This window comes from Oryx dammah, unplaced genomic scaffold, assembly GCF_014754425.2.
Source record: "Oryx dammah isolate SB20612 unplaced genomic scaffold, SCBI_Odam_1.1 HiC_scaffold_8, whole genome shotgun sequence".
Lineage (NCBI taxonomy): Eukaryota > Metazoa > Chordata > Mammalia > Artiodactyla > Bovidae > Oryx > Oryx dammah.
Genome location: NW_024070192.1, coordinates 18,976,952 through 19,119,913, shown reverse-complemented (window position 1 = coordinate 19,119,913; position 142,962 = coordinate 18,976,952). Strand labels below are relative to the sequence as shown.

General features: G+C 45.8%; 2 protein-coding genes, 1 long non-coding RNA gene and 1 other non-coding gene across 7 annotated transcripts in view; 1 reads left to right on the top strand and 3 right to left on the bottom strand.

The window, feature by feature from the left end:
- Window positions 1–50,484: 50,484 nt before the first annotated feature.
- On the top strand, window positions 50,485–79,239 carry DHX8 (DEAH-box helicase 8). Its single transcript, XM_040245217.1, has 23 exons — window positions 50,485–51,057; window positions 55,159–55,244; window positions 55,744–55,816; window positions 56,476–56,561; window positions 57,790–57,899; window positions 58,282–58,641; window positions 59,014–59,158; window positions 59,252–59,455; window positions 60,115–60,202; window positions 62,340–62,437; window positions 63,391–63,538; window positions 64,536–64,717; window positions 66,390–66,584; window positions 66,844–67,029; window positions 67,449–67,659; window positions 68,037–68,218; window positions 70,441–70,581; window positions 73,585–73,740; window positions 76,064–76,201; window positions 76,673–76,801; window positions 76,977–77,173; window positions 77,655–77,834; window positions 78,527–79,239. Exons 1-23 carry the CDS (start codon window positions 50,910–50,912, stop codon window positions 78,744–78,746), a joined length of 3,663 nt encoding a protein of 1,220 aa, XP_040101151.1. The 5' UTR covers window positions 50,485–50,909; the 3' UTR covers window positions 78,747–79,239.
- Window positions 79,240–82,528: 3,289 nt separating this feature from the next.
- Window positions 82,529–97,933, bottom strand: ETV4 (ETS variant transcription factor 4). Of its 4 annotated transcripts, none has more exons than XM_040245218.1 (13): window positions 97,788–97,933; window positions 97,133–97,243; window positions 96,868–96,961; window positions 96,598–96,645; window positions 89,574–89,627; window positions 88,250–88,376; window positions 87,494–87,655; window positions 86,841–87,109; window positions 84,749–84,823; window positions 84,523–84,591; window positions 84,208–84,380; window positions 83,842–83,943; window positions 82,529–83,416 (listed from the first exon to the last, which is right to left on the bottom strand). In XM_040245218.1, exons 2-13 carry the CDS (start codon window positions 97,190–97,192, stop codon window positions 83,192–83,194), a joined length of 1,458 nt encoding a protein of 485 aa, XP_040101152.1. In that variant the 5' UTR covers window positions 97,193–97,243; window positions 97,788–97,933; the 3' UTR covers window positions 82,529–83,191. The 4 variants fall into 4 exon arrangements, with proteins under 4 accessions (XP_040101152.1, XP_040101153.1, XP_040101154.1 ...); XM_040245219.1 differs by having other exon boundaries at window positions 87,494–87,637; XM_040245220.1 differs by lacking the exons at window positions 97,133–97,243; window positions 97,788–97,933 and adding an exon at window positions 94,635–94,710 and having other exon boundaries at window positions 96,868–96,886.
- Window positions 97,934–103,503: 5,570 nt separating this feature from the next.
- Window positions 103,504–103,576, bottom strand: TRNAF-GAA. The gene has a single exon. It is a non-coding gene; the product is annotated as a tRNA-Phe (tRNA).
- A 34,249-nt stretch (window positions 103,577–137,825) lies between these two features.
- The window catches only part of LOC120867056, a 16,263-nt gene continuing 11,126 nt past the window's right edge, over window positions 137,826–142,962 (bottom strand). The window contains exon 2 of the long non-coding RNA XR_005721800.1: window positions 137,826–138,086. This is a non-coding gene — a long non-coding RNA (uncharacterized LOC120867056). The remainder of the gene's footprint in view (window positions 138,087–142,962) is intronic.

Sequence of the window (142,962 nt, the reverse complement as noted above, 5' to 3'; positions counted from 1 at the left end):
CAGACCCACAGTATGTCCTATAGGTGTTAGCTCCTATAGTCAGTTTGGGCTGTGTGTATGCTCAGTTGCTCAGTCTGGGCCGACTCTTTTTCGACCCCATGGACTGTAGCCTGCCAGGCTCCTCTGTCCATGGGATTCTCCAGGCAAGAATACTGGAGTGTCCCCATCCCTTCTCCAGGGGATCTTCCCAACCCAGGGATCGAACCTGCGTCTCCTGCACTGGCAGGTGGATTCTTCACCACTGAGCCATCTTCAATTCAGTTCAGTCGCACAGTCTTGTCTGACTCTTTGCGACCCCATGAGTCGCAGCACGCCAGGCCTCCCTGTCCATCACCAACTCCCGGAGTTCACTCAGACTCACATCCATTGGGTCAGTGATGCCATCCAGCCATCTCATCCTCTGTCGTCCGCTTCTCCTCCTGCCCCCAATCCCTCCCAGCATCAGAGTCTTTTCCAATGAGTGAAGTCTTCACATGAGGTGGCCAAAGTATTGGAGTTTCAGCTTTAGCATCATTCCCTCCAAAGAAATCCCAGGGCTGATCCTTCAGAATGAACTGGTTGGATCTCCTTGCAGTTCAAGGGACTCTCAAGAGTCTTCTCCAACACCACAGTTCAAAAGCGTCCGTTCTTTAGTGCTCAGCTTTCTTCACAGTCCAACTCTCACATCCATACATGACCACTGGAAAAGCCATAGCCTCGACTAGACGGACCTTTGTTGGCAAAGTAATGTCTCTGCTTTTTAATATGCTATCTAGGTTGGTCATAACTTTTCTTCCAAGGAGTAAGCATCTTTTAATTTCATGGCTGCAATCACCATCTGCAGTGATTTTGGAGCCCCCAAAAATAAAGTCTGACACTGTTTCCACTGTTTCTCCATCTATTTCCCATGAAGTGATGGGACCAGATGCCGTGATCTTCGTTTTCTGAATGTTGAGCTTTAAGCCAACTTTTTCAATCTCCTCTTTCACTTTCATCAAGAGGCTTTTTAGTTCCTCTTCACTTTCTGCCATAAGGGTGGTGTCATCTGCATATCGGAGGTTATTGATATTCCTCCCGGCAATCTTGATTCCAGCTTGTGCTTCTTCCAGTCCAGCGTTTCTCATGATGTACTCTGCATATAAGCTAAATAAGCAGGGTGACAATATACAGCCTTGAAGTACTCCTTTTCCTATTTGGAACCAGTCTCTTGTTCCATGTCCAGTACTAATTGTTGCTTCCTGACCTGCATATAGGTTTCTCAAGAGGCAGGTTAGGTGCTCTGGTATTCCCATCTCTTTCAGAATTTTCCACAGTTTATTGTGATCCACACAGTCAAAGGCTTTGGCATAGTTAATAAAGCAGAAATAGATGTTTTTTTTTTTAACTCTCTTGCTGTTTCCATGATCCAGCAGATGTTGGCAATTTGATCTCTGGTTCCTCTGCCTTTTCTAAAACCAGCTTGAACGTCTGGAAGTTCATGGTTCACATATTGCTGAAGCCCGGCTTGGAGAATTTTGAGCATTACTTTACTAGCGTGTGAGATGAGTGCAATTGTGCAGTAGTTTGAGCATTCTTTGGCATTGCCTTTCTTTGGAATTGGAACGAAAACTGACCTTTTCCAGGCCTGTGGCCACTGCTGAGTTTTCCAAATCTGCTGGCATATTGAGTGCAGCACTTTCACAGCATCATCTTTCAGGATTTGAAATAGCTCAACTGGAATTCCATCACCTCCACTAGCTTTGTTCGTAGTGATGCTTTCTAAGGCCCACTTGACTTCACATTCCAGGATGTCTGGCTCTAGGTGAGTGATCACACCATCGTGATTATCTTGGTCGTGAAGATCTTTTTTGTACAGTTCTTCTGTGTATTCTTGCCACCTCTTCTTAATATCTTCTGCTTCTGTTAGGGTACTATAACAAAGATACTGTAGACTGAGTGGCTTAGACACAACATTATTCTTCACAGATCTGAAGGCTGGCAAGTCGAAGATCAAGGTGCTGGCTGATTAGGTTCCTCCTGAGTTGCAAAGAGATGCCTTCTTGTGCATCCCCACTGTAGCCAAAACAGATTTTGTGTCTCTTCCTTTTAATAAGGGCATCACCCTCATGACTTAATTAGCCCTAATTACCTCCCAAAGGCCCCACCTCCAAATACCATCACACTGGGGATTAGGGTTTCAACATAAATTTTGAGTGTGTGTGTTGGTGGGGGGCAGATAGAAACATTTAGTCTATAGCAGCTACTATTATAGAATTTCCCTTATTTGGGGGATGTAGAAACTAAAGTTTAGAGCACTTGACATGAATTGCTTCAAGTCACAAAGCCAAAATATGGTAGAGCTGGAGCTTATAATGGGACTGCTTACTCTAAATCAAAGGCCATTTCTCTGTCTTTTTAAAATATATCAGGGAGGTCACTTAGCCTCCCTCAGGGTCCATATCTTGCTTAACTATGCAGCTCTTCGTTTTACTTTTTATTTAAATTAATATTTAAATTAACATTTATCTTTTGGCTGTGCTGAGTCTTTGTTGGTTTCTCTGGTTGTGCTGCGTGGGCTTCTCATTGTGGTGGCTTCTCTTGTTGGAGAGCACGGTCTCTAGAGTGCATGAGCCCAGTAGGTGTGGCACGTGGGCTTAGTTGCTCCATGTCATGTGGTATCTTCCCAGACCAGGGATTGAATCCCTGTTCCCTACATTGGCAGGCAAATTCTTAAGTGCTGGACCACCAGGGAAGTCCCAAGCACCATTTCTCTTATACCACGACTATCCCAATTCCTTCTTCTATTTCCTCTCTTTAATTTCTCCCCTCACTCTCTCCAGGTAAATACTCATTATAGTTGGGTTGGTTGAGTTAATCTAGTTCCTTTTTCACAGCATAGAGAGCTGTAGGACTTCCACCAATTCATAACTTCTGTATGAATAGCTTCTCCATCTCTTAAATGGACATCATAATAGAACTTACCCCATAGGTTCAGTTTTGTGAGGATTAAATGATGGATAATGTATGGCAAGTGGTAGGCACATGGTAATAATAGCTCATGCATATAAAATATTAACCATCATCTTCATTATTTTTTAGTGGCCACTAGGCAGAATTTAAAATATATCTTTGATTTAGATCATAGGTTATTAGAGTTGGAAGAGATCTTAAAGAATATGGTCCAACCTTTTAATTTTACATATGAGGAAGTAAAAACCCAGGATCATTTTTCTTGCCCAAAGGTTCAGTACTTGCTAAAAATATATATATCCTAGAGGAAACTGGGTGAAGATTTGCAGGGACTCTTTCTACTATCTTTACAATTCTTTGGTAAATCTAAAATTATTTCAAAATAAAATTAATAATAACAGCAACAACAATATCTGTTGCAGCTACTCCTAAAAAATATCACCTCAATTATAAAGCTGAAACTTCCCTGGTGCCTCAGATGGTAAAGAATCTGCCTGCAATGTAGGAGACTCAGGTTTGATCCCTGGGTTGGGACGATCCCCTGGAGAAGGAAATGGCAACCCACTCCAGGATTCTTGCCTGGAGAATTCCATGGACAGATTAGCCTGGTGGGCTACAGTCCACGTGGTTGCAAAGAGTTGGACACGACTGAGTGACTAACATATATATGGCAGGAAATGGAATGAGGTTGTGGGGGTTGGGAGGAGAAGTAGGGAGGTATTTAGGAATATCCTTTTCCAATTCCTTTGTTCCTCTCAAAAAACATATTGACTTGTATTTCAGTGTATTTACACTGTCTCTGTTATAGCTAGTAAACCCATCCATCAGTCTCTTCTTTTCAGTGTCCATTTGATTTTTTTTTTGTTATCAAATAACCACTTGATTTTAAAATTTCCATTCCCTGTAAAAATTCTCCATTTTTCATCTATTTTGTATACCTTCTATTTTCCAAACCTGTTTAAATAATTATTTAAAAACCTTTGTCTTCTACTGTGAATCTACTATTGTGTATTTTTTTCATTTGATTATCAGTCATATATTTCTGTCTTTTCACATAGGTAGTAATTTTTGATTGCGTGTTAGAAATTATGTATCTAAGCACTGTAGTCTCCACAAAATGGTTATTTTCCACCAGAGACAGTTTATTCTACCTCTGTAAGATACAAAGTGTGATCAGTCCCATTAATCCAATGGGGGTCTTGTGGGGGTGAGGCTGTATTACAGATTTGATGAGATTCAGCGCACCTTGGATTTGCCCTGTTTTTAAATGTGACCGTCCTCAGCTTCCAGCTGAGGCCTGGCAGATTGAGTCCTCAACACCAAGAAAAATATAAGAATTTCTGCTTTGCTTTTCAGAGGTTTGTCAGTGTCCATTTTTAGCTTTCCTCCCTGCATACCTTTGGAATTCAGCATGGATTTGGAGGAGAAACTGGCTGTACATGGGAGGTCTCTAACATCTCTCATTTTGGTTTTCTAGTTCTTATGTGACAGTTGGAAGCTCTAATGGCTTTTCTGCTCAGCAGCAAAGCCCTCTGTTTAGGATAAGCCCAGATTATCAGTGTTTAGTCCTCCTCAGAATTTGTGAATGCTCCCAGGGGAAAAGGAACTATAGACTTTCAGTCATTTCTATATAAGATCCCCCTCTAACACCCAGAACATTAGTCTGTCTAGAGAACTTCTGCAGCTCTCTAATGCTTTTTTTTTTTTTTTGGAAGTATAGTTAATTTATAGTGTTGTGTTAATTTTTGCTGTACAGCAAAGTGATTCAGTTGTATATACACACGTAAACATTCTTTTTTTATATTCTTTTCCATTATGGTTTAATTCATGATACTGAATGAATTAAACCATAATGCAGTTCCTTGTGCTATACAGTAGGACCTTGTTGTTCATCCGTTTTACATATAACAGTTTGCCTCTGCTAATTCCAAACTCCCAGTCCTTCCCTATCCCACCCTCCTCCCCCATGGCAACCACAAGTCTGTTCTCATTTGTGTCGTATTTTAGATTTGACATATAAGTTGTATCATATGGTATTTATTTTTCTAACTTACTTCACTTAGTATGATAATCTCTAGGTGCATCTCTGTTGCAGCAAACAGCATTAGGCTGAGTAATATTCCATTGTATGTATATTACCACATCTTCTTTATCCATTCATCTGTTGATGCCATTTAGGTTGTTTCCCTGTCTTGGGTATTGTGAATTATGCTATGAGCGTAGGGGTGCATGTATTTTCTAGAGTTACAATTCTGTCCACATCTAATGCTTTTATAAATGTTAGTTCTGCAGTTTATCTGACTTTTCTAGCTGTTCCTGGAGAAAGTGTTGGCTTGCTATGAACTCTTCCATCTTACCCAGAAGCACTCCCAAAAGAGATATTACAATGGGCTGAAAAATTGGGACAATATCTATTGCAAAATCCTTTTTTCCTTCCTTTCATCTTCGTTCTTTTTTCCCAATAGCCCTGCATGTGTGTGTGTAGAAAAAGGAGTGGGGCCTTAGAGTCAATTCCAGATCTGCTACTTACCTACTGTGTGACATTAGAAAATTTATTTTCTCTCTCCATATCTCAGTTTGGGGCTTCACTGGTGACTTAGACAGTAAAGAATACACCTGCAATGCAGGAGAACCGTGGTTTGATTCTTGGGTCGGGAAGATCCCCTGGAGAAGGGGTGGGCTACCCACTTCAGTTCTTGGGCTTCCCTGGAGACTCAGACAGTAAAGAATCCGCCTGCAATGCAGGAGACCTGGGTTCCATCCCTGGGTTGGGAAGATCCCCTGGAGGAGGGCATGGCAAGCCACTCCTAGAGAATGCCCATGGACGGAGGAGCCTGGCGGGCTGCAGTCCATGGGATCACAAAGAGTCAGACATGACTGAGTGATTAAGCACAACACAACTATCATTTTGCTTTATATTATCATTTATATTTTCATAGTTGTTTCCCAGTTCAAAAAGACTATGATATTTTCTGCAAAGTGTTCTCACTTGGTGCTACTCAGTGTAGGTCCTCAGACCAGCAGCATCATTATCACTTTGGAACTTGTTCTAAAGGAAAATTCTTGGGCTGGTGCAGAGACCTATCCAATCAGATGTCTGGAGAATAAGTTCTCCTCGCCCCAACTTTCCAGATAGTCTCTAAGTTTGAGAAGCATTGATTTAGCCAACACACTCTTTATATAGTTGCCCACCTGTTTCTTTATATCACCATTTGAAAGTTGTACACTATTTTTGTACATAGAACTAACAGTTTTCACATTCATCATTCATTATTAGAAAATTTTAACCTTGATATAATAATTTCAACACATAGAGCATAGAAATTTTTACTCCAAGGTACACTGGGAATGTTTATCTCTACAGAAAAAGAATATTCACATATACTAATATATTGGTATGACATGCCTTGTTTGTGTTACTGATGTTATAACTGACAAGATATGATGGCAAAATATGTGGCCACTTGATCACCCATCACATACAAGTTCAGAAATGTCATTGAAGAACACATTTCACAACTCAGTTTTCCAAAGGATGAAGTCAAAGCAGAATAGCGAATTTTGGTCGTATACTGAGATCAAAGGTGAACTTTGAGACATTTTTTGTAGCTATTGTTAACTGTCAAGATGGCCTTGTGTCCTTCAGGGTCCTGGAGGGGCTTCAGTTCTTTGTCGCTCAGCCTTCTTTATGGTCCAACTCACACATCTGTACATGACCACTGGAAAAACCATAGCTTTGACTATACGGACCTTTGTCAGCAATAATGAATCACAAATAGGAAGGGGATTCTGCCCTAATCACATCCTTGATAGGAGCAAGAAGGTCCCTACTGAATCTGTTTTGGAATTTCATTTGGTAATTTCTTCTCCTTTCCCAACTTATCAATGTGATCAAGAATGTCATGAGATACTAGATGGGAAGATGCTTCATAATCCAAAGAGAACCAGAAAAGGAGCCCAAGCATTACCTTCCTATCAGAAACCATGGCCCAGGGACACAGTGTCTCCTTATGAACACATGATGGTTCTTGAAGAAATGCCCTTTGAGGAGTGTTTTGTGGTCAGAATATGTTCTCTGCAGCCTCCCATTCTTTCATTTATTTCTTTGCTTGCTCACGTGGCCAACACTTCTTGAGTTCTGCTCTATGCCAGTCCCTATTCTGGGCTCTGGGCATAGAGGAGCCTCAGCAAGGCAGATCTGGCCCTTGCCCTCAAGCAGCCATCAATGGGACAGGGTCCCAGAGGATTCTGATGCTGTGTGATACAGGCACCAGGATAAGGGGACACACAGGGACCCTAGGATCACAGAATCCTCGGATTGTGGAGCAGTGAATGTTTGCCTAGCATGGGATCTCCCAGCCCAATTTGTGACATCCCTTTGCTCTAGCTCTTGGGTCCGGGGTGGACAGCAGATGGGGAAGGTCTGGGAAGGCTCCTTGCAGGAGGAATCCAAGCTGGGCATATTCCTACCACAACCCTGTTGCCCAGACTGCTGTGTCCCCTGTAAGGTGTCTGCCAGTCGTGCCATTTCAGCCTTCTCCAATTAAGCATCACCAAGGCGGGGAGACTTGGAGTGCAGCCTGGCCAAGGGGTTATTTATTCCATCACTTGAATCACAATACAACTCCAAATTTCCCTTGATTCGGCTAATTCAAGAGATTAAGGCCCAGATGTGATGGGGGCAGGGTTGCCATTAAGTGTCACAAACCCCTCATTTTGTACCAGATGATGGGAGACCATAATTGCCCAGATGGTGGGAGAGCATGATTAGTCCCTCTTTTATGCCCAGCCCCATGAGAGACGAAATTAATCATGGAGCCAGTGTGGGAGGGGCTCTCCTCTCTCATCCTCTCTCAAGCTGGCAAGAAGATCCCTGATAAATATGCAGTAGAGGAAGCTGGTCAGTCTTCCTGCTTTTCCAATCTAGTCTAGCTGTAGTTGAGGATTCTGGCAGATTCTGTGTTCAATACAATTTTCCCTCCAAGTCCTCTCCCAGTGGCTGCATGTTTTGCTTCTTCCCTTTTCCTGAACACTTTACTTCTTCACCTCCCACTCACCCCTTTCAATATGCTTTTATGTTCTTGGCAACATTCTTATCAAAGTCAACAGAAAACTCCTACTAACCAAGACAAATGGCCTTCAGGACTGTTTTTTATCTATTTGACTTCCCTATAATGTTTGAAGTGGTTGGTCTCCTCTTCCTTCTGGGAACTCTCTTTTCTTTTCTTTTGGGATTTCCGCTCCTCCTTTTCTGATCATTTCTTTTCCATCTCCACCTTCTTTTTCTGTCCTGAAAATGTTGACAAGTTCCCAGTTCTCTGTCTTAGGCCTTTGTCTAATCTCTTGGCTCCCTCAGTGAGTAGCAGATACTGCTGGTCGCTCATGCAACAATTATTCTTTTTCCTTCTTGTTCAGGGAAGCTGACCTCTCCTCTGAGCCAGAGGACGAATCATGATTGGTCCAAGAAGTCACAGCAAATAATTCATCTTTGCCTGTGGTTTGTTTAAGGGTGGACATGTGACATAGCCCTGGCCAGTGGGGCACAAACAGAAGTTTAGGTGGGAGGGACTTCAGGGGACAATTGTACAAGCAGACTTTGGTACCTTTAAACAAAATGTGAGAATATGGTGTCTGAAGCCCTGGCATCTATCTTGTAAGCCTGGGGAGAAGACCAACAGGTTCAGTCATAACATGCTGCCCTGGACTTTGATATAGTTAAACCAGCGAATGCATGAGTCTTGTCCTAGGCCTGCTATTCTCATTTTTAATCTGCTGATATTATCACTGATCCACAGATAGGGAGATTCTAACATCTCCCATGACTTCAACTACCAGTCCTCTGCTAATGCCTCCCAAATATATATATCTAATTCAGACCTGCCTGCAGCATTATAGACATCTTCATCTAGATATCCCTCAAACCTCATGTCTAAAACAAAATCCCATCCAAATATCCTCTTAGGGAATTCCCTGGTGGTCTAGTAGTTAGGACTCGGCACTTTCACTACTGAGAGCCCAGGTTTGATCCCTGGTTGGGTAACTAAGATCCCACGAGCCCTGCAGCCTGGCCAAAAACACATTCAAAAATAAATAAAAATAAATAAGTACTCTCTTATTCTCAGAGGAAGTCATTTTACCTCCTGTCATCCTGCAATAGTTTATTCACACCTCTACTAGAGCACTTGTCACGTGGGTTTATTTGCTTTAACTCTCTGTCTTCCCTAGAATTTATACTCCCAGAGGGCTGGAATTTTAACTATCTTTAAATCTCTAGTATCAAGTAGGAGCAGGCTTCCCTGGTGGCTTAGTGGTAAAAGATCTGCCTGCCAATGCAGAAGAATTGGGTTTGATCCCTGGGTCAGGAAGATCTCCCGAATAAGGAAATGGCAACCCACTCAAGTATTCTTGCCTGGGAAATCCCTTGAACAAAAGAGTCTGGCAGGCTATAATCTGTGGGGTAAAAAAGGCTCAGACCATTAAGTTTTTGTTGGATACATTAATTTGTAAATGTTCAGATGTGTTCAGTTGCAAGTAATACAATACCTAAAGAATTGTAACTTAAATTGTAAAGCCATTTAATTATTTCACAAAACATGAAGTTTTGAGAATTAGTTAAGCAGCTCAGCAAGGTCAGATTCGAACTGGGAACTTGTCGAATCTGGCACTGAGTCAGGATCTCTGAGATTCTCTTGGCTCAGAAGCTCTGAGAATCTCTGACATTCTTCATGGTTGCAAGATAACTGTCACAACTCCAACATCACATCCTCATACAACCGCCTTCCAAGTAGGAAACAAGGCCAAGAACTTCCACTTCACATACCTCTTTCTTTTGGAGGAAGGCAAATCCTCTTATTGTTGGTAGACAGGACTGTTAGATGTTTCCTTGGAACAGTTGCTGTCGAAAGGAATAGCAATGACCACGAATGACTTAGATGAATCCTGAGTCATCCTTAGTGCTGAATACATTGCTGTGTGACAAAAGAGGGTTCTGAATCAAGGCAGAAGAGGAAATATCTACCGGATCATAGATACTCTATGCTTGTCACTGATGTGTTCTTCCCTAGCCCAAGGTCTGCCAGAACCTTCACTGCTGTCTTGGGCACTTCTAGCATACATGTGGTTCTATGGCAAACTTGCTGCCCTGACGCAGGAACAATCCCTAAAGGCTCCACATTTAGTGACCCATAGCTGAGGTGGTTATGTACAGTCTTGCAGCTTTGTGAACGTGTCCTCTAGCAGAGCTGCTGTAGACAGTTGCGAGGGTTGTCTGTTGCACAAGAGGGTCCGTGTCAAGGGGGGCAAGCCAGGACCGAAAATCCAGCTTCAGCTCTGCCATGCACTGTGGCAGGGGATTGTGTCTCCTTGGAGGTAGGGGCATCTTGTCCCAGTCCTCACAAAGGCACCCTAAAGCCTGGGGCTGCCCTGCCTTCCAGAAAAGTTGTAACAATTTATGCACGTTCCAGCAGTAGGAGAGAATGTGTGTCTCTGTTACCCTCTCCCATGCTAGGTATTATGGCTTCAGAAAATCTTTCATAATCTCTTATCCAGTCCCCCTGACTCCAGCTGATCTCTATGTACTTATTACTCCCAGATTTATCTTCCCCCAAGTCTTAGATCAGTCACTTCCTTGCTTAAGATCATCTATGACTTTCTCTTAGGTATAAATCAAAGCCCTTACTTGGCCTCCTTGGCCCCTCAAGACCTGGCCCCACCCTAAACTCCTGGCCTTATTTCTCATCATGAATCTTTGGCCTGAGCCAGATATTTGCTTATGCTGTCCTCCACCCTCAAATTCCTTTCTTTTCTGCTTGTTCTCAAAGCTATGGCTTGGTTCCCATCTCCTGCAGAAACATTCTTTGGTCACTCTAGCCTGCCCTCTTATCACCTCTGAATTCCTTCAGTTCAGTGGTTCTCAAACTTGGCTGCACCTTGGGTTTCCCTGGGGAGTTTTAGAAAATACTCAAGGCAGAGTCTACCCAGGGGCATTCAGATTGAATCGGTCTGGGTGCCAGACTGGGCACTGGGAGTTTTAGACCCTCCAGGTGATTTGAGTGTACAGGTAAATTCCAGAACCACCCACTGAAATCATTTGGCTTTATTGTCTTGCATGTGGGAGAGCTCCCTGGGGGAGCTTTAAAAATCAGATTCCCATGCTGCACCCCTGGAAGTTCTGACATCTGTTTTTTTTTTTTTCCAAGCTCCCCAGGTGATTTTGATTTGCAATGTGATTTAGGACCTCTGTACTTCTCTCATGTTTTTTCATATTCCCCAAGGGGCCATGTGCAGAGGTGGTGCTTAATAACATCTGACTGTTGATACATTGAGTACGGAGAAATAAAATGACCTAAGTATGTAGAAGAGATCTGACAACTATAATGTTCTGTGCAAGTGTAAGAGTTTATAATGAAGAGGTTATTGAGGGACTACCCCAGTGGTTAAGAATCTGCTGGCCAATGTAGGGGACACAGGTCCCTGGTCCAGAAAAAGCCCACATGCCTCAGGGCAACTAAGCTCGTGTACCACACTACTGAGCCACACTCTAGAGCCCGTGTTCAGCAACTACAGTGAGAAGCCACACATTGCAACTAGAGAGAAGTTCCCTCCTCGCTGCAACTAGAGAAAGCCTGTGCGCAGCTACAGAAACCTGGTAGAACCAAAAATGAATAAAATAAAAACAAATATAACAAGGAGATGCTTTGTTTAAAAAAAAAATCCTTGGTGTCCAGTGATTAGGACTCAGTGCTTTCACTGCAGTGGACCCAGGTTCCATCTCTGGTTGGGGAACTAAGATCCTGCAAACTGTGCAGTATGGCATAGAAAAAAAAATTATTATGACTATTTTAAAGTTTCAAACTTGTCTTTGCAGTTTTGAAGGCAGGGCTATGTTTTGTGCCACTGAGTGCTTGGGGGCAGTTTGTTGGGTGGGTGCATGGAGGTCTCTTTTGATATCATAATGCTGGTCAGTACTCAAGCTTTCAGCCTCAGTACAAGCCCTTACCCATGTCCTAGACTATGGCAGCACTGAGGACTTCTTGTTTTGGAGAATAAGCTAGAGCTCTGAAGGTTACTAAATGTTACCCTGTTAATAAGCTAGGGCCCTGAGTGTTGCTAAGGTTTGTATTTTTAGGTCAGAGGCAAAACCAGTTTAAAAAAACAAAACAAAACCCGGTTTCTTCTTCTTCCTGCCCCTCCTTATCCCCAGGTGCAAATGATGATGTGGGCCTTGCCTGGAATAAAAAGAATCCTCTCCTTTTTTCAACTGAGCAGGGATTTTGCAAAGGAAGACAAGATTAGGGTGGGGATAGGGACAAGGAGGTGCTCTGGAGGAGGGTTGGGATGAAGCTGGGGGTTGGGATGGAGGTTAAGAGGGGAGAGTAGAAGATGGCAAGTCCCACTTTTATTTTTTCCTCTTCCCTCCTAATAATTATAGAAATAATACATATTCAGTATGGACATGAAAAACACAAAGAGAGCCTCTCAGAAATATATAGACATGTCTGACCACCTGTGATCCCACTACCTAGACAGAATCATTATTTGAATTTATTTCAATCTTATACCTATGCACAACAAAAATGGTATCATGTGGTAGCCTGATTTTTTAAATTTTCATCTAGCAATATATCATAAACATTGTAAATATTCTTCTATAGCTGAGGTTGGCAACATTTTTCCATAAGGATTAAGATGGTAAATATTTCACCATCTGCAGGCCATAAGGTCTGTTGGAACTACTGCCGTCATATAGCATGAAAGCAATTGTTGAGGGCACAAAGACAATGAGCATGGCTGTGTTCCAATAAAACTTTATTTACAAAAGCAAGAGAGAGGTCCATTTGGCCTGTGGGTGTGACTCCTGTTCTATTATTTTTAGAGAGCTTACTAGGTTCCCACTGAATGTCTACAATTTTTATTCTCTTACCCTTGAACATTAAATCATTTCAATCTTTAAATATTATAAATATCACTGTAAGTAATATCTGTGCACCCTGGATTTCTTCCTTGGGATAAATTCCTAGAACTGATTGTTGGGGCATGGGATTCGTCTAATTTTTGCCCAGTTGTCCTCTAGGAAGTACAGTAGAAGAGAATGCTACTCACTTCTTGCACCATTGGGTATTAAAATTCTCTTTAATCTTTGTCAATTTGAAGATGTTTTAAAGTTTTGGTTTTTTTTTAATTTGGCCATGATCATAATCCCAAGGGGTCTTCATTTAATTTTCTTTCCTTTCTTTTTTTTTGGCCACTTCAAAACCAAAATTTGCAGATTCATTGGGGTTTTTACCTGTCCTTTGTGTTCAAGGCTGTAAGTATTAAAAAAAAAATTATTTATCTACTTATATTTTTGGCTGTCCTGGGTCTTCATTGCTGCGTGCGGGCTTTCTCTACTTGTGGCGAAGGCTATTCTCTAGTTGCGGTGTATGGGCTTCTCGTTGCTTTGACTTCTCTTGTTCGGGAGCATGGGCTCTAGGGGCACAGGCCTCCAGTGGTTGTGGCACAAGAGCTTAGTTGCCCCAAGGCATGTGGGATCTTCCTGGAGCAGGGATCAAACCCATGCCCCCTGTGTTGGCAGGCAGATTTTTAACCACTGGACCACCAGGGAAGTCCAAAGCTGTTGGTTTTTGGTAAGTGATGAACTGCAGTAAAAACTCTTTGAAAAACAAATGACTTGGTCTGGGTTGGGACCCCAGATTCCTGCTCTCAGTAAGTGTTTGGTGGAGAGTGAGACAGGAAGATTGCTACAAGTCTGAAGTTAAATATCATCTCTCCCCACCTCCAATAAAAGGAGAACATCTTTGTAATTTTTTTCTAAGGAAACAAACCCGACTCCAGGGGCTGGGGTGATGTCCTGCTCTGTGACACAGGAAGCATTGCCTTTGTGTGGCTTCCAGGCTTTGCTGGCTTCTTAGGAGTTTGATTTGGGAAAGGGAAAAAGAAGGCAACTGCCATCAGTTCACAGGATGAATGGCTAAAGGATGCTGCTGGTGAACAATTTGCATCTTACGGCGGTTTGGGAGTTTGGTGAATAGCCCATGATTGCAGATAAACACCACCTGCCATGCTGTCCATCACAGCCCACTGCCCCCGCCCCCGCCTTTGCTTGGAAGAGAGGTTTTTCTCTTGGGCAGGATTGCTGTTCTCCTTTTCCTTCACTCTCCAGTGCTTTTATGCTAACGCTTTGGAGCTAGATGAGCAAATTGGATTTATAGGAAATCTAGCTGGTTCCTCTGGGAAGAAGGAAGAGCCATTTCCAATTGAGGTTCGTCTTCATTTTTATTAAATTGGAAAGTGGTGGCTGCAGAGGCCCTTTCCCAGTCCCCAAAGGTCCCCTTTTATGGTCTGTGGACAGCATACTTGTTGGAATGCAAATTCCATGGCTCTACAGCAGACCGAAGGCAAGCCAGGATTCTGAGTTTTTAACAGGCACTCCTGGGATTATGGACCCTGACACAGTGGGTTCTAAACCTAGGTAAGCCTCATAATTATGTAGAGGGGGTTAAAAAACTGTAGATCCTCAGACCTCAGACCCTGAAGATTCTGACTCCACAGATCAGCAGTGTGTGTGTGGGAAGTGGAAAGGGTTTTCCCAGGGCTCCTGGGAAGCAGCCATGTCTGGGAATCACTACCCTCAGGAATTTATCAGGTGAAATACTACAGGACCTGGGACTTTCCAGGTGGTCCAGTGGCTGAGAATCTGCCTGCAGATTCCCAGCCTGCTGGGAACACAGGTCGGATCCCCGGTCCGGGAAGAAGATTCCACATGCCGCAGGGCAACTCAGCCGTGCACCAGAACTACTGAGCCCACACTCTAGAGCCCTCATGCTGCAAGCACTGAAGCCCAAGTACCCTAGAGCCCGTGCTCTGCAACAAGAGAAGCCACTGAAATGAGAAGCCCATGTACTGCAACTAGAGTAGCCCCCGTTTGCCGCAACTAGAGAAAGCCTATGTGCAGCAACAAAGACCCAGCAGAGCCTAAAAAAATAAATTTAAAAAAAGTAAAGAAGAAAAAGAAATACCATAGGACCTGGAACAGAAGAGGCAAGGCAGGAGACCCAGAAGCAGGAATCCTTTCTGGGGGCTGCCTCCATGTACCTCTTAAGACCTGGGCTGGAACCTTGGAGTCAGAGGGGAGTTAACTACAGACCTCAGAGAGAGGTCTTTTGAACCAGCCCTTCCTTTGCTCCTGATCTTGGCACTGAGCCTAAGGTGGGCTGAGCTATGGGGTGGGGCACAGAGAGCACTGGACTAGGTAGATCAAAAATTTTCCTTCTAATTTAACTGGCTCTGTGAACTCAGACAACTTTCCTTAGCTTCTCTGGGTGGGTTTTTTTTATTTTTTATTAATTACTTATTTTTTGGCCATGCTGGGTCTTCCTTGCTGCACGTGGGCTTTCTCTAGCTGCGGTATGAGGGCTTCTCATTGTGGTGGCTTCTCTTGCTACAGAATATGGGTTTAGTGTGTGTGGCTTCAGTAGTTGTGATGTGTGGGCTTAGCTGCCCAGTGGCATGTGGAATCTTCCCTGGGCCAGAGATCAAACCCATGTCCGTTGCATTCGCAGGCAGATTCTTAACCACTGGGAAGTCCTCTGGATGGGATTTTGATGTGTAAAATGATGATAATAATTTCCATTCTAGACACTATGTGTTATTTATTAATGTAAGGAGGAATCAAAATAATAAATCGTACTAGGAAAATGCATGAAATCACAGACTTGCCAATGTAAGCCACTTTATATATGTATGTATGGATTTTTTAAAAATGAAAATCCTCGCTGCTGGTGAAGTTGTAGTAAAGTTGGGGCATGTATAGACTGCCAGGAAACATTGTAAATTGGTACCTATCCCTGGGAGACTGATATGGAACTGTGTGCCAAAAGCCATGAAGATATCCACACACATTGACTTAATAGTTTCTGGGGATTATTTGAATAATTAAAGCAGAAGCAGAATTATGTATATAAACATATGTATTGCAGCATTCCTGATAAAGCAAGAAACCCAAAATCAATAAACATGGAAATTAGCTAAACATTTATCACTTGGGAGAGTGTTTAAAATTAAAGTAGGTCTGTGCAATGGAACACTATGTAGACTTTGAAAAGATCACTCATTATGAAAACCATATAACAACATGGAAAACATTTCTAAGTGTTAAGTGAAAATAGCAGAACCCATATGGCACACACTTTGCCTGTATCTGTGTACACTATAAGAGCAGGTGTAGACAGGGGATGGGAGTAAAATGCAAAACTGAGAGTAGTTATGCAGGGTGTTAGGACTATAGGTACTTTTCTCTTGTAAACTTAAAAAAATATTAACTGTGGCACCTTTTTTTCTCATGATAAAAATTATTAGTTCCTAATGCTCAAACTACCACACAGTTGCACTCATTTCACACGCTAGTAAAGTAATGCTCAAAATTCTCCAAGCCAGGCTTCAGCAATACGTGAACCGTGAACTTCCAGATGTTCAAGCTGGTTTTAGAAAAGGCAGAGGAACCAGAGATCAAATTGCCAACATCCACTGGATCATGGAAAAAGGAAGAGAGTTCCAGAAAAACATCTATTTCTGCTTTGTTGACTATGCCAAAGCCTTTGACTGTGTGGATCACAATAAACTGTGGAAAATTCTGAAAGAGATGGGAATACCAGACCACCTGAACCTGCCTCTTGAGAAACCTATATGCAGGTCAGAAAGCAATGGTTAGAACTGGACATGGAAAAACAGACTGGTTCCAAGGAGTACGTCAAGGCTGTATATTGTCACCCTACTTATTTAACTTATACGCAGAGTACATCATGAGAAACGCTGGACTGGAAGAAACACAAGCTGGAATCAAGATTGCCGGGAGAAGTATCAATAACCTCAGATATGCAGATGACACCACCCTTATGGCAGAAAGTGAAGAGGAACTAAAGAGCCTCTTGATGAAAGTGAAAGAGGAGATTGAAAAAGTTGGCTTAAAGCTCAACATTCAGAAAACAAAGATCATGGCATCTGGTCCCATCACTTCATGGGAAATAGATGGGGAAACAGTGGAAACAGTGCCAGACTTTATTTTTGGGGGCTCCAAAATCACTGCAGATGGTGATTGCAGCCATGAAATTAAAAGACGCTTACTCCTTGAAAGGAAAGTTATGACCAACCTAGACAGCATTCAAAAGCAGAGACCTAACTTTGCCAACAAAGGTCCGTCTAGTCAAGGCTATGGTTTTTCCAGTAGTCATGTAAGGATGTGAGAGTTGGACTATAGTGAAAGCTGAGCGCAGAAGAATTGATGCTTTTGAACTGTGGTGTTGGAGAAGACTCTTGAGAGTCCCCTGGACTTCAAGGAGATCCAACCTGTCCATCCTAAAGGAGATCAGTCCTGGGTGATCATTGGAAAGACTGATGCTGAAGCTGAAACTCCAATACTTTGGCCACCTCATGAGAAGAGTTGACTCATTGGAAAAGACCCTGATTCTGGGAGGGATTGGGGGCAGGAGGAGAAAGGGACTACAGAGGATGAGATGGCCGGATGGCATCACTGACTCGATGGACATGAGTTTGGGTAAACTCCGGGAGTTGGTGATGGACAAGAAGGCCTGGTGTGCTGCGATTCACGGGACATGACTGAGTGACTGAACTGAACTGACTGAAACTGTGAAGATTGTTGTACATTCGTGAAAGCTTGTTGGAAGGGAAATTACCATGTATGACTCGTATTTTCGTTCCTATCATCCCAGGTTGGTAAGATTGGATGCCCAGCTCAATCCTGGGAAGGAGGACCTGGAGTAACGGCTCTGGGTAGCTTTAGGCCAGATCCTGGAGAAGGAGAAGAAAGCACATGGGTTTTAGCTTCAGGAAGCTTGCAAAATAGAGAAGTAGACAATTTTGGGGGTGTCTGTTTATCCCAGTGGTTCTTATCTGAGGATAATACTCTTCCGGAGGCTTTCCTGGCGGCTCAGTGGTAAAGAACCCGCCTGCCAATGCAGGAGACGTGGGTTCAATCCCTGGGTCAGGAAGATCCCCAGAGAAAGAAATGGCAGCCCAACCCAGTATTCTTGCCTGGGAAACTCCATTGTCAGAGGAGCCTGGTGGGCTACAGTCCATAGGGTCGCAAAAGAGTCTGGCACAACTTAGCAACTCAACAACAACTACAACAAGAATGGCCTCATAGTGTTATTCTTAGGACTGAATGAGTTAATATATGTAGAATTTATAACAGTGCCTGACATGTGGTAAATGTTCAGTTAATGTTGGATTATTATTACTCTTTGAGATCTAACTTCCCTATCCACTAGGATGGAGCCCCAGGTTCTACTCCCTGACCTTCACCATAGATACCCATTTCCTGCTTTCTCTGAGGCTTACCTTTTCCTTCTCCCACCTGTAATTCTATTGTAAACTCCTCTGTTGCTTGAGCTTGCCTGAGTTGGTTTTTGTAAACTGCAACTAAAACTGTGAGAAAAGATTCGCCTGCATGAAACAACATTATAATAACACAAAGTACAGATAATAATACAAAAGGGCTTTCAATGAAGTATGAGATCAGGAGGGTTAGAACATCTGTAGATGCCACAGATAATACCTAATCATAGCTGAGTGAAATTGTAATTCAGACTACTGTCATGAAGTGAATGGAATGCTGCTAGCTAGGATCTCACTCTCTAAGAAAACAGGCCAGGGGACTTCCCTGGTGGTCCAAGTGGTTAAGAATCCGCCTCCCAGTGTAGGGGACATGTGTTCAATCCCTGCTCTGGGGAGGATTCCACATGCTGTGGGGGTAACTAAGCCAGTGCTCCACAACAGGAAAAGCCACTGCAATAAGAAGCCCACCCACCGCCACTTGAGAGTAACCCCTGCACTCTGCAACTAGAGAAAGCCTGTGCACAGCATCAAAGACCCAGTCCAGTCAAAAATAAATACATCATTCAATGAATCAATCCAATCAATAAGAAAAGAAAACCGGCAGGTCAAGTGATTGCTTGACCTGTCTAGACATGTGCCGGAAAAGTCAAGGGAAGAGACCCTCTGCCATAAAATTATGCCTCCTAGCATCTGAAATTCCATGGTTAGGGATCCAGGCCTGTGTTTTGCAGGGAGTCAGCTTTGAAAACATGACTGTTCCTGGGAAAGGTCACTCAGAAAGCCTGCTACACCCTGCTGAGCATACTTTTATTAAGTGGACTCCTCCACTTTCCCAGCCCCAGCTGCTAACCCAGGCAGCCAGAGAGAGAGTCTGAGGAAGATGGAGGGGCAGAGCATGACAGAGCAAACCCTCCTTCAGAACTGCTGGTGGTCTCATCAACCATGCCAGAGAGAGCAGTGGCCCTTAAGGAACTGGAAAGAATGTTCAGATTTGTTTCTGTCTGGAACAGTGAACAGCAGGAATGATTGTAGCTGTTCTCTTTGCCAAGGACAAATCTGATCTGACCACTCTGAAATGGAGGAGGGGGAGGAGGGCTGGCTTTTGGCTCTCGGGAATGGTTGTTCATCAATTATTTCCTAAGCCAGTGGTTCTCAAATTTCGCTGCATATTAGACTTATTTGGGAAGCTTTTAAAATGCTCAATATCTAGATTTCACCCCAGACCAATTAAATCATAATGTCTAGGGGTGGGTGCCAAGCATCACAATTTTTAAATACCACCCCCACCCCAGGAAGTTCCAAGGTGTAGTCAAGTTTGGGAACTCCTGTCTAAAATGGTTAGTGTGTGAGGCACCTTACACAGTAGGTGAGAACCTGGTTCCTACCCTCCAGGCATAATACTCAGTTGTATTAAATTTGACTTTTTAACTTTATCTTTTTTCCTGCGGGTGTAGAGTTCTATGAATTTTTTGTCAGTATAATTCTCATGTCATAAAATTCACCCTTTAAAGTGCACAATTAAGTGGTTTTTAAGTATATCTGCAAAGCTGTGCAACATCACCACTAATTCCAGAATATTTTCATCACTCCCCAAAGAAACCCCATATCCATTAGCAGTTATTTCTCATTTATTCCTTCCCCAAAGCCCTGCCAAACATGGATTTACTCTCTGTCTCTGTGTATTTGTCTATTTTCCCCTTAATATTTATTCAGTTATTTGGCTGTGCCAGGTCTTGTTTGTGGCACTTGGAATCTTTGATCTTTGTTGCAACATCCTGGTCTTCAGTTGCAGTATGTGGCATCTAGTTCCTTGACCAGGGATTGAACCTGGACTCTCTGCTTTGGGAGTGTGGAGTCTTAGCTGGTCCATCAAGGGAAATCCCTATTTGTATAATTCTTGACATTTCATATAAATGGAATTATACAATATATGGCCTTTTGTGTCAGGCCTATTTTACTTACATAATGTTTTCAGGATTCATCCACGTTGTAGCATGTATCAGTACTTTATTCCTTTTTTAAGACAGAAGAGTATTCCACCATCCGCATGTACCACATTTTGTCTATTCATCAGTTGATGGGCATTTGGGTTGTTTCTAGTTTTTGGCTATTAAGAGTAATTCTGGGGGACTTCTCTGGAGGTCCAGCGATTAAGACTCTGGTATTCCACTGCAGGGGGTGTGAGTTTGATCCCTGATTGGGGAACAAAGATCCCACAGTCTGCTTGGCTAAAAAGGAGCAGGGGAGAACAATGCTGCTATGAACATTTGTGTACAAATTTTTCTTTGGAAATATGCTTTTATTCTCTTGGGCTTATATCTAAAAGCCCACTGGATGTTTAACTTTTTGAGGAACTGCTGAACTATTCTCTAGGGTGGCTGCCCCCTTTTACATTCCCACTAGCTATGTATGATGGTTCCAGTTTCTCCACCTCCTCACCAACACTTTTTATTATTTGTCTTTTGAAAATTACTTACTTACTTTTTGGCTGGGATGGGTCTTTGTTGCAGTGTGTGGGCTTTCTCTAGTTGTGGTGTGAGGGCTTCTCGTTGCATTAAGCTTCTCTTTTTGCGTAGCATGGGCCCTAGAGGCACGCGCTTCAGTTTTGTGGTTCTCAGGCTTAGTTGCCCCTCAGCATGTGGAATCTTCCCCAACCAGGGATCAGACCCATGTCCCCTGCATTGGCAGGCATATTCTTAACCACTGGACCACCAGGGAAGTCCTGTCTTTTTGATTATAGCCATTCTAGTGAATAGTTACAGGAATTTTGACACCTGTATAGATTTATATCACCGTTCTCATAATCGGGATACAGGATTGCTCCATCATTCCAAAAAAACTCTCTGTGTTATCCCTTTATTCCACACTTCTCCATACCTGACCCTTGGCAACCACTGATCTATTCCCTTGAGTTTTGTTATTTGAGAATGTCACACAAATGGCATCATACAGCATGGAACTTTTAGAGACTGGTTTCTTTCACTCAGGATAAATCCCTTTGAGCTCCATCCAGGTTTTCTGTGCCAAAAGTTTGTTCCTGTTTATCGCTAAGTTGTATTTCATTGTCTGGATGGACTTGGTTTCTTGATCCATTCAAAGACACTTGGGGCTATTTCTAGTTTTTGGCAATTATGAACAGAGATGTTATAAATATACACGTGCAGGTTTTCGTGTGGACATAAATATCCATTTCTCCAGAATACATGCCCAGGAGTGAGACTACTGATCATGGGGTAAATGTATATATACTTAGCCTTGTAAGAAACTGCCAAAATATTTTCCAGAGTGGCTGTTCCATTTTACATCCTCAGCAGCAATGTATGAGAGTTCTAATTGTTCTACATCATGGCTAGATTTTGGTACTGTCAGCAGTTTAAATTTTAGTCACTCTAATACTTGTGTAATAATATCTCATCAGAAGTTAAATTTGCATTTCCCTAATGACTAATAATATTGAACAGTTTTTCATGTACTTATTTGCCATCCTTATTTCCTCTTTGGTGAAGCATTGTTTGTATCTTTTGCTCGTTTTTTTTTTTTTTTTAATGTATGTATTTGTGGCTGCGCTGGGCCTTTGTTGCTGTGCAAGGGCTTTCTCTAGTTGCTGCAAGTGGGGGCTACTCTTCACTGTGGTACACGGGTTCCTCATTGTAGTGGCTTCTCTGGTTTCCAAGCACGGGTTCTAGGCACGTGAGCTTCAGTAGTTGTGGCACATGGGCTTAATTGCCCTGTGGTGTGTGGAATCTTCTCGAAGGAGGGATGAACCTGTATCCCTTGTGTTGGCAGGCGGACTCCTAACCTCTGGACCACCAGGGAAGTCCTTTTGCTCCTTTTTAAATCAAGTTGTCTGTTTTCTTATTGTTCAGTTATGAGAGTTCATTATACATTCTGGATATGAATCCTGTGTTGGGTATGTGATTTGTAAATATTTTCTCCCAGTCTGTAGCTTGCGTGTGTGTGCTCAGTTGCTCAGCCATGTCTGACTCTTTGCTGTACTTTTTGTACATGTGTCTGACGAGAGAAAGAAATGAAATTGATATTTACTGAGTACCTACTGGGCTTCTCTGGTGGCTCAGCGGTAAAGCATCTGCCTGCAATGCAGGAGACCCCCAAGTTGGGAAGATCCCCTGGTGAAGGAAATGGCAACTCACTTCAGTACTCTTGCCTGGAAAATTCCATGGATGGAGAAGCCTGGTAGGCTACAGTCCTTGGGATAGCAAAGAGATGCACATGACTGAGCAACTTCACTTCTCATGAGTACCTACTATGTGCTAGATATTGGTTGGGTTCCTGGAGGAACAGGGGTATGGGTGAGACAGTGTCCTAGAGACGGCAGTTAAAGAGGCGAAATTTGAGCCACAAGCAAAGTCTGAGCCACTGGAGGGCACAGATGGGGCAGAAGAAGGAAATGGTAGCACTGAGTGGTGAAAAGTGAGAGCTCTGGAGTCAGACTCTCTGGTTCTAGCTTTATCATCTCCCACCTGTGTGACCTTGGGCAGGTTACTAAACCTCTCTGTACCTTGGTTTCTTTGAAAAACTAGGGTAGCGATAGTGTCTACTTCAAAGGGTTGAGGGGATTAAATGAGAGGATGCAGCTGGCACATGGTACACTCTCCATCAATGTTATGATTTCTTTTGTAGTAAAATTGTTTTGTGGCAATCAGTGAAAGCTCCCTGGAGGAGGTGCCTTTTGAGCTGAGCCTCAAGAACCGGAAGGACTTCCAGAAGCTGAGATGGTGGTAGTGAGGAGGCTGAGGAACCACAGATTTTGTCTGAAAGCTTGTTATTTCTTCCCTCTTGCTCGTTTCATCCCTTCCTCTTCAGCTGGTACTCTCTTCTCCCAGAGTCTCTCTCTTTCCTTTCCCGACCTCCTCCTTTTTTCCTTCTCACCCACTGGAGGCCTGCCTCTGGTGTCCTTGGCCTCACAAGGTCACTGACTGCTGGGTTATGAGGTGCTGCTCTGGGGCTGCAGGGTCACCTTGCAGTCCCTTGATGGGGACTCTGTACCGGTTCCAAATGGAGGCGGGATGCTGTATCCAGGATTCTTCCCTTGCAGTTCAGGGAGAGATGGATTTAGTGCGGGTCACTTTCACTACAAATTATCAAGCGGCCTTCCATGTAGATGTCAGGCTTGTGTTAGGGCAACAGCTGTACCAGCTCGACCTTGTTCAGTTAATAATTTACTGCCGGGAAATGGGAGTTAAATGGGCCAGAAGGCATATTTTGTGTGAACCTTGGGACACCTCTGACAGCAATTTGTGTAATTTGTCCAGGAAGAGCCTAAAGCTATCTGAATTCTAATGTTCTGCCTGTCACACTGACCCTTAGACCCCTTTTATTAACATGGTTGGCTTTGATTTATATTTATTTTATTCCTTTGGTTTCACTTCTGATCTCATGACTGGAGCAGTGGTGAGTGTGGAAAATAGCTGTGTGAGGAATTATGTTCCCAGTATCCTTATTTGAAGAAATCCACCAGCACTTGTGGTGTGGGTTTTCTCTGTTTGTATGTAAAAGGAACTCATACTTGATTTAAAGCTCTGCTATTACCATTTTTGGAATTCTTAATAATTTATGAACAAGGGGTTGCCATGTTGTATTAGGTCCTGAAAATTATGTACCTGGTCCTACAGATATGCCTTGGTTTTTGATGTTGAACTTGAGTGACCCTCCAAGGTCATTGTGTCCTTTCTCCTGCCTCCTGGACCATCCTGAAATTGTGTCGAAGACCCTCTGGGAGCCTATGGTAACTCTTTCCAAGAATCGTACAACCCTGCTAGTCAAAATATCTTAAAACACACACACAGGTAAAAGAAATTGTTTGGTGGTTTAGATGCTAAGTCGTGTCTGACCCTTGCGACCCCAGGGACTGTAGCCTGCTAGGCTCCTCTGTCCATGGGATTCTCCAGGCAAGAATACTGAGTGGGTTGCCATTTCCTTCCCCAGGCGATCTGCCTGACCCAGGGATCAAACCCAGGTCTCCTGCATTGCAGGCAGATTCTTTACCCACTGAGATATGAGGGAAGCCCAAAAGAAGTTGTTTTAAAATAAGTAATATATGGATTTATTTCAAAATTCAAAGTACTGAAGGGTACTGTTGTTTCCCCCAAGTTTTCTTGTTCTCTTTCTGCAGAAGCAAGCAGTTATCCATCTCTGGGCACCTTCCCAAGAGAATCTGTGCTTTGATGAACACATATGTACATGTCTCCATATTTCTTTTTCTTCACCAGATGGTAAGATAACTTGTATACTATTTTGAACGTCCCTCTTTTTACCTAACTCTGCATTGTAGAAATAATTCTAAATCATCATATAGATCTACTTTATTATTTTTTGGGTAATGATTTCCCATTGTTTGGATTTTCTATAATTTACTTAACAAGTTCCCTGTTAACTGACACTTAAGGTGTTTCTGAACTATAAACAGTGTTCTTGGAATAGAGTTGCCAGAATTAATATATTGAAATACAATCTTTCCAGCTCAATTTAAATTTCAGATGAACAGTGAATTTTTTAGTGTAAGCATTTCCCATACTTTCATCCCAAGAGGGCAGGACATTTGGGACATAGTTTTTTTGGTTTTGTTTTAGTTTTTATTGAAGTATAGTTGATTTACAACGTTGTGTCAATTTCTGCTGTACAGCAAAGTGACTCAGTTATACATATATACACATTCTTTTTTTATATTCTTTTCCTTTACAGCTTATCCCAGGATGTTGAATATTGTTCCCCATGCTATACAGTAGAACCTTGTTGTTTATCCATCCTATATGTAATACTTTGCATCCCAGTCCATCACTCCCCAGGGACACAGATATACTAAAAAAAATATTGTGATTTGAGGACTTCCCTTGTGGTCCAGTGGTTTAGAAGCCACGTTCTAATGCAGGGAATGTAGGTTCAATCCCTGGTCAGGGAACTAAGATCCCACATGCCTTTGGGGAGCTAAGCCATGACTACTGAGCCTGTGCTGCAACGAAGATCCATCACAGTCAAAATAAAAAAATTAAAAATATTGTGTTTATCTGAAATTCAAATTTAGCTAGGTAGCCTATATTTTATTTGGCAATACTGTGCTAGAACAATGCTTAGCATATAGTAGGGGCTCAGTAAAGATTTATTAGATGAATAAATAAATGTTTCATCTCTGGAAGGAAAGCTCATCAAGGCAACTACTTTGGCGTGTTTCCTGCTATATCGGCAGTGTTTAATATTTATTTGTTTGCTACATGGACAAGTGCTACAGTGAATGTCTTTGTGAATGTTTCATTTGGCCCATGAGAGAATATATTTGTGGATAAATCCATTCGTTTAAAAGTGTGATTCTGCCAAATGGCCCTCCACAGGCCTCTGACACCTCTTGGCTGAGTCGTCTAATTGTATTCATGCTCATCACCTAAAGTCATTTAACCCTTGGGGAACTCCCCCCTTGAGGCTGCCCTAAATGGGGGTCAGAAAGGAATTAAAAGTGCCAACCCCATTATACCACTCCTTTATGCCTCCTCCATCAATTCCTGCCAAGAAATGAGGAATTTTAGATGCAAATGGCAGGGGATAACATCTGGCTCATCAGGGCCCCTGGCTGTCTGTTCCTCGGAGGGGCGGGAGAAGCCCATGGGTCCTGCCAGTTCCTAGTGATGGATGGTTCATGTGAGCTGGGCTGTCCCAAAGGTGCTTCCAGGTTCCTAGTCCACCTGCCTCCCAATCTGCTAATCTGTCACCGGCACAGGATGATTTAATCACCGCAACAAGGCTGTCACAGAGCCTCTGCTGCCTCTGGTGGGAGTGCCTGTTACATTTCTTCCCCAGCCAGCCTAGACATATGTGGTCTCTTTTTGCCAACCACCAAGATCTGTGTGGATCTGAGGTTCTGGGAAGCGAAGGAACACAGTGGTAAGCCCTTTGAACTAGGAATCTGGATGCTTGGACCGGAGTCCCTATTTCACCACTTCCTGTATAGTGGCAGGGTGACCTTGGATGAATTACTTAACCTCTCCGAGCATCAGTTTCCTCTGCAGTAGAAAGGGGCTAACACCTACATATGAACTCAAGGGTTTGTCATGAAATTTAAAGCACTAACTTGTGGGGGAAGGGGTGTAGAAATTGCGAAGCATTCTGTAAATATAAAATATTTTGAGGTTGGGAGTATGAACAACAGAGGGTCTTGAGTGGGTTCTGAGTTGTATTACTTTTTTATTGGCCAGGTCTCGAGTCTTGCAGGATCTCAATGCCTCGATTAGGGCTTGAACTTGGGCTGTGTCAGAAAAGAAATGAGCCCTAATCACTGGACCGCCAGAGTCTTTCTTATTACTATTATTATTTCTTTTATCATTGTGGATTCAAAATTTCTATCCAGGGGACTTCCCTCGTGGTCCATTGGTTAAGGAGCTGCCTTCCAATGCAGGGGAAATGGGTTCTATCTCTGGTCAGGGAACTAAGATCCCACATGTCATGGAACTACAGAGCCTGCGCACTCTGGAGTCCATGCCGCAAGAAAGAGTCCATGTGCCACAATGAAGACTTGATGCAGTCAAAAATAAAACAAATAAACATTTCAAATTTTCTGTCCAGGAGGGCTTAAAGGATTCCTGGATAAAAATTGGTGGGAGTAGTGACCTGCCCTCTAGAAAAAATTGGAAATAGTCAATATCAATCAATAGTCCACATCAAAGCTGGGGAACAGGGCTGGCTGGTTACAGGAATGGGTGAAGTCTCTTTAAACCATCCCTTGGTGACCCCACTGTCTCCTCCCAAGGCTGGGAACTGGTGTTTCTGCTCTCTTGGAGTCCCAGTTTCTCTACCTAGAAGATTCTTTCCAAGACTGTTCGTCAGGCAGACAACACTGACTCCACCAGCTTCTAGAAAACTGCCATTTCCAAAGAGGCAACTGTCCAACCTGATTTAGGATCAGGCTTCTTCCAAGTTCTCACCTTGGCACCTCTTGATCCACAGTGGATGGAAGCTCTTCCAACTTAAGGAACAAAGCCAGTTTCTCAGGTCTCCGGTAGGTGTGGAAGAGCCTTCCCAGAAGTGGCTGGGGAGCAGAGGAAGCACTGAGCCCTGGGGCGAGGGAGGTTGGTTCATTACTACACCCTGATGAGTGTCAGGACCTTTGAAGTGAAGGTCTTGATTCACCCCATCCCTGCTTCCAGCTCTGGGTTTGTGGCTCTGAATTCCTCTTTCCCCTCTGAAGTACAATGAAAGGTGGCAAATCACTGTGTGTGTGTGTGTGTGTGTGTGTGAGAGAGAGAGAGAGAGAGAGAGGTGCAAAAGGCATTATTGACCTGGTCCCTTACCTCAAGGACCAGTGAGTCCTGGTGTGAAATGCCAGTGAGCTGCAAATTAAGAATAACTTCCAACATCTACTTCCAGTGTAAATTACCTCCAAAAGCATCGTGTTACACCTTTGCAAAGAAGCTGCCTTGTAGAGATGACTTTCTTTGCTGGTTGTCAGGTCTGACAGCTTCACACTCAGAGGTGGAAAATACACAAGAATGAAAGTGAGTTTGTCTAGGCTGCTTGGGGGTGGGAGGAATTCTCTAGGTGGAGAAAGCAAACAGAACCAAGCAAAGCAGATCAAAACACAGCTTATGTCACATTGTTTTGCACCTGAGAGCCGACAAACTCTAAGCTCTAACAAAGCAGAGAAGTGACAGGTGGCTGGCTCTAGGATTCGGGGATGGTGGTGTGAAGCTGGTTATAACTATTATAGCACATTGCCCTGGATGCCTCCTCTCCCTTACTAGAGGGAGTGGAAATGCATGTAGCAGAGGAAGCCTCTAAAATTTGGAGAGGACTGATGGGCTGCTGCCCAGGAGGGTGGTGGCACACCAGTGTTGCCTCATCTGTCCTCTGAAAGCTGAACATGTCCCTTTCGGGGTTCTCTCCCAGGCATGGGGAAAATGGGTGCGTGGAAGAAGGATGTGAAACTTCCCATCTCCCATCCCCACCCCTAGACCCAATGTCCCAGGACTCCCTTACCCAAATAGAATTTGGAAATTTGGGATTTTTCCACAGAGTGTCTGTTCCCTCCTGCTTCACTTCAGCTCCACTGGCCACCTTCCTGCCTCAGGACCTTTGCATCTGCTCTTCTGCCTGCCAAGTTCTCGGAGAGACTTCCTCTGCAGCTCAGAAGTCTCTTCCTCAAAGAGGCATCCCCCATCACTGCTTTTATTTTTTTATTTTTTTTTTCATCACTGCTTTTAAAATAGGATCCCTCCCTCGACCAGATACCCTCTACAATGTCTGGGAGCTGGAATGAAGATCCAGTGGGCAGAGATCTTTCAGTCAGGTTTTGTAAAAAAAAAAAATCTAAAAAGGCTATCCCTTTAAAAAATTATTTTAAACATTTATTTGTTGTGCCAGGTCTTAGTTGCAGCACGTGGGATCTTTGATCTTTGTTGTGGCATTGTAGCGTACAGGATCTTGAGTTGTGACACGTGGGCTCTGGTTCCCAGACCAGAGATTGAACCTGGGACCCCTGCGGAGGGAGCCACTGGACCATCAGGGAAGACCCCATCAGTCAGGTTTTGCTCATTGATTTATCTCCAGTACCCACTAGTGCCTAGCTTGTCGTAGATGCTCATATATCTTGTATAAATGAACTTTGAGTGAATTATTTACCCTGCTTTACATTTCCCATAGTCCTATTGCTATCAAACATCATTCTGTTTACTCATTTATCTATTCGCTTGTTTGTGGTCTGTCTCTCTGGCTAGATTAGAACCCCCAGGAGGGCAGGGACATTTCTGTCTTGTTTTCCAACATCTATCACTGGTGCCTGAATCATTGCCTGACATATAAAGGATTCTAGATAAGCATTTGTTTAATGACACTATAGCGGATCATGGTTTTCACAGACAGATGTGTCTAAAGACAATATCCTCCTTAGAAAAAGGAGGAAAATTCTGACACACAGATAGATAGGGGTTATGGTAGGACTAATCATTTCAGAATCACTTCCTGTACTGAAGCATGGATGTAAGGTTTCCTTAACTAATATTTTAAAATTTTAGCTTATATAGCTATTGATCACCTACTGTGTGCCAGGCACTATACTAGAAACATTCACATATCTTGTGCCTCAATAGAGAAATTCTGTCCAATAGATTAATATCACTTAAAATTTGCATTTTTAAAAAAAGTACAGAAACATGCAAACAAAATCAACATCCATTTTATTGAAGGTTCTGGTTTATTGGATCTTTATCATGTGCTTGCTATTCAATGCCTTGGAGGATCACCTCCCAATCTACCTTCCCAAGCATCTGTCTTACCACTTCCCTTAGGGTAGACCATGACCCAACAAATAGAGGGTGATAACAGTTCTTGCTCTTTCCATCCTGTCTCATGCATTTGCCTGCTCTGTTCCTGTCCCTGGATTATCCCTTTTCTCATTTCCATTGGTTTAAGTACTTATTTGCCATTCAAGGTCCACCTCCTCCAGGAAGTCTTCCCTGATACCACCTTGGATTCATGGTGCATGAGTGCACAGTCACTCAGTAGTGTCTGACTCTTTTATTAAAGTGCATGCCTTATCTTTTCTTCCTCGATGGTGGCCAGCATGGAGCTATGTAAAAGAGGTGACTTTTGGATGGCCTCTAAGGATGCGGGCTGGTTGCCAGAAAATATAACCAGGTGATCAGAGGGTTGGAACTTTCATTCTTCCCCAGTCCAACCTCAGGAAAAGGGAGTGGGGCTAGAGTTTGAGTTCAATCACCAATGGCTGATAACTTAATCAATTATGTCCATGTAGTGAAGCCTCTATAAAAACCCAAAAGGACTTGGTTTGCAGAGCTTCTGGGTTGGTGAACACATGATTCAGAGGGTGGAGTGCTCAGAGAGAATGTCCTTCCCACTCGCCCTGCCCTATACATCTCTTCCATCTGGCTCTTCCTGAGTTATATCCTTCTATAATAAATCTATAGTCTAGTAAGTAAGTTTCTAAGAGTTCTGAGTTTGTTATGCTCTAGCAAACTAATCAAAGCCAAGGAGATGGTCATCGAACTTTCAATCCAGAAAGCTGGTTGGGCTTCCCAGGTGGCTCTCACGATAAAGAACCCACCTCCCAGTGCAGGAGACATATGAGATGTGAGTTTAGTCTCTAGGTCGGGAAGATCCTCTGGAGGAGGGCGTGCAACCCACTCTAATACTCTTGCCTGGAGAATCCCATGGGTATAGGAGTCTGGCAGGCTACAGCCCATAGCGTTGCAAAAGTCTGGTACGACTGAAATGACTTAGCACACCCACATGCACAGATAGGTGACAACCTGGACTTGGAATTGGCAAGTGGCAAGTAGGGTCGGGGACAGTCTTGTAGGACTGAGCCCTTAACCTGTGGGGTCTGATGTTTTCTCCAGATAGATAATATCTGAATTGAGTTTACTTGTACGACTCCCAGCTGGTGTCAGAGAATTGCTGGATGGTGTAGGGAGAATAATCACCTATTGTAACTGGGCACAGAATCCTACCTGCAATATCTTTTGGAGGGACACAGTTCAGAACAACTGTTTTACCTTTGTGCTGTAAATGGGACTGGCTTCCCTAGTACGAAATAGTCATTTCCTTGGTATATTTAGGAGGGTGGGCGATTGGTTCCAGGACCCTCCAAGAATACCAAAGTCTGAGAGGCTCAAGTTACTTATCTAAAATGGTGTGATAGTGTACCTTTGATAGACTAGAGTGTTTGGGAGAAGAGAAGATTCCAAATAATGGAGTTTTCTAGTTAAAGGAGGGCTACATTGTCCTGATGATTCTAGTATGGTATAGTAAAGGTGTTTGGATTTTCCTTTTTTCTTTTTTTGACCCCAGCACATGGCTTATGGAATCTTAGTTCCCTGACCAAGGATTGAACCTGGGCCCTCAGCAGTGAAAGTACCAAGTTCTAACCACTGAACTGCCAGGAAATTCCCCTAGACGATTCTTAATTCAGGATCAACAGTAGAAATGATGACTCCCGGCCAGCAATGGTTGATCTGTATAGCAAATGTATATAGGTGCTTCGGGCCAAAACCAGTTCTGCATCAAAGACTACGCCTGGATTTTACGTTTGGGGAGAATGAAAGATTGCCTAGTTCTGCTTTTGTACCTTTCAGTTAGAAGAAAAATACGGAACAAACAAAATTCAGTAAAAAATCCAGGTTAGACTGTGTCTGGTCAAAACAGAGGTTTTATTGTACATTTGGATTATGCTTTGATATTGCACAACTTTGAATTACTAGAAGTATGTGACATACACTATGACATATATCACACCATCACACGTAGCATACTACGTGCTAGGTACTATCCTGAGCTGTTTATGTTCATTAACACATTTAATCCTCACAATAATCCTATGGAGGTACTTTGGTTATCTCCATTCTACAGATGAGAAAACTGAGGTTCAGAGAAGTTATGTGTCTTGTCCAAGATTACAAAGCCAAGAGGTGGAAGGATCAGAATTGAATCCAGGCTCCAGAGCCTTCATTATGCTTTTCTGCCCTTGGTGACTAACTTGTCCTGATTTGCTAAGATGTTCTGGATTTGGTACTGAAAGTTTCATATCCTGAGAACCCCTTCAGTCCCAGGCAACCCATGATGGCCGGTCATCTTACCTCTGCCTCTCAAATACAGCTTTCCAAGGTCATCTGTTTTTAAGTAGAGCCATAATTACCTCTTGGAGAAGGAAATGGCAACCCACTCCAGTTCTCTTGCCTGGAGAATCCCATGGACAGAGGAGCCTGGTGGGCTGCAGTCTATGGGGTTGCACAGAGTCAGACATGACTGACAGACTAACATAATTACCTCTAGCCTGTGTGCCATTCAGCTCATTGATTGCTAATAAGATAGAAGGGTTGTGAAAATGACCTTGATCAGGCTCTTGCTGTTGAAATGGATAATATATGGAGAAAATCTGTGGAGAGGACAAACAGGAGTGAAGGAAAATATTTCCAGATCGGCGATAAATAATGACTGAAAGAGAATGGGTTGGGTGAAGAGCTGGCTGTGACTGAGGCCAGAATAGGACTGGAAATGCCTAAAATAATGAAGGTGGAGATGGTGATGACAGTGTTTCTCTAATATTGGTTGAGTGCCTTGTGCCAGGTTCTGTGCTAAACACCTTACTCATTCAGCCTTCACGATAACCATGTGAGGTAGGTACTAGTATTCTGCCACTTTACAGATGGCAAAATTGAGACCCAATGAAGTTAAAGGAAAGGAAAGGAAGCAGCAAAGGAAGCAGGTGACTTCTGGGTGAGAAAGACGAAGTGGACCTAGGCCTTTCTTGGCTCAAAAGATTTTTTCAATATGTTTCCTACTTAGATTTTTTTCCAGAATCTCTAAGGACACAGCATTTTTTCCAGACCTGTAGTCTGCTCAGACTGGAAAACAGGAAAAGGACTGAGTGCCAGTCTGTCCCTCGTGCTCACCAGATATTTCCCTGCAATCAGTGAACTTATACGTGCAGAACTTGCCACACGTCTGTGGTTTTTCTGAGTGGGCTGGAGTCAGGCATCTCTTATGTGACTTGGCTAGACAATTGGATGTTAATGAGTGACTAATGAGAAAACTCAGGAGACAGTTACCTGCAGGAGGTCTGAGTGCTGCAGGAGAAGCTGTGGGGATGTCTGTGTTGGGCCCCCCTGAAGGGCCCTCCTTTATTTTATAGGCTTTGATGTATTATCCACCTGCCACCCCTGAGGGCTTGCAATTAACTTTCATTTATTTATCCTGGTTCTTTACCAGAGGGTTACAAGTTACAAATGGCCCCCTTTCTGGTGTCCTACCAAACAATCTTTCCTTTTAAAATAATGCCCTATTAATGGAGAGAAAAGAGCTCTGTAGAGATGGGGGTTTTGTTTTGTCCTAAGGAGTGAGTGTTTCTACTTTGCCAAAATGCCAGTGGATGCCCCTGATTCTGCTTTCAGAGAGAATGCATTGAAAAAAGGAGTAGGGTGATGCACCGAGAGATTCCATACTAAGTGAAGTCAGAAGGAGAAAGAAAAATACCATACTATTTCATTTACATGTGGAATCTAAAATATGGCACAAAAGAACCTATCTACAACAGAGAAACAGACTCACAGATATAGAAAACAGATATGTAGTTGCCAAGGAGGAGGGGATGGTGGCGAGAAGGACTGGGATTTAGGATCAGCAAAATGTAAACTATTATATGCAGGATGGATAAACAACAAGATCCTACTGTTTAGCACAGGGAGCTAGCTATATTCAATATCCTTTGATAAACCATAATGGAAAGTATAACTGAGTCACTCTGCTGTATAGCAGAGATTGGCACAACATTGTAAATCAACTATACTTCAATTAAAAAAAAACACCCCCAAAAGAAATAGGGCGTTTGTTTTTGTTTTATTTTCTTGTTACCATGTGCTTTTAAAAAAATCCTTATCTAATGGATGAGCAGTTTGATTTAGTCAACGAGGCTGAGTGGAAGGGTAGCTGTCTGCAAGCATTCTTTTTTTTAATTACAATAAAATGTACATATTGAAATTTGTCATTTCAGTGGCAGTAAGAAAGTACATTCACACTGTTGTATAATCATCACCTCCATCCATCCAGAGAACTCTTTTCATCTTGCAAAACTGAAACTCTGATTCTTTAACTCCCCATGTTTTGCCTCTCACCTTTCTTCTGATAGTCTGTTAGGATGGTCAGAAGAAGCATTAAAGACATAAACTGGTCTCCCTTAACTGACCCAGCTTTCTGCTCATCACTGTTTCTCGGAAGAAATGATTATACAACCACATGGATCATCTGCCTCTAATGGGGTCAAATGAGTAAACATTCCCCCTTTACAATTGTGGGCAGGGAAGGGGCCTTGGAGTCATAATTCCCTGAGGCCTCTTAGATTCAACTGGCAAACTCACTGGGTAATTAATGGTCCAGTTAATAGTCAGATGGAATACATGCTGGGCTGACATTATTCTGAAGAAAGATTAGGTAATAGAATTTTTTTTAAAAAAGTTTTCAAAATATTTAAAGATAAAAGGGGCTCAATTGTAAAGAATTTTAAACTGTATGAAAGGGTATAAAGAGAACATTAATTGTTCCTCCTTAGTTCTTTCTTCTGTTTCTTGTGCTTTTTTCTGGATTAAATGTGTAGAGAAGCATATGTTTTCAAGTATGTTTATATCCATCTGTATTATCTATTCTTTTATGTTTTCTTCCCCTAGCTCTAAAAATACATTTATTGCATCATCGATTCTTTAAAAAGGAATGTGTGTGTGTGCTAAGTCGCTTCAGTCGAGTCTGACCCTATGGACTATAGCCCTCCAGACTCCTCTGTCCATGGAATTCTCTAGGCAAGAATACCGGAATGGGTTGCCATGCCCTCCTCCAGGGGATGTTCCCAACTCAGGGATCAAACCCCCCGAGTCTCTTATGTCTCCTGTATTGGCAGGTTGGTTCTTTATCACTAGCACCACCGGGAAGCTCCTTTAAAAGAAAATAACAATAGAATATCATTGTTCATATCGCTCTGCCACTTCAGGACTGCCCTGTGGTCCCTGTATGGACATACCATGATTCATTATGTCATTTTCTTGGTGATGGGCATGAGGGTTGTTTGCAGTTTTTCACTAAGCAGTGTGGCACTGAACACGCTAATGCATTTGGTCATATAGTTTACATATATATTTTAAAAATATATAAAATATTATATAATATACATTCATAAAATAGATATTATATATTTATATTATAATATAGTATATATTTATATACAATAAATATATATTATACACATTATATATATATATATATATATATATACACATACATATTTGTTTTATTTGGCTGCAAGTCTTAGTTGCCACATGTGGGATCTAGTTCCCTGAGCTGGGATTGAACCTGCACCTCCTGCTTTGGGTGTATAGAGTCTTAGTCACAGGACCTCCAGGGAAGTCCCTCTAAGTCAGCCTCTTGATGACTTTGGTGAATATCAATCAATTCTTTGGAGACTGCTCACCCATCTAAGGGGACCAATGCAATTTACCATCTACTTTTTCACTTAGGGTTTGAGGTGATCAACCAGAGGACAGCTGCACTGCTGAAGCATTTAGCCTCTACTCCCCAGTTGCTCTGTTGGATTGCTGGCTTGAATGACCAAATGCTCAGAGCTACTCTGAGACCTGGAATAGGGCTGAGTTCTCATTAACCTGAAAGCCCAAGGGGATCCCAGGGTGATCTCGGCTGACCTGGAACAGTCTGCCTTATAGAACATTTCTCTTCCCATGGCAATTAGTCTATTTCCTAAAGATTGGGTCTGGTTGGAATCCAGCCAGGACCTCCATTTGTCCAAGGCAGATCTGAGTTAGAGATTCGCACCTAGCTGATTCTGCCTGTCCAAAAGGAACCGAAGCCTCTGTCGTGTGCCTGGGGAGTCAGTGACAGATGCCTCCTAGGGGGAGCAGGAAGAGCTCCTGCAGCTTCAGCTGGAGATTCCCCAAGTGACAGCAACGCCTCTGCCTCCATTTACATTTTGATCTAATTTCTGCATGTGATTTCTGAACTTGTATTCTTCTGGTGACAAGGGAATAAAGCAATGACAGGCCTCAATCATCTTCATGTGCTCCCTGGAAGAAATCATGTTTTCTGCTCCTGAGATTATCTACTAATAGAAGGGCAGAGTTTTCACCTCCACAGGACTTAGGCAATGGAATTCCTCCTGCCTCCTTGAATTAGCTTCACATGGCATTGAAAGTAGCAGAAAGGGATTGGTGCTGTGTGTATGGTCCATAAATAATTCCATTGCTCCTGCAGTAATTTTTTTTTCTTGAGCAGTTCGTGTATGTGTGTGTGCATGCTCAAGGCACAGATTTCTCCATATTAAAATTTTATTTATGTTTTTTGTGCTGGGTCTTCATTGCTGCGAGTGGGTTTTCTCTAGTTGCAGCTCATGGACTCTAGCGCACAGGCTCAGTGGTTGTGGGACATGGGCTTAGTTAATCTGAGGCATGTGGGATCTTCCTGGACCAGGAATCGTACCCGTGTCCCCTGCATTGGCAGGTGGCTTCTTAACTACTGGACCACCAGAGAAGTCCAAGGCATAGATTTCTGAAACAGGTTACTTGACTAGCAAGACCTCTCAATGTGAGCTCTAATTGTCTCTAGGGCCAATAAGCACTGACTTAAGAACTTTCTGTGGGGCTGGCAGATCTGAGAAGTGCCTCTCTCAGGCAGTGGGGGTTTAAGGTCTCTGAACCTGCAGGACATGAATTCATGATGGGGTTAGAAATGCTCAGTTGCAGATGAAGCATCAGGCGGTGGAGTGCAGAGCAAGACAGCCCAAGTTTGAGTAACACTTCTGCCCCTGGACAAGTCACTTCATGCTTCTGAGCCACATTTGTTCATTCTGCAAATGGTCACTGAGCATCAGTAGCACATGGAATCAATGAATGAGTTTACTGAGTACCCACTATGCCCTGGCACTGCGGTAGGTACCTTTCCCCAGTTTTCTTCTCTGTAAAATGTAGGTAATACTGTACCTGCTCTCTGTTCCTCCAGGATTGCTGTGGGACCCAAAACAAGATAACGTGGAAAAATACTTTGGAAGCAGCAAACCATATAACCATGTAGAGGCCTGTTACCTTTGTCTTCCCCCACCCCCCCGCCCCAGATTTTCCACTTCCTCTGTTTTCCCTTCCCATCCTTCCAAGTCTGTACGAGCTTGCCCGGGTGTGGTTTCACGGGGCTGATTATTCACCATGCCACCCAAGTCCAGTGTAGACACATAGCTGGGAGTATAGCATTTCCTTCTAAACCCATGCCCTTAGGCACACGTGTCATCTTGAAATCTATATCAGTGGGAACACCAGCTTCCCACACACTGTGGGAGATGAAGTTTGAATATGTGTGTGAATCACGTGAAGTGGAAGGGTTGGGTTCTGTGGCTTTGTACTGTTTGTTCCCACATCATCAGAGACAAGATCTGAGTGATCAGGTGAACTTGATCTGCAGCAAAAAGAGCATGGGCTCAGGAGTCAGACCCTCTGATCCAGGCCTCTGTTCTGCTAGTTACTGATTGTTTAGGTGGCTTGACCCAGCTAAGGCAAAAAAGGGAATCCAGTGGAAGGATACTTGTTGTTGTTCAGTCACTAAGTCATGTCTTGCTCTTTGCGACCCCATGGACTGCAGCATGCCAGGCTTCCAGGTCCTTCATTCTCTCCTGGAGTTTGCTCAAACTCACATCCATTGAGTCGATGATGCCATCCAACCATCTCATCCTCTGTCGTCCCTTTCTCTTCCTGCCTTCAATCTTTCCCAGCATCAGGGTCTTTTCAAATGAGTCAGTTCTTTGCATCAGGTAGCCAAAGTTTTGGAGTTTCAGCTTCAGCATCAGTCCTTCCAATGAATAGTTAGGACTGATTTCCTTTAGGATTGACTGGTTTGATCTCCTTGCTGTCTGCTGCTGCCGCTGCTAAGTCCTTGCTGTCTGAGGGATGCTCAAGAGTACAGCACCACAGTTCAAAAGCATCACTTCCTTGGTGCTCAGCCTTCTTTATGGTCCAACTCTCACATTCATACATGACTACTGGAAAAACCATAGCTTTGACCATATGGACCTTTGTTGGCAAAGTGATGTCTCTGCTTTTTAATACTCTGTCTAGGTTTGTCATAGCTTTTCTTCCAAGGAGCAAACGTCTTTTAATTTCATGGCTAGAGTCACCATCCATAGTGATTTTGGAAACTAAGAAAATAAAATCTGATCCTGGATATCTAGAATTGGGGATAACCAAAGTCAGGGACTTAAATGCTTCCAGGACATTCTTTTCTCTCTGGATTTTTTCTTTTTCCCTCTCTATGTGTGGCCTTTATTCTTTCAGTTCAGCTTTTCTTCAGAGAAGAGCTCATGGCTTCTGGCAGCTCTTGTTCATATGAGCTGCTGCTACTGCTACTGCTAAGTTGCTCCAGTCGTGTCTGACTCTGTGCAACCCCATAGACGGTAGCCCACCAGGCTCCCCCGTCCCTGGGATTCTCCAGGCAAGAACACAGGAGTGGGTTGCCGTTTCCTTCTCCAATGCAGGAAAGTGAAAAGTGAAAGTAAAGTAGCTCAGTTGTGTCTGACTCAGGGACCACATGGACTGCAGCCTACCAGGCTCCTCTAACAGATCATAACTTTACTATTAGAGAAGGCCTGGTCTCTTCCTTCAATTTTGATGTCAAAAATGCTGGAGAAATCTGATTGGCCTGGCTTGGGTCATGTGTCTGGTCCTAGACCAATCAACCTTGGCAAGGGGAGGGGCAGAAAGGGTCATGTGGCAGAGATAAAACCATGCCTAGAGATTAGGAAATTGACTGTGAGCCTGACAGCTAACTTTTTTTACACAGTTACTTCATCTCTCTGAGTCTTAGTTTTCTGACATGTAAGTGTGACTAATAATACTGTCCAATGTCACAGTGGGGTATACAACTCTAACATTTTGACACCTTCATCTTGCTCTTAGATTTAGCTAGTAGTGGAGGCTGAAAAATAATGAGACAAACTGGGAAACTTTAATGTATTAAAACAAAAAATTTGGTGACATGCAATATTTACTTTCACATATCAAAAGTATATAAAGCAGTTACTTTAAAAATTAAGTTAATTTATTTTTGGCTGCTCTGGTTCTTAATGGCTGCTTGCCCTGGGCTTTGGCTTTATCTAGTTGTGTCAAGAGAGGGCCACTCTCTAGTTGCTGTGTTTGGGCTTCTCATTGCAGTGGCTTCTCTTATTGAAGAAGACAGGCTCTAGAGTGCATAGGCTTCAGTAGTTGCGGCACATGGGCTCAGTATCTGCAGCTCTTGAGCTCAAGAGCATGAGCTCAGTAATCGTGGCGCATGGGCTTAGTAGCCCTGCGGTATGTGGGATCTTCCTGGACCAGGAATGGAACCCATGTCCTCTGCATTGGCAGGCGGATTCTTTCCCACTGAGTCACCAGGGAAGCCCAAACCAGTTACTTTTAAACTCAAATTTGTTTCCTAGGCAAGATCTAAATTCTGGAATTCAGTGTCTAATTAAACCATATTGGGGGGAATCAGGAGGAGTAACATATACACATTACTGAATATAAAATAGGTAACCAACAATGAATTACTGTACAGCACAGGAAACTATACTCAATATTTCAATATTTTGTAATAACCTATAAGGGAAAATAAACCTGAAAAAGAATATACATACATACATACATATATATATGAATCATTATGCTATACATCTGAAACCAACATGATATTGGAAGTCAACTGTACTTCAATTAAAAATATAAATAAACAATATCTTTAAAACAGGTCTTTCCTGGTAGCTCAGATAGTAAAGAATCTGCCTGAAATTCAGGAGGGTTCGATCCCTGAGTTGGAAAGATCGCCTGGAGAAGGGAATGGCAACTCATTCCAGTATTCTTGTATAGAGAATTCTTGTATAGAGGACAGAGGAGTCTGGTGGGGTATAGTCCATGGGGTCGCAAAGAGCTGGACATGACTAAGCGACTAACACTACTGGTAAATGAAACTGTGAATATTAAAAAATATAAATTGATCTGAAGAGTATTATAAATATTACATAACTAACAAAAAGACAAAAAAACACTAGTGGAGGCATAAAAGAACATAATTCAATGGGAAATTTTTCTGTTTTATGCAAACCAGGTTTACAACTAATAAAGGGAAAGGTAAAATATAGAAAATTAAATGGATAGTTTTTTAAATCAAGAATTCAAATTATAATAAATACATTGATAATATATCATTCTGCATATACATACAACTTTTAATATACAAGAATATGCACTGTATGTCTGTCTTTTATATTTACAGAAATAGCTGAATGACACCCAAAGAGCATATTTCTGTGTGCTCTGGAGAAAGAAAGATCTCCTTTGAGAAGGGATGTTAATAACCTGAGCATCATTTCTGAAGTGGCCAGAGAGTCAGTGTCTTGATCACAAACCTGCTTGAAATTTACAGGTAGCTGTGAATGACTGCACCAAGCCAAGGCAATTGGGGACAATATGGCTCTTAGACGGAGTTGAAGGATACAGTTCCAGGCTTAAATCACCCCTGCTCAAATTTACTCCTGAAAAGCAGTAGAAATTGGAGCCCCTATCATTTGAGATCTGGCCAAATGGCCTGGCTGACCATCTCCCCACTCCCCTTTATCTTGCAGATCCTACCTACCTCCTGGGGCTGTGATGATAATAACTAAAGTATTATTATACTCCTATCACACTATCATATGCCTACCATATCATTCAGTAGGTACTCAAAACCTACTGAATCTCTTTCTTTTCCCTATGGCTAAAAAAAAAAAAAAAACAAAACCCACAACTTTGGAAAATCATGGGCACATAAACAAGGATGGCTATAGACATTCATTGTGAGAGCAGGCCACATGGTATCCACTGATTTGTTTAAAAGTGATTCCCTGGTGGCTCAGACAGTAAAGCATCTGCCTGCAATGCAGGAGACCCAGGTTCGATCCCTGGGTCGGGAAGATCCCCTGGAGAAGGAAATGGCAACCCACTCCAGTACTCTTGCCTAGAAAATTCCATGGATGGAGGAGCCTGGTGGGCTACAGTCCATGGGGTCACAAAGAGTCGGAGGCGACTGAATGACTTCACTTTCACTTTTCACTTTCAGAGGATCCCACAGTGATTCTCAATTTGATTCAAGCAAGCTCAATTTGAAAAATATCTTAGTATTCTTAGTGCTTCTTGGCCCCTAAGGAATCAGGCAAGTTAGAGCATGTTTGGATGAAGATTCACATTTAGCCCATGAAACTATATATTGCAATAAAATGCTTATATTTTATCTTGTATTACACAGCCACATGATATAATTATACTGCATGGTATGCCAAAGGCTCAGAATAGCAGAACACTTATTTAAATTGCAGTTTAGAATTTCTCAAATCACTACCTTTTCCTAAGAAATCCATGTCCTCATGACATTGTCAGTCCAATTTAAAAAAAAAAAGCAGGAAATATCGTTTATCATTTGAAAATGCTGTCTCCATCTTATAGCAGAACATCTAGCCATGTGACTTTGGGCAAACCATTTGATCTCTTCAACTTGAAAAACATTTTCATGCCTACCACGTGCAAGGTTTGGGGATGGACTTCTGTGGGATGACTCAGACATGCCTTTGATGAGAAAGGCATGCTGGGTAGGGATCTTCAGTAGAAGTAATTAGGGAATCTGCAATAGTTCTGGAAGCAGAGTATTTAGGAGGGGGAACTAGCAAGTGGTTTGGTTTGGTGGAAGCATATGGACATGTAGATGCACAGGGGCGCTAACTAAGGTTGTTGGGAAGCTATTAACACGATAGAGGGCTCCTAAGGGAGGCAGGCATCCCAGATTTGGAGCCTGGATGACTTGGATCATTGGATGTCTTTTAAGCAGCATTAGGGAAAATGGCAGGAAGTGTCAGTGTGAGGGAAAAGCATGATGCTTTTGGTTTTAAACATGCTAAGCTTAAGATCCTTACTTGGATATCCAGCTGGAGCTTCCAATAGGTAACTGAAATAGAAGATTAGAGTTTGAGAGTTGCAGGGGCTGGAGACAGAGACCTGCGAGTTGCCAGAAGTGATAGCCGAATTTGATTGGATCCATGTTGATTAGGACATGGGTTCAGCTTATATAATAGAACACCCTAATATGGTGATTTCAAACAGACAGAAGTGTATTTCTTCTTCACATAATAATTCAGTAGAGAGGAGCCTAGGGCTGGTATGGTGGCTCTGAGAGGTCAGAGATTAGGAATGCTTCTACCTCTCTGTTCTAGGAACCCTAGGGTCATGACCTTGTTTACACTGTCTGAGATGACTCAACACTATCACATCTGTACTTCCAGGGAAGGGGGGATAATGAGGAAAAGACAGGACCTGAAAGTACTGTAGGACTAGAATCAGGGGAGTCACCTGTGGCTTAGTGGTTAGGATCTGACATTTGCACTGCCACAGCCCAGGTTCAATCCCCGGTCTGAGAACTAAGATCCCGTAAGTTATGTAGCTGTGGCCAAGCAAACATAAACTATAGGACCAGAATCCCAGCCTTAGCTAGATGTGTGGCTGCTCACAATAAAGGTTACACTGCTTGTCCTTCTTATAAATAAGCAGCCAATAAGAGGTGAGCAAAAGACATATGAACCACTTTAAGGTCTGCTCTATAAACATGTTTTGAATATCAATAAGTCCTTGCATAATGAATCAGAGAGTGCACAGTGGTGAAAGCTGAATTAAAGAGGAGTTTCACACGGGCTTCCCTTGTGGCTCAGCTGGTAAAGAATCCGCCTGCAATGCAGGAGACCTGGGTTCGATCCCTCGGTTGGGAAGATCCCCTGGAGAAGGGAAAGGTTTGCCACTCCAGTATTCTGGCCTGGAGAATTCCATGGAGTGTAAAGGCCATGGGCTTGTAAAGAGCTGGACACGACTGAGCGAACTTCACTCACTGGCTCACTTCACAAGGGCTTCCCTTATAACTCAGTTGGTAAAGAATCTGCCTGCAATTCAAGAGACCCTGATTCAATTCCTGGGTTGGGAAGAAACTGGAGAAGGGATAGACTACTCATTCCAATATTCTTGGGCTTCCCTTGTGGCTCAGCTGGTAAAAAAAATCTGCCTGCAATGAGGGAGACCTGGGTTTGATCCCTGGGTTGGGAAGATCCCTGAAGAAGGGAAAGGCTCGCCACTCCAGTATTCTGGCCTGGAGAATTCCATGGACTACAGTCCATGGGGTTGCAGAGAGTCAGACACGACTGAGCGACTTTCACTTTCACTTCACAATGCTATCCACATGTCAAGGAAGATGAGAAATGAAGATATTAGGGCAGTGGGCTTCAACTGGGGTTTGTTTTGCCCTTCAGGGGACATTTGGCAACCTCTGGGGACATTTTTGGTTGTCACGACTAAGGGCAGAGGATGCTATTGGCTTCTAATGGTAGAGACCAGGGGTGCTGCTAAACAACCTATAGTGCATAGGAAAACCCCACCAGCAGCAAAGAATGATTGCTGCCTAAAAGATCAATAGCGTTAAGATGGAGAAATCTTGTATTAGGGGATTAGGGCAGTGGTTCCCAAACTTTGCTACACATTAGGAATCACCCAAGAAGCCTTAAAAAATCCTGATGCCCAGGTCACACCCAGAGCAATGATCTCAGAGTATCTCAGAGTGAGACCCAACTGGTAAATTCTGTGAACAGGAAGTTTTAGCAGGGACTGACACAGAGTGGGTTCTCAATACACATCTGTTGAATGAATGAACACATAAATGAATAACTTCAAGAAGGTGGAAGCAAATGGCCAGGAGTTGGCGGGATAAGTTGGAGAAGGAGGCAGGCAGGAGGAGGGGGAACAGAGAACTCCAAATACAGTTTACATTTCTCAGAGCTCTGGTTGTATCAGGAGATAGAGAAAGACAGTAGAATAAGTAAAAGCATATAGAGAAAAGATTTCTTATTTTTAGGTCAGTGGGGACTTGAACATGTCTGTAGGAAAAAGATAAGAAACAAGGAGAGAGAAAGGGTAAGGATGCAAGAGATCAGAGAGGTTGTTAATGGAGGGGACAAGATGAAGAGCATTGTGGGTGCATGAGCTTTGAGGAAGAGAAAGGATACATTCCTAGAGACAGAAATATCAGGTGAAAGTATGGACTGATTCTGAGATGGAGGTGAGGGCAGGGATGGGAGGGAAGTCTTGACTGGCTTTCTTTTTCCCTGTAAGTAGGAGGTGAAGTCTTCTGAAAATGATGGTGGTAGGTGTGGGTTTGGGACTTCAGGAGAGTTTAGACATCTTTAGTCATGTTATATGGGAAACCACTGTCCAGAAGAGCCCTAAAGGGGCCCAGGTGAGGTTCAAGATTATGAATTTATACTGGGTTGAACCAGCTTGACCTTGGGACTGTTTCTAGCAATACCCAGCAGTGTGGGAGGGAAGAACAGGGTGACAGGAGCCACTTAGGGTTGGCAGATCAGTACAGCAAAAAACAGTGGAGGGAGGGCTTCCTTGACATTTGTGACCACATTTCCAAATGTTTGAGAGAATATGAGTGAAATTGAGAGAATGCTGATAGATTGGAAGCAAGGATAGATGAAAGATTTAGAGGCACCATGAAAATTAAGAGACGGTCGGTCCAGTGGTGGAAAGGATACACTGGGTTAGAGAGAGGAGTTTCAGGTATTGAGGTCAGGGAGTAAAACCATTTCAAATAATGATGGCCTTTAGTGAATGGATTTGATGACATTATCTCTTAAATCTTGTCCAGCTCTAAAACTTCAGAAGTACACCTGATTGAATATTGCCTTTAAACCCAGATATGCAAGTAGCTGATAGTGTAACCCCAATCAGTCCTTGTCACAAGTGAAGTTTCATTAGGTCCAAGTCCATGGGGATAAAACAGGACAGGGATTTCTGGACATGCTCAATAAGAGAGGTTGATCAACCAATATGGAATCTCTGTGTCCTGCAAAAATTTTCAGATAAGTTCTACCCACATTGCTATTTGAGAGTTAATGGAAGATTATAGAGTCCTTCTGGGTCATATAAAAGCAAATCTATGGGGGAAGTTCTCTGGTGGTTCAGTGATTAGGACTCTGAGCTTCCACTACAGGAGGCACAGGTTCGACCGCTGCTCGGGGAATCAAGAGCCTGCAAGCTGAGCAGTACAGTTTAAAAAAAAAAAAAAAAATATATATATATATATATATATATGTATATTTATATAAAACTAAGAAGAAACACTATTTGCCCCACACAAACCCATGTGAAAAATCTTTATCCTCACTTTTCCCTTTCCTCTCTCTCAGCCGATTTGCAACAAAAGAGGGTAAGATGTTGCTGTAAGGAACAAATGAACTTATTGGAAAGGTGAAATCACAGGCTGGAGGTCTCATACTAGGAACAGTATTGAGAGGCAAAGGGGATGCTCATTAGGATTCATGATCATTACTGAACCAAGCAGGGAACCCAAGGCCCTGAACTCTGTCTCTTTTCTTCTTCGCCCTGAAAGCCAGAGCCGGCCTCCTAATTGCCCCATATGCTGGTTTTATTTGGTGGCTCAGCTGGGTGGAGTGAACCCTAGGAAGAGATGCATTCATTTTTAGTTACCGCACCAGATTGCTAATTTTCACTCTGGAGGCATCAATCACCATAATGACTATAATCCCAGGACGGAGAGGCATCTATTTTGGCACCAGGGCAGCAGCTCTTGCTGCCACCAAAGATCCTCTGAGGCTCAGGACCTGGAGAGCCCGGGGAGGAGTCCCACACAGCTCTTTCTGCTGGGCCCTCTCAGACTTGGGACAGAGGACACGCTGGGAATTCATCCTTCTTTTCTTGGGTGAAAAAAATGGAGTTTTCGGAGGAGCAGTTTCTTTGGAGTTAGTGGCAAGCATACAGATTAACACAGACCTTTGGCCTCAAGCTAACTGGACAGCTGTTTACATCCCTGACTTGTAAATAGAACACGATCCCGTCTGTTCTCTCCTCTTTTCCTATCAATATATTTCTTGGTTTGCTTTTTTTTTTTTTTTTTGGTATCTCTCCTGAGGAAAGCCTTAAGTTTCTAAAGAATTGCCTCAAACAGAAACCAGAGGGTAAAGAAATACCCTCCTCCAGAGATGGGGGCTAAATATCACTAGAGGAAAAAAAAAAAAAAAAAAGCTCTGTGTAACTTGTCACTTTGTTTCCTAGACTTGTAATATTCATTATTTAAAATTTTTTCTTTTTAAAGACAATCGACCTAAATGAAGTCTACAAAATATCCACTAGATCCTAAAGTTCAGTCACTTAAAGGATGATTAGCATTTAAACATTTCACAAGATTAAATAAACATGTGAAAATTTCTAACCACTCCCACAGAGGGTGAGGAGGTAGAGATGGGGGAATAAATTCTCTTAACAAGTTCACATCCTAAGGGTGTCTGATTTTTTTTTTTTCTTGACATTTTAAAGACAGCCCTTAGAGTGGGAGAGAAAGGAGGAGACTTGACTGTGACAAAAAAAGAAAAAGCCTGTTAAGAAGGAATTTTTTTTTCCCTAATACTATAAAACTTTGGAGAATTTAGAGCTCAAAGCATCCATTATTAATGTGGATGGCAGGATGATGGCCTGAAAAGAGGAGAAATTTAAGGTCAGGGACATTTGGGGCAAAATAGAGGTTGTGCTTGGGCATTGGAAGATAAGGCAGACAAATAAAGGATTGCAACAGAAGGAATGGTCCGGTGAGGTGGCCCTGGCCCCATCCGCCCCCTTCCCTCCCCAGGCTGCCCTTGGCTGACCTGACGTGCTTTGTTTTTTTGTCTCCCAATCACCTGCCCTCCTGTTTAGGCAGCACAGAGACCGGAGTAATAAACATAGCTTTGCCACCAGCCATGAATGTGGCATTAAGAATATTCTAGTTCTTCCTTGATGGCTTTCTACTGCTTTTCCAATCCCTAATGATACTTTCCAGAACCTATCACAGCACCTGGGCACAAAGTAGACGTTCAGTACATCACTGATGAATTGATTCAAATTTGGAGAAGAATTTGGGGGAAAAGAGTGAAAAAAAAGAGGGGTATTTCACTACTTCACTCTCTCTGGGCTTCTGTCCCTCTCAGCAAAGGCCTCAGATGAAAGGGTTCTGGCCACTGGCATCAGTGTCTTTCAGCTGGTTCCCAGGCTCTCTGATTAAGTCAGGCCACAGTAGAGCAGCAAAAGTGAAGCCACCCAGTCGTGTCCAACTTTTTGCGACCCCATGGACTGTACAGCCTACCAGGCTCCTCTGTCCATGGGATTCTCCGGGCAAGAATACTGGAGTGGGTTGCCATTTCCTTCTCCAGGGGATCTTCCTGCCCCAGGGATCGAACCCAGGTCTCCAGCACTGTAGGCAGACGTTTTACTGTCTGAGCCACCAGGGAAATCACAGAGCAATGAAGCAGGTGCCATTTTTTCCTGAAGTCTCACTGCATTAATAACAATGACAGTTGAGGGGCAGTTATATGTGTGTGTGTGCTTAGTTGCTCAGTCATGTCTGACTCTGCAACCGCATGGACTGTAGCCCACCAGGCTCCTTGGCCCAAGGGGATTCTCCAGGCAAGAATACTGGAGGGGGTTGCCATACCCTCCTCCAGGGGATCTTCCCAACCCAGGGATGGAACCCAGGTCTCCTGCATTGCAGGAGGATGCTTTTACCATCTGAACCGCCAGGGCAGCCCCAAATAAATCATTCCGATTTTGGCTTCCAGAGCACAGGTGTTTCCCCTAAGGTCCCAGCAGAAAAAGTCAGGGCTGTCTTGTTTGCAGCAACACCATTTTGTTTTGGTGACAGGAAGTCTGGTGGTTTTTCTCACCAACTTCTCCAAGGATGCCATCTATTAACTCCACACTTCTGCCCTCACCCATCTAGTCTAGGATTGCCCAGCAGCTCAAGACTCTCTTCTCTGCTTCCTACTTTCCCTCAACCCCCTAGTTCTTATGCCAGCATCTGGGACCAGTCTCTGGGACAAAACAGAAATAATGTGGGAATTGCGGTGAGAGTTGAATATATATATCAGTCTAGAAAGAGGCATACAAGCAAAGCCCTTTTTACTATTGGATCAGTGTGGGAAATCATTTCATATCCATGATGGGTGGTGGTAGTGATTAAGCATAAGCTATTTGTTTCAATATTTTAAATATTGTCTTGTGAAGGCAGGTTATTTACTGGGAACCATCAATAGCTGTATTAAAGAAGCCAAATGGAGGCTGTCCAAGGAAAGTAATATAATATTGATGAGCAATTAATTATACCTGGTATAATATTTCTTTCTTTTGTTTTTTTTTTGGCCACACCCTGCCGCACATGGGATCTTAGTTTCCCAGATGGAACCCACACCCTCTGCAGTGGAAGCACAAAGTCGTAACCATTGGACTGCCAGGGAAGTACTTATCTGGTATAATATTTGGAAATATATTCAAAGGATGATCCAGAATATATCCAAATATATTCAACGTGAATTAATTCACTTTTGCTTTTTGGCCACCCTGTGTGACTTGAGGGATCCTTGTTCCTGGACCAGGGATTGAACGCAGGTTCTTGGCATTGAAAGTGAGAAGTCCTAACACTGGACTGCCAGGGAATTTCCAGAATGAATTCACTTAAAAAATTATTTTATTTTTTATTGAGGTATAGTTGATATACATTATTATGTAAGTTTCAGATGTACAGCATAGTGATTCACAATCATAATTTTTAAGGGTTATACTCTATTTATAGTTATAAAATATTGGCTATATTTCCTGTGCTATACAATATACCCTTGTAAGGATAAACTCACTTAAAAAAATTTTTTTGGAATACAATTAATTTACTATGTTGTGTTAGTTTCAGGTGTACAGCAAAGTGAATCAGTCATACATATACCCACTGTTTTTTAGAGTCTTTTCCTTATATAGTAGGCCCTTATTAGTTATCTGTTTTATATATAGTATTGTGTATATGTCAATCCCAATCTCCCAATTTTCCCCTCCCTGCCGTGAAGTCACTTTTATACCACATTTGGTTCAGTGTCTTTCATGGGAAAAGAGGAAGATTCCACATGCATGTGTGTTTGGGCTATCAATTTATCAGTATCTATGTACTTAATGTTCTCCTCTGGCTTCAAAAAGCATCCCTTGGTATTATAGGGTATATGTGTATTGCATAAAAAACTTTGACTTCTGAAAATTTGTACTTAATGGCATACACAAATAAAATCAATGTATTGTTGTTTCTATTTACTATTGAGATGTGTGTTCAATAATTCCCCCCTCCCCAAATTAAAAAAAGTTTTTGTCGTTTTCTTATAGTACTGTTACCACTACTGCATATTATGGTTCTATAGCCTTTTTTCCCTCAGAGCTTTTAAAACAAAACAAACTCCATGTTTTCTTCCCCCCATCCAGCTAAATATTGGAGGAAAGCAGAACATGAACGTATATATATTTTGAAAGGCACAGAAGCACAAAGAAAAGAATTCAGTGGAATAAGCCCCAGGTAGCCCTGCTCCAAGCTGGCAAGTTGAGCTTGTTGAATGATGTACAAGATTTTTCATCCCATTCATGTGGGAACAGAGGAAGAGAAAGGGGAGTGGGAAGAACACAGAGGGTACAGTGCTGATCCTTAGGCTCCTGGAAGCATGGAGCTCTTGGAAGTGATGAGAACTACAGTGAGATAATGAAAGAACAGAGTTCAAAGATGCAGTAGGGTAATGTACCCTGAAGCTAAAAGCAAAAGGGTCTGACTCCCTCCCTTTTGATGAGAAGGCCATCAAAAGGCACTTGGGGGTGCCTTCTGTTTCCTCATTCATCATGCAGAGTGGTGGGGTGTGGGAAAATCCTCACCTCACCATGTTGCTGCTGCTGCTGTTTAGTTGCTAAGTTGTGTCCAACTCTTTGCAACACCATGGGCAGTCACCCCCCAGACTCCTCTGTCCATGGGATTTCCCAGGCAAGAATACTGGAGAGGGTTGCCATTTCCTTCTCCAGGGAATCTTCCAGACCCAGGGATCGAATCCGCGTCTCCTGCTTGACAGGTGGATTCTTTACTGAGCCACTTAGGAAGCCCCTCACCTCACCACAGGTTGTCACAAAGGAAAAGGGGACCTGAAGCAGAAGCTGGGAGACCTGAGCTTACTGAACTTTGGGTTCATAGCACAGCTGATAGTTCTGAGAGGGCTGAGGGTATCAGCAACTGGAAAACTGGGGGTTGAGAAGTGGTTTTCACAGGAGAGGAGCCAGGCAGCTCTCTGGTGTCTCAGACTTTGGGGATCTATGCTTGACAGACTTGATGCTGACCACTGTCTCAGCTTTGGGATTATAGCAACTGCCATTGTACTGTGTTTATGAATCAGGATCCTTGTATAGTTATCTCATTTGGTCATCACCTAAAAACCCAGTTAGAGCAATATTATCCAAGATTACAGACAAGAAAACTAAGGCCCAAGAGATTAAGGTCACTCAGCTAGGTAGGGGGAAGTATCAGTTTCTTCATCTGTAAAGTGAGTTAATGATAGAACCAGGGTCCATCGCCTGCTGATTTGTTACAGAATCTCTTGGAATCGTCATGATCCAAGCAGATGCAAGGCCCCAGGAATATAGGGGTCTCCTGTTAAGCCAATCTTGCCTTTTCCAGAGTTGAATTCAGGTTTGTTTGTTTTTTAAGACTTCTAAAGCGCAGGCGCAGCGGGTGTGTATGGGGGTGGGGCGGGGGGCGGGGGGGGGGGGGGGGGCGGGGCGGGGGCGGGGGAAAGGAGACGGGAGGAGGCGGCGGCGCCCGTCTCCTCCGCTCACCCTGCGCAGGCCACGGTCGCCCTCTGCCGACACAGGGCGGAAGCGCGTGGAGAGTATATGTTTTCGTGCCTGAAAGCCAGCCAAGAAGATGGCTGACCTATAGAGGGCGCCCGTCAGCGTGTTGAGTAACCCATTCAGCGGTCCCTTCCTCGAGCACTTCCTGTCTGATCTCTATGATCCATCCGGTTACGTCAAGAAAAGTTCCTGGAGCTTTCGATTTATCGTAAACAAAAGAGAGGTGCGCCGACCCGGAAGTTGAAACTGGACAGGGGCGGGAGTAGCTCGGAGGGCCGGCAGTGTGGGGGCCCGGTGGAAGTAGCTCCGAAGGGCCGCGGTGAGGGGCCCCGGGAGGCCGTGGCCATGGCGGTGGCTGTGGCCATGGCGGGAGCCGTACCCGGGACAGAGCTAGGCCCCGCGGAAGAACTCGCCAAACTCGAGTATCTGTCTTTGGTGTCAAAGGTTTGCACCGAGCTGGACAATCACTTAGGCATCAACGACAAGGATTTGGGTGAGTCTGCGGAGGTCCCTGTGGCCTCTGGGTCTGGGCTCGAGGAAAGCGGAAGGAGAAGGGGGATTGATGGGCCGAGTGTGTGTGTGTGTCTGTCACAGAGACTTGGCCCAGAGCACCTGCGGCCGTGGCCTGCTCTTGAGAATTCTCCAGGCGGAGCTGTTAGAACGCTTTTCCCAGAACTGTCAGTGAAACCCGGAGCGGCCGTCACTGCTTGCTTCCCCCTCTGCCCCCCTGCTTTTCCCCCGTCCCCACCCCCGTCCCAGATAATTAAACAGCGTTAACGGCAACAACGCAGAGTCACACGACGATGATGGTGAAGATGATGTTTTTTTCGTGGCAGCCACTGACTGAGTTCTCACTACGTGCCAGATAGTATGCTTAGTGTTTTACTTTGTCTTATTTGCTCCTCATACCATCCTGTGAGATAGTATTTTCTGTTTATAGATTACGAAAACAAGGCTCTGAGTAATTAAGTAACCCCCCTCAAGATCACACATCAAAATGTGAGGTGAGCTTAGACTGGAATCCAAGTCTGTAACTTTAACTGTGCTCTTAACCATTCATGCTTATACTGTCTCTGAAGCACCAATGTATAGTGTCTCTCAAACATTAGACGTCTTGGGACAAAATGCACATGGGGCGAATACAAACCGAGGAAATGGAAAAGACGAGGGCCCCACAGCTCAGGCTGCAGGCAGGTGGAATCCTGGAGGCAGAGGGATGGATAGGGTCTAGGGCATGGGTGGAGGAATTGACTTGATAGGCACAGGGATGCTTCATTTTAACTGGAAGGAGGGCAGAATGTGATTTTAAATGCAGATGGGTTTAGGGATAGGTGGTAGGGAGATGAGGGAGAGAGTTCCCATTTGACAGTTCTGCTTTCTAAATGAAGATAAAGTCATCAATTGGAGAGATGGAAGAAAAGGACGCATGCATGAGGAAGAGGAGTCAGGGAGGTTAGAAGTATGATCTAGGGTAAGATACATAGTTTCTCTGCATCTGTTTTTCTTATCTGTGAAATAGGGATGATACTGTGTTCTTCACAGGGTTACCATGTAGCACCTGTGTATTTTAGTTCACTTTTCTCTTGCTTGTCATCAAGATGTGCCTATCTTGTGTAATTTTTTCTCAGTTTACTCTGTTTTTGATAATGAGGTGATGGACTGGTCAGGTTGCTATCTTTCTGGGTAATATGTTCCTTCCTTCTTTCAGGAAATGTTCACTGAGCTGGGGGATTAGGAATACAGTAGAGTACAAGATAGATTCCCTCAGTGGGCTTACATTGTTTCCCTCTATCTCTTAAACTACAGAGTACTAATGCATTAGCTCTTTTTAGAGGAAACAAAAAGTTCTTGAGACCAAAACTGCCCCACCTCCACCTTAATAGGCCACTTGCAAGTCCAGGTTGTCACCTGCTATAGATTGGAGGTTTCAATGACATCCTCCCTGGGTTTGATTAATTTATTAGAGCGGCTCACAGAACTCAGAAAGTGAAAGTGAAGTCGCTCAGTCGTGTCCCACTCTTTGCGACCCCATGGACTGTAGCCTATCAGGCTCCTCCATCCATGGGATTTTCCAGGCAAGAGTGCTGGAGTGGATTGCCATTTTACTAACTGATTTATTATAAAAGGATGTAACAGCTAAATGGAAGATATGTAACAAGGAGAGAGGAGCTCCGATGCTTTCTGAGTGCCCCACTCTCCCTGAATCTCTGTGCATTCACCAGCCTGGAAACTCTCCAAACCCTCTCTGGGTATTTATGGAGGGCTCATTGTATGAGCACTCACGTATTATATAGGCACAGCTCGCATTGTGTAGGCACAGCTGATTAAATCATTGGCCATTGATGATGCTGTTCAGTTGCTAAGTCATGTCCAACTCTTTTCGACCCCATGGACTGCAGCATGCCAGGCTTCCCCATCCTTTACTGTCTCCCAGAGTTTGCTCAAACTCATGTCCATGGTTGAGTGATGCCATCCAACCATTGATGACTGAACTCAATCTCCAGCCTCTCTCCCCTTCCAGAGATCAGGGTGGGGCTGAAAGTTCCAGCCCTCTAATCTCTTGATTGGTTTCCTTGACAACTAACCCTCATCCTAGTTACCTAGGGGTTTTCCTAAGGTTATCTCAGAAAAGTAAAAAAAATAATAACTTATTCTCTGCATTTAGGAGAGCTCCACACCAGGGATAGAAACCAAATATGTGTTTCTTCTTATAAATCACAGTATCACACTGTTAAATACAGATTTACGGAACCAGTAACATTAAAAATAGTAATATTGGAAAAGTGTGATTGCCAGAGTTAGTTTTAGTAACAAAAAAGCTAAACTGCCAGAGTTGGTTTTAATAACAGAAAGTTATATATTTATTTCTTTTGTGTTTTACTTGTTGACTTGTTTTATTTTGACCTTGATGTATTATTTAAATCAATGTCATTATTTCTCCTGTTTTCAACAATGAGCTAGTTTTTAATTACTGATTCATTTTTGATAGTTCAGTTATATGATGTCCTCATATAATTCTGAAAATTAAAAATAAATCCTCATTAATGACAGCTACAGTGTGAATGCTGGTAACTGCTTTAGGATTGGCTCTTTTGAGCATTGTATGACCAGCACCATGTGATTTAGTTCTCTGTCCACATTCTCTAAAGAATTTGGGCTCTGAAATCAGATTTCTGGATTCCAGTTCTGGTTCCACCAATTATTTTTGGGTAGGTCATTGTCTCAAACCCTTAGCCTCCTCGTCTGTGAAACAGGGACAATAGTACTACCTACCTATAAGGGTTGTGAGAACCATAGGGGTGACCCATGTGGAGCACTTAGTATAGTGTCTGGAATGTAGTAGATGTTTGAGAAGTCTTAACCATTGGCACTGTTGTTATTAACTTGTCATTAAATAAAAACCTGATGGCATCTGGCTTTCACTTAACATCATAAAAAAGGTAAAGGCAAATTTCAGCATGGAAATGGTATGTGGTACTAGTTTATAAGTTGGTTATCCAGATCTTCCATGTTATTGTTATTATTTTTTAGAATTAAAATCCAAATGAAGGGAATTGCCTGGTGGTCCAGTGGTTGGGGCTCCATACTTTCCTTGCCTAGGACCTGGGTTCAATCCCTGGTTGGGGAACTAAGATCTTGAAAGCCATATGGCATGACCAAAAAAAAATAGGCCAACTGAAATCATTAGAAGTTGAGGCAATTTTCTCAATCTATCATAAAATACACTTTTCTCCTGCAAGTCTCTTAATTAATAAATAGTTCTAATATTGGAAATTTTGAGAACTAGGCAGGTTTGTGAAATTTGGGGGTGGGGAGCAAGTGAGTCTTTCACCAACTTGGATATTGTACCACCCAGCGGCTGCCTGGACCTCATATATATTATAGATCGTGTGAGTCCTTTCAGAAACTGTAGAAAGCATCCCATTGTGTCCATGTGTGCATGCCTGTGCACGTGTGTGTCGGCTCATGACCTTGGACATGCTTGCCTCTAGAATCTGTATGGCGGAATACATACCTAGTAGTTTCATGAAGCAGAGAAGGCAGTGGCAACCCACTCCAGTACTCTTGCCTGGAAAATCCCATGGATGGAGGAGCCTGGTGGGCTGCAGTCCAAGGGGTTGCAAAGAGTTGGACACGACTGAGCGACTTAACTTTCACTTTTCACTTTCATGCATTGGAGAAGGAAACTGCAACCCACTCCAGTGTTCTTGCCTGGAGAATCCCAGGGACGGGGGAGCCTGGTGGGCTGCCGTCTGTGGGTTTGCACAGAGTTGGACACGACTGAAGCGACTTAGCAGCAGCAGGAGTTTCATGAAGAGTACAATGATCTGCGACAAGGAGGTCTTCCTCTCTCAAGTGCACTCAAAGGCCTGGTGATCCATGTTTTCTTTTTATTTATGAAGATTAACTAGGCCATACATGGATAATCTTGGTAATCAATTCTTTCTCTACTCTTACTGAATGATGCTTTTTGGTTTTTAGGAAGACTGAAAACTGTTGGATAACCAAACTGGTTTTATTTTTAACATACTTGAAACTGATTTCTTCCTCAAGTCTCCATTCTCCTGGTTTTAATCCCTTTTCTCATTTGCAGCTGAATTTGTGATCAGTCTTGCTGAGAAAAATACCACCTTTGATACTTTCAAGGCTTCGTTAGTCAAAAATGGTGCAGAATTTACGGTATGTGTACATAGAGACCCCTGTTTTTTTAATATCACTGTTGGATTTAAATTTTGATAGTACATGCCAATAAAGTGAACCATTAAGTATGTGATGTTTTCATGACACTAAGCAGTGGTGATATAACTGAATTGCCTGTGACACCTTTTTAGGAAAATCGGGCAGAATTTCCATTATTAAATCTTTATGGGTGCTTACATTCTTGTTCTATGAATCAAGAAGTCAAAAACAACAGTCTAGGTGTGAAAGGTAGTTCTAAACCATGGGAAATAAAATAGTTGAAGGGAACTAAGTCACATGCCTGCAAAGAGTCATAAATATCAGTTTTCTCTGAGGTATGTTACTAGGTTCAGGCCACATCAGGTTGCCACTCTGCTTTATTTGTCCCAGTTAGTTAAATTCAGGTGCATTACCACTCTTTCTAAAGGACACTCCTTTTCTTAGTGTTTTTAAGCACTGATCCAGGAGCTGACAATCTTTGTTCTGTTTCTTTTCAAAGGATTCACTCATTAGTAACTTGCTGCGTCTCATACAAACCATGAGGCCTCCAGCAAAGCCTTCTACCAGCAAAGGTGAGCAGACCTTCTAGCCAAGCTTCGTCTCCAGTATGGTTTAGGTTGTGAGCATCCTGTAAATTGCATTTAGATCAGCCCTGGGTGTTCTTTGGAAGGAATGATGCTAAAGCTGAAACTGCAGTACTTTGGCCACCTTATACGAAGAGTTGACTCATTGGAAAAGACTGATGCTGGGAGGGATTGAGGGCAGGAGGAGAAGGGGACGACAGAGGATGAGATGGCTGGATGGCATCACCGACTTGATGGACGTGAGTTTGAGCGAACTCTGGGAGATGGTGATGGACAGGGAGGCCTGGCGTGCTACGATTCATGGGATCGCAAAGAGTCGGACATGACTGAGTGACTGAACTGAACTGAACTGACCCTGCTGCAGCTGCTGAACAAGTAAATTAAAGTAATAAGACATAACCAATCAAATGCATACTGAATCATACTCCCCATCCCAGTGCCAGTATAGTTGTTGAAGGTTTTGTAATCAGTATTTTTTTTTTTTTTAGGAAGTTGAATTATGTTTATAGTGATGTATAAGAGTAATATGTAGAAAAATGTTTTTAGTTTGATGCAAATCTAATGTTGAGGTTCTTTTGTTAATCTCTAAGAATATTAATTATGTCTTTTTTTTTTTTTTTACCCTTTCATGCTTTTAATGAATTAAGATCCAGTTGTTAAGCCCAAGACTGAAAAAGAAAAGCTGAAGGAGCTCTTCCCAGTCCTTTGCCAGCCAGACAACCCTTCTGTTCGGGTACTGATACCATTTTGAGCTTGTCTACCGCAGCTACATGCCCCCCCACCTCACCCCTTTTCTCTGTCTCATTAGTTATTAATTTTAAGTTTGCCTTCACTGTAGTGTATTAGTATTTTTTCAAAGTAAAAGTGTCTGGCCACTCCCTGAGCACGTACTATGTGTAGAGTAGTGTTAAAGGGTTCAGAGAATGATATTCCAGGGAAATGAGATTGGGAATTGTGGGAAGCAATGATTAAGGGATATGGAATAGGTTTGAAATAACTTAAAGTTCTGAAACAACTGCCTGTTGTGCAAAATTAGATTTTTTTCTTTGTTACATATTGTGTGTATGTGTTCAGTCATGTCTGGCTCTTTTCGACCCCATGGACTGTAACCCACCAGACTCCTCTACCCATGGAATTTTCCAGGCAAGAATACTGGAGCGGCTTGCCTACTCCGGGGGTATCTTCCCTGACCCAGGGATCAAACCGGCATCTCCTACATTGGGAGGCAGATTCAAAGTGTTTTGATTTTTTTAATTTCACTAGTACCTACTATATGCCAAGCTGTTATAACTATCAGGGTACAGTGGTGAACAAAACAGACTAGAGTGTCTGCCCTCTTGGACGTTACATCCTGGTACTGGGGCAGGGAATGAACATGTAAACTTCTCTAGTGGGGAGGAGGCAAGCAGTACCCAAGTAAGTAGATGATATAGCTGATAGCAGTGAGAACTATGGAGAAAAATAAAGAGGTGAAAGAGGGAAGGGAGTGGAGAAGGAGAGTGCTGTGTAAAAATTTTGACGTCTATTTTCTGTTCATAATCACCACTTTCATGCTTTCATGGGAGGAAGGTAAAGTCGCTCAGTCATGTCCGACTCTTTGTGACCCCATGGACTGTGGCCTACCAGGCTTCTCCGTCCATGGGATTCTCCAGGCAAGAATACTGGAGTGGGTTACCATTCCCTTCTTCATGGGAGGGGTGGTACCTAATTGTCACCATAAGGCTTGTATTAAGGACAAAGGGGATTTGCCAAGTGTGGAAATGACTTCCAGGAGCCTTTGCTCGTTCCTTCTCCCTCTGTCTCAAATTGTGTTGGAAATCTCTGCCCCCTCTGCTTCCCTCACATTAGTGGTCAGAACTGTAGGGACTGTTAGATTTGCAGATGACTCTGAAGTACAGATTCTTGAGAGTGGACTTTTCTTATCCCCTTTTCTCCTGACGTGGCTGCCTCTGTCTCTGTAGACCATGCTGGACGAGGATGATGTGAAAGTTGCTGTGGATGTCCTAAAAGAACTGGAAGCCTTGATGCCCAGTGCAGCAGGCCAGGAGAAGCACAGAGACACCGAGCACCGGTTTGTCCCTAGCGTCCTATCCTTTGCAAATTTAGGATAGTGATAGTTGAATTGTGGACCAGCCAAGCAAAACTGGGCAAGTTTACAGAATCTAGACTGGCCACGTACCATACTGTTGGATCTATTTTCATTCCTCCCTGGTGAGAGTGTTTAGGCAGCAAGTGCTGAGATGTTCAGAAGATAGAAATCTGGGTTGAAAGAGGGCTGAATACGTTTGTGGTCTCCTCTGTTATTAGCCTGCAGGGATGTCAGTCATAGTTACTGAAATTCCAGCTCAACATTTAGTGGGTACCTTCCATATGCATGGCACTGTGTTAGGTGCTTGGGAAGGCGAGGATGGAATTGGGTTGGTTTTGTTTTTCAAACAAGTATTTGTTGCTAGGGACAAGGCCAAGAAAAAGAAGCGCAGCCGGAGCCGAGAGCGAGAGCGAGACCGAGACCGTGACCGCGAGCGAGAACGTGATAGAGACCATAAGCGGAGACACCGGTCCCGATCTCGATCACGTTCCCGGACCCGGGACAGGAATAAGGGGAAGTCTAGATACCGGTCCAGGAGCAGAAGTCAGAGTCCCCCCAGAGATCGGAAAGACCGAGACAAGTATGGGGAGCGGAATCTGGACAGATGGCGGGATAAGCATGTGGACCGCCCTCCCCCAGAAGAACCCGCCATCGGGGACATTTACAACGGCAAGGTGACCAGCATCATGCAGTTCGGATGTTTTGTGCAGCTGGAGGGACTGAGGTAACGACACCAGCAAAGGGCAGAATTTCTTTTATCACTGGGGATTTTCATATTTTAAAAAGTGACTGTGTCAGGCTGTTAGAAGTTGACCTTTTATTTGAAATGTCATAGAGCCATTTATTCCTTCCTCTGACTTTAGGAGATCCACTCTTTTGCTAGTTGACACAGAAGAATTTGTTGCCCCCCACCTCCACCCTAACCCCCAACTTTTTCTTTGGGAAGGTGGTAATTCTAGTTTATTGTTTGGCCAGTTTCTTGGAACTTTGCTCTTGAGTTTAATACCCCTTTCCGTTAGTTCATTTCCAACAAGGGTGGAGAGTGATTGGGAGAAAGGTATTTTAGGCATGTTCCTGATGTGTCTGACTTCCTCAGGAAGCGGTGGGAAGGCCTGGTGCACATTTCTGAGCTCCGGCGGGAAGGCCGTGTGGCCAATGTGGCTGACGTGGTGAGCAAAGGCCAGAGGGTCAAGGTCAAAGTGCTGTCCTTCACTGGGACCAAAACCAGCTTGAGCATGAAGGTAGGTGAGATATGCAGCTGGTTTCCACATCTGATGGTCAAGGAGGCATAAGAGAACGTCAAGTAAATGCTCTCCCTTGTTTTTGTGCCTTAGGATGTGGATCAAGAGACTGGAGAAGATCTAAACCCAAATCGACGGCGGAATCTTGTCGGGGAGACCAACGAAGAGACCTCTATGAGGAATCCGGACAGGCCCACCCACCTGTCCCTCGTCAGTGCCCCTGAAGTAGAGGATGACTCACTAGAGCGCAAGCGCCTTACCCGCATCTCTGACCCAGAGAAGTGGGAGATCAAGCAGGTCGGGGCCCTTTGCTTTTATGGCCACAGTCATTCAGGGTGTAGCATGATGGTTATGAGTGTGGACCCTGAACTTCAGACCACTCAGCTTATCATCCTGAGCCAAGTTATACTACCTCTTTGTGCCTCAGAGCCCCCACCTATAAAACAGGGCCAGTGTTGGTATTGTGGGGATTAAATGAGTTAGTAAAAGTGATGTTAGATTAGTGCCTGCACGTGGTAAGTGCTGTTTGAGCGATTGTTCCTGTTTTCATCATTTGTCAGTAAACATCAAAACCCCAGTGTGCCAGGCCACTGTGCGAAAACTAAGGCTATGAGGATAAATGTATCATGGTTCCTAGCTTTGAGGAACTCCCAAGTCCAGCAGAGGAGACAAATTGAAGCATATAACTGGGAGGGTTTACCTTCTACATAATACAGAATGTGCAGAGTGCTGTGCAGTCAGGGAGCAGATAACATATCCTGGGAATGCGACTCTGGAGCTGTGCTTCTGGGCATGATGTTGTGCCCCCAGGGGTGGGATATATGGTGTTTGAGGCCCTGCAGTCTTGGGTCAGCAGAGGAAAAAACCTCGGTTTCCTACATGAAGTCTTTGTATAAAGTCAAAAGAAGAGTGTTGATCTAGCAGGCAACAAATGTTTCCTTTTATCCTTTGGCTAGATGATTGCTGCTAATGTCCTTTCCAAGGAAGAGTTCCCAGACTTTGATGAAGAGACTGGCATTCTTCCTAAAGTGGATGATGAAGAAGGTAACCAGCCACTTAGATGGACCAGGATGATGGATTGGGAGGACAGTTGGCAAGTTCAGCCATAGATAGGGTTTATTTATAGTTTAAGCCAGTGGTTAAACTCATCTGTTTCTTGGGTTTCACAGCTCTTCTCTCAAAGAATGATGGAGGCAAAAAAACCTTATTTTTCTGATAAATATTTATATATTGCTGTACTTGTTGCTTATGATCAGTTTTTAGGATATAAGGTGCTTAAAATCAGTTTTTAAGATACAAGAAGTTCTAGTATTTGGGGGAGTGAATTTGATCTCATATTTTTAGTAATTGTTCTCTAAACCTTGGATCCACCTAGATTACCTCTGAGTTGCCATGGAAACAATTTTTAAGCTTAGCCTATTGGTAGTTTTTTTTAAATTGTGAAATAAATTCCTTAATGAAGTGTATATGGTTTATATACCCACCTGTGTACCCACCACCCAATTCAGTTTAGTTCAGTTGCTTAGTTGTGTCCGACTCTTTGTGACCCCATGAACCACAGCACACCAGGCCTCCCTGTCCATCACCAACTCCTGGAATTTACCCAAACTCATGTTCATTGAGTCGGTGATGCCATCCAACCATCTCATCCTCTGTTGTCCCCTTCTCCTCCCGCCCTCAATCTTTCCCAGCATCACGGTCTTTTCAAATGAGTCAGCTCTTCTCATGAGGTGGCCAAAGTATTGGAGTTTCAGCTTCAGCATCAGTCCTTTCAATGAACACCCAGGACTGATCTCCTTTAGGATGGACTGGTTGGATCTCCTTGCAGTCCAAGGGACTCTCAAGAGTCTTCTCCAACACCACAGTTCAAAAGCATCAATTCTTCTGCGCTCAGCTTTCTCTGTAGTCCAACTCTTACATCCTTACATGACTACTGGAAAAACCATAGCCTTGACTAGATGGACCTTTGTTGACAAAGTAATGTCTCTGCTTTTGAATATGCTATCTAGGTTGGTCATAACTTTCCTTCCAAAGAGTAAGTGTCTCTTAATTTCATGGCTGCAGTTACCATCTGCAGTGATTTTGGAGCCCCCCAAAATAAAGTCAGCCACTGTTTCCCCATCTATTTGCCATGAAGTGATGGGACCAGATGCCATGATCTTAGTTTTCTTAATGTTGAGCTTTAAGCCAACTTTTTCACTCTCCTCTTTCACTTTCATCAAGAGGCTCTTTAGTTCTTCTTCACTTTCTGCCATAAGAGTAGAACTTTATCAGCACCTTTGAAGCCCTTACATGCTCGCGCTGATTAGACCTTTCTCCTTCCTCTTAGGTAATCACCATCCTGAATTTTATCTTATTTCCTGTTTTTTTTTAGCATCTTACCACTTGTCTATCCCTAAACACTGTATTGTTTAGTTTGTTTTTGAACTTCCTTTTTTTTCTTGAGTCATCATTATTCTTTCAGTATATCTCTGTGTTGATTTTTATAGTTAAATTTCATTCGTTTTCACTGCTGTAGAGTTTTTCTGTGTATAAATTTGCCATAATTTATCCATTTTATTTTGATGGGCATATGGGCTGTTTTCTGGGGGTTTTTTGTTTGCCTTTATGAAAAGTTCTATTATGAAATTCCTGTACTTGTCTCTTAATGCATGTGTGCAAGACTGTCTCCTTTTCCTGAATATGTAGGAGGAGAATTACTAGATAGCAGGACATGTGTGTGTTCAACTTTACCAGGCAGTCCCCATTGTTTCCTAAAGTTTTTGTACCAATTTACACTACTGCTATAAGTGTAAGTGAGTTTCTGTTGCTCTGCATCCTTGCCAAAATTTGATGTTATCCAACTAAACTCCGCCCTCCCACCCCCCTCTATTGTGGGCTAAGAGTTGTTATTCCACATGAAGTTGAATGGCAAATGCTTTAGTACCATTTAGAATATCAGACAACAATTTTCCACAGGCTTAACTTCTTTTGAAAGAAGCTCTGATCCATTCTTAGGCTGAAGCACAAATGCCTTTGAAATGGCTGTTGGGCAGGGTAGTCACCCACATTAGAGTTTTGACCTTGGGAGCTATCTTTGATAAAGCTTGCCGATGCCTGTGGAAATTAATGGTTTATGTGAGAACGATTGGTCATTTATGTCTTTTGTTTCTGGCTAATTCTTCTTTTGGGGGATTTCCAGATGAGGACCTTGAGATTGAGCTGGTTGAGGAAGAGCCTCCATTCCTGAGAGGGCACACCAAGCAGAGCATGGACATGAGCCCTATCAAAATCGTTAAGGTGAGAAATGCTGGGACTCTAACCTGGCTGTGTCAAGTGAACTTCTTTTCCTAAAGTAATGATTCAGTTTTTCAGAGCAGGTTACTAGATCTGAGTAAGCAGAATTCAGGCTATAGGAGGCAGTAGTGACTGTTGGTTGGGGTCTAGAATGTTTTTGTTATAGAGGAAGATTGACTTGACTTTGTTTTCACCTTTTAAATTCTTACAGTCTCATTTTAGTGTGTTTTGGGAGGAAGCAGAGATAAATATGAGTGCTGGATCTATCATCACTGCCTTTGTCCAGGCTTTAGGGCTTGAGTCATCACCTTACAGGTTCAAGGGCAATTGTTAATGGATCACTCGACCAATTGGGTTTCCCAGTAGAAGGCTATAGCAGTAGATGTTGCGTAGGGTAGAGCTGTAAAGAGAATTCATGAAATCGTTAACGATAAAATTTGGGGTTTGGAAGAAGGTATCTTAGAGGCCCAACTGTTGCTTATAATCCAACCATATTATCCTCTGCAGTTCATCTCACGTGGTCTTCTCATGTCTGCTTGACAGTGTTGGTGACAGGGAATTCACCAGCTCTTGAGGAGACCCATTGCATCCCCAGATGGATCTGATCAGTAGACTTCTTTAGATAGAACTAAATATGTCTTATTGAGGCATCTACATTGGTCTTAATTTTAGTTCTCAGGATCATACACAAGAATATGGCTTTTCTCTTGGGGTTCTCATCTTCAAGCCAAAAATCCCCAGTTCTTCCAGTAATTTATCACTGTCCTTGTTCATGTTCTTTGAATATGGTACAGTTGATCCACTTCTTTTATGAAGTCTAATATGTTGATATGAAGTTTCTTCTGGGTGAGTCTCTTTTTTAGATTTGAGTGGCTTAACAACTACATTTTATTTCCTGGATATTCAATGCATACTGAGATCCCATCCTGCTGTTGCCTTGTCCTCTGTTGCACTAGAATCCAGATGGCTCCCTCTCCCAAGCAGCAATGATGCAGAGTGCCTTGGCCAAAGAAAGGCGGGAACTTAAGCAGGCACAGCGGGAAGCTGAGATGGATTCTATTCCCATGGGACTCAACAAACATTGGGTTGATCCGCTGCCTGATGGTAGGACTCTGTGGGGGTGGGTGGGTATGTGGACTTAAAAAAAAATCTGAACCTTCAAATATGCAGGGAGAGGGCACTGCCATCACGTAACTGAAGATTTAGCCTTGACTTCGGTGATGCAGTTTTTCCCTTCAGTTAGAGCATGTTTTTGTTTGTTTTGTTTTTTAAAAGTTTTCGTAACTGTGGTCAAATCATTAGATGGCTGTTTTCTTTTGAATAACTTAAAAATTTTTATTCTAAAGATAATACAGCTCTGAAATGTCTCTTTTCATATAATTCTTTGTGTAGTAAATATTAACTGACTGTTGGATAAGTCATAACAAATACTGTTTGTGTTTAGTACATGGGGATACAGCTGTGAAGAAGACAGACATGGTTCCTACTCTTATGAGGTTTACAGTTTGGTGGGGAAGTTGGATATTAACCAGATAATTACCAAATAACTAATTAGTTAAATCATGAACCAGTGCTAGATAAGAAGTAGAGGTGTGTTTGGCTGTTGTGGGTCACTTCCCTGGGAAGACAAAGGCCTGAAGGATAAATAGGATTTAGTCTGTCCATGGGGACGCATGGGGGTTGGGGAGTATGTTCCAGGCTGAGGAATAGCCTGTGCTGAGGCTGTGATGTCGGAAAGAAAACCTGTGTGGCTGTAACAGAGTGATGGGTGGAGTTCACGGGGCTAGGGGTGAGATGTGGCCGCAAGGATTTTGTAGATGGCATTAGGAATTAGGGCTCATTCCTGGTGTTCAGTGGGAAATGGTGCAAAGTTCTAAGCGGGGGCGTGGCAAGATCAGAATGGAATTTCCAAAGGATTATTGAGGGTGCCCTGCAGAATGGATTGGCTGGGTAAAGAGTTAGGAGGCTTTTATAATAGTTCAGAGGAGAGATGATGGCTTAAAGACAGGATGCAGCGAGGAGGAATGTACTGGAGAAATGTGATCTCCTGAGGGTTGGCAAGGGACAGTGAGGTTAAGAAGTCACCTGTTTTCCTTCGCAGCGGAAGGCAGGCAGATTGCTGCCAACATGAGGGGTATTGGGATGATGCCCAATGACATTCCTGAGTGGAAGAAGCATGCCTTTGGGGGCAACAAAGCTTCATATGGAAAAAAGACCCAGATGTCAATCATTGAACAAAGAGAGAGCCTCCCCATCTACAAGCTGAAGGAGCAACTGGTCCAGGTGAGAAGCTCTTTATGACGTGTTGGTGCGGAAATCAGGGTGTTTTCTAAAAATGACATGTCTTAATTGAAATCAGTGCATTTGAAGTGGCTTTTCTGAAGAGAATAGGAAAAAAACCATTTCCAACTACTTAAAAAAAATACATATATATTAGTCTACATATTTTTTTCTATGAGGAAATAAATCTATTTGAACTGGGGATCCCTGGAGCAATTACAAGTGGGCAGAGTATTGTGTTGAGTAAGAAAAATGAGGATGCTTGACTTCCCATCGAGGCAAGTCTTTACTTCAGGTACTTGTTTCTGTTTTCTTGCGATCTGATTTAAGGTCATGAAACCTTCCTGAGGCAACATATTTTATTAGTTTCCAGCAAATCCTTTCAATGATCTCTTATACATATACAAACAAGTACCAATATATGTATGTACATACACACACAGGTATCATACGTTTCATATGCACCATGTGTGTTTCTAGATGGCAGCATATTATATATGCAGTTCTCTATTTTGCTTTTTCCCCCTCAGTGACACAGCTCAGCATTGTTCCGTATATTTTTTTTAGTGCTTTGTTATGTGGGTGTACTGTGTTTTATTTAACTAGTCCTGTGTTAATAGACATGTAGGTTGATGGCAGTCCTTTGCTGTTATAAACAGTATAGAAATCAAGTGACTTTAGGGGGTAAGGTCCTGGAGATTTGAGAATGACAGTAGAAAGGAACTGTCTTTATTTGCTACTGAATTCTTTACTCATGTGCATATAATACTTGAAAAAACATACATATATGTATATAAAATATCAGGGTGAGCTGGATAATTTATGCTTTTGGCATTATTGTATTTTTATGAGTTTAAGGAAGACTACGTTTTTAAATAATTGAGTCAGTTTAAAGAACAAAAAAGAATACTCATGGAATTCTCTGGTGGTTCAGTGGTTAGGACTTCATGCTTTCACTGCAAGGGGCCCAAGTTTTATCCCTGGTTGGGGAACTGAGATCCTGCATGCTTCTTGGAGCATCCAAAAATGTAAATGAAATTAAAAGTTTAAAGTTTTAAATTTGTTATGCATGCGTGTGTGCTCAGTTGCTAAGTCATGTCCGACTCTTTTTGTGACCTCATGGACTGCAGTCTTCCAGGCTCCACTGTCTGTGGGATTTCCCAGGCAAGAATACTGGAGGCGGTTGCCGTTCCTTTCTGCAGGGGATCTTCCTGACTCGGGGATCAAACCGCATCTCCTGCATTGGCAGGCAGATTCTATACCACTGAGCCATCTGGGAAAGTGTTGAAAGTGAAAGTGTTAGTTACTCAGTCGTGTCCGACACTTTGTGACCCCATGGACTGTAGCCTACTAGGCTCCTCTGTCCATGGAATTTTCCAGGCAAGAATACTGGAGTGGGTAGCCATTCCCTTCTCCAGGGGATCTTCCTGACCCACATCTGCATTGCAGGCAGATTCTTTACCTACTAAGTTGAAAAAGAACATCACCCATAGAAAATCACCATTAATATTTTTTTCTATGCATACTTAAAAATTTAAACCCTGGTTGTCATCTTACATATGTGCACCACTGTTTCCCCTTTTTCTCCTTTAATGTTAGAACTTAATCAGTTATTTTACTCCTGAGTAATGTGTGGCAGATTTTAATGACCTTACTTACATTTGGTTGCTTTCAGGCTGTCCATGACAACCAGATCCTGATTGTTATTGGAGAGACCGGGTCTGGGAAGACCACGCAGATCACCCAGTACCTGGCGGAGGCGGGCTACACTTCCAGGGGCAAGATTGGATGTACCCAGCCTAGAAGAGTAGCGGCCATGTCTGTGGCCAAAAGAGTGTCAGAGGAGTTCGGTTGTTGCTTAGGCCAAGAGGTGAGTGGGTGATGACGCTGTTCTGGGAACAATACTACCTTTTTTCAGGTTTCTCCTGAGAGAGAGAGGGTTTCTCATGGTCATCAGATCTGTTCAGGATCAAACCCCAGGCAGATTTTACTTTGAGGAAATCACTGTACATCTTAGTCAAATTCTGTCTATTAAAATTACGGATTATAGTCTGGGCTGAAATCGTGAGTGAAGATGGCAAAAAAGGAGAGGTTTGTGTCTAAGGTTTTCCACTTCTGTTCTGCTTTAGGTGGGCTACACCATTCGATTTGAGGACTGCACCAGCCCTGAAACAGTCATCAAGTACATGACAGACGGGATGTTGCTCCGAGAATGCCTGATCGACCCTGACCTCACTCAGTATGCAATCATCATGTTGGACGAGGCGCACGAGAGAACAATTCATACTGATGTGCTCTTTGGATTGCTGAAAAAGGTAACTAGGTGCTCGTCAGTGACCCTTCTGCCTGTTGGGAACTGAATTCTGGGAATAGATGTTATTTTTTAAGATTTGCTTACTTTATCATTTATTTTTAGCTGTGCAGGGTCTTTAGTTGCTGCATGTGGGCTTTCTCAAGTTGCAGAGAGCAGGGGCTGTTCTCTAGTTGTGGTGCGGGGCTTCTCATTGCAGTGGCTCCTCTTGGTGGAGCACGGGCTCTAGTTGTTGTGGTGCATGGGCTTAGTTGCTCTGCGGCATGTGGGATCTTCCCGGACCAGGGATTGAACCCATTTCTTCTGCATTGGCAGGAGGATTCCTAACCACTAGACCACCAGGAAAGCCTGGGAATTGAATTTGAGTACCTGTGCCTTTTTGGGGCAGTCTTTTTTAGTAAGCTGCATTGCATTTCCCTTTAGACGGTTCAGAAACGGCAGGACATGAAACTGATTGTCACCTCAGCCACCTTGGATGCTGTGAAGTTTTCTCAGTACTTCTATGAAGCTCCCATCTTTACCATCCCAGGTCGAACATACCCAGTGGAAATATTGTACACAAAGGAACCTGAAACCGATTATCTAGATGCCAGCTTGATCACAGTCATGCAGATCCACTTAACAGAACCACCGGGTAAGGGGGAAAAGAGCATTTTTCCTCTTAGGCCAAAAGTCCTGATGTGGGTATTTTTGCTCATTTTTTTAAAAAATGCCTTTTAAATATTGGTTGGTCTATAGGTCTCAGGTTTGCATGTTTGAAGTGGGATAAAAATATAAATAATAGTATGCAGGGTATAAATGCATCTATTTAAACATAGACAGAAATTTTTTAAAAATTTAAAAAACCAAAACAACGAACAGAATAAACATGGATAGAGGAAAACCTCTTAATTTGTTAGAGATCAGAATATGAGAGTGTTTTCCACCTTTTGGAGTTCTGTGAATGTCAGTGTGGCCTTTGTATAGAACACACACCGAGGAAGTCAGTTCATGCTCCTGCTCTCCTCTTAGGTGATATCCTGGTCTTCCTGACTGGTCAGGAAGAGATCGATACTGCTTGCGAGATCCTGTATGAAAGAATGAAATCCCTGGGGCCTGATGTTCCAGAGCTGATTATCCTTCCAGTGTACTCTGCTCTCCCCAGTGAGATGCAGACCAGAATCTTTGACCCAGCTCCACCTGGCAGCAGAAAGGTAACACAGGCGCTTGTGTTCTGAAACCACGTGGTGTATGCAACTGTTGCTGACGGGGATTGCTTATGGTGTATGTGAGTCTTGTGTATTATATTTTAGGAAGTAGTCCAAACAGTTTGTTAAGGAATGAGGGTCTTGTATGTGATCCCTGCTCTTCTTCCTCCCTTTGCTTTCATTTGACAGGTGGTTTTTTGAGCATTTCCCAGACTTTGGGGTAGACACAGGCCTGCCATCTGAGGACAGGCTTCTGTCTTGCTGTGGAACATCCACCAGTAGACAGGCTTTTACCATAGAGTGTGACAGTGCTACTGGTGTGCTGGGTCCCCAGAGGGGGAGCACCCGGCCCAGTGTTCTTACTGGAAGTTAGAATCTAAGCTAGTCCTGAAGAACATGCGGGTGTTCACCTAGACGAGATGAGCAGGACAACATGCATTCCAAGTCAACAGAACAGGCCCTCCTAGCCAGGAGCTGTGAGGGTTTTCAGGGAGATGTGTAGTTCCAGCAGCTGGAATTGACTGTGTGAGTATGTGTGAGACAGTGGGAAAGGAGACAGATGGATTTTACCTAATAGCTTTATTGAGATGTATAATTTACATACTGAACAATTACCCCTTTAAAGCATAAAATTCAGTGTATATTAGTATAGTCGCAGAATTTTTTTAGTATATTCACAGAATTGTGCGGTCATGAATTACCATTATTAATCATTCATCACTAACCATTAATCACTACAACTTAATTTTTAGAACAAATTCATCATCCCCAAAAGAGACCCTTTTGAAATCATCCCCCATTCACCCCTCTGCTCAACCCCTGGGAACCACTTTCTGTCTCTGGATTCACCTGTTCTGGACATGTCATATAAATGGAGTCATTATAATTTGTGGTCCTTGGGGACTAGCTTCTTTCACTTAGTGTGTTTTCAAGATTCATCCATGTTGTAGCATGTATAAGCGCTTCATTTCTTTTTACTGTTGAAGAATACTCTGTTGTAGAACAGAATGTACCACATTTTGTTTATCCATTCATCAGTTGATGGACATTTGGATTGTTTCCACCTTTTGGCTGTTATGAATAACGTGGCTATGAACATTTGTTTACAAGTTTTTGTGTGGACATATGTTTTCTTTTCTCTTGAGTACATACCTAGGAATAGAAGACAGATGGATTTTCTTTTTTAATTGAAACACAGTTGATGTACAACATTATGTTAGTTTCAGGGGCACTACAAAGTGATTTGACATTTGCATACATTATAAAATGATCACCAGAATGAATCTGGTAACCATCTGGAAGACAGATGGATCTGAATAACATTGAAGAGTTAGAATGGTCAAGACATGGTGGGTGCCTGGAGATTTAGGGAAGGGCAGTGGGGAGAAGTCAGGAGTGACTACCAGGTTTCTGGCTCAGGCTGCTAGGTGGAAGATGGTGCTGAGGAGGCAAATGAAGAGGAGCAGGTTTGAGAGGAAAACGGTGACTCTTACTCTATTCCTGGTGATTGTGCTGCTCTCCACGGGGGAGTTCTCTGGCAGGTAGAAGCCTTTCAGGGCCAGTAAAATGCTGGCATGAGGTGAGATGTTCTGGTGCCTCCTGGCAATGATTTTTCCAAGCAATTGTGTTTTATTGTCTGAACCTTTGGGTGGAAGAAGAGTGGCAGTACCAGGCTGAGACCAGTCATCTAGATCACATGTGCCACTTTTTACACACAAATTGTGAAATTGCTCTGCTGCCTCGTGGTTCATTTTATAATCAGAAAAAAAAAAGTCTCCCTCTTGTTCCACATACACAAACAGCTCATTTTGTAGTAGAGATGTCCCTGTGGGGGAAGGAAAATCTCATTTTGCGCTGGCACATGTGATACCAGGAAATCTCCGCCTTCCCAGGGTGCTAGAAAATTAAAATTGTAGTAATCAGCATTGGATCTAGAAAATGAGGGATGTAGCCATTTGCACAAATGAAATTGGCTTTGATTGGCCATTGCTTTTTCCTGTTCCACTTCTCTCAGGTACCACTCCCTCCCCAGCCTAACACTTAAGATGAAGGCACCTCCCCTTCCACCCATTTGGGGCCAAACAGAGATTAAGTGCTCTCTAACCATCTAAAGAGAGGGAGAGAGCTGCACAAGCTCTTTGGAAAGATGTCCGAGTTCAGAAGTCTCATTTCACACCTCAGGACTGAGACTGGGCAGTTCATTCCAACTATGTTCCTCTTGCCTGCAGGTCGTGATTGCCACCAACATTGCAGAGACATCGCTGACTATTGATGGCATTTACTATGTGGTGGACCCTGGATTCGTGAAGCAGAAGGTATACAATTCTAAGACAGGGATTGACCAGCTCGTGGTGACTCCTATTTCTCAGGTAGGACAATTTCTTCTGGCAGCTTTTCTGAAAATCCTGGTTAGGGCTTTTCTGACATTTTTTATGGTTTTGTATTTTGAACTTTATTGTTTTAAGATACTGGCTTCTTTGTTGAGATACAGGAGATTTTGTGTTGTTTGTTTTTAATCTTCAGAATAGTGTTTCAACATTAAAAAAAACCCCATAAAACTGGAACTTAAAAAAGAAATTTAATCTTAGTACCCTTGATTATCTTAAGAATATTATTTTTAAAAATATTGTACTTAGCCACAAATATCTGAGATAGTAATAATTCAAGAAATGATAGTGTTTGTTTGGTAATTATGGAACAGTTTCCTGCCTGAATTATATTTTTAAATGAATATCCTGATCATCCTTTTTGAAGGAAGTTTGGCCCCAATGTATCTGAAATTTAAAAGTTCATTTCTTGAACCTAACAGTTCTGCTTCTGGAAGTAAATCTGAAAGTTAGAAATGATTGAACTCATATCCAAAGATAATGGAAAAGGATGTTCATGAAGCATTATTTGTACTAGAGGGAACCTGGGAAAATTCTAAATTAGCTCTGAAAGGGAAGTAGTTTAATAAAGTATGGTAAATTCATGCCATAGAATGTTATGTGGCATTAACATAGTGGTGTGTATCTATATTTAATGACATAAGCACATAACTATGATATATTATTTGAAAAAAGTGAGCTACAAAATAGCATGAGTAGTATAATCCAGTTTTTGTTTAAAAATAGATGGTACGTGCCTGTGCACAGCGTATGTGAACGTACCTGCAATTGAAAGCGTCGAGTAGGCAAAATGTTAGACAAGGTTCTTTCTTGGTGGTGGTGCTGCTGGTTTCTATGCTGATGGGTAAAGCACATTTTCTTCCCTACACTTTTATATACTGTCTTAATATTCTATAAAAGGCATGTATTACTCTTATAATCTATAATTCCATAAGGTTATTTTCATTTTGAAACTTAAGTAATAATAGCTAACACTTGCAGGGTACTTCCTGTGTGCCAGGCACTGTCCCAGGTACTTTCACGCACATGAACTCATTACATTCTCAGTTGATCTTTTGTGGTAGATGTTATTATTATTCTTATCTCACAAGTGAGACTGAGGGCCAGAGGGGTTAAGTGACTTGCCTAAGGTCACATAGCTGGTAGAGCCAGGATTTAAACCTGGACAAGGGAGTTCCCTGGTGGTCGTGGTTAAGACTGCATTTTTAATGCAGGGGGCACGGATTCAATCCCTGCTCGGGGAACTAAGATCCCATATGTCTGCTGTGCGTGCGTGCATGCATGTGTATGTGCTCACTCGCTTCAGCCGTGTCCGACTCTGTGACCCCATGGACTGTAGCCCACCAGGCTCCTTTGTCCAAGGGATTCTCCAGGCAGGAATACTAGAGTGGGTTGCCATGCCCTCCTCAAGGGGATCTTCCCAACCTGAACCCATGTTTCCTGAGTCCCCCTGCATTGCAGACAGATTACCCACTGAGCTACCTGGGAAGCCATGCCTGCTGTGGGATGTGGCCCAAAAAGAAAAGAAAAAGAAATTAAACTTGGGGCAGAAGGCAATGGCACCCCACTCCAATACTCTTGCCTGGAAAATCCCATAGACTGAGGAGCCTGGTAGGCTGCAGTCCAGGGGGTCGCAAAGAGTTGGACTGACTCAGCAACTTCACTTTCACTTTTCACTTTTATATATTGAAGAAGGAAATGGCAACCCACTCCAGTGTTCTTGCCTGGAGAATCCCAGGTACTGGGGAGCCTGGTGGGCTGCCGTCTGTGGGATCGCACAGAGTCGGACACGACTGAAGTGACTTAGCAGCAGCAGCAGCAGCAGTGGTCCCAGCATGTGTGTTTTGTACCAGTTCTTCTGGGGGTCATACATGCACCTCGCAGTGATGGAGAAATTATTTATATCTGCCCTCCATAATTTGAGAAACATCTGTAGAATGTTGTGGAATCTGATTGCTGCCTCTCTCTGAGTGGGTAGTGACCTCTCATACTCTTATCTTTTGGTTGGAGCTGGCATAGAAATTTGTAAACCCTGATACTATTTATAAGACAGATGGTTTTGTCAGAAAATGGCCCTCTCCAGATTGCTATTCACTGGTTTCCTAGCAACCTAGGGCTAACCTACATATTGTTTTTAATTTTAAAAATTAGTGCCCCTCTCCCCTGAGTACAGAAGTAATATAACATTATTTTGAAAATTGCCCATAGTCCTGTTGCCACCAACCACTGTCTTCATTATGATGTTTTTTCTTGTCCATCTTTTCTCATGTTTATTTTAGATTGCAATTTTAATAGTGTAGTAAGTATGTGGGTTTTGATTCATATTTAACTTTCCTGATAATTAAGGTAATATATGTTCATTATTGGATATTTATTAAAGAAAATAGAACTCATCTACAAGACTAGCATCAGAGTTAGCCAAAGTTAACATTTTAGGGTATTTTTTCCTAGTTTTTTATTTTTGATAGTTTGTATATTTACATTAAGGTTAAAAAAAATAAAATTAGTATTGTTGGGCAACTTGCTTTTTCACCTCTGTGAATGAACCTATTCATCTATCATTGAGCATCTCAAAAAGTTGATTTTTAAAACAGCTGCAGAGTCATTCACTGGTGTGATTACATTATATTTATTCAGTTCACTTATATTTTTGGTTATGGTGGAAGGTGGGTTTTGTCATTTGGTTTTATGCTTTCTTATTATGTTGTGCCACACTAGTTTGAAGGTATATTTCTGTGATCTTTACAGTATTTCTTCTGTTCACTTGCTTATATTAATATTTGGCCTCACTTGACCAGAGTTCCCTGAGTGGGGATGATTAAGAGCGGTGGTAGGAACTCTTGGAAATAGTCCTAGAGGAAGTGGTGAATAAACCTCATTTTAGGTTTTGCCCCGTTGCAAAGTGCCCCCCTTTCTACGGATTTCCTGGGTGAAGCCATTAAGGAATGTTTAACAGATCTGATATTTTTATTCCCACCCCTCTAGGCTCAGGCAAAGCAACGAGCTGGCAGAGCTGGGAGAACAGGCCCAGGGAAGTGTTACAGGCTGTACACAGAACGTGCCTACCGAGATGAAATGCTGACCACCAACGTGCCAGAAATTCAGAGAACCAACTTAGCAAGCACAGTGCTCTCGCTCAAGGTAGAAATCACTGTCTTGTTAGAATGGGCTGGTGGAGCAGTCCAATTCTATGGCCTTAGTGAATGGATCTCAGTTTTATGAATCTTGTTAAATACTTCAGTAACCTTATGGAACCCGTCCCTTTGGGTACAAGGCAAATGGCTGTGATAACAGCCTCTCCACCGCGGGTCTGGGGCTAAATTGGCGTGTGTGCTGTGATGTTTCTTTTCTTGCCATCATAACCAGCAGGATATTTGGTTATAAAAGATTTTAGTTAGGAGCATTATCTTTCTAACAGGATATTAGAAAAATCGAGCCAGTGCCAAACTGTGGACAAACTCACTTCCCTCAACCCTTTAACTTTCATATCCAATTCTATTCTTTTAAAACGGAAGCAAAACCCCCTATCCAAAAGCTTTGCAAGGGAACAACGGTTAGTACAGGTTTCAGACTGGCCCCCTGGGGCTGGGTTTCATTCTAAATCACTGCTCTTCCTCTCTCAGTCCCCAGTGAGAACCTTCAGTCTCTCTTGGCAGGGGGAGCCGCATGAGTAATTTCCCAAATGATGGCACCCCTACCCAGCGCCGCCCCCCGACTCCAGTGCTGCCCTGGAGCCCTGGCACTTTACTAATGCACAGTGTTCTGTTATAATTTATTATTCATTCCCTGTATGAAAGGCTAAAACAGAGCTTCAGAGGAAAAACAAAAAGCCTGCTCCAGTCTCTGAAGTGAGAACAGAGAGGCATCTGTGGCTCAAAGTTCTGCTCTGAGCTGTGTGTCTTTGGTGAATTTACCTGCTCGGCTCTCTGCTCTGTATTCTCCTCTCAAAGCGGGGCGCTGTTAATAGTCTCTCCTGTGAAGATAAATGAGATAGTGCAGGTAAAGGCACTTGGCACAACACTTACTGATTGCTAACATAATTCCTTGTTGTTCTTATTCATACAGTAAGCAGTTATTGAACACCTGCTGGGTTTATGGTTGCCATCACTTCTGTGGAAAAGAAACAGAAAGCTTAGGTCCTGCCTTTATACACATTTGGATAATGCCCCATTTGTTTCTTTTATTCATCAGATTAGCTAACAGATGTATCAAATGCCTGCTCCATGGCAGGCAGGCGATTGCATGTGGTTTTGTGTGTCACCATGGTGAACTCTGAGAGCAGGGACCCTATCTTAGTCCTCTTTATATCCCTCCCACCTAACATGGCACACAGGGCACTTTCTAGATACACAGGAGATATTATGTATGCAGGAGACAGGGCAAGCTGGGTTTTTTTTTATTATGATAAAATATATAACACATTATCATTGTAATCTTTTAAAATGTCTAGTTCAGTGGCACTAAGTACATTCACAGTGTTGAGCAGCCGTCACTACTATCCATTTCCAGAACTTTTGGATCATCCCAAACTGAAGCTCTGTACTCATTTAGCTAAACTATCACCTTCCCCCTCCCTCCTGCCCCTGGTAACCAAATTACTTGCTGTCTCTATGAATCTGCCTAGCCTAGGTACCTCAGATAAAAGGAATCACACATATTTGTCCTTTTGATCTGGCTTATTTTACTTGTTGTTTTCAAGGTTCATCATGCTGTAGCATGTATTAGAATTTCATTTGTTTTTAAGGGTGAGTAACGTTCCATTGTATGTATATACAGTGTTTTGTTTATCCATTCATCTGTTGATGGACTTTTGGGTGGTTTCTACCTTTTAGCTATTGCTAGTAATGTTCCTGTGAACATTAATGTACAAGTATTTGTCCTGAGTCCCTTCTTTCATTTCTTTTGAGTGTATACCTAGAAGTGGAATTCGTGGATCACCTGGTAACTCTGTGTTTAACTTATTGGTGAATCACCAAGCAGCCGCACCGTTTTATTCCCATCAGCAATGTATGAGGATTCCTGTTTCTCCATATCTTGCCAACACTTACTATTTTCTTTCTTAAATTATAGCTGTTGCCATCCTAAAGGGTATGAAGTGGTATTTCATGGTGGTTTTGATTTGCATTTCCCTGATTACTAGTTATATTGAGCATCTTTTCTTGTGTTTGTTCCCATTTTTATATATCTTTGGAGACATGTCTCCCTTTCCCCATTAAAAAATTTTTGTCTTTTGGTTCTTGAGCTGTATATTCTGAGAGTATTTTTTAAAATATTTCCCAAGAAAGTATGTGTTTTCTAACAGTCTTGAGGTTTGTGTGACCCAGCCCTGCTAATCGCTCTGGTAGCTTCTCTGGTAGCTTCCTAACTGCAGTTGAAGAAATAAGAAGGTGACAAGTAGTCTCCCTCCATGTGAACACTGGTGAGGCTGACCCTGCCATCTACACATTGTTCCCTTCTATTCTAGGCCATGGGCATCAATGACCTGCTGTCCTTTGACTTCATGGATGCCCCACCAATGGAAACCTTGATCACAGCCATGGAGCAGCTGTACACGCTGGGGGCCCTGGACGACGAGGGCCTGCTTACTCGCCTGGGCCGCAGGGTAGGGGACAGCCCTAAGCCTCTGGTGCTTTGGGGAAGATTCCCCGGCTAGCCTTCCATTCTTTCTGTTCTGTATAAAAAATTAAGCTCTGAAGCCCTGGATAAGCTTTGACTAGAATTCTGCATGCCTATGTTTAACCTGGATTTTCCACTATTACTTGAAACTATTTCTTCTTTACAGAAAAAGAAATTCTATCCAACTAATCTTACCTCATGATATGTAATTGAGTTTAGCCTTTGAAAAGATGTCTATAAAATTCCCACCTACCCCAAGAGTAGTTATAATCTTGGTCATATACATTTTGTTGAAATTTATTTGGGAAATTAAAAAAAATTTTTTTTCTGATAGAGCGAGGCATCCCCCATTATCATGCTTGGGTGAATTTCCTGCGGTCTGTTACCCCACTCTGACCCAGGACTCCAGGTGGGTCTTCCCCAGGGTCATAATTGTAGTTTCTTCTTCTCCCTCTAGATGGCAGAGTTCCCTCTGGAGCCAATGCTGTGCAAAATGCTGATCATGTCTGTGCATCTGGGCTGCAGTGAGGAAATGCTGACCATTGTGTCCATGCTGTCTGTGCAGAACGTCTTCTACAGGCCCAAAGTAAGGAGTGCAAGCCTGTGTTCAAGCAGGGGTCAGGGGAAGTTGGGTGAAGTCAGCCCGTTGCCACCCGAGCGCTTAATGCGCACACTTGATTGGGCCATGGAGGGTGTCCCGGCACTGCTGGGTGTTCAGTCAGTAGCTTGGGTGGGAATGAGCTTCTCCCCACTGCTTGCAGGATAAACAAGCCCTTGCAGATCAGAAGAAGGCCAAATTCCACCAGACCGAAGGGGACCACCTCACCCTGCTGGCCGTGTACAACTCTTGGAAGAACAACAAGTTCTCCAACCCATGGTGCTATGAGAACTTTATCCAGGCTCGTTCTCTGCGCCGGGCCCAGGACATTCGCAAGCAGATGTTGGGCATAATGGACAGGTAACACCTGGTGACTTCTGTTCAAGTTGAGTCTCCCTGAATGCCGTGCCGTGTACATGTGTCTCTGCATGTATCTGTGAAGCTGCAGGCACCTGTATTCTTGCTCGGCACATAAAACTCTTTTCCTCCAGCTTTTCCATTTCTGTTGTACTCCTTCTCAGGTGAGGATGGGGCTGAGAGTCACTTTAGGAAGTTCCTAAGAGGAAGATGATATATTAGTTGTTGAAAATGCTCTTTGTTTACAGCATCTGTGACATATTAGTTGGGTTGAATTATAACCCAGGCAAAGTGTCTGGCTCTTGTGGCATCCATCTCACCCACTTTGTCGAGCTGGTGCACTTAGGACTGGAAGGAGGGTCCTAGTGCCGAAATCCGGGGGCCCCACGAGGCAGGTGTTGGGTACTGTTATTCTGGAACGTAGAACCTCAGAAAGCAGAGTAGTCTCCCATCTTTGTCCTCTCTTGACTTATTCTCCTGCAAGACACAAGCTGGATGTGGTGTCCTGTGGTAAGTCCACAGTCCGAGTGCAGAAGGCCATCTGCAGTGGATTCTTCCGGAACGCTGCCAAAAAAGACCCACAGGAGGGTTACCGGACACTGATCGACCAGCAAGTGGTCTACATCCATCCGTCCAGTGCTCTCTTCAACAGGCAGCCCGAATGGTAGGTGGACAGAGAGAGCTGGGGAATCAATTGGCCCTTTGTGTTTGTGTCCCCACTCTCACCCAGCACTTCCTAACGTTGCTTATGTTGCTAGAGCAGCAGAAGCCTGAATTAGACACGATATCAGGACCTTTTGAGAGAAATAAAATCACAGGGGTATGAGCTAGGAAGGATCTCAGAGATCTAGTGAGGTGATTAAATTTTTATTTTTTCAAATAGTATTTTTAAAAAATTGAAATCTTACCCACCTTAACATAAAACTGATTTAAAACTACTGTGCCACCATGGTGGTAGAAGAGAGCTGGAGACACAGAGCCTGGCCTGCTTGGCTTTCCCCATTCCCATGCGGCAGCCTCCAGGTCCTCTTCAGGGTCCTGGAGTTCTGTGGACGCAGCCCAGGAAACCACCCTCACACTTCACGGAGCAGGAAACAGGTCCAGAGAAGGAATGTGATTGGCTCTGTGTCACTTAACTCATTGGAACTGGCAGCTTTCTTGTGGTGAGAGGTGTGCAGACACTTTAGTATTGGGGTGTGGCTGTCATAAACAGAGACTCCAGTCTCCTCAGAGTTCAGGTCAGAGAGGTAAGAGGGTCAAATGCAAGCTCAGCTGAGGCCCGCCAGGGACCATGGTGACTTGACCATGGAGCAGGTCCTATATTGGAGGCTTGAACTCTCTCTCTGGCCCCCTTAGGGTGGTGTATCATGAGCTGGTGCTGACTACGAAGGAGTACATGCGTGAGGTCACCACCATCGACCCCCGGTGGCTTGTGGAGTTTGCACCAGCCTTCTTCAAGGTCTCTGACCCGACCAAGCTAAGCAAGCAGAAGAAGCAGCAACGGCTGGAACCCTTGTACAACCGCTATGAGGAGCCCAATGCTTGGAGAATATCCCGAGCCTTCCGGCGGCGCTGAAAGGCAAGAATCTGTTGGCCTGACCTGCAACCCTGGGCCAGGGCTCAGCCTCGCTCTTATTGATGAGAAGCTGGTCCTGGGGATACAGCTGTCTGGTGGCTGAATATCTCAACTGGGCATTTCCTAAACTTGACTCTCCTTCCTTCCCTGGTGGTAAAATAGAAACAGGGGTTTACACCTGGTGTGATCAGAGCCTCCAGGCCCCACCACCCCAAGGTGGGGCCAACAGGGCTCACACCTGACATGGGGTACACACTGCATCATCTCCAAGTAAGGGGAAACTTCTGCAGCTCTCGGATGGGAAAGGGGAGCCAAGAGCGTGTGCTTCGTGGACTCAGTGAGGGCCCTGAGGCCCTGGCTGGTACTCTGTAGAGGAGGGAGCCATGACGCTCACCCAAAGTGTTGGCCTCCCCCTCCTTCATACCCCTGTCCATCCCCTGTCCTTTTGTTTAACCTCCTGCAAATATTTATTTTCATAAGGAAACAAAAATGGTTCTCTGTGGCTGTTGCTTTCAGCTGAAAGGTTAGGCTGTTGGCCTGGGCTGAAGGTGGGGAGATTTAGTATCTGAGGCTTCAGTGGAGAGTCCCCTGAAACCAGAGTCTGAGGCTCTTTGGGCTGAAGGGTGATGCACACCCAGACCACCAGTCTTATCTCTCAGCATCAGCACTGGTCTAGAGCTGCGAGGACCGTACCGTGATTAACCACATCCACTGCACAGGCATTCTGCTCTGGGAGCCTGAGTGATTACAGATGCTGCATATTGAATACAGAAGGCTCTCCCTGGCTCCCTCTCCTGCCTGCCAAACTCACAACATGCAGTGCGCCCTATTTCCTCTTGAAACACACAGTAATGACACAACTTTCAGCTTATTTTTGGTTTTATTTTTATCCCCCTGATCTCTTTAACAGAGTTTTCTCTGGTCAAAGCTTCTCTTCCTCCGCCCCAAAGTGAAAATCATCGTCACACCTCTCAGAGCCTGTTTGTGCTGCCCAGGACTGTGCTCCTGGCCACGTGCTTGGTGGTTTCCTCCTAGCATTTGGTTGGGGAATGGCCACCTCCCAGGGCCCTGCTCACATTTCCTGAGAAGCCTCTGGACTTGGAAGACCATCAGGCAGATGCTGCCAGGCCAGGCTCTGGAACTTCCGGGAAGTTGGTCTGGTGGAGAAACCCTTGGCAGATTGGGCACATCCTGTGTTATGGCCCGAACTGCCTCCATTCTCTTTACACTTGAGAGTTGTGAAATGATATAAATACTAGAACTACTCTACAGTGGTACGTTGGACACTAAAGGAGGCTGTACAACCTACTAGGATGTGAAGGAATATAGGCTGCTGTTGGGCAGCAGACCAGCCTAAGGACACAATTCAGAAATAACCCAGTAGAGTCTGCTGACAGTAGATCCCTGCCCCTTCATTTAGCTGAGTGAGTTCCTGCGAGTCTCAGTGTGCCTCTCAGGAAACCTAGGCCAGCAGCTGAAGTCAGAGGATCTAAAGATCCTTTAAGGCCTTGTTGGGAGACAGAGGAAATTGAAGCAGAAGCAGAGGCTGGCTACCCAGTCTTAATTCCAGGCCAGGTCTGTCTGGTTTAGGAACAAACTCTGGGTTTGGCAGCCCACCTGTCCCAGCTGGGTGACCAACATTGACGGCATTGGCACCTCTGAAGTCATCACCGCCAAGAAAGGAGGTTTGGATTTTAAGCTGAAGTTTGAAAGGGGGTGTTTAGCAGGCCATGGCTGAGAACGGGTGGTCATCTTTCTGGGTAAGGTGAGCAAAAAGGACCCAAGCTCTGTGGGTCTTCTTGAACATCTTCCCAAAGAGCTGGGGTCACCGTCTCTGCTCTGACGACAAAGCAGGGGTCTGGCCTTTTGACTGTCCGTGACAAACAGCATGTAGGCAGCAGTGCTGAGCCTTCCTCGAGGGAATGGGGCTCCCAGCCAGATGGGCAGGAGGACCCGCCTGCTGCTCCTACACAATGGGGCCCTTGTTTCTCTTCCTTGAAGCAGTATATCCCGAGATGGAGTGACAGCCTGAAGAGGATGTGGGTCTCGTGTAAGGAGCTGGAATCTTCTTGCTGTTTATCCCACCCCTGCGGGAGCCTAGCTCCAGAGTTTCCTGCCCCTGCACTTGTGCTGAGTCTGTGCCTATCTGTGTGTCAGGGAACCGTCCTATGGGCCATGTGTCAGCTCTCCTGTTGGGTCAGGCGCCTTGGTCCCGGGTTTCCCTTCCTCCAGTCTAGAGTGCGGTTCGGTTTTGGCAGTCTTTCCTTCAGCCAGAGAATTCTCTCCTGTGGTCATGGTTGTGGTCTGGTAGCCATCTCCTCCTCAGAGGAGTGCCCTCCACGTGTAAGGATTCGAACAGTTGTGAGGAGTGGCTTGTTAGCATTCCAGAGGACAGAGGTCACATGTGTCAGCCCGTGGAGACCTTTCCAGGACCCTGTCTCTCCCCATAATGCACCTACTGAGACCTCAGGGTTTACACTTGACCTTTACACCTCTTCTCACCATGATAGCCTAGGTTTCATGTACAATTACAGGCTTTCCTTTTTCTGGTGGCTCAGACAGTAAAGAATCTGCCAGCAATGCAGGAGACCCAGGTTTGATCCCTGGGTCGGGAAGATCCCCTGGAGGAGGAAACGGCAACCCATTCCAGCATTCTTGCCTTGGGATATCCCATGGACAGAGGACCCTGGAGGGCTATAGTCCATGGAATCACAAAGAGTTGGATGTGACTGAGTGACTAACACTCATGTACAATTATGTATTTTAAAAAACTTGCTTTTTAAAAAATTTTCTGTCTATTGCTATTATAAAGTTAGCACATTGTTTTGTTTCTGGGGGGAAAAAAACATTGGTTTTTTTCTGTGGGTAGTGGTCAAGAGGGATCTCTTCCTGTAGTCTTGGCCTGAGTACTGGACAGGGGCTGTGGATGAAGCATCAGCTGTGGTTAGGCTGGCCCCCCCCAACGCAGACGTTTGCTGTGGTTCTGATGTAATTGGATGGAGAGCACCTGTTTTCACCTCAATCTGGCTCCTGCGAAGCTGTTTACACAGGACTGCCCATCCTGCCCCTCCCTCCTCCCTCCTCCACAGGCCCTGTCATATTTCTTATCATACTTCCTTTCTAGATATCACCACTTTTTCAGCCTTGGCTCCCACCTCCCAACCCTGAAAACGTGGCCTAGGGTTCTGTTCTCTCCCAAGATTTGAGCAAGGAGAATCCATGCTGTTTCCCTTCCATTTCCTGCGAAAGTCTGGCATGCTCTTCCTCACTGGCCAGGACCCAGGGCTCGGGGCTGCTCCAGGCTCCCTGTACCCTCTTGCCCGGGTGCTGCGTTTTCCCGCTACCTCCATACAAACTGCCCCCACCTTCAGCAAAACAGCGACCTGGAGCCACAGCAGGAGAGGGGACCCACAACGGGTTTGTACACATGGGGTAGCATGGTCATGGGAGTTTACCTGTGAGCACAGAAACCACAGACCAAACCCTGCCTAAGGAAGCCCCAGGAGGGCTTCAAGGCTCTCATCAGTCCCCCTTCCACTAAGCTGAACGGGGAGATGGCTGCCCATCAATACATGAGATATTTCAGACAATCCTCTTGATAATCCTGGGAGGGAGAAGTCTGAGCAGCTATCACTGAGCCCGTTTTCCAGAGGAAAAAGGTCATTTGTTTTTCCTAAACCCATATGGGAGGTTAAGTGTCAGGGCCAGAGCCCAAACTCTGGTTATATGTCTTTGAAACCCCAGATCCTTCTCCCATGGCAGCAAAGAGGACACAGGAGAGCTCACAGGAGAAACAGGGGCCTTTATTAGGGTCTGGCAGGTAGTGGAGGTGAAACCCCAGGCCTGGGCCTAGGCAAAGGCAGAGGAGAGGCAGGGGCCCCCGGAGCAGAGGCTAGCCCCCTGCCACACATCTCTACCTGGCAAGCCCTCCCCTACCCCAGGTTCCTCACTCCAGCCTCCCCCTGCCTCTGGGAACACGGAGCACCAAGAACTGCCCAGAAGGACCCTCTAGGACCACAGCCTGGAGGGAAGCACAGGATCCAGGCGGCTGTGTCCCCACCAGGAGAGGTCAGGGAAGCTCAATGTCCCCGCCCTCCAACGGGGTGAAGTGGGGAAGCTCCTCTGTCCCCCAGAAGAGAACGAACATGTTCTCTGTAGTGGGGAGAGGGGACAGGGCTTGACCTCTAAGCAGGACCTACCTAGAAAGAGGCCAGAGGTGAGGCCCCCAATGGAACTTCCCAGACCCTACCTTCACGCTTGAAGTCTCCCCTTTCCCTTCCCATTGGTTCTGGGGAGCAGCTCAGAGTCTGGGCCGGAGTGACTGATGGGCAGAGGAGATCTACTCCAAAGACATCTGTGGGTTTCAGAGTTGGGGTTTCCCCGACACCAAACTCAACTATGTACACAGGCAGCAGCCCCGGCGGCAGGGGAGCAGCTGCGAAGGGCTAGTAAGAGTAGCCACCCTTGGGGCCAAAGGGCTGGGCAGGGCCAGCCAGCTCTGGGAGGTAGGCGGGGCTCTCGTCCAAGTGGGACAAAGGGACTGTGTCCTCCTCACTGACTGGCCGGTCAAACTCAGCCTTGAGAGCTGGACGCTGATTGTCCGGGAAGGCCAGAGAGAAGAGGGCCTCGGGCTCGCACACAAACTTGTACACGTAACGCTCGCCGGCCACCTGTAGGGGGAGAGGGCCGAGTCAATGTGGGGGTGGAAAAGCAGCCCTCCTTCAGGCTCAGGCAGATGCGTGGGTTCCTCCTGCTGCTTCGTTTAAGAAGATGACTCCCTTCACAATTCTTTTCCATCACTGCTCATCACTTTTTTGAGAGAGGAAGATCTTAGGGTTGCCCATAATTTCTGACTGGTTCATTATGTGCTCCTTCAAACTTGCTGAGAGATGCTCTCCTACCCCCAGCACCTTCTCACAGCCACTGCCCCAATTCCCGTGTCTTTTTTTTTCTTTTTGGCTGCATCTTACAGCATACAGAACTTCCCCAACCAGGGATCAAAACCACCTCCCCTACAGTGGAAGTGCAGAGTCTTAGCCACTGGACCACCAGGGAAGCCCACACCCACCCTGTCCTTGGACCCTTAACCCCTGACCTTCTGCATGATGCCTTTCTCGTAGTAGTATCGGAGTGAGCGACTCAGTTTGTCGTAATTCATAGCTGGCCGGTTCTTCTGGATACCCCAGAGCCTGGCGACCTGGGGACAGGGGATAGTTGGGGGATGGCCAGGGCAGCTCAGCAGAGGAAATATGGGGGGCAGGTCAGAAAGAGCACTTGAGATTCTTGGAGCACATGCTCAGCTGGCCCTGCAGCTAAGCACCAGCCTGCAGACCCTAGTTTAGCAGGAATTCAGGTTAAAGCAGCAGTGCTGGTGAAGGCACATGTTACCAGTTCCCTGGGTTTCTTATCTCCAGTCCCCAGCGCTGTTGGGAGGAGGGGTGGAGACATCTGAGAGGCCCACCTCCTCAGGCTCAATTAGTTTGAACTCCATCCCCCGGCCTGTCCAGGCAATGAAGTGGGCATTTGTCGGGTCATCAAGCAGGGCCACCAGAAACTGCCACAGCTGCAAGGCACCCCGGCGCTGGTAGGGTGGTCCCTCTCGGAAGGCTCCCATCCCTTCCTGCTTGATGTCTCCTGAGGAACATAGGAAACGAGGTGGAGGGCTTGTGCCTCTGGTGGCCCAAGCAACCCTGTTCTCTCTCCCCAGGCCCTTTCCCATGAAATGTGATTCCGGGGCGGGGGGGACACAGAGGGCTCGAGCAGTCACTTCTCTGACCTTCAAACTTCTCAGGGACGACGCAGACATCATCGGGGAATGGTCGCAGAGGTTTCTCATAGCCGTAGCCTTGAGGAGGAAGTGTGGGGGTCATTCAGATCTGGGGGTTCGCTGGTACGAGACCCCAGAGAGTCCAGAGGGACTCCTGGCCAGGAGCCCCTCCCCCACAGCAGGACTCTCTCCAACTTGGAGGGCTTGGCAGGGGAGGAAGAGGGGGCTGCCTTACCCACGGTTCTGTCACCTGGAGAGGGCCCGGAGAAACCCTCTGTGTGAAGGTACATTGAGGCATACCCAGGGACATCTAGGGGGAGGAGAAAGAAGGGAGATGTTGGAGGTGGCTGGGGTGGGGGCGGCAGTCCCCCACACATTCAAGAACATGCCAGCCTGCCTTCCGGTTCTTTCCCCAGAGGCCCGCCTACCCCCAGGTCCCGGGGGAAGTTCACCCAGAGGGAGTGTAAGGCTCGAAGCCCTCAGCTTGAGGGCTGGGCCAGACGGCCTGGATGGCAGCAGCTGAGGCCGGGCAAAGCTGCTCCACAAGGCCCCGGATTCCAGGAGCAGCTGTTTCCTGTGAGTTTAGAGGGGAGGGGGAGGGTAGAGATGAACCTCCGGGGAAAGGGTTCGGTGTCCCAGGCTAAGATTCCCCTGGAATGGGCTGACGTCCGGTCAGCAGGGCAGGTTCCAGCCCAGCGGGTGTGAGGGAGGGAGGAAAGGGGTGTGGGGGCAGGGAGAAGAAACATATGTATCTATTTGTGGAAAAGGCAGTGGGCACACCCGGCCGGGCCCTGTTTCCAGCTCTGACAGCAAGACAGTCCGCTCTATTTCATTCCATTCCACAGGACTGACACCCCACCTGGAGGACGCTGTGGTGCAGCCAGCTTGTCAAGTGCCAGCCCCTTCCTGCCCTACCCCCTTCACTCCCACTTATGAATGAGATGGTGAAACCCGACACCTCCGGGAGGAGGCGGGAGGGTGGGCTCATTCGTGCCTCCATTTTGTGAATGGAATTCCTGACTCCATTCAGAGGAAGCTGAAGGGGGAGGGGCAGGAGTTCAAGGGCATGTAACTGGAGCTCCTCCGGTCTGCCTCCTTTGAAGGTCAGCGGACAAGAGGGTCTCCCTGCTACTTCCTCCTCACTGTGGGACAGGGCTCAGGCATAGGGCCCTGGGCTGGAGGAGAGGGGCTCCCTTCTGGTTCTGATTCAGGCAGCCTGGGGGATTTGGGGCTCATGTCCCTACCCCTAAAAGACTGACACCAGGAAAAGGGAAATTCAAACACTCTAGGCACCTCTGAGCCTAATCTAGACTCTGAAATTTATTTTTTTCTAATGAGTGTGGCAGATAAACTCAAATTTGGAGCTGGTAACAATGTTAATTAACTTGGGGCTTCCCTGGTGGCTCAGATTTTAAAGAAACTGCCCACAATGCAGGAGACCTGGGTTCGAACCCACACCTGGGTCCGAAGATCCCCTGAAGGAGGACATGGCAACCCACTGCAGTATTCTTGCCTTGGGAAATCCCATGGACAGAGGAGCCTGGTGGGTTACAATCCATGGGATCACAAAGAGTTGGACACGACTATCACACACGACAGTGTTAACAGGAGACAAGATTTCCTGGGCCTTTCCCTGGCTCCTTGGGCTTTTGAGCAGTCGCTGTTGTTTATGAACACCGTGGCTCAGTGCATCTTATTTCCATCAACAGCCAGGTGGAACTAGAATTTAAAGTACTCGCTACTTCCAGTCCCCAGCTCTGGCCAGGATGGTGGGTTGTTTCAACCAGGAGGCTCACACAGGATGTGGATACCGCACCTGAACCCTGCCTTCCAATTGGGAAGTGTGAGCCTGGCTAGTTGAAGTTCATGTTTCTCCTCATTCAAATCCCTTTGTATTTCTTAAGCTTCTGTGGGGACAGAGACCAATGACACGTCGTATTCATCCGTGTCCACCAACTGCACACACTCATGCTCCTGGCATAGTACTTCTGTCCCAGTAGGTATGTAAGCCCCCAAATACCCATTAGATAGAAATGGGAAGAAATGCCTTAACTTTCCTATCAAGTCACAAGCTATCCTAAGGCAAGGACCTACCTGCACATCTCACTTATCTCTTATCTGAATATAAGTCTGCTGATTGAAAAGGGACAGTTCTTTTTGAATCTAAGAAAATAAGTGGTAGGTGCGTGGGTTGAACATATGAACTAGTAAAAGGATAGGAAGGGGAGACATGTTGTGTTTAACGGCACTGTCCACTCGATCACATGCCACCCCACCCAACAATCCCCTTGAAACTCCTCCATCCCCTTCCTGGGAGCGTCTCTTACCTGAGTCGTAGGAGAAGTCCGTCTGTTCCTGTTTGATCACCACCCCCGCCCCTGGGTACCTGTGCCCACCGACTCCACCCTGGCCCACTGCTGGCTGGCCGGCCTGTTCATACAGGGGGTCAAGGTATTCCTGCTTGAAGCTCTGCTGAGGGTAGGGTGGGCAGGGCTCCGACAGCTGGTGTTGGTAGGGGGCAGGGAGGGGTTCCCGGCCCGCTCCCTGAGAGGGTGTGAAGGAGTGGCAGACATCCAGGGGCTGCTGGAAGATGGAGCTGCATGTGGTTGGATGGAGAAAGAACAGAAGAGAATATTAAAAGTAGTCTTCCAACCTTGAGGGATGGGATGGGGAGGGAGGTGGGAGGGGTGTTCAGGATGGGGGACACATGTACACTCATCGCTAATTCATGTCAATGTATGGCAAAAACCACTACAATATTGTAAAGTAATTAGCCTCCAATTAAAATAATTAATTAAAAAATAAAAGTAGGCCTCCTTGTGCCTGCTGCTCTCAGAGCTTACAGAGTGTGGGGGGCGAGGGTGAAGGAAGGGGCAAGGAGAGATCAAAATCCTCACCTTTCCCCATGCCAGGTCTCTTAAGGGCCAGTGAAGAACACGCGAGAAAAACTGGTGAGAAGCGGCTCTCCTCGTCTCCTTACCTGTGCTCCCCGAGATACCCATGGCCAGGGTGGGGTTGGGAGGCGCTGGAGGATCTCAGGAAATTCCGTTGTTCTGCCCGGGGAAAGGGCTGCAGGGGCGACTGTCCGGGGGCACCAGGGGCAGGGGACTTGATGGCGATTTGTCTAGGGGGGTCATAGGCACTGGAGGTGAGGGGGAGGGAGACAGGGGTGAGGGGGCAGAGAAGCTGGGCAAGCATCTTTGAACCCTTCATTCCCTGGGAAGTCAGGTCACAGGGATTATGGGAGAAGAGAGGGTCCCAGGGTGCCAGACTCTGCCCCAAATCAACTTTTTTTTTCTTTCTTAATCCTAAAGCCAGGTGTAATCTTGAAAACACCTCTCCCCAGCCCACAGCAACTGGGTAGGGTCAGAGAGTGGCTTCTCCAGTGGAAATACTCTGCTTTTTAATATTTTGGCCACAACACAAGGCATGTGGGTGGGGGGGTCTTAGTTCTCCAACCAGGGATGGAATCTGCACCACCTGCCCTGGAAGTGCAGCCTTAACCACTGGACCACCAGGGAAGCCCCTACCCTGGTCTTAATATACATCCCTTGAACCCCTGTTGTTTTTTCACCCTAACTACTCAGGAAATCCTGAGCTATATTACCCTATTACAGGAGCTCAGAAATCCTTTCTATTATCTAATCTGCATCTCAAATGCTGCCACTGCTCACCAGGTGCCCACCCCCAACCCTCCATCCCACCCTTCCTTCCCCAGGGCATGGCTAGGGCTCACCTGGAATAAAGGCACTGCTCGCCATGGTGATAGGGTAGGGGGGGCTTCCTGCTGCAGGACAGGGCCGGGTCTGTGCGAGGACTCTGGGGCTCCTTCTTGATCCTGGTGGTGGGGCTGTGGAAAGCTACTGTGGGGGTTGGGAGAGGCAGAGCAAGGCCAGAGAATGTCACAGGAGAGGCAGGAAGAGCTTCTGATGCCTTCTGACATCTGCTTGTTAACCATCAGTTGGATGCTGGTATAGCCTCATCCCCCTTCTCTGGGTCACAATTGTCAGAAGAATCACAGACACTTCTAAGAACAGTCTGGCTATTTATATTATGTCTAGTTTTATACTTTTGGCTCATGTCCAGTGTGAACCAAAGAAACTCTAAAGTTCAACATTTAGTACAACCCCAACCCACCCCCACCCTGCCCAAAACACCTTTGTAGGAGCAAGCACATCCAACCAAAGGCCTGTGGTTTTCCTGACCGTCCTGGAAAATTCCAAGGAAGAGAAATGTTTTCTTATTTGGGGCTATAAAGCATCTTTCTTTTTCTGGTTAAGGTTGGATATTAGCCCACTTGCATGTCAGCTGACTAACATCATACACACACTCCTAATTATCCGTGAAGAACACTGGCCTTTCCTGTGGCCCATGCTGGATCCGCCAACTCCAGCCACCAGGCCAAGCAGCAAAGCATTGGTTTCAAGACTGCAAGTGTGAGTCAAAAACCCACAATCGACTGCTCTGTTGTCAATTATTTGTGCTCTGCTTCATTTCATTGGTCAAGACGGTTGAAAGCTAAGTATCAGACATTAAAGCAGGGTTTCTCAACAGTAGCACCAGTGACATTTGGGCCACATAATTCGTTGTCATGGGGGCTGTCCTGAGCATCACAGGAGGTTAACAGCCTCCCTGGTTCTATCCATTAGATGCCAACAGCACTCCACCCTCAGCTGTTAACAACCCCAAATGTCAACAGACATTGGTCTCCTGAGGTGCCAAGTTATCCCTAGTTGTCCACAAGTAACTTAGAATGGTAGAACTGGCCCCCACTGCACTGGTGCAAGCCCCTCATTTCAGAAATAAGGAAAGGATCAGAGAAGTGAAGCGTCTGCTCCAAGGTCACACAGCTAGAATGGGCAAGCCTCGATGTGCACCAAAGTTTTCATCTCCCAGTTACTGCTGGGCCTTTTGAGTCCAAACCCAAGAATGGGGAGCTCTGCCCTTCACCCTTTTTTCAGAGGACAGAATAAGTTGATCTTCTGTGATCCTCTATCCCTATGACTCATTTCCTGCCCTCCCCTACTCCCCATCCCCTCTACCCAGGGCCCTCTACTCACAGTTTTCTGAATGGAAATCAGGAACAAACTGCTCATCACTGTCCGGTACCTGAGCTGCAGAGAGAGGTCAGAGGTGAGTCTGGGCTGGGGGCCCTGGATGGCAGCCCCTGGCAGACTCCATTATTGCAGCCCTGCAGATTAGCACAAGCCAGAAGGGGCAAATAGTTTTCCTAGGACTGAAAGTAACTCCAACCAGGTCCTAGCACCCTCCCTCTCAGGGCTCCCTTAACACCCTGGAGGGAGGGCTGCAGTTCTCAGAACCCGTCTGAGCAGATTCCGGAATTGTGTCTTAGGTGCTTTGTCTTTTTTCCCTCCATTTTTCTCAAGTGAAGATAACCCAGCCCCTCAGAGTTTACAGAGTTCCCTCAAAGCAGCGTCACATCTGGGATGGGCAGGCATGACAAGGAATGAGAGTCTGTGGACTTAGAATCACATGGGAAGATTCTTAATCTGGGCTGGGCCCAGAACTTCCCAGGTGAAAGGTAGAAATCTAGAGCCTGGGAAAGGAGATGGAATAAAAGGAAAAGACTGGTTCAAGGAGGTGATAAGAGTATGACAATAGAAGAGGAGGAGGCTGGGGTCACTGGCAGTCATGGTGCTTTATCCCTTTGATGTGCAACTAGGAGAGAGAAGGGCTTCCTAAACTGGAGTTCTGAGGAGCACTCCCAGGGTGCCAGTGTGGGTGGAGCTGGGTTTGGGGATTAGGCAGGAAAACTAAAATAGCACAACAGCTCATCCGTGGCCCCCAGACTGGATATCCGGGCTCTGATTTCTAGTTCTTATTCTGGCCTCACCAACTCCTTCAGGTGGGATCCAGCTGAGTACCTCTGCTGACCCGAGAATCTTTGCCCACTTTTTGGCCCTTTCTCAGGAATAAATAGATCACAGCAGGAAGGGAAAGGGTAGACACCTAGAAGGACTTCCTGATAGTCTGGGAAGAGAGTGGCTTGAAAGTAAGGCAATGGAAGCCACAGAAACAGGTCTTTCGTCCCCTGTAGACTGCTCTCAGTGGGCAATGGGAAAGCTCACGGATAAAATGACGGGAGAGTTAGAAATGGCTGGTAAGGGTGAGGGATACAAGGAGATGGCTGAGAACACTGTCACTTGTTCCAGTCTATCCAGGACACACCCCAATCTCTATGGCTTCCCTCCTGGGACAAGGCTCCACTGTCTTCCTTGGATTTCAGCCATGACCTCAGATCAGAACTCCCTCCTTCTACTCTCCACATGGCTGTCAGAGGGATCTTTTATAATAGAAATCCAATCACTTCTCTCCCTTGCTTAAAGCATGAACCCCGAACTCTTTGCCCTTGGCCTCCGTGGCCCCGAAGGTTCTGGCCCTTGCTTGTCTCTCCGACCTGCCTCTCCTTGCCTGTTACCCTCCAGAGCTCTGGTCTCCTTCTGGGTCCTGATCAGCCTGACCGCTCTTCCCCACATCCTCCTGGCCTGTTGTTTTCTGGCCTCTGAAGTCTTAGCTCACTTTGCCCTTTCAGAGGCCTTCTCTGACCACCCAAACTGAACTGGTCCCTCCTGGCTCTTGATCACATCCCTGTTTTATTTTTTCCCAAGCACGTATGACTTCTTGAAAGTATTCATTTAATTTATACATATGTAATTTATGTGTAATTTATCATCCAGCTATTCTATGAAGAAGTTAAGCTTGCTGAGGGCAGAGGATTTATCGCCTTGTTTGTCTGACTCCCAAGCACCCCTGAAACAGGGTCCCATTCAGAATAGACACTCAATACTTTATTTGTAGACTATATGAATAAACATACAATGACCCCTGTCCTCAGGCCAGTGGAAGCGAGCAACAGGGGCCTGGGAGCAAGAACTAAGGAGATCCTAACCAACCAGCACTTCCTTCCCCTTGAGGGGCCCCTCTCCACCACCAGGTAGATATTAGAGGCAGGTCCTCCAGGGAAAACACATCTCACAAAGGATGTTTAAGGCTGTGATCAATTGCTTGGCAGGTGGATTCTTTATTAACTTGCTTTAAGACATCAGAGGTGGCAAGTGCTTTAAAATACACATTTATCGAGGAGAGGGATAAGTTGGGAATATAAGATTAACAGATGCACACTATCATTTATAAAATAAACAGCAAGGATTTACTGTGTACCACAGGGAAGTCTATTCAATATCTTGTAATAATCTATAAGGGAAAAAATAAAAGAATATAGGTATAGACACACACGTATATATGTATAACCAAGTCATTTTGCTGTACACCTGAAACCTAACACAATATTGTAAAGCAACTATACTTCATAAGAAACAATCAAATAAAATACACATTTATTTATAGATTGGTGACTTCTTGACAGAGGGAACCCAACGGCTGAAGGGTTTAAGAATCAGGAAACCCCCAGCCCCTAAAGAACTTATGGAAGAAAAATCAGCACAGAGCAATTCTGAAGTGATCAAATAGATCAGTAGGGCATGAAATCCCTTGGCAAAAACAAACAAAAAACCAACACAGTGCATCTTTTTAGGAGCGCAACTAGGGCACAAAGGCAACCATTCCCAAACTGGCCCCAGTCAAGAAGCCTGGGACACTCTTAGAAACAGATTCCTAGGCCCCACCCTTGGAGAGTCATTCCAAAGACCCAGGGTGGGGGCATCTATCTATCTATATATTTTTTTTTTGCCACACTGTGTGGCAGGCATATGGGATCTTAGTTTCCCAACCAGGGATCAAACCCTTGCCTCCTGTATTAGAAACTCAGTCAACCACTGGACTACCAGGGAAGTCCCAGGCACCTGTATTTTAACACACGCCCCTGGTAGCCCCTAAGAACAGGCAGGTTTGGAAAACTGGATAAAGGGAAGGAGGCAAAACCTCAACTGCCCAGGGGGGTAAGACCCAAGCCCATCCTCACTGTGCCCTTTGGCACAACCATAGGTGAGAGCCCCCCAGACGGGCAGAATGGGAGTGACAGGAGCAAAATGAACACTATTTCCCTCCCTGCTACCTGGGCAAGAAGGGTCCCAGGGTGGCAGAGGTCAGCACATGGGGGAGGCTGAGGCACTCTGGGCCCCCTCTGGGGCTTCATTAACTGCCAGTTTCCATTGAGGTAATGGGCTGGGGGCATCTCCTGCTGGCGTCACAAGCCAGGTCACATGATGGTAGAGAACCCTGGGGTCATCTTGACTTTCCTCTTGCCTCAGGCCTGAAGGTTTGACCAGAACCCCCAATCCCCAAGCAGTCCAGGAGACCACCCCCAGCACCCTGGTAATACCTCAAAAGAGGTGGTGCTGTCCTCATCCCAGGCAAGGAGAGATCAGCCAAGGCAAGAATGGGCTGTAGTGTGAACCCTAGTGCCTGCCTGGCCCCTCCCCAGAGCGCCAGCTCCTCCCAGAAGGGCAGGACAGGGCCTCTGTGGCTCAGAGACTGTCAAGGATGGAAACAGGAACACAAAGCCTCGCGTTCCTGGAGAGCAGGAGAATTTCTAATGACCATGTTTGGTCTCGAGTGTCAGCCACTCTTTATATATTTGTTGACTTGGCTGAGCTTAGGCTGCCAAGCCAGTGTGCCAGGGTCTGCCCCCAACTCCATCCTGGCACCAAGGTGGAGTTTATCTGCCTGGGGACATGGCAGAGGATTAAGAAAGGTGCCAAGCCAGCATAATGCCCAGAAAGAGAATTTCAGGGAACATCCCTCCAATGGGAGGGGAGTCAGTAGAAAAGGGGCTTGGGGCTTCCCACCTGGGTTCCAGAACAGGTAGGTGCTAACAGCCAAGTGGCGAAGCCCATCCCAAGTAAACCACCCACCTATACAATATATACTCCATCACCTTCTCCCTCTCTGAGGGTCCAATTACAGGGCAGAGGGCCTCTTAAGGAGCCCCAGTGGAAATGGGGGGAGGCATCCCCCGGAGCGTCTCCTCCATTTTGTCACCACTGGCCTCTCCCTCTTACCCCAGCCCCACCCTGGCAGCATACTGGAAGGAACCAGTTCTCTATCTATGGAGGGGACATTTGTCCCCAAGAGCCTTCTGGAAGGGGAGGAGACAGAAAGATATAGAAGGAGGCATTGTAGCTAGGGAAGACCAGAGGAGGGAATTAACCCCATCTCTTCTCACAGACAGGCTGAGCCCCAGCGTGCACACACATGGATTCACACACACCCAACTGCCTTTTACTTCACGGCTTTACACAGGTGAAACACATCCACATGGGATCTCTTTTTGGGTTTACAAATACGAACAGGGAAAACCAAAGGATGAGGGGGCTGCAGACCTCAGAGGAAGACTTGGGACCGATGGTTCTTATGCAAAGGGGAGCACAGACCCACCCCTTTTAAGATCTCATAGGAGCTATGGATCCTTCTCTTAGAAATATTCACATTCCTTTGTGTATGTTGCACCCCCAACGATTTTATACACATATCGGAGGGCTCAAGGACCCCTACAACCTATCCATAGAGCTTGTGGGAATCCATAGACCCCGTATGGACTCCTGCCTCATACAAAGAACATACATGACCCAGAGTTAATGTTCCTTATCACCAAGAGACCAAAGTCATTGCCTCTGAGGGTTCCAGAGGGCTCCCCACAAACCCGGAAAGGAACCCTCGACCAGAAGCACATCTTTGACAATAACCAGACGCAGCTTGGGCTCAGCCGGTCTGAGCCCGGGGTTTCCCTGCAGTAGCCTGGTTCTTTCTCCAGCAATTCAGCAGATTCCCAGGCACCCCGAAAACAGACACGCCTTCTTAGTCTCACATCACTCCACCCCTCTATCCATCTAGAAAACCCCCAATCCAAAGATGTCTGAGCTGCCTCCCCAGACCCCCACTCACCCTCACCTTCTAATGTTGCCTGGACACCAGATGCTGAACCCACAACCACCTCCACCAGAATCCAACCTGGTGTCCCCCTAATTCTTCACAGCCCCACCCACACTTCAAGGACCCACGACTTCAATCCAAACTGGGGCTTTAGGGAGAAATCAAGCTCCGGCCCCCAGTCCTATGCACCCCACCACTGGCAAGTTTCCAAAGGAACTAGTCCCTCCCTGCCACCCCAAAGCTCCCTCTGGGCTGCAGGGGTCACTGACCTGGTGGGAAGAGGCAGGAGAGGAGGCTGGGGTGGTGCTGGGATGGTGCAGGGGGACAGGGCCCCGGCAGCTGCATCTGTCTCCGCAGAGAGAGCGAGAAGGAGCAATCGGCCACAGCATCCCCCCCTCAGGCCTGGCCATCCATCGCCAGCTGGGAACCTGAGCTGCTCCCTCAGAAGGAAGGAGAGGGAACCAAGGAGATCCCAGCGCCTCCCCCCCACCCAACCTGCGTCTTGCAATCCCCACCCCCACCTCCCCACCCACTGGATTTAAATGTACAGGGACTTCCAGGGCAGCAGCGTGAAACACACACTGGCTGTCACACTGACACATGCAGATAGACACAAGTACAATTTCTAGATCCCCACAGCCAAGGGGTGGGGCTTCCAAGGTTGACAGAAGATGAGAACATTTTCCTTCCCTTCCCATTCCAAACCCTGCTGCTTCCGAGAAACGCCAACATCTGAGCCTACCCCTAGATCACAAGCCCCAGGAGCTGCCCACTTGGGGGAGCCTAGGGACCCTCAGCTGGACAGACAGGAGCCTGGCAAGCCAGACAGAAATCAGGCGTTAGGAAAGGAAGTCTTTGAGAGACCCTAGAAACTGACACCACTGCGTTCTTTTAGCTCCAGCTCAGCTCCGGAACCTTGAGCGGAGGATGGGCAGGATGGGCAGACTGGGCATAGCTCTGCTTGTAATTCACAGCTGGGCACACAGGGCTTGCAGAATCAGGAAAGACAGCCACAGTCTCCCTAGAGCCCCCAGATCTCTCCAGCACCCATGAGGACGCTGAGCCTTGAATTCCAAAATGTCTTGAGTGCTTGCTTCATGCTAGTCATTTTGTTAACGTATATATTTAGGGGGACACCACAGCAGTCACAGTAGATCTAGTCTGTCTAGTCAGGGCTTTTTACTCCGGGCTTTTAAAGATGGTTCTAGAGGAGCTGGGTTTGAGTTTTAAGAAGTCATCCAAGAGACACAGGTGGAGGGATGGGGAGAGCTCAAAGAAAAGCCCTTAAGAAGGGGTTCCTAGTGCTGTGGTTTCTTGGGTTTCAGTGTTACAGTGAAGGGACCCTCAGATGGGGGTATTAGCCCTTCCCTCTCAGAGACTGTCTCAACACCAAAAGCCACCTACCTGCAGTCCTGCTAGTGACACCCTTGGGCTCTATCCAAATACACCTAGGGATCGCACTAGGAGACCTCCTAGAACACACCTCCCTATGCAGAGGCCCAGCTACTGACCCCACTCCAGCCAGCTCGCAGCTCACCCCCTCCACCATCACTCCCGACTCCAGCCCCCAGCAAACTGGAGGAGCAATTTGCCTAGGGAAGGAGGAGGGAGGATCGGCTGCCATTAGAATTACAATCAAGGCGATTTGGGGGAGAAGCCCTGGGCTGCTTTGCCAAAGTAATGCAAAAAAAGAAAGAAAAAAAGAATTATTTAAACTTTTGTTCTCTGGCTCAGACGGTAAATCGTTTGGCGCTAGGGGTTGGGAAGAAGAGAAACCAAGGGGGTAAAAATGAATGTTTCGGCAATTCCAGAAAACAGGTAACAAACGAATTGCTCCTTCTCTTTTTCCTGTTTCTTACACTCATTCCCCTGCCCCAAAACCCTAACACACACCTCAGCCTGGGGGCTGGTGCCAAACAAACTTTGCAAATGAAAATTTCAACCAGGAAAACGGGCCTGGGGCCAAGTTCCATTCAAATAAGCAAATACCCCACACAATGGTCTGATTCATCCCCAGGCCTAGTTACACAAGCCTGGCTCTGGGCAGAGAAAATAAATATCAATATAAGTATCCACACAGGGCGCTGGAAAGAGTGGAAAGGCAGGAGACTTGGGGAAGGGGCCTTGCAGAGGCCCTGGAGGCCAGCAAGAGAGGAAGTGAGCTAGGTTGGAATACTAGGCGTAGACAGCATCGGCCACCCCAATAATAGAAAAGGTCACAAAACTACTCACCTTCAGCGAGCCACGTCTCCTGGAAGTGACTTAAATCCTGGAAGAGATCTGAGGGGGTGAATAATGGAATGGAGAAGGTGAGGTGGAGATGGCGGTGGGAGAGTGGGGAACCCTAAAGGAGCCCAGTGACCTCCCCCTTGGGGATTGGGGGAGAATGAACAGAGTCCCTTGGAGGGCAATTTTTTGGGGGGAAAAGGGCGAGGGCTCCAGGTTCAGCCCTCAGGGTGTGTGAGGTGGGGAGGGTCGCGTTTTGTCTCGCTCTCTCTTTACCTTCGGAGTCGGGGGGCGGCAGGGAGCCCGGGTCCATGAGCTTCCCCTGTGGGACCGTCAGAGCTTCGCGCAAGCTCCCATTTCCGGGCGATTTCTGCGGGGAAGGGGAAGAATGCCCCCGAGTCACCCTGAGGCCGCCTTGTCTGGGGGCGGGGCTGGGGTCCCGGGGTGACTCGGGGCGGGCAGCCCTGGACCCCGCTAGGGCCGCGGGGTGAGTTGGGGCGGGTGCAGGGAGGGCGGGCGTGGAGGCCGGCGCTGCGCTCACGCTGCAGAAGGTGTAGGGCACTTGCTGGTCCAAGTATCCGCCTTTCATCCTCCGCTCCATCCGGCCGCTCCCTCCGGCCACACGGCCCGGGCCCCGCGCGGGGGCAGAGACCTGGGGGCGGGGGGGCTGCGTTCGCACACCGTCTGGGGAAGGCAGCGAGGTGGGGGTGGGTAAGGGCGGCGGGGAGGGGCAGTCCCGAGGCTCCGGGTCCGACGGCAAAACTTCTCCGACTCACTCAGGCGATGGGGAGGTTTCCGCCTGCAGAGCTTAGCGCCGCCACACTGCCCTCCCGCCAAAGGAGGTCCCACCTGCTCCTGGGAACCGGGGTCGCCGTTTCGGCTGCTTTTTGCAGCCCTGCTTTGCCCAGACTTGGTTACATAAGACGTGTGTGTGTGTGTGTGTGTGTGTGTGTGTGTGTGTGTGTCTGTATGTGTGTCTGTGTGCGCGCGCGCGAGTGTGCGCTCGCGCGCGGAGGAGCAGGCGAGGCGCGCACCATTTCGCACGCCCACAACTCGGGCGCCCCCTCCAACCCTGAATCCCAGCGCCTCCCACCCCCTGCCCTGGAATCTGCGGAGGCGGTGGTGAGAGTGTGGTGAGTGTTGGATGCGAGGCTGGGAATCACAACTCTCCCTCCCTCTCCCTCCCGTAGCCTCACCTGAGGCCCGGGCGTCTGTACTGGAGCCGCGAGGGGTCCCGAGCATCCCCTCCCGGGTTGCACCGAGGGCCGCGGGGCTAGGCCGGAGCTAGGCGGCCCCGACCCCGGGTCCCTAGCGCACCGGCTTGTTTTCCGGGCGCCGCCGACAGTTGTGAGCCCGGGGGAGCCTCTGATTGGTGCATTTCCTTCGCCTCTGCCTTGGCTTTATCTACCCCCCACCCTGCTCCCTTTGTTTCATTGACTTTTGTGAATGAAACCCCAGGGCCCGGCACGCCCGCCAATCCCGAGACTCGCCCAGCTTGCCGGGGGGGGCGGAGTTTCCCAGCAGCGGGGGCCAATGAGAACTCAGGGGTTGGCTCCCGGTTTCATTCACCGCTTGGGCTCCCATTCATAAAAAAATAAACTCCTTGCGGCCGGAGTTCATTCATAAAGAGCTGAGAGAAAACCGGGGAAGCCAAGGACCCGACGGCTTCTCTGTGGGACTCGGTGGTGACCCTGACGCTCTGCTAACTCCTCCGGCTAGCGTCTGCACACGTCTCTGTGCATCCGCGTGTACGTGGGAGTGTGAATGTATCTGTGTGTGCGCCCTGGGGGGAGGCGAGCGGACTTGCATGCCCAGAGGAACAATAATAACGAGCATTTATGAAGCTCTCTGCTTCCACGTGCTCATTTCATTCCCATAAGCTGGCGAAGGGGTTCTATTGTTTCCATTTTACAGAGACTGAAAATGAAAACTCAGAGAGGGGCGGTGGCTTGGCCACTCGGGGCGTCTGGAGTTTGCAGCCCCCGACCCTCTACATTTTCCGGTATAGCCCTTTGAGGCCACAATTAAGTGAATTAAAGTTATGTGACAACTGATACACAGTAGGCCCTCAATAAATGTAAGCTGGCACGGAATCCAGGCTTTTCCTCAAGGGTCTGTTCTCTCAAAGCTGTTCTGTGACCCACTTTCTATTGATTGAAGCAGAAACTAGAGGCCTGGCTTGGACCTCTGAAAGTGCAGTTCTCTCTCTGCTATCTTTCCTGTTATCCTGAAGCAAACACAGGGTATTAGGGAGCAAAAACCCAGAGAGCTGATGATCTGAGAGCAGGACTGCGTTCCGTTCTAGCCAACAAGCTTCTCATTGTGTTTGTCACCTCATTCATTTAGTAATTCATTTGATGAACATTTATTGTGCCAAACACAGTGCTGGGTGCCACACAGGAAGCTGTGACCAAGACAAACACTTGATGGGAGCTGGGCTGCTTAGGCTGGAGCCACGGGGGCACATAGAACTTGAAGTGCCCCAGGTCTTTTTTTTTTTTTTTTTTTTTTCTGTGACAATCTGAGTCTAGAGTCGATGCGTTCCTTTGAGAAGATACTGATTTTGTTTCCTACCTGTTTGTGATAAACTCTAGAGACTGACCAAACGTCAGGCTTGGTTTCAAAATTCATCTAATCTAACACCCGCCCCCCCCCCCCCCACTTTCAAGATGTGGCTGTGGAACTTCAAAGAAGGAAATGATACATGAAAGCTGTTGTCAGGGTCAGAACTGGGACTAGAACACCAAACCTCTAGCACCTGTTTAGGGCTCATTTCAGGAGATCGTCCCGGGCAAATGAAAATAAACTTCCTTCTCTCTTTTTTAAAAAATTTATTTCTTTATTTGGCTGTCTCGGATCTTAGTTGCAGGCATGTGGGATTTTTAGTTGCAGATCTAGTTTCCTGACCAGGGATCCAACCAAGGTGCCCTGCATTGGGAGCATGGAGTCTTAGCCACTGGACCACTGGCCAAGTCCTCACCTCCCTCTCTTGTCAGCTGAAACGTTTAAAACTCATGCCTACTGCCTCTCTTCTCCAGGAAGCCTTCCAGAGAGCCTTAATCAGTTCCTTAAAGACACTACAACATTCCTACCTATATCTCTATTGTTGGAATCTTTTTCTGCTACATGGTCATCGATTGTATGGAGAGTTCTCCAGGGCCTGGAGAAGATCTCATTTCATTTGCCTCTTTAAATCTTTCCGCATAAGCCTACTTCATGCTTATAAGGGTCCCAGGAAATACTTGTTCAGTGAGTAGGTAGTATTAATACAATAAAGACCAAACTAATCGAGCTTAGCAGAAACCCTGCCCAAGAAAGGAGAGACAAGCCCAAGCAAATCCCAACTTTAAGCTGGATGGGGCCAGTTTAGGGAGGAGCTTATGCCTCTGAGTCAAGAGAAGTGGGGGAGGAGGACGGAGGGTTCTTCCAGGAAGGCAGCTGTGATGTAGTTTCCATGACAATGAAGAAGATTCTGTCAGATCCTGGACAGAACTCTCCAGTCCCAGGATCTCTTAAGGATGCCCAATGTTTCTGAGTTTTTCCATTTCTCTGGAGGGCCCCTGTCTACCTGGACAGTAAGTGCTTCCTCTCCGTTCCTCATCCAGGGTTATGGCTGAGGGGCCCTCCCTCGCTGGCTCTGGCTCAGAGTGCTGGCTGAATGGAAGAAGATACTGCTGCTGTTACCATTGGCCTCTGATTCAACATCCAGGCTCAGAGCAGTGACACCTCCAGGGGAAACATTTGAGCCTCTTCCAGGGCTTGAGATAATTGGGGAGAGGAAGGAATAGAGGGGCTGGAAGTTTCTGTTGGAAATCTTATCACAATAACCAACATTTAAGGACTTCCCTGGCAGTCCAGTGGTTAAGAGCCTGCTTTCAAAGTAGGGCACATAGGTTCGATCTCTGCTCAGGGAAATAAGATCCCACGTGCCATGAGGTTCAGCCGAATAATAATAATAATAACACTTTTATTAACCTTTCTACCATACACTGTGGAAAATTCTTAAAGAGATGGGAATACCAGACCACCTTACCTGCCTCCTGAGAAACCTGTTTGCAGGTCAAGAAGCAACGGTTAGAACAGGACATGGAACAACAGACTGGTTCAAAATTGGGAAAGGAATATATCAAAGCTGTTTATTGTCACCCTGCTTATTTAACTTATGTGCAGAGTACATCATGTGAAGTGCTGGCCTGGATGAACCATAGGAGGGAATCAAGATTGCTGGGAGAAATATCAATAACCTCAGATATGCAGGTGATACCACCCTGATGGCAGAAAGCGAAGAGGAACTAAAGAGCTTCTTAAGGTGAAAGAGGAGGGTGAAAAAGCTGGCTTAAAACTCAGCATTCAGAAAATGAAGATCATAGCATCTGGTCCCATCACTTCATGGCAAATAGATAGAGAAACAATGGAAACAGTGACAGACTTTATTTTCTTGGGCTCCAGAATTGCTGCAGATGGTGACTGTAGCCACAAAATTAAAAGATGCTTGCTCCTTGGAAGAAAAGCTATGACAAACCTAGACAGTGTATTAAAAAGTAGAGACATCATTTTGCTCACAAAGGTCCATATAGTCAAAGCTATATGTATTTGGTTTTTGCAGTAGTTATGTATGGATGTGAGAGTTGGACTATAAAGAAGACTGAACACTGAAGAACTGATGCTTTTAAACTATGGTGTTGGAGGAGACTTTTTTGAGAGTCCCTTGGACAGCGAGGAGACCAACCAGTCAATCCTAAAGAAAATCAATCCTGAATATTCATTGGAAGAACTGATGCTGAAGCTTAAGCTCCAATACTTTGGCTAATTGTGAAGAGCCGACTCATTAGAAAAGACCCTGATAGTGGGAAAGATTGAAGGCAGGAGGAGAAGGGGTTGACAGAGGCCGAGATGGTAGGATGACATCACTGACTCAATGGACATGAGTCTGAGCAAACCCTGGAAGATGGTGAAGAACAGGGAAGCCTGGCTTGTTGCAGTCTATGGGGTCGCAAAGATTCAGACATGACTGAGCGACTGAACAACAGCAATAACATGTACTGAGCACATCCACATGCCATGACCTGCTGCAAACACTTGACCTGTATTTACTCCTGAAACCTTCCAGCAGTCCTGTGAAGGGGCACCTTCATTTTACAAATAGGGAAACTGAGGCCTTAGAAGCACATCTACCCTCAAGGATCTGCTCAACAGACTTGAGGACATTCCAAACAGACTCATGGGCCCAAAGACTACATTTTGAGTGAACACACAACGGAACAGGTGGAGGACATGCCTGAGCCACAGAGTATACATGGACATACCCAAATGAAGGAAGCTCACAATCCCCTCCTGGACACACAGCTTCATGGAGGACACACACAACATCCAGGAGACAGTGAAGGACAGGGAAGTCTGGTGTGCTACAGTTCATGGGGTTGCAAAGAGTGAGACACAACTGAGTGGCTGAACAACAACACACAACGTACCTCCTTACACCCCCCATTATACCTTTGGTGGGGGCTGTGCAGGTAAATGCTTCCTTCTCTAGAATAATGGGGCTGGACTCTGACTTGTTTCCCAGGAATATAAGATATAAAATGTAAATGAGGATTTTAGATATGCAGACATTCAACAAAGGCAACCTGGTACTTACCTGAGAGCTGAAAGTTTGGAGCACTGGGATGAGGAGTGAGAGACACTTGGATTAGACCAGGAGGCCCAGGAGCCATCAGAGAAGCAGGGTCCCCCAGATGGCCTTTCAGAGTATAGGATGCTGAGTGACCTACCCAGTCTAACTGACTGGGGGACAGAAATTTCTCCAGAGCCCTGGCTTCCTTGCTGTGCAAAAGAGCTGAGAGTTTCAGGGGCTTAAAGCGGGGAGCTGAGAGGGTAACCCAGCTTAACAGTAAGGCCAGATGGATGAAATAAACAGGGTCAAGTGGTAACCTATTGTCCCTTTATGTATGTGCGTGTGTTAGTCGCTCAGTGATGTCCGGCTCTTTGCTACCCCATGAACTGTAGCTGGCCAGACTCCTCTGTCCATGGAATTTTCTAGGCAAGAATACTGGAGAGGGTAGCCATTCCCTTCTCCAGGGGATCTCCCCAAAGCAGAGATTGAGCCTGGGTCTCCTGCAATGAAGGCAGATTCTTTATCATCTGTGCCACCAGGGAAGCCCTTTAGTGTCTTCCAAACTGGAGATGTCACCAAAGGGAATGAATCAGAGAATAGGGTCTGGCCCTGGAGTTGGGGGAGCATGGGGTCTTTCCCATGCGCTGGTGGCTTTCCAGATGGCCCTAGTGGTAAAGAATCTGCCTCCAGTGCAAGAGACATGAGATGTGGATTCGATCCCTGGATTGGGAAGTTCCCCTGGAAAAGGGAATGGCTATCCACTCCATTTCTTGCCTGGAGAATCCCATGGACAGAGGAGCCGGGAGAGCAATACAGTCCATGGGGTTGCAAAGAGTTCGCTACAACTGAAGTGACTTAGCATGAGCACTATGGGCTGATGGGTCAGAAAAAAGAAAGTGCCACTTTTGGACTTCACTTTGGACTCTTGGACTGTCCTTGTCTCACAGTCTGACTTTCTCATAATACTTCCTCTATACTGCAGGGGTTCTGAGCCTAGTGTCCATGGATATGCTACATCCTGAAACTAACTGTCTGCAGCCGTGTGTTTTGCTGATGAGAGGTCCAGAGGTTTTATCAGAGCCATCACAGATGAGTGTGTGATCCCCCACCTCCCCCAGGTTAAGAACCACTGCCCTAATGTCTTTCATCCTAGATATCTTCACAAAGTGAAAGTGAAGTCGCTCAGTCTTGTCCGACTCTTTGCAACCCCGTGGACTGTAGCCTACCAGGCTGCTCCGTCCATGGGATTCTCCAGGCAAGAATACTTGAGGGGGTTGCCATTTCCTTCTCCAGGGGATCTTCCTGACTCAGGGATCGAACCTGGGTCTCCCGCATTTCAGGCAGACGCTTTACCCTCTGAGCCACCAGGAAGCCCTTATGTTCACAAACATCTTGTCAATTTATGTGATCTTAAAAGTGGTTGAAAAGGCAGCACTTTTGGAAACTCTGCTTGGGAGGGAGTGAGGCAATGCTTCCCTTGTTCCTTTCTACCTTCCACTTAGCTGGAGAACTCTCTTGAGATGACACACTCCCCCACCCCCCACTCCCCGGACCTCGCAGAAAAGGGAGAGGCTCTCCCTGCAGACAGTTGGCTGGGAGCACGTGGTCTGGCTAGAGGAAAGGTAGAGGTAAAGCAGATCTCTTGAGCAATCCCAGAGGGCACCCTGGTAGAGGAGAGCTGTCTCAGGAGAAAAGTCCTAAAGATGAAGCTGTGGGTAGAAATGGACCTCTCTTTCTCTTGGATGTTGCAGGGATGGAATGTACTTGGGAACCTTGGGAGAAAAAGGAGGAGGTGGTAACCACGGCCTGACTCTCGTGAGATCTTGTGCAGCTGCTAGAGCCCACAGTCAGGAATCTGAGATGGGAGGTTCTTCTCCCCCATCTGCCCCCCACCGCAACCCACCCGGAGTGATTCTCAGGAGTAGAGGGACGGACACAGTGACCTCCATGGGGCCAAGCCAGTCCCTTGGAGGGGTTGATTTTTAGGACTGCCCCCGCCCCTGGGAAGTCATCTTTTGGAGAGCTATGTAAGAACTGGTCAGATACCCTATGAGGAACATTTCAATATTTATAAACAAGGCTAAATAAATCTGTCCTCCTTTCATCTGTAATATTGTCTGGGGAGAAAATTTGAGCCTAGTGGTGGGAAGAGTCTAGGTGGTCAAAGGGTGTCCCTGAGGAAAGTCATTTTTCTTTTCAGAAGGTGCTGTTGACTTCAGCTTTTCCTCTTTGCTGCTACAGCCACTCAGGACTCTCCTACGTAAAAGCCAAGTCTTCCTTGTCTTGCTCTGTCTCTTCCCCTAATAAAATTAGTTTATTTATTTATTTATTGGCTGCCCCGTGCAGCATACAAGACCTTAGTTCCCAGGGATCAAACTCAGTCCCCTTGCAGTGGAAGCACAGTCTTAACCACTGGACCGCCAGGGAAGTCCCTCCCCTATTAGTTTAGGTTTCAACCCTTGGTCTTTAGACACGGCAGCCCTGCTCAGGAAGGAGCCATCTCTGAAAACTGCAGGGTCTAACAGTATCTTTTTTTTTCTTCCCCTTTTGAAATTTTTCCCTTTCTGTCAAAGATAGACAAACGGACAAATGTCAACAGCCTGAAGGATGAGAGAGGAGTAGGTGCCAGTTGGGCAGAATCCATGATGATTCTTTTCCCTTTTTAATTAAGTGAGGATTTGAATTATGAGGGGCCATAGCTCCCGCTGGGCGGGGTGCTGCCAAGGGGAGGCAATTTCTCTCTTTACAGATTAAATGCCGTTTATTCCACTTAGTCTCTCCTCAGTTCTCTGAGAGTATCTATATTTGCTCTTGTCATCTCGAATAATGGACCACTGAGTGGATGCCCCCGCTCACTAAGGCAGTGGCAGGGAACTCACAGCGGGCTGAAGCCTGAATGTTTGGCTTCCCCTGGACTCTTTTTGGAGGAAAGAGTGGTGGTGGTGGTGGGGAGGGAATTCGTGATTTTATTTCCGAGTGTTTTTTTCCCCCCAAATTAGAAACTCTTTTGTTACCCCACGTCTCTGAGTCCCCCTGAGGCATCGCAAGGGCTTTTCTGCAACTCGGGGGACTGCTGCTATAGATTTGTTTCTCCTGTTGATTCTCAGCTGTCCTGGCTGGCGACCCCAGCCCAGATTTACCCGGTAATTTGCAGCCATGGTTGGTTGATTTACCATCTGGGGCCATGGAACCCAGAGCCCAGGAAATGATGCTTCGTTCTGGCAAAGGCGCTGCCTTCTTTTCACTCCGTGGGGACCAAACACCTGGGTGGAGAGAGGATGGCAGAAAAGAAGGATGTTAGGGGAATGCATGCTGAGAGGACACAATATCTCTCCCAGGTATTCTGGATGGAACCCAGGTGTTCTGGATCCCAGTTTGAGTTTCCAAAATGTGGAGTTTTCACGTGTGCTTGTGTGCTTTACATTTTATTGTTTTCCTAAGCCTTTTCAGATAGGTTATCTAATTCCTTTTCCCCAGTATTCTTCGAAGAAAGTCTTTTTAGTTCCATTTTATAGTTGAGTACTCTAAAGTTGAGACATCAATCTGCCTTCTGTCACCTGAGGGTGGAGGTGGGGGGGATGGGAGAATGGACCAGACTCCCACCTCCTGATTCCCTGTTAGTGCTCCATTCAGCTCTAGGAGCATCCTCATCCGAGAGCCAGGTAGAAACAAAAGCATATTGTTCTTACCACCCTGATCCCCAGTCCTCTGATATCCTGACCCAGCTGACCCTTCTTCCCTGTCGTTTCTTTCTTATGTTCTTTTTTTCCCCCTACAAGTCCCATTTTCTTGTTATTACCTGTTAGGGTCTTTTAAATTGTGTATCTTCTTAGGGGGTGGTTCAGTATTTTCTTAAATTGCACATCAGACACGAATGTCTCCCACAAAGGGAAAACTCATGGTGGGGGGAAGCATTTTGCTCCCTAGAAATTGAGAATGTAAAGTATATTTAATTAAAATGATAAATCTGATTTTCAGTTTTGTTTTTACTACTGCTAAAACTAATCTATTTTATGCACATTTGCAGAAGGCTGCAGCCATCAAATCAGAGAATATTAGAGCTGGGAGGCACCTGGAGATCTTTCTGGGCCAAACCTTTCATTTTATAGACAAAGAAACTGAGTCTTGATTGGGGAAGGGACCCCTGAAGTTCCAGTGATATGTGAAGGGCTGGTTCTTCACGGTCCCACCTTCTTTCCCTACTTAACTGACTGGTGTATCTCAAGGGCAGGACTCTTCTAGCTGTGCTTCTCTCTCTTTAAAATTTTCTCTCCGCAACCCTCCTTCCCCGCCCCGCCCCACCCATTGCAAACTCCTGCTGGGTGGGGCTTGGCCTCTGGAACTCCTCCCATGCCTTCCCAGATGGTACAGATCACTTTCCTACCCAGTTCTTCTGATCTCTGACTTTCCTGGCTTCCCAGGCTGGATCCTTATACTCAGAATCATTTGGAGTGATTTTAAATTGTGTTTGGGTCTCTGTAATTTTCTCTCTGCTTCTTGAAGGTAGTAACCAGACTTTTTTTTTTTTTTTGGTCCCAACTGTGTCTGCAGAGTTGAAAGCAGAAGCTATTAAATTGACTTTTTATGTTGATTTTGCTTAAAACAAGTTGGCCAACCAGAGGTGTAGAACTGGTATAGACTTTAAAGGCTCAAGAGACAGTTTTCTATGACAGTTAACCTGGGGTATCCTCTAATGCACATTAATGAAGTCTCCTTTATGTACAGTTGGGAAGGTCCCCTGGAGGAGGAAATGGCAACCCACTCCAGTATTTTTGCCTAGAGAATCCCATGGACAGAGGAGCCTGGCGGGCTACAGTCCATGGGGTCGCAAAAAGTCGGACACGACTGAGCGACTAATATTAATACTTAATACTTGCTTAAAACAAGGTTGGTAAATGTTCCAAACCATTATTGATCTGAATAGGTAAGACGTGCATTTGGTACAAAATTCAAAAGTTGTATAAGGCTCTGGCAAAATTTTATCATCTCTCCTCTGGCAACCCATTTTGTGTTACTAGAGGCAGCTGAGATGTTCAATTTCTTGGACATTCTTGGTGAGACAAACAATACTCATATACACAGCAGGTGCAGAGCCTGCACACATACTGAATCTCCTCTCCTTTGTTCACACAAATTGGACATGACTAATATCAAGAGCCAAAGAAACTTCATCCTGACAGAGCCAGGACTAACCAGAGAGCAAGTAATTCAGTAAGCTGGACTAGAACTCCCGCTGCTGCTGCTAACTAGAACTCCTAGAGGTTGTTATATGTACTATTAAGATGATTGTGTCCCTCTCGCCCACCTCCCATACAGTTAACAAACTGTAGAACAAATTGAGTGGGCTTCACTGATGGTTCAAATGGTAAAGAATCCGCCTGAAATGTAGGAGACCCGAGTTCGATCCCTGGGTCAGGAAGATCCCCTAGAGAAGGGAATGGCTACTCACTCCAGTATTCTTGTCTGGAGAATTCCACAGACAGAGGAGCCTGGTGGGCTACAGTCTGTGGACTTGCAAAGAGTGAGACACAACTGAGCGACTAACACTTTCACTTTTGGCTCAGGACTAAAGATAATGGGTAGAAAATTCCAAGTTAACAGGGACAAGCCCCATTTCAATCTCTCTGTAAATGTATGTGCAAAGTGTCTCTAGCTGCCTCCTTTCCCTGGTGTATCTGGACTTTACAACCTCCTCCACTTAGGCCTCTCTAGCTCCTGGTGTCTGGGCTGATGTTTGGATGGGGGCATCAGATTTTCTGGGCAGAGCTAGGCTAGCTATGGGGTCAGTGGCCCCCCATGGAAGGGAGGAGGCTGAGTCCCAGTAACCTGAAAACTCCTCTCAGGGAGATCAGGCAGGGACGCTGCCAGGGTGAAAAGGAGAAACCAAGTGAGGTGAGGATGGGCTGCCGCTCTTTTCAGTCCTCCTGACTACTCCTTCACCTTCCCTCCATCTCCTCCAGGCTGCTGTCCTGGGGAAGCCTCCATAGCTGGTTGGCCATGGATTTGGATTTGCCTGCTCACAGGCAAACTGACCTTTCTCATTTACTGGATATTGGTGGCCAGGCTCATTTCAAGTCTAGGGGGAGAGGATTTGAGGTCCCTAGGGTCTAGACTTTGGTCCCTGGGTCGGGCAGATCCCCTGGAGGAGGGTATGGCAACCCACTCCAGTATTCTTGTCTAGAGACTCCCTTGGACAGAGGAGCCTGGTGGGCTACAGTGTTACAGAGTTGGATGCCACTGAGCATGGCATGACATGGGTCTAGTCTGCAGTGGCTGTTGAGATGCTTTGCTTCTGGGGACAAGGTGTTCTGCCTTATTTGACAGAAAAGTGGGGATCTAATTAAGAGGCAAGAAGGGGGATTATGGGTCCATGTGTGTGTAGGTACATAAGTCATTGCTTAATTTCTCACTTCCAAGAAATCAGAAAGCTGCAGTAATTTCTTCAGAATGAGGGGTCCCTCCATCCCACCCCTACCCTATGACTCCCCATTGTCTGCAGGATACAATCCCAGCTCCCAAACATGGTCTCCAAAGTGTTCACACTCCCCAGCCCCATGCTTTTTTTTTTAAGAAGATGCTATTTTAGAAATCTTTGTTTATTTACTTAGGCTGTTCTGGGTCTTCTTGCTGTTGGGCTTTTCTCTAGTTGGGACAAGCAGTACATGGGCTTCTCATTGTGGTGCCTTCTCTTATTGCAGAGCATGGGCTCTAGGGCACAACAGTTGAAGCTCCCAGGCTCTAGAGCACAAGCCCACCAACGGTGATATACCTGCTTATTGCTCTGCAGCATGTGGGATCTTCCTGGACCAGGGATTGGACCCATGTCTCCTGCACTGGCAGGCAGATTCTTTACCACTGAGCCACCAGAGAAGCCTCCAGTCCCTTACTTAATACCAAGCTCATCACCATTCTGAGGCACATGTTTCCTTTTGGGTTTCTGCCCCTTTTCAAATGCTACTTCTTCAGCCTGAAAGAAGCACAGATTCATCTGTACTTCCACAGATATTCATCAACAGATGTTCATCTACAGATGAAATTTGTTCATCTACAGGTGAAATCTCACAAGGCCCAGATGAAGTGTTTCCTCCTCATTTTCCCAGCAAATTACCAACATCTGCTGGATCATAGAAAAAGCAAGGGAATTTAAAAATAAACATCTACTTCTCCTTCATTGACCATGCTAACCTCTTTGACTGTGTAGATCACAACAAACTGGAAAATTCTTCAAAAATGGGAATACCAGACTACCTTACCTGTCTCCTGAGAAACCTGTGTGCAGGACAAGAAACAACAGTTGACCAGGGAATGAAACAACGGACTGGTTCAAAATTGAGAAAGGAGTATGTCAAGACTGCATATTGTCTCCCTGCTTATTTAACTTATATGCAGAGTACATCATGTGAAATGCTGGACTGGATGACTCACAAGCTGGAATTAAGATTGCCAGGCGGGAGAAATATCAACAACCTCAGATATGCAAATAATTCTACTCTAATGGCAGAAAGCGAAAAGGTACTAAAGAGCCTTTTGATGAAGGTGAAAGAGGACAGAGAAAAAACTGGCTTAAAACTCAACATTCAAAAACTAAGATCATGGCATCCGGTCCCATCAGTTCAGTTCAGTTCAGTTCAGTCGCTCAGTCGTTTCCGACTCTTTGTGACCCCATAGACTGCAGCATGCAAGCCCTCCCTGTTCATCATCAATTCCCGGAGTTTACTCAAACTCATGTCCATTGAGTTGGTGATGCCATCCAACCACCTCCTCCTCTGTCGTCCCCTTCTCCTCCCGCCTTCAATATTTTCCAGCATCAGGATCTTTTCAAATGAGTCAGTTCTTTGCATCAGGTGGCCAAAGTACTGGAGTTTCAGCTTCAACATCAGTCCCTCCAATGAATATTCAGAACTGATTTCCTTTAGAATGGACTGGTTGGATCTCCTTGCAGTCCAAGGGACTCTCAAGAGTCTTCTCCAAACCACAGTTCAAAAGCATCAATTCTTCGGCGCTCAGCTTTCTTTATAGTCCAACTCTCACATCCATACATGACTACTGGAAAAACCATAGCCTTGAGTAGACAGACCTTTGTTGGCAAAGTAATGTCTCTGCTTTTAAATATGCTGTCTAGATTGGTCATAACTTTCCTTCCAAGAAGTCAGCGTCTTTTAATTTCATGGTTGCAGTCATCATCTGCAGTGATTTTGGAGCCCCCCAAACTAAAGTCTGACACTGTTTCCACTGTTTCCCCATCTATTTGCCATGAAGTGATGGGACTGGATGCCATGATCTTAGTTTTCTGAATGTTGAGCTTTAAGCCAACTTTTTCAATCTCCTCTTTCACTTTCATCAAGAGGCTCTTTAGTTCTTCACTTTCTGCTATAAGGGTGGTATCATCTGCAAATCTGAGGTTATTGATATTTCTCCTGGCAGCCTTGATTCCAGCTTGTGCTTCATCCAACCCAGCATTTCTCATGATGTACTCCGCGTATAAGTTAAATAAGCAGGGTGACAATATACAGCCTTGACGTACTCCTTTTCCTATTTGGAACCAGTCTGTTCCATGTCCAGTTCTAACTGTTGCTTCCTGACCTGCATACAGATTTCTCAAGAGGCAGGTCAGGTGGTCTGGTATTCCCATCTCTTTTCAGAATTTTCCACAGTTTATTGTGATCCATACAGTCAAAGGCTTTGGCATAGTCAGTAAAGCAGAAATAGATGTTTTTCTAGAACTCTCTTGCCTTTTTGATGATCCAATGAATGTTGGCAATTTGATCTCTGGTTCCTCTGCCTTTTCTAAAACCAGCTTGAACATCTGGAATTTCACTGTTCACGTATTGTTGAAGCCTGTTGGAGAATTTTCAGCATTACTTTACTAGCATGTGAGATGAGTGCAATTGTGCAGTAGTTTGAGCATTCTTTGGCGTTGCCGGTCCCATCACTTCATGGCAAATAGATGGAAAAACAATGGAAACAATGACAGACTATTTTCTTGGGATCCAAAATCACTGTGGATAATGACTGCAGCCATGAAGTTAAAAGATGCTTGATCCTTGGAAGGAAAGCTATGACAAAGCTAAACAGCATATTAAAAAGCAGAGATCACTTTGCTGACGAAGTCCATATAGTCAAAGGTATGATTTTTTCAGTAGTCATGTACACTTGTGAGAGTTGGACCATAAAGAAGCCTGAGCACCGAAGAATTGATGCTTTTCAATTGTGGTGCTGGAGAAGACTCTTGAGAGTCCCTTGGACTGCAAGGAGATCAAACCAGTCAATACTAAAGGAAGGAAATCAACCTTGAATATCCACGGGAAGGACTACTGATGCTGAAGCTGGAGCTCTAATACTTTGGCCACCTGATGGAAAGAGGTGACTCACTGGAAAAGACCCTGATGCTGGGGAAGATTGAGGGCAGGAGGAAAAGGGGGCAACAGGTGATGAGATGGTTGGGTGGCATCACTGTCTCAGTGGACATGAGTTTGAGCAAACTGTGGGAGATAGTGAAGGACAGGGAAGCCTGGTGAGCTGCAGTTCATAGAGTCGCAAAAAGTCAGACACAACTTAGCAACTGAACAACACGTAACCCAGCAGAGCCCCCTCTCTCAAGTTGGACAGGACGTTGAGAGTAGGCCTCTCCTGGAGGGATACCTGGTCTCCTGCATTGCTGGCATGAGTTTGCTCAGCTCTCTCCCCTTGGAACTTTCTAGCTCTATGACTTTGGAAAAGTTATTTAACTCCTCTGAGCCCCACATGTGTGTGATATGGAATAACTGAGTAACACATGTTAAATGGTTGACCTGGACATGGTGAGGGCTGAAAGAAAGGCATGCTGTTATTTTGGGGTGTCATTTACAATGTACTCCCATCTCCTAGCATAGCTCCTGGCATGTAGCAGTTGCTCAATAGATGAAAAAAATGGGTTCATTCATTAATCAACTGCATTCCACCACACCCTCCCACCTCAACCCCAGAGATGCTGTTATTTCTCCAAATCTGGAACCTCAGATGTAGCATCTGTTTGCTGTTTCCTTTAGTCTGGCATTTCCTCTGGAAGGCAGGGCCTCTGGGGCTCCACACAAATTGACACCTGTCCCCACCCCGACTCCGTCCCAGATATCAGGTAGCAGAGGATGTCCTGAAGTGGCAGTCAGCAAACCAAGGTGTGACCATTTGTCCGGTGAAATAGCATGAGACAGAGAATCGGAGGGATTCAGGCTCCAACTACTGTTCCTGGCTGTGTGACCTTGGGCAAGTTACTTAACCTCTCTGAATCCCCCGATTGTGGCATGAAAATGTAGAGATGGGTGAGACTCAGTAGGATAAAGTTGCACAGAGATTATTCTCAAGGTCCTCCTTCCCTGCCTTGGAAGACTGATATGGCAGGGTCAGAGCTTAGGGTTTCCAGAATTTGAAATTCTGAAGGGACCAGGAAAGAGGGGTAGACCAGAGCCACCACCGTTACCCTAGCCACAGAAAAACAGGTGACTTGGAGGGCATGGGCGGATACCCTCCTACCAGGGCCCCTGGGAAAAGGCACCATGACTGTGGCTCAGGGCTGCCATGTTTCTCCCTTCACATGCAGTTGCAGCAACTGGGTTTTGAGCCCAAAGCACAACTCCCAAGACTTCCCTGATGGTCCAGTGGCTAAAACTCCATGCTCCTGATGGAGGGGACTTAGGTTTGATCCCTGCTCAGGGAACTAGATCCCACATGTTGCAACTAAAGATCTTGCACGCTGCAATGAACACTAAAGAACCCATGTGCCACAACTAAGACCCAGTGCAACCATATATATATGCATATATATTATATATATACTGAATTATATATATATGCAACCATATATATATAACAGGATGTCCTGAAGTGCAGTCAGCAAACCAAGGTGTGAACATTTGTCCAAGGAAATAGCATGAGACAGAGAATCAGAGGGATTCAGGCTCCAACTACTGTTCCTAGCTGTGTGACCTTGGGCAAGTTACTTAACTTCTCTGAATCCCCTGATTGTGGCATGAAAATGTACAGAAACATTTCACATACATACATAAAGTGTTAGTTGCTCAGTACTGTCCAACTCTGTGACCCTATAGACAGTAGCCCACTAGGTTCCTCTGATCTGTGGGATTCTCTAGGCAAGAATACTGGAGTGAGTAACCATTCCCTTCTCCAGGGGAAAAGACCTGATCCATCGGAAAAGACTCTGATGCTGGGAAAGATTGAGGGTGGGAGAAGAAAGGGGTGACAGAGGATGAGATGGTCAGATGGCATCACCAACTCAATGGACATGAGTTTGAGCAAACTCCAGGAGATCGTAAAGCCTGGCATGCTGCAGTCCATGGGGTCACAAAAATTCACACACGACTCAGCAAATGAACAACAAATATATTTTTTAAAACCACTTTGAAAGCAATTAGAATAATGTCTTAAAAAAAGCCCAAGTCCCTCCCCACTGTCTGAACAGAGAAAGTAAGCTTCACAACTACTGAGTGGGAAGGTCGCAAAGTCACCCAGGCCCCCCCTCTCTGCCCCAGGGAGGACACACACATATATCAGTGTGATTCTGGAGTCTCCATCCTCGGCAGAGAGCAGCAGAGACCAAATGAGGGACTGAGATGCCAGACTGGGTGAGAGGGATCTCGCTTAGCAGGACTTCCAGGGAAAACCTGAGTGGAGCCTCTTCAGATTGGAGTTGGAGAAGCCAGCTCCCCCACCTTTGTGTTGACATATACTTCCCCCAGGTTGCCTTTGGTACCTCAAACTTGAGTTATGAAAAATGTTGTTATTATTATATTTCATGGCCAACTCCCTCCTACCTCCCCGACTAGCCAGGAAGCCTCTGGCAGGTAGAGGCCTGTTCTGCAACAAACCCCTTCCCCCAGCACCCACTTACCTGCTTCCTTCCTTCACAGATACTTACTGAGCATTGATGTAGGTGCCAGGGACCCGACTTGATTGCCTGAGGCTCATCCTTTCGAGGTGTCAGCTGCTAAATCTCCCAGTTTGGTCTCCCAGGTTCCCCAAGGAAAAAATTCCCCACTCCATCCCAGAAGGGGACAGTGGATCCAGCCTGGCAAGGAGACGCCACGAGTGGTGTGCTTGCAATGAAAACCATTTTCTGCGTTCTTCCTTCCCATAGTACCAGGGGTGATGCTCCTATGGAAAACTCTTAATTATTTATTTTTGGCTGTGCTGGGTCTTTGCTGCTGCACTCGGGCTTTCTCTAGTTGTGGTGAGTGGTGGTTCCTCTCTAACTGCAGTGCGTGGGCTTCTCATTTGGGTGGCTTTTCCTGTTGCTTCCGTAGTCCTGGCTCAAGGGACCCAGGCTCAGCAGTTTTGGTGCACAGGCTTAGTTGCTCCACAGCATGTAGGATCTTCCCGGATCAGGGACAGAACCCGTGTCCTCTGCATCATCAGGCGGATTCTCAACCACTGGACCACCAGGAGAGTCTCCCAAGGAAAATTCACATGTAGTATCTGGAATCTCAGTGGGGAAGCAAGCTCAGGCTCCCTTCAGAAGAATCCCTGTGGCCCAGACCCGGCCTGAGCCCTGGGAAACATGTCCAAGGTCACTGGCATGTGCAGGCATGGGCAAGGTCAGGGCCAGTGGGAGCCTCTCTTTCTCTCACACTGGCTTAGAATTTCTCACTTAGCTCTGGGGACAGCCAGTTTAGATACCTGGCCTGGGATTGCAAAGCTAAGATTCCAAAGAAAAAGTTCCAGGGCAAATATCTCAGGAGTTTTAGTTTTCCTGCTTTCAAGCTTTCCATGATCCCTTTCCCACCATCCTAGAATCTTCTAACTTAGCCTCTTGCTTCGCAGGCTCCTGCCATTCATTGGTCCTAATATCCCCAAAGCCTGGAATACCCTCTTCCCAACCCCATACCCGAATCCTACCTCCTCCAATGCCAGATCCAATGCCACCTCCTCCAAGAAGTCTCCCTTGATCCTCCCAGGGAGAATGCATCTCTCTCTCTCTCTCTCACTGGAACACCCAAGTTCAGGCTGTGGTTAGGACTTTGGCTTTCAAAATCAGACAAGACTGATTCATAGGCTGGCTCTGCCCCTTCCCAGATAAGTTCTCTCTTCTCACTGTGCCTGTGTGTTCCCATCTATAGTACTGTAAGTGCCCTACATACGAAGCTTCAAGTTGAGAACTTTCAAAGATGCGAACGTGCATTTGCCTGTCCCATCACATAAGTCATGAGTGAAATTGCAACTTGCTCTCCGTCTCCTACTGCTGACGATCCTCCAGGTCTACCAACTCCCTCACCTCCTCTCCAGTCAGTAACTCTTCTTGTCTGTTCACCTGATGCCAGCACCTGTATGCCAGCTGCTGTACTGTACTACTGTACTTTTTGAGGTACTGTACTCTAAGATTTAAAACGTTTTCTTTATTTTTGTGTGTTTATTTTTTATGTGTTATTTGTGGGAAAAGTATAAACTTATTGCAATACAGTACTGGATAGCCAATTATGCTAGTTGGGTACCTAGGCTAACTTTGTTGGACTTAGGAACAAATTGGACTTATGAACGTGCTCTCGGAACAGAATTCATGCGTAGGGGGCTAATGACAGTACCTCTCCTTTCCCACATCATTTTTGAGAGGATTAATTGTTTTTACACAGGCTTAGACTAGTGCCTGGTACCTAGTAAGTGTTTTCCCTTGATTTATAACATCCTCCCCATAGCAGAGAATCTTCTCTACCAGAGGGTAAACTCAACCCATAGAAGGAATCCCATGAATATGTGTTGAATGAATGAATGAACCAGGAGGGACTGGACCACCACTGCAAGTGGGAGCTTTCAAAAGAGCTGCTGTCGATGCTGTTCAAGATGGTATCCTGGGGTTGATCCCAACAGTGACCCTTTCCACCTTGGTCTGAAGGAAATGCCACCCAGACACAGGGTCTTCTGCCCATCTGATTCTTTGCTGTTCCTCGGGGCAAGTTTCCCAAGTGTCTCAGGCCTGGCCTCCTGCATGGGGGTGGAGAAGGAAGGTGGAGGCACAGAGCATGCTGGTTGAACCCTTTCTTCATAGGTGGTAGAGGGCAGACAAGGGCTGACCTCAGTGGCACCGTGGCCGAGTTCTGCCCTGGGAGAAGCTGTCTTTTCTTATCTAGCCTTCAGGACAGTGAGAGCAGGATGTATTTGGAGCCCCTCTTCTCCTTGTGTGGATCCAGCTCTGGGAAGCAGAGGGAACTGGAGCCAGATGGCTCTGCCACATGGAAGGAAACCCCAAAGCCTCTGCCTCTTTGTTGTCTAACTCTCTGCTCTACCTCCTGGCTCTCCTGATGCCAGAAAGATACAGCCCAAAGGTCCTTCTCAGTCTCCTGGGCAGGGTTCCAGCTGGGAAGACAGGTTGTGGTTTGCCTTTTCTCCTGACTTGCCCAGAACTACTTGGTTCCCTCCCTGGCAACCCAACTTTCCACATGTACTCCTACTATTGGTGAATTAGATCTCGTATTTACACTTTGGAGCACAGCTTTGCAGACTATAAAAGATCAGAGAGTAAATATTGTAAGCTTTCTGAGTCACACCATCTCACTTGGAATTACACAGCTCTGCCACCACAGCAGAAAACCATAGACAACATAGACAGCACAGCCATAGACAACAGCTAAACAAATAAGCGTTCCCAGGTGGCTCAGTGGTGAAGAATCTGCCTGCCAGTGCAGAAGATGGACAAGACTTAGTGACTAAACCCACGCATGTCCCAATCAAGTTATTTATCAAACTTACACTAAAATTTAAATTTCCTATGTTTTCATATGATACAAAATATTGGTTTTTCTTTTGATTTTTTCCTATCATTGAAAAATTAAGAACCCTCTGGAGCTTATGGGCCTTAAAAAAACAAGCATTGGGTTCAACTTGGCCCATGGGCCAGGGTTTTCAAAGCTCTGGTCCTTCCATGCCTCTCAGGAGAGCATCCTCTGGCTGCAAACTCAGTTCCAGGGATGCACAAAGCAGCTATCTTCCATTCAGTCTGAGCAAACTGTTCCAGGGGCTGGACTGAGAATCACAGGGGCCCAGGAAAGGAGTGAGGCACCCAGTCTGCCCTCAAGGAACTTCTCCTCCAATGGAGGGTGGATCCAAGACAAGTCCAGGGAAAATTCTGATACAAAATCCAGGAAGGCTGGCATTGTGAGAGAGACCTTGTCTTGTCCATTGAATAAAAAATTTCTCTGGAATGTAAATTGGTGTAGCCACTATGGAAAACAATATGGAGTTTCCTTAAAAAACTAAAAATAGGAGCTTCCCTGGTGGTCCAGTGGTTGATCTGCCTTGCTCTGTGGGGGATGAAGGTTCAAACCCTGGTCAGGGAACTAAGATCTCACATGCTGCCTGGAGCTACTGAGCCTGTGCATTCTGGAGCCTGAGGGCATGCCACAATGGAGAGCCCGCATGCTGCAAATAAGACCTAATGCATCCAAAAATAAGTATTTAAAAATTAATAATAGATTTGCCACATCATCCAGCAATCCCAGTCCTGGGCATATATTCACAGAAAACCATAATTTTAAAAGATACATTAACTCCAATGTTCAGTGCAGCATTATTTATAATAGCCAAGACGTGGAAGCAACCTAAGTGTCCAACTCCACCAGATGAATGGATAAAGAAGACGTGGGGTGTGTGTGTGTGTGTGTGTGTGTGTTAGTAGCCCATTTGTGTCTGACTCTTAAAGATCCCGTGGACTGTAGCCTGCCAGATTCCTCTGTCCATGAGATTTCCTAGTCAAGAATACTGGAGTGGGTTGCCATTTCCTCTTCCAGGGGATCTTCCCAACCGAGGGATCAAACACATGTCTCCTGCATTGGCAGGCAGATTTTTTTTACCACTGAGCCACCAGGGAAGCCCAGTAGAATATTACTCAGTCATAAAAAAGAATGAGATAATGCCATTTGCAGCCACATGGATGGACCTAGAGATTGTCATACCAAGTAAAGTAAGACAGACAAACACATATATGATATCATTTATATGTGGAATCTAAAAAATGATACAAATGAACTTATTTATAAAATAGAAACAGACTCACAGACTTAGAAAATAAATGGAAAAAGGTGGGGGGGGGTGGTAAATTAGGAGGTTAGGATTAACATACATACTACTTTATATAGAATAGATCATCAATAAGGACCTACTGTATAGTACAGGGAACTCTACTCAATACTCTGTAATAACCTATATGGGAAAAGAATCTGAAAGAGAATGGTTATATGTATATGTATAACTGAATCACTTTGCTGCCCACCTGAAACTAACACAACATTGTAAATCAACTATACTCTAATAAAAAGTTCTCTGCAACTTGAGTTGAGAGGATGGAGGGAGAGTATTGGGCTCCCTGGGAGAATAAATGTGGCATGAAAGATTTCATGGAGGAAATGGCATTAGAGACTAACTTGAAGAGATCAGACCTCTAGGACTGATCTTCACCCTAGTCTCACTCCAGTGAAAGGGAGCCTTCTGACTTCTGCATAAAAGCATTGAGCACATATACTACTCCCCACTCCCCTCCCCCATAAGCCATCCTTTGGTGGTGGGCTTTTCAGGACAGGTGCAGGGACAGGGGCTTGTCTCATTTCTGAGCCTCTGAACTCTCAAGAACGTGTTTTTTGGCACTGTTTATTTTGGTATTGGTGTTAAGTCGCTCAGTCATGTCTGACTCTGCAACCCCAGGGACTGTAGCCCACCAGGGTCCTCTGTCCATGGGATTTCCCAGGTAAGAATACTGGAGTGGGTAGCTAGCTATTCCCTTCTCCAGGGGATCTTCCCGACCCAGGGATCAAATCCAGGTCTCTTTCTTTGCAGGCAGATTCTTTACCATTTGAGTTACCAGGGAAGTCCCTTGCTAAGACTAAACTGAAGTTGGGATTGGGAGGTGGAGGATGAAAAAGATTTCTGCTAGAAATTGGGCCCAATAGATTGGGTTGTTCCCTCTATTTTATCCAGTTCTCCAGACCCCAGAAAAACATTACCCAAAGAATGTGCCAGCTGTTTTGGGCACAACCTTAGAGTTTCTTTTATTTTTAAAAAATTCATTTTATTTTTGGTTGTGCTGGGTCTTCACTGTGGTTCAAGGGCTTCTCGTTGCTGTGATTTCTCTTGTTGTGGAGCCCAGGCTCTAGGGTACAGGATCAGTAGTTGTGGCACGTGGGCTCTAGAGCACAGGCTCAGTAGTTGTGACACATGGGCTTCGTTGCTCTGAGGTAAGTGGGATCTTCCCAGACCAACAGTTGAACCTGTGTCTTCTGCACTGGCAGGTGGATTCTCAACCACTGGACCACCAGGGAAGCCCCAGCTTAGAGTTTTTTAGAGGGGACTCTGGGTCTTAAAGCAGTTCTGACTTGGGCAGAGGGAGGGAGGGACCCCCAAGAGTAGCTCATCTCTGGACTTCCCTTATCCCCATTGGATAAGAATCCATCTGCCAGTGTAGAAGACACAGGTTCAATCCCTAGTCTGGGAAGATTATTTGTACTGAGGAGCAGCTGGGCCCCAGAGCCATAACTACTGAGCCTGGGCTCTAGAGCCTGAGAGCCATAACTGTTCACGTGCTCCAGTTACTGAAGTCCTCATGCCTAGAGCCTGTGCAACAAGAGAAGTCTCTGCAGTGAGAAGCCCGTGCACTGCAACTAAGAGTAGCCCCCACTTGCCACAACTAGAGGAAACCTGTGCAAAGCAAAGAAAACTCGGCACAGCCAAAAAAAACCAAGAGTAGCTCATTTGTGATCCTGTCCTGAGGCTTATACCTCCCATGTCTTGCCACATAAGATGTGATGCCATTCAGTCAGACAGATGGCAGAGGCATTACTGCATGGCAGATGAAACCACAGGCTCAGGAGGCTGCCTCTTTTTGCTCTGCCACAAATGACCCATCTATAGGGTCTTGAGCAAGTGAGATTGTCTTTCCCTCGATTTTCTCATCTGTAAGTCAACAGTAATGAGTATTGATGTCAGGGAGCTGGTGTGATGATAAAATGAGATGCTATAGGGGAGCACATTGTCAGATTGTCCTTAAGCATTCCACAAATGCTAGTTCTTATTATCTGATGTCACACTGGGACCCTTCCTTGGGTCCAGGCAGCATCTTGAGTCCTGACTGTTAGGACCACCCCTGAGTCCGATCTAAATCCCACTTGCTGGGACTTCCCTGGTGGTCCAGTGCTTAAGACTTTGCCTTCCAAGGTAGGGGGGTGTGGGTTTGATCCCTGGTCAGGAACTAAAGGTGGCGTCCCTGGTGGCTCAGACAGTAAAGAATCTGCCCACAAAAGAATCTGCCTGTCGTGGGAACTAAAATCATACCTGCCTCACAGCCAAAAAGACATAAAATACAGAAGCAATATTGTAACAAATTCAATAAAGGTTTTAAGAAAGGTACATATAAAAAAAAATCTTAGAAAAATCAGTGACTCAGTCCCTCCTGCCATAGGTGGACCCCAGCTTCCCTGACAGCCTTCCAGGACAGGGACTCACACGGCCACCTCATGCCGACCCTCTAATCTCAGCTCCTTCCCCTTCTCCCCTCCCCTGTGATTTTCATCAACCCACTGGAGCTAGGCTTGGCTGCGCCCCATGCCCCTTTGAAGTCCGCAGCCAGGTTCCCAGTCCCACACACTGACTTCTGAGAAAGCTGCTTCCCATCAAATCCTGCCGCCAAAAAGACTCCCCTCTTAGGTATTCCTGCCAGCTCCGTTTTATAATCTCCACGCCGGGGAGGGAGGACAGTATAGGCACTTTGTGCGCAGGAAGGAAGCAATTAAATTATTAGCACTTTGAGAAATTAAACGACATAACTTATGGCAGAATAAGTTTAGCAAAAAAAAAAAAACCCTTGTAATGTGAGAAAACAATTAAAAAGAATTATATAAGGTTGGGCTCCCTCCTTTATTGCAATAGAGTGAGCAGTTCATTGATTATCGTCTTGTTATAATGCAGCAGGATGGTGCGGGCTGCCACGGAGGCAGCGATACTCAGGAAGTGAGATGCTTAGCTGGGTCCTGCAAGAAGATGTAGAGGAGGAGTTGAAAGGTTTTCCTGAAGGGGGGTGGGGGAGGGGAGACTGGGGTCAGAGGAGGATCCCTAGAGCAACTCTTGCTTCTCCTGGCTCCTTCTGCTCTGGTAGACCTTGTCAGTTTCAGCCTGCCCAGACCCTGTGCCAGCAATTCCGCTCCTAGTTATTCACCCCAGAGAAACATTCACATGACTCCAAAACGTTCACATGGCTCCAAAAGGGACATGGACAAGGATGATCCTGAGGCACCCAGAGTGGCCCTCTCTGGGAGAGTGGAAAGGTGAACCGAGATGGATGTGCCAAGCAGCAGCAGCAGCAAGAAGCTACAGATGGCATGCCCATAGAACCACGTGGTTACATCTTAAAAACTTTGTGTCCCACAGCAGTGAAAAACAGCACGTGACTGCTACCTGTGCCACATGGAGGAGTCTCCCAGAAAAGTTGAGGGAAAGAAGCAAGACATGAAAGAGGCCCCCACTGTGTGGTTCCATTTGGATGAAGTTCAAGAACAGGCTGAACTAGCAGGTGGTGACAGAAGCTGGAATAGCAGTTACTTCTGGCAGCAGAAGGGGGAAGGGAAGAGTTTATTGACTGGGATGGGGCACCGTGGAACCTTTCTAGGCTGCTGGAAATGTATTATCTTTAGAGCTAGGTGGTGGTTACACAGGTTGTACACATAGATGAAAAACTGAGTTTTATACTTGAGACCACACTTTGCTGTATGCATGTTATCCCTCAATAGGGGAGTACAAAGCAAAAAATTTTGCCCAAGGGAAAAATAGGAAACATGGAGATATGACACAACACCATTTATGCAAATGAAAACCCACAGGCATGTGAAACAACACTGCCCATCCTCTAAGAACTCAACGAACGGAAAGATAGACACTATCATTTGGACATAGGCTATGGGGTTGGCTCAGATAGTAAAGAAGCTGCTGCAACTCAGGAGATCCAGGTTCAATCCCTGAGGGAAGACCCCCTGAAGTAGGAAATGGCAACCCACTCCAGTATGCTTGCCTTGAGAATTCCACAGGGTTACAGTCCATGGGTCACAAAGAGTTGGACATGACTAAGTGACTGACATACTTATGGTGATAAAAGGAAATGAATGAATGAATGTATGAATGAATGAAACCAAGAATAGGGCCCGGCAAAGACTAATTATAATAACAGGCTATGAATAGAGAGTATAGTTAACTCTGCCTTTGAGGTAGAAGTTTGTACAAAATCATTAGTTAATTAATCAGGAGATCTTAGGGCTGAATGTGATCTGTATGGAGTGTTGGGACATTTTGATCTGAGGGGTGAGTGTAGAATCAGTTACCAATGCCTGCCAAGGAGCCAAGGAGGCACCTGTCTCATGTTCTATCCTTCTCTACTGTCCGCTGAATGACACCGCCATGCCCACTGCCTTAGAGGACCTCACATATGATAACGCAGATCCCTGGAGTGAATTTACTGGGGCCTGCACTTGCATGCATTGGAGAAGGAAATGGCAACCCACTCCAGTGTTCTTGCCTGGAAAATCCCAGAGACGGGGGAGCCTGGTGGGCTACTGTCTATAGGGTCACACAGAGTCGAACACAACTGAAGTGACTTAGCAGCAGCAGCAGCAGCAGCAGCACTTAGCTCAGACCTCCCATTCCCAGCTGAGTTCCCCTAGCAGTTTTCTTAATCTCTCTGGATTTCAGTTTATCTGTTACATGGATGATAAAGAGTGTCTTAGGTGAGGGTGTTGAGCAGGTGTTTGCTAGATCAAATGAAAGATAACACCTAGATCAAAAGATAACACTTTTTTTTTTGGCTGGGCTGTGCATTTCGTGGACTTCCCAGGTGGCTCAGGAGTAAAGAATCTGCCTGCCAGTACAGGAGACAGGGGAGATGTGGGTTTGATCCCTGGGTTGGGAATATCCCCAGGAGGAGGAAATGGCAACCCATTCTAGTTTTCTTGCCTGGAAAATCCCACAGACAGAGGAGGTTGGTGGACTACAGTCCATGTTGTCACAAAGAATCAGACATGACCGAGCACGAGCATGACCAAGTACAGCCTGCGGGATCTTCGTTCTCCAATCAGGGATTGAACCCTGGCCTTGACAGCAAAAGCACTGAGTCCTAACCACTGGACTACCAAGGAATTCCCTCAGCAAATTTTTTTTTTAGTTGCAGCATGTGGGATCTAGTTCCCTAAACAGGAATTGAACCCACCCAGGACCCCCTACATTGTGCAGTCTTAGCCACTGGGTCACCAGGGATGTCCCCTAGCAAAAGTTTTATGTAGAATAGAAAAGTTAAGTCGCATCCGACTCTTTGCGATCCCATGGACTGTAGCCTACAAGGCTCCTCGGTCCATGGAATTTTTCAGGCTAGAATACTGGAGTGAGTTGCCATTTCCTTCTTCAGGGGATCTTCCCAACCCAGGGATCAAACCCGGGTCTCCCACATTGCGGGCAGATGCTTTACCGTCTGAGCCACAAGGGAAGCCCATGTAGAAAAGCCAGGCAAGAACACTGGAGTGGGTTGTCATTTCCTTCTCCAGTGCATGAAAGTGAAAAGTGAAAGTGAAGTCGCTCAGTCGTGTCCGACTCTGCGACCCCATGGACTGCAGCCTACCAGGCTCCTCCGTCCATGGGATTTTCCAGGCAAGAGTACTGGAGTGGGGTGCCATCGCCTTCTCCGAGAAAGGCAGATAGTAAATACTTAAAGCTTTGTGGACCATAAGGTCTGTGTCACAGCTACTCCGGAAGCAGTCGTAGATCTAAATGAATGTGCATGTCTGTGTTGTTCCAATAAAACTTTACTTATCAACACTGAAATTTAAGTATCATATGATTTTCGTGTGCCACAAAATATCATTTTTTTGCTTAAAAATGTGAGGATGGTTCTTAGCTTGTGAGCTGTACACAGACAGGTGGGGGTGGGTGCTGGGTTTGGCCAGGCTGTAGTTTGCTGAGCCCTTGTCTAGAGGAGGGAGTGAGTTGGAGCAGGGCCTGGCACATAGCAAGTGCTCAAGAAAGTTCAGCTATTGCTGCTCTCACCCCCACTGTACAGTGAGATAGCAGAGGTGTGGAGAAGTGAAGTGGCTTCCCAGAGTCGTTGGGGAGTTAGCGGCAGAGCTGAAACTCTGACCCAGATCTGAGTTCACATTCAAAGGGATGGTGTTAAAGCCACTTTGAAAAATGTTCAAGGAAGGAAGAGTCTGCTGGTATCTTTTCCAGGGCCCACTTGTTTTTGCTTAAAAATAGTATTTGTTTATTTTTGGCTGTGCTGGGTCTTTGCTATTTCTAGAGGACTTCCTCTAGTTTCCACGAGCAACTCTCTAGGCACTGTGCTTGGGCTTCTTGTTGTGGTGGCTTTTTCTGTTGCAGAGCATGGGTTCTAGGTGCACAGGCTCAGTAGCTGTGGTGCATGTGTTTAATTGCCCCGTGACATGTGGAATCTCTCCAGACCAGGGATCAAGCTTGTATCCTCTGCATTGGCAGGTGGATTCTGAACCACTGGACCACCAGGAAAGCCCAGGGCCCACCTCTTGCAGCAAGATATCTGGCGTACTTTCACCTGATGAATCAGAGGACTCCTTGCATCCATGGAGTGCATTTTTACCCTTCAAAGCCCTTGGTCATCCTTTATCTAAAAGGAGTGACAAATGCTACTTTACACTTCTGATTCCTAATCTTTTTTTTTTGTCCTATGGCATCAATGTGATGAATTTTTTCATTCTGTGGATGCCATTACGGGCATCAGAGTGAACTTCTGATTCCATTTACATAAGGTTAAAAACCAGTGGTGTTGGGGAGAGGGATAAATTGGGAGATTAGGATTGACATATACACACTGCTGCTGCTGCTAAGTTCCTTCAGTTGTGTCTGACTCTGTGCAACCTCATAGACGGCAGCCCACCAGGCTCATCCCTGGGATTCTCCAGGCAAGAACCCTGGAGTGGGTTGCCATTGCCTTCTCTGATATACACACTACTATATATAAAATAGATAACTAATAAGAACCTGTTGTATAGCACAGGAAACTCTACTCAATACTCTGTAATGACCTATATAGGAATAGAATCTAAAAAAGAGTAGATATATGTATAACAAAAAGTTCAAAACCAGGCAACACTAATTTGTGCTATTAGAAGCTAGGAGAGTGGTTCCTGGGGCAGAATGTTTGTGGGGGCATCTGGGGTTCAGGAAATTCTCCACCTCTTGATCTGAGAATGGTCTTTGTGAAAAGGCATCGAACCTACACTTATGATCTGGGCGTGTTTCTGGGCAGATGTTTTACTCTGATAAACTGCACAAAAAATAGCTCCAAAAGCATCCTGGGAAAAAGAGTGAACTTTTCATGAGTCTAGTTGTGGAAACAGGATGGCATTGCTGATGTCACCCAAGACTTATTGCTCTGCTGGGCAGCGAAGGACCCAGTTTTGGATGAGACCGGGAGTTCACCAGCCCATATGCACCTTAACATATAAGCTAGTCTTGTTTCTCTGGAGCACAGAAAATGTGTGAGTATATATGTGAAAGTGTGTAGTGTGTGTGCAAGTGTGGATGGGTGTGATTGTGCTTGTATGTGAGACGTATGTGTGTATGTGTGATCATCACCTTAAAACAGGCCCCAGAAACTTCCCTCTCCCTTTTGAGTTTGGATGTGGGACCTAGCAGGGGCACGTGTACACACGTGTAGCGTGTGCCACACGTGGAGGTTCTGGGACTCCTCTCCCCGGTGTGAGTACTTGGCACACACCCACTGCTATTCCTCCTATAAATAGCCTTTATGTGTTTTTGTAATGCACAGATATGGTAATGCTGCAGATTTATGCAGAGAAAATGGCTTCTGGTAACTGGCTGACCCTTTGTAGCCACTGCTCATTTGGGTGCATCCTGGGCCCTCTATTTGTTTCTGGAGGGTTTGCTGGAATTCTCTCTGAAGTGTGCCAAGCTTCCTGCCTAGGAAAAGAAATTGATTTGACTTATTTAATTCAGATGATTACATTCTCTCATTCACAGAGAGCAAACTCTGATTTTTGCATTGCAGGACCGTGAAGGAGAGAGGGTAGGATGGAGAAGATTGAAACATGGTGATTCCAGCTAGAGCTAGAGAAGAACCTACCTCCCTTGGAAGGAGTTTCCCACACTTGGACCTGAAAGATTGGTCTTTTCAGACCTTAGACTGAGGTCCCCTAGTTTCAGCCTTTAGCAGCAGACCCCGCCCACTGAGCTCCGCCCCTGCTTACATCTCTCTTCCTCCCTTGAGTTTGACTCTTCTAGTTCTAAGAGCACGCCATGCCCCGGCATGTTTCTCTATTGCCTGGAACATCCTCCTTCACTCTCAGCCCACTGGGTGAACCCTGATTTGTTCTTAACTCAGTTCAGACGTGGTGTTTTATGAGAAGTTTCTCTGTCTCCCCTCCCTTGCAAATATGTCGATTCTGGTGCTTACCACACACAGCTATAATTCTTTGCACATGTGTTTTTCTCCCATATTTGGCCACGAGTTTCTCCTGGGTAGAGACTGTGTGTCTTGTTCATCTCTGAATCACCGGATCTCAGGGCAATGGTGGCCACAGAGGAGATGCTGGGTGAATAGAAGCTTCCTGAATGAGCACACAAGTGGGGATGGGGTGGGGTGCTGTTGGCGGCTGGTGGGGGGGGGCAGTGGGACAAAATCCATAGGCCTCAAATGCAAACACACAGATGTGTACATGGCTCCTCACCATGCCACCCCTCCTATGCTAAAGAGTATTCACCCCAGCCAGGGACTTCCCTGGTGGTCCAGTGGTTAGGACTCTGCACTTCCACTGCAGGGGACGTGGGTTCCCTCCCTGGTTGGGGAACCAAGCTCCCACACGGTGGGCAGCATGGTCAAGAAATAAAAATCAGTAAATAAATAAAGAATAGTCACCCGGGCAAGTACAAGTTCCCGGCCCCTCACTCACTGGGTTGAATTCTATCAGTCAATTCTTGTTTTACACCCCTTGGCACTTGGTTTTCAGAAGGATTCTGGGTGGCAGCGACTGTCCTTTCAGACAAGGTCAACTTGCATCTCAAATGGCCCAAGATGAGGGTGAAACGTAGGATAGGAGGGGCATTCTGATGTTCGACCAAGACCAGGTCGGGGGGACTTGGTGATCTGGGAGGCTGGCCGGAATCAGGCCGCTCTGCACATAGTCACAGGCTTCACAGGGGTGGGAAGGCTTATAGGGAAAAGGGTTAGATCGGTGATCCAGAAGAGAGAAGGATCAAAGGCTGCCCAGAGAGATGCTATCTCGCCATGGATGAATGTCCTCATAGGCATTGGCTACTCCTCTGCACTCAAGCACTTGCTCGCCACGGAAGTTCTAGTGAGAACACATACGAGCGCTTGGTGTGGAAAATGCATGAACGAAAGGATGAAAGAATTCATTGTCTGAACTGAGCACGTGATTTTATATCCTTGGGACTCATGTTTTCTCACCTGGAAGTTGAGGGTGTGGAAGTACAGAAGCCTTTCTGCTCCTGCTCCTGCCCGGCTTCCCTCTGTGTTGATTAGTGGCATGTGCGCTGCCCAGACATAAATAATCCTAATACCAACGTTCAATATTAATTTTGCCTTCTCCCTCTTGGTATCCTCTTGGGCTCTCAGCATAGGAGAATGGAGACTCTAGAGGCAGACAAGGGATGGTGTCCATGTTTGAGCTTGCCACTAAGCTAATTGTGTGATGTAGGGCAGATTCTTTTATCTTTATTTTTTACTTTTTGGTTACACTGCATGGCATGTGGGGTCTTAGTTCCCTGACTAGGGATTGAACTTGAGCCCTCTGCAGTGGAATCTCAGTCTTAACTGCTGGACCACCAGGGAAGTCCCAGGGCAGGTTCTTTTAGAACCTGGTTGTCCTGATCCTTTAGAGATGTGAGCGTGAAGTGAGATAATACATTCAAAAAGGTTTCGCAACCTGTCAGTGTTACTAGGACGGTGTTCTTTATGATGATTCCATACAGTGGGAGCTCAGTAAACTCTCAGTAAACAAAGTGAAGGAGTTTCTGGATTTTCTTCTATAAATACCTTTGCTCAGGCTTGGCTAATGTTAATTCCTCTGTGTGTGTGTGTTTAAGGGCCTTCATCCCAATGCTGCCGGGAGCTTAAAGCAGTGTGACCAGAAGTTCTCCATCACCCCATATAGCCCAGCACCTAAGCGGTCCACCTTTGTTCCTCCTGTGAGTCAACAGAAGCGGTGGGGGTAGGGGTGGGGTGGGGGAAACAAAAGAGCCCTTAGCAGGTAGGAGCAAGTCTCTGTGTAAGTCACCACCAATAAAACCTAATCAATGCAACCCCTTTTAAGTTGGTTGGATCAGTGACCCAGAAAATAGCTCCCCTGCAGAAAAGGAAATGATAGTCAATAAACTGAGACGTCAATGGAAAAAATCTATTAAAGCGAGTGAGATATCAGGAGACCTCTGGTGTTAACGGAGACCCTTTGGAACAGAGCCACGGACAGAGAGTGGGTTTTTAACCCTCTCAAGGCCAGAGTTGCTTCTGCCCCAACTCGGCAGCTTCTGCAGCTTCTGTGCTTTGCTCAGTCCTACGTCTCCCCAAGGGCTTCCCTGGTGGCTCGGGGGTAAGAATATGCCTGCCAATGAAGGAGACACAGGAGATGCAGGAGACGTGGGTTCAATGCCTGGGTCAGGAAGATCCCCCGGAGAAGGAAATGGCAACCCACTCCAGTATTCTTGCCTGGAGAATCCCATGGACAGAGGAGCCTGGTGGGCTACAGTCCATGGGGTCGTAAACGAGTCAGGCACAACTTAGTGACTAAAGAACAGCATGTCTCCCCAAATGGTAGGGAGGAGCCCATGGTGTGCTGAGTGCTTTGGGCTGCTTGCCCATTCAGTGTTCCCTCCTAGACGACTGGCAGGTGGGACTGGTCTGAGGCTCTGTCTGGGGGGCTTCCTTAGAGATGACACTTCTCTAGCTCACAGGGAAAGGAGCTGGGGGTCTCTGTATCCTCAGTTGTAAGAGCTGCTCTGATCTGGTTGTGTGGAGCCAGATGCCTCACCTGAGCTGGGCCTGCGGCCCCCACCCTGCCAATCAACAAGGCCTCTCGCCTCTGGAATTTACAAGGAGACAAAAGCTGTCCCCGAGAATCTGTTCTGCAATAAAGTCAAGTGTTTTCCTGGCCTGCCTGTGGCGTCAGTGACCCTTCATACTCCCCGTGATTGAGTAGGGCAGATGATGATGGTAAAACTGTTGAATCAAGAAAGATGCGGGATATACAATGGAATATTACTCAGTCATAAAAAGGAACACATTCAAATCAGTTCTAATGAGGTGGATGAACCTAGAGCCTATTATACAGAGTGAAGTTAAGTTGGAAAGAGAAAAACAAATAGATATGAATGCATATATATGGAATCTAGAAAGATGGTACTGATGAACCTATAGGCGGGGCAACAAGGGAAACACAGACATAGAGAACAGACTTACGGACATGGGAGAAGGGGAAGGAGGAGAGGGTGGGACAAATGGAGAGAGTAGCATGGGAGCATGTACACTACCATATATAAAATAGAGAATCAATGGGAATTTGCTGTTTGACTCAGGGAACTCAACCAGGGGCTCTGTAACAACCTAGAGGGGTAGGCAGGGGTGGGAGATGGGAAGGAGGTTCAAGAGGGAGGGGACATATGTGTACCCATGACTGATTCATGTTGATGTATGGCAGACACCAATGCAATATCGTAAAGCAATTATCCTTCAATTAAAAACAAATTAATTAAAAAAAGAAAGATGTGGGAAACACATGAACAGGAGAGTAGCTCTCAGAATGGCATGTACAGGTTGTGGGATGGCCAGACAGTCCACCCCAGGCCCTTGGCCCATGCCCCTCATGACCACCAGCCCTGAGCTGCACGGATTATGACTGTGCGTGCAGCTGCCACTTGGGTCTTTTGGAATGAGGCCTGCTGTTAAGAAAAGTCACCATTGCATCAGGTTCAACAGAAAGTGACAATGTCTAAGATGAAGGACATTCAGATGTGCTGCTTTACTGTGAAGAATTGTGAAGGTTAGAGTAAGTTTAATGGGGGACTTGTTGATGTGGAATTGGGGTAATCTAGATGGGGGCCAGCTTGAGAGCAGAGCATTGTAGGGAGTAGGACCTTGGTTGTGCTCTTCCTCCTTTCATTTGCCTTTAGACTGAGATTTTGTTGGTTAACTGTGTCAAGTCACCACACACATCTTTTCCGGTTGTGTGTGCATGCTAAGTCGCATCAGTCGTACCCAACTTTAGGTTATTAGGTTATCATCCTTTAAGTTATTATTATTGTTATTGATATTGTTTAATCTTTGAGTTTTACAGTCATTTGTTTTGGCCATATTGAGAAGCATGGGGATCTTAGTTCCCCCACCAGGGATCAAACCCTCATCCCCTGCAGGGGAAGCATGGGGTCTTAACCACTGGACTGCCAAGTCTTATTTTGGAAGAAGTAGAATCATACAGCTTTAGTATTTATGCCATCTCAGTGTTAACAGGGTCTAAGGGGAGATATTGGCAATGGCTTGGCTTATCTGGGACATTTCCATGGCTCATGGGTAGGTGTTTATGCCCTAATGGGCCAGAAGCCCACAAAAATAAGATAAGATTACTGGATGAGACAATTACAGACAAATATCTCCAGACTAGGGTTAAAGATCATCCTAAATATAGTTTTTTTTTAAAAAAACAATTACATTGTAACTGATGTGTGTATATATATATACATATACATTCTTTTCAGATTCTTTTCTTTTATAGATTATTACAGGATACTGAGTATAGTTCCTTGTGCTATACAGGAGATCCTTGCTGGTTATCTACTGTATTAAATATAGTGTTTAGAAGCCATGACCTGGGTGTTCAGAGTGCTTGTTGGGGTCACTGTTCCCAGATCTCTAAGTGGGCCGAGTCAGCGCATGTGTATGTGTACACACACCAGGCTTCCCTGGTGGCTCAGTGGTAAAGAATCCACCTGCCAAAGCAGGAGACACAGGAGATGCAGTTTCGACCCCTGGGTCGGGAAGATCCCCTGGAGAAGGAAACGGCAACCCACTCCAGTATTCTTGCCTGGAGAATCCCATGGACAGAGGAACCTGGAGGGCTACAGTCCATGAGATCACAAAAGAGCTGCATACAACTTAGCGACTAAACTTAGCGACAGAGGATGAGATGGCTGGATGGCATCACAGACTCGATGGATGTGAGTCTGAGCGGACTCCAGGAGATGGTGATGGACAGGGAGGCCTGGCGTGCTGTGATTCATGGGGTCACAAAGAATCGGACACGACTGAGCGACTGAACTGAACTGAACCACCACCGTGCACACACAGAGCCACATTCAGATTATGGGCACCTCAGATACATTGCAAGTTTAGTTCCAGACCACTACAATAAAGCACATATTGCAAAAAAAAAAAAAAAGGATCTGAAGGTTTTTTATAATAATAATAATTATTATTATTTTGGCAATGCCATGCAGCATGCAGGATCTTAGTTCCCTGACCAGGGATTGAACCCTTGACTCCTGCAGTGGAAGAGTGGAGTCTTAACCACTAAAATACCAGCGAAATCCCTAGAGGATTTTTTTTTTTTAAGATAATTAAAACAGGAGTCAACAAACAACAACCTTTAGGCCAAATGTGGCTGGTTGTTTTGTGAATAAAGTTTTATTGGAACGTTGCCGAGTAGCTCTTTCCTTCCATCCTTTCTGATGATAACCACATTGCTTGAGAGGTGTCAGGTATTATGGGGTTACATTTGGTGGGGATTGTGAAAGATGTTCTAATGTGTCTGAGGATGTAACTGATAAGCACACCGTGAGGATATAGCTTTTGGAGCTGGGCCTGTCTTGCTCCTAGGGTGCAGGAATGTGTCAGGAAGAGTCACTTTTCCCGAGAATATGAGAACCAAATTGGACTCTGTCTTCATCTGCCATCTCATGTTGGTCACGGCCTCCAGGAGATGACAGCAAGGTTTCCACTAGTGGTGACAGAATAAATTGACATACATGCTGCAGAGACATGATTTGAGTTTCTGGTTCCTCTGAGTCATGGGTTTATGCCTTTGTTAGGACCTGGAGGTTTTCTTTGGTGTTTAAGGGGACATTTCAGAAGCTTCCCTTTGCCTGGTGGATTGAGAGCCTTGGGTGAGGTTTCATCTATTCCCATTCCAGGAGCAGACCCAGGTCTGTTCCTTTGAGAACTTTCTTCCTCATCCCTTTCAACTCAGTGACTCACCAGCTTAAGAGGCCCATGAATACGAGTCTGAAATACTTGAGAAAAATGAACTACCCATTGCCTGAGCTTTGGAGTCTGGTGATCTTTGCCTTTTAGCGTTATCTCTGGTCAATTCACTTCACCTCTTTGAGGCCCAGTCTCATCTGTAAAATGAAGGCCAATTATATCTTCCTCACTGTGTTATTTTCAGGATCAAAGAAGATGATGTTTGTAGAACATAGTTGTTTTGTTCAGTTGCTCAGTCGTGTCTGACTCTTTGCGATCCCGTAGACTGCAGCATGCCAGGCTTCCCTGTTCTTCACCAACTCCCGAAGTTTGCTCAAACTCATGTCCATTGAGTAGGTGATGCCATCCAGCCATCTCATCCTCTGTCACCCCCTTCTTCTCCTGCCTTCAATCTTTCCCAGAGTACTCACCATCTTAACTGGCACGTAGTATGAGCTTGGAAATTGTAATTCCTTTCCTTTTCTAAGACAGGATTATATTGACAACGAGTGTCTTATGTTACAAACTATAAGAGAGACATTTTTGGAAACAGGAGCTGACATTGATAAGAAAGCATCTGTGTTATAAGAGAAGAGTGGGGTGGGGTTAGAGGATCCTACTGGCCTCCAAGGCTTTGACCACAAAGGAGCCAAATGGAGGCCTCAGCCGGGAGTTGTATGTTTCTAACACAAGGTGGCAGTGTTGGCAAACACACCACATCCCATGCACCACAGAGGGGCTCCAGTGGGAAGAAAATTTACCTCCAATTTAAATTATTTTTAGAATGGGAATGTTCTTGGAGATCACCTACTCCCACGATTGGACACCTCGGGAAATGGAGGCCTAGAGAGGGGAAGAGCTGTCCCTAAGATCCCAGAGCAAGTCAATGGCAGAGCTTGGGTTCCCAATGGATCTTTGTCATCCTGCTCGTTCCATCACATTCCTTGCTTCAGGGTGGGAAGTAAGGGAAATTACTAGAGCTTGAGAGCCCTTGGTTCAGTCTTAGCATCTCTGTTTTCAGAGGCACCAACAGGAGCCCCCCAAAAGGTTTATATGATTACTGGAAGTAAACAGAGAGATCCCAGAGGCCCCAAGATCTTAATTGTATATCCCTCGCCTCACTTACCGTTAATTAGTATCCTGTTGACAGAGGCAATAAGAAAACCATTTTTCCTCTCCGCCTCCCTGCGATAGTCTGGTATTTTCTTAGGTCCGGGGTGAATGGGTGGCCCAGTTCTGGTTTGCTTGCTCTCTCACAGGAGTTAAAGGACTCCAATAAATAAATAAATATGTTTTTTAAAAAAGGACCCCAATCTAGCTGCATTTGTTGAGGCTTGGCTTGCAGTTGATTTGGCTTCTGCTCTATGCTAGGAACCGGGTAAGTCCTGATGGCCCCACCCTCACTGGGTGATGCTGGGAAATAATGGTTACATCCAACTCAGAGTTGAAGCAGCCAAGGCACAGAGAGGTGAAGTAACTCACCCAGGGTCACGTAGGATTTTCCAGATTCTGAGCTTCTGTTTTTTCTAGGCTGGCCTGGTAGGGTGAGGGAGTGGTCATGGTGGTAGATGGAGATGGCCCACCTTTAGGATTTGTGTCCTCAGACCAGGCGCTTTGTCCTGCCTCAGAAAGTCCCTGAGAGGCAGGTTCTGTGAGCCGACTCTCTCGCCCCCTCCCCTTACAACTTCCCACGGGTTCCTTTCCAGAGCAGTCACTGGCTGAACAGGTTGCTAGTGGAAATGTGGTTTTCAAATTTGGGAAATCTCCATTAAGTCCTTTTATTTAAGGAGGATGTCATTATCACGCCTCCCTGAGGACTATTACGGTTCTATTAGGCAAGGCCGCAGACTTCCTAGGTACTGTCTGGGGTCTGACTGCTGGGCAGGAAAATGTGAAACAGGAAGAAGAGGAGGCAGGAAGGGGAGAGAGAACAGGAGATGGGGAGGGGGAGGAGAAGGAAGAAAGGGGGAGAAAGAGTGAATTAAGGCAGGAGTGAGGAGTCACACACCCACACACACACACGCACATACACACACGCACACACACGTACACACGCACACATACACACACACGCAAGGGGGAGGAGAAGGAAGAAAGGGGGAGAAAGTGAATTAAGGCAGGAGTGAGGAGTCACACACACACGCACACACACACGCTCGCACACCTACACACACGTGCGCACACACATGCGCACGCACACACGCACACACACGCAAGGGCATGCTCCCCCTTCGCTCCCTGAAGTGTGGGGAGAGGGCAGAGACGCTGGCCTCTGGCCCACCTGCTAGTCCAGAGCCTTGGAAATTAACCTGGAGGGAACATGCCGACCCTTCCTTCTTTCACCCTTTGGAGCAGACCCTTCCTGTCCTGCTGCTGCCAGTCCCACCTCAGGCCTCTGGGTTCAGACTTGAGGCATGGGGGTTGTGTGAAGGAGAGAGGCCGAGGAGGCCCAGGGAGGGCAGTTCTGGAAACTGGGTCTGGATTCAGGGCCTTGGCCGTCCTGATGACTTCAGTGAACACAATGTTCTCCTGTCCTCTGCCCCTGTCTGTAGAAGGTAGGCTTCAGAGAAGCAGGACTGGGATTTCCCTGGTGGTCCAGTGGTTAAAACTCTGCACTTTCACCACAGGGGCCATGGGATCGATCCCTGGTCAGGCAACTAACATCCCACATGTTGTGAGGCGTGACCAATAAATAAATCAGTTCAGTTCAGTTGCTCAGTTGTGTCCAACTCTTTGCAACCCCATGAACTGCAGCACACCAGGCCTCCCTGTTAATCACCATCTCCCGGAGTTCACTCAAACTCAGGTCCATCGAGTCCGTGATGCCATCCAGCCATCTCATCGTCTGTCGTCCCCTTTTCCTCCTGCCCCCAATCCCTCCCAGCATCAGAGTCTTTTCCAATGAGTCAACACTTCACATGAGGTGGCCAAAGTACTGGAGTTTCAGCTTTAGCATCATTCCTTCCAAAGAACACCCAGGGCTGATCTCCTTTAGAATGGACTGGTTGGATCTCCTTGCAGTCCAAGGGACTCTCAGGAGTCTTCTCCAACACCACAGTTCAAACGCATCAATTCTTCGGCGCTCAGCTTTCTTTACAGTCTAACACTCATATCCATACATGACCACTGGAAAAGCCAAATAAATGAATAATAACATTAAAAAAAGAAAAAAAGCAGAGCTTTCTCTCCACTCTTGGCTGTCTCCTGGGCTCCTTGAGCAGTGTCACATGTATAGTGGGTGTTCACTAGGTGTTTGTGGGATAAATAATGAAGTATGGATGAAGAAAGAATTCTACCAGTTTCATATCCTCTCCCTTGTTGAGTTTAAAACAGCCTTCCGGTTCTAATAGATCTTTTCTCTGTTCTCAGCAAAGGCGAGTGATCTTGAGGCCTTCAGATTATCCTCTGAGACACACACACACACACACACACACACACACACACATATGAGGTTTACGGAGGGTCAGGAACCGCGTGGCAAGCAGCTGACGCTGGCTTGGCCACAAGAGAAAGAAAAAAGTATATGCCTCTCCTGGGACCTGTCTGTTAGGGGGTTACCAGCCACAGGCTGGAAGCGGTTTTAACCTCTGGGCAGGAAGGCCGCTGCTCTTTAGACAAACATCCTGCCTGGGAAATCCCCATGGCCTGGGGGTGGGGTGGGGTGGGGTGGGGTGGGGGGTCCCTGGGGCCTGGCAGCCTCCCTCCTTACCATCCTGGCTTCTACAGACCCATCCCTGTCTCCAGGCTTGAGCCCAGGCACCCTCCTCCACCATCAGGAGCCCCGAGAGAAAGAGCCCAGGCCCCTGGGGCACCCCTCCCTCAGAGCTCCTGTGCAGAAGTGATTAATGAGGCAACAAGCCTTTCTTCCCCAGCTGTGTCAACACGCCCCAGGCCGCCTGGAAGTGGCCCCTTAGCTGCAGGTATGGGAAGCAGCCCCAGGTCTCCTTTATGCCTGTTTTTCCCTCACCTGGGGCTCCCTTTAGGGCTTTGGGCCTCCTACTGGGTCATCGGAGTCCTGAGGGTGATGATGATGCTAATGGTGATGATGGTGATGATGATTTTATGATGCCAATAGCACCTGATATTTGTAGAGGGCACGGCCTTCATTTTCCTCAGCTCCTTCTTCCAACTGCCAGAGCCAGAGGCTTGTGTGTGACTCTCTTTGGGTCACAGGGAGCAACTGAACTATAGTTGCCAGAGCTTATGCCACCTCCTCTGTGAAGTTTTCCTCTTTTTTTTTTTAATGATTATTATTTTTGGCTGTGCTGGGTCTTCACTGCTGCGTGGGCTTTCTTTAGTTGTGGCAAGTGGGGACTGCTCTCTAGTTGCAGTGTGCGGGCTTCTCATTGCGGTGGCTTCTCTTGTTGCAGAGCATGGGCCCTAGGTGAGTGGGCTTCAGTAGTTGTGGCACGTCGGCTCAGTAGTTACAGCTCCCCGGCTCTAGAGTGAGAGCTCAGTTGTTCTGGAGCATGGGCTTAGTTGTTCCATTGCATGTGGGATCTTCCCGGACCAGGGATCAAATCTACAGTGGCTGGCAGATTCTTTACCACTGAGCTACCAGGGAAGCCCCTGTGAAGGCTTCTTTGATCACCCTGGCAGATTCTGTGCACACCCTCATCCCCCAGTCACTGCTGGGTATTGTCACTGCCCGGGGAACCCAACTGTTTCCCCCCCTGCTTCCTTAAGGGAGGAGACTGTGTGTTTCTCTGGGTCTCATTCATTTTGTACCCGCAACGCTCTTCCCCCGCCATCCTCACTCTCACAGCAGCCTAGCATGACGCTTGGCATGTGTGAGGATAAATACTTATTGAATGAACGAATGACCTGTAGATCTGGAATGATCTGAAATTCCAGGGCTTTGGTCTGTTTGTGGTTCTGCAGCCCGACTCCCTTGTGTTCCTGCTGGTTCAAACCCGCCCATGACCGCACATCCTGCCTCTGGCCCCAGCTCGTCCTCATGGGACTCAGTGTTTGCCACCCAAGGAACTCTGATGGAGCAGCAGATTGTGAATCTGTGCTGGGGGTGGGGGGTGGGGTGGGGGAAGGAGGAGGAGGAGTGAGGATGGGGTTGGAGGGATCAGGAAGCTAGAAACAGTCATATGATTTTTTTTATAAACTTTAAATTTTGAAATAATTTTAGATTAAAAGAAAAGTTGCAACAGAGTTGCACAGAGTCCTGTACACCCTTGAGCCCAGTTTCCCCTCATGTTAACCTCTTCTATAACCAAGGTACTTTAGTCAAAACTGAGAGATTAACATGGGTACTTTACTAGTAATTAAACTCCTGTCTTTATTTGTGTTTCATCAGTTTTTCCATCCGTGTGCTTTTTCTGTTCCAGGCTCTCATCCTGGATCTCACATAGTATTTAGCCCACATGATTTGGAAAATGATGTTTTATTTAAAATCTCGTGCGTGTCACTTTCTGTTTCATAATCCATCTGGGTTGATTTTATGTGGGAACAAAGCTTTCCCCAGCCAAATATTCCAGTAAGCGATTGTCACCGTGTTTGTTTCTCGAGGCTTCTCTGGCTCTCCTGCACCCTGCTGTGGGTCTCTGGAGAGTGAAGCAGGGTCCCAAGACGACAATCTCAGGGCATATTCTGCATTCACAATATTAAAATCTGCTGACCGCTGGTCTGATGTGAACAAGAAACAGGGTTCATTGGGTCAGTCTAGGCCTGAGGCTGGCAGAGGGCTGGATGAGAAAGGATGGATGTGATTGTGCTTTGGGGAGGTTTAGGGAGAAGAGGGCTCTTGGGGCGGTAGCCTGGGGTCTCCCGAGAGGCAGGGACATGATGTTTGAGCCGCGTTGGAATAGAATTCTCCTGGGTTCTCCTGGTTCATTGGTCCTCAGCCTTTCTCTCTCTCTTTCTCTTTTCTGTGCTGTGCTTAGTCGCTCAGCCGTGTCCAACTCTTTGCGACCCCATGGACTGTAGCCCGCCAAGCTCCCTGTCCATGGGGATTCTCCAGGTAAGAATACTGGAGGGGGTTGCCATACCCTCCTCCAGGGGATCTTTCCAACTCAGGGACTGAACCCAGGTCTCCCGCATTGCAGGTGGATTCCTTACCATCTGAGCCACCAGGGAAGCCGCCAGGGAAGCTCCCTCTCTTTTCTACTGAGAAGGTTAACAGGTAGGAAGGTCAGAGGTCCCCAAGCAGTAGGAGGAAATAAATTGCATGTGCCAGACTTTTTTTTCCCCCTTCTCTGCACAAAATTAAAAGAGGTTTCTTTTAGTTCTCTGTTGAGGACACCTAGTTCTGTCTGAACTTTTCTCAAACCTTGAGCTAACCAATGCGTTTTTCTTATGAAAATGTTTTCTTTTAAGCTGTGTTAATGAAACTATGTATTTGCTTTGGAATCTGCCTTTCTTCAAGATGGTTCCGCCTAAGACGAACTGTTTTTCTTTTCTCAAACCTTGGGCTGATAATGGCGTGACAAACCAGTACTCATGTCAATTGTTTTATGGCCAGAGATGGCACATCTTGTGCCATTCTATCTCAGAAATGCATATTGTGGGACAGCGGCCTGGTGAAAGTCCCTCACCCTTAAGGTGTCTCTCTTATCTGATGAACAGCTTGCTAACAGACAGACATAAAATGCCTTGCTAAAAACTAGCAAGGGGGCATTGATTCTGTCCCCTTCTGATGACTATGTCAGAAGCTTCCCCTATCTCTTTTATACTTAAATAAAATTCTGTTAGGCAAAAAGCTCTGAGTGGTCATGCCTGGTCTCTGGCCCTGGATCAAAATCTTCCCCTCCAGAGGTCACGAATCCCAGGGTAGCACACAGCTCGCAGCAGTAATCTTTCACTATCTTTTCACGTGTGTATCTATTGGCACCTTCACAGCTTTGATTTTGCTTGCATTCCTGGTCAGCTGGAATAATCAGAGTTAAAATTTCAATTAAAGTGTTACCGGATGTTCTGTTAAGAGCAGACGCGAACATTACTCCTGATTTAAGGAAGACAGGCTCTTCCTGTGCACTGAAAGCTTTTGAAGGCTGAAAGGCTGAGGGAGAAAGAAGCAGAATGCAGGCGGGGCGATGGGTCAGTTAAGGCCACCGCTCTTCGGCCCCCTCCCGAGACCCGCTCCCCTCCTGGTACAAGTCTCTGTCCACTGTCCATTGATGTCATTTCCACACTTGTGATTTCTAAGTCTCTTTGTTTCACGAGGTGGACAGGCTGGTGGGGCTGAGGGAGGATGTGGGAGGGAAGGCATCTGGAGTTTGGTTTTGGAACTCTTGCTACTTTTGAAAGGATAGCAGTGACTTCTGGAAGAGCCCTCTGCAGATTGGCAGCTCTGGTCAGGGCCTGGGCCGAGGCAGGAGGAGGGGGAGGAGGAGGCTGAGGATGGAGAGTGCCGCCTCAACTGGGAGGGCCTGAGGCCAAAGGGCCAGTCCACACCCTCAGGCTTCTACCCACGGCTCTCAAGTTCTCATACTTTTTGGAAGGAGGAGGCCGCAGAAGGCCAGCACCAAGTCAGCAGATAGGAGAGCCCTGGACACAGTGCATTAAGTGGGCAACTCTTGCCATCTCTGTGTGGAGAGAGCCAGGATGTGTGTCGTGGGAGCAAGGAGCGTTTCCCACTGTCTCCATCATTCTCTGCTACGCATCTACTGCCTGGTCCAAATGTGGTCATCTCAAAGGTCCACAGTAGGTGCTCACTGCCTTAAGGATCCTTGAATGGTGGTTTGAAACCTCATCATTTCCCACCCCGAGTCGTTCTCCCAATTCAGACCATGTCAGCTGGTTTAGAAAAGAAATAGGTTTATTGTGCTGGATGGGTTTTGGGGTGCTTGCCTGCCCATCTCCCATTCCAGCCTCTGTAGGACGTGCTGGATTTAAAAGTGGAGGTGGGACTTCCCTGGTGGTCCACTGGTTAAGAATCCACCTTGCAATGCAGGAGATGAGGGTTTAATGCCTGGTTGAGGAACTAAGATCCTACATGCCACAGGGCAACTAAGCCTGTGTGCCACAACTGCTGAGCCCATGTATCACAACTAGGCAGCCATGCATCGAAGATCCACGTGCCACAACTAAGACCCAAAACAGCCAAATAAATAAATAAATACTAAAAAAAAAAAACAAACAAAGTGGAGGTGTCTTGGGTTCCCAGGTCCCTCCTTACTGCTCTCAATAATTGGAGCAGGGGTGGGCACCTGACCTAAAGCCAGGCAACTATAGACTGGCTAGTGACCCAAGGCCTTGCCTGAGCTAGAACTGGGCCAATTGGATCCCTGTCTTGAATCTTCACTGGGAAACAGAAGCTGGATCTGGTGGCAACTCGGATAGTAGCTGGTGGGGAATCTGAAGCTGAGGATGAAAAGTCAAAGCCTCCTGCAAACCACAGTTAGAAGGGAGCTGAAGAAACAGAGTGGAGGAAATGGTTGGCAGAGAGAGGACAATGGTACAGATACCCAGAGGAGAACAGAGCACCTTCAAGATGGGGCCAAACACTGCGAACTTCACTGTGGCTTTCCCATTTGCATTCAGGCTCTAGACCCCTGACCACATATATCCTTGTCACCCACTCCCCTTTCCTTGGGGTGACTTAAGTGGTCTCTGTTCCTTGGAGGTACCTGAGCCAGATCAGAGTAGAGGTCCATCTTGCCCATTCCTGAGAGCCAGGGCCTGCCTTCCGGCATCTTTGAGATGGTGAGATCTTCTCCAGGACTCTGAGCAGAACTAAGGGATGTGTTTCTCATGCATTGTTTTGTCTTATGCTTGTGGTGAATTAGGGGTGACATAGGTTTTGGAAGTATGCCTGGGGAACTAAGTGCTCTCTGGGAAAGTGAGGGTTGAACTTGAGATAACCAGTTGAACAAGGGCCTTGGAGGTTGGGGCCTGAGCTTGGTGTTCTTGTGCAGCTTAATTGGGATCTCACTTCTCTCTTCAATGCCTTTCCTCTTGATCCTAAAGCCCTACTCAAGTCTCTCTCTCTTATAAGACCTTCTGTCTCACTGTCTTGAAACTCTGTCTGTCCTACAAACATCATCTCTTCATCCCAGAACTTCCTTTTTAAAAAACAAAACCAAACCAAAAACCCATTTATTTATTTGGCTGTGCCAGGTCTTAGTCTCCTCATTCAGGATCCTTTTTTTTCTTTTTCTAATTGCAGTATGTGGGATCTAGTTCGTGGACCAGGGATCGAACCCAGGTCCTCTACATTGGGAGAGTTGAGTCTTAGCCACTGGACCACCAGGGAAGTCCCTGGAACTTTTTCTTGTGTGTGTGTTTGGATAGCATTCTTTTTTTGCAATCATCATTCTCCTGATGTCCTGATACTGTATTGTTTATCATATTAATATGAACCTTTAAGAAAGCAATAGAAAATCACCAAGAAGGAAATATTTATTTGATTAAGAGAAATTTGGAATTTGTAAGATTCTTCAAGTGACTTGAGTAAGTGCACTGGTTGCTTTTGTCTGATTCAGAGCCCTTATTTTTCCAAAATCTTGCCTTGAGATGTAGCAGGTGTCTCTAAAAGAGATTCCTCCAGCTAGGCTAACTGTATTTTCTTATCTTCTTCCTATTGTAATACTTTTGTTTTCTGTTCTCAATCTGGTTTCTCATGCTAAATAGTTAAAACCAAAAGCTGTTCATAATCCTCTTCTTGTTCTTAATAAGTTAATCTCTGTAACAATGGAGGATGCCTTGCTGGAATAACAGGATTTGGATTTCTTGTTGACCAAAAAGGCAAAATTCTTCACTGTAGTTGATAATTTGGTCACCCATTGGTACCACATAATGTGGTCCTGCTGGTCTTGGAGGGTCTTCTTGGGAGGCACAGGGTAAATGTGGTTCACTCTGGGGACCCAGACCCTGATGATGGAGACTTTGAGGACCTGTCATCCATGTGAACTCCTACTGGAGTTAAACATCCTGCTCAAGTCATTTGGCATTCCAGAACTTTTTGAAGGCATCATGTACTTCCTCACCTCCCATGGATTCCTCAACCTTCTTCCCACCGTCCCATGAAGACAGATGTGGGAGTCCATGGATTGAGTCGAGAGGCAGACTTTGGTGGATTTTGAAGTTGATCTTACTAGAGTCCCCAATGACCTCCTTGGCTTCAGACTACAATTTGGTTCTCATCCTCACGTCCTCATCACTCTGCTGGGTTCGTCCTCATCACTCTGCTGTATGGAACCCTCGCTCCTCCTTTTGTCTGTCAGCAATCCTGGTCCCCTGGATAGCCCTCTTCCCTGCTCTTATTCCTCCCGGATCTCCTCGCTGGCCTCCTCTCATCTTTTTCCACTCTTCCTCTGCTGGCCTCTCTTCTTCAGCTCTCTTCTCCCTATACCCTCCCTCTGGCTTGACTCACTTGAGCCCACCTGTCTTTCGCTTACACGGTAATATCTCCAGCCTCAACTTTGTCCTGAAGCCATCATATCTCCTTTCGGTTATTTCATCTGAGCAGCTTCCATTCACCCAGAGTCAACAAGTCCAAACTGGAGTGCAGCCACTGTCCCCCCAGCCCCTCCTCTGCTGTTGCTGTTTGGTTTGCTGTTGC

Bases quoted from the DNA above. Each gene is read 5' to 3' on its own strand.
- DHX8 (XM_040245217.1), top strand. From the start codon at position 50,910: ATGGCGGTGGCTGTGGCCATGGCGGGAGCCGTACCCGGGACAGAGCTA. The intron at 58,642-59,013 runs GTAACGACACCA...TGACTTCCTCAG, and splicing joins GTGCAGCTGGAGGGACTGAG to GAAGCGGTGGGAAGGCCTGG. The intron at 67,030-67,448 runs GTAACTAGGTGC...ATTTCCCTTTAG, and splicing joins TCTTTGGATTGCTGAAAAAG to ACGGTTCAGAAACGGCAGGA.
- ETV4 (XM_040245218.1), bottom strand. From the start codon at position 97,192: ATGGAGCGGAGGATGAAAGGCGGATACTTGGACCAGCAAGTGCCCTAC. The intron at 89,628-96,597 runs GTGAGTAGTTTT...CTCTCTCTGCAG, and splicing joins GGAGACGTGGCTCGCTGAAG to CTCAGGTACCGGACAGTGAT. The intron at 87,656-88,249 runs GTGAGCCCTAGC...CCTCACCTCCAG, and splicing joins GAGCAGTGCCTTTATTCCAG to TGCCTATGACCCCCCTAGAC.